Genomic DNA, 112980 nt, shown 5'->3' on the forward strand with positions numbered 1-112980 from the left:
TTTAAAATGTATTCTTCCACAGGATGTTGGCATTGGCTAGGCAGCATTTATTGCCCATCCTTACTTGCCCTTGAGAAGGTGGTGGTGAGCCGTCTTCCTGAACTGGTGTAAGTACATCCACAGTGCTGTTAGGAAGGAAGTTTCAGGATTTTGACTCAGCGACAGTGAAGGAACAGCGATATATTTCCAAATCAGGATGGTGTGTGGCTTGGAGGGGAACTTGATGGTGCTCCCATGCAATTGCTGCCCTTGTCTTTCTAGGTGGTAGTGATTGTGGGTTCAGAAGGTGCTGTCAAAGGAGTCTTGGTGAGTTGCTTCAATGCATTTTGTTGATGGCAAATGCTGCTGCCACTGGTGGGGGGGGGAGTGAATGTTTAAGGTGATGGATGGGGTGCCAATCAAGCAGGATACTTTGTCCTGGATTGTGTTGAGCTTCTTGAGTGTTGTCGGAGCGGCACTCATCCTATAAGATTATTCCATCACATTACTGACTTGTAGATGGTGGACAGGCTTTGTAGAGTCAGGAACTGCGTTACTCTCCTTAGAATGTCCAACCTCTGACCTGCTTTTTTAGGCATTGTATTTGTATGACTCGTCCAGTTCAGTTCCTGCTAAATGGTAAACCCCAGGATGATTTTTAAATTCATTTATGGGATGTGTGCGCCACTGGCTAGGCATTTCTTACCTAATTGCCCTTGAGAAATTAGTAGTGAGCTGCTTCTTGAATCACTGCAGTCCAGGTGGTGTAGGTACTCCCACAGTGCTGTTAGGGAGGGATGTTAATAGTGCGGGTTATAGTGATGATAATGCTATTGAATGTCAAGGGGAAATGGTTAGATTCTCTCTTGACGGAGATGGTCATTGCCTGGCATTTGTGTGGTGTGAATGCTACTTAGAATCTGGGGATCAGATGTATAATTTCACCATTTGCTGTAACTACACCATATTGAGAGGTGTATTTAATGCAAAGGAATAATGCAACAAAATACAGGAAGATATTAATAAATTTGCAGAATGGTAATATATTTCAGTTTCAATATAACATATAAATTGACTTAGCATATAAGACAACCCCATTTTTCTAGTGCCAAAATATATGTTTAGCCACATTAGTCAAACATCCATTTTTCAGCTTATAAATGCATGGTTTTACCTCATGTTTAGAGATATACACAACTTATAAGTTGGTGCACGGAATCAAGCAGGTGATTCAAGCCATGTTGCCAAGAAGATACAAGGGAGTTTAAGACACACCCACACAGAGCAGACCATGTGTGGTGACTGACAAACAGATGTGGGTCCTCCAGCTAAAAGAGTGAAGTACGGAGCTGATTTCAAGCTAAAAATCGTACAATTTGTTAACTCATCAAATAACTGAGCTGCCGTAAAGAAATTCAGCGTTAGTGAAAAACCAGTGTGAGAAGGAAAGAAGAAGGAATCTAACCTGAGGAAGATGCTGAAGACCGAACACGCCATTGAACAGGGACCAACCACTGGTCTGAACTTAAGAAACATGTATGGGCATGGGTCCTCAAAAATCGTCAGAATGGCGACACTATCACCAGTAATGCAACGTGTTTATACACAGTTAAGTAAGCCAAATCAAATCCTGAGCCCCATAAAGATTTCAGAGTAACAGCTGGTTGGTGTAACTGCTTTACAGAGCAGTAGAAGATCAAAATCACTGACAGACTACCAGAAGACCTCAGTTCCAGTTTCCAGCCATTCATTATCAAACAGTGGCAAAAATGTGAATACCAATTATGTCACACCAGTAACATGGATGAAACGCCCATGAACTTGATATGCCCAGCAACCAAACAGCGGAGTGGGAAGGTTAGAAAACAATTCTAATGGAAAGCACAGGACATGAGAAGATAAGATTCCCAGTGATACTAGTCTATATGGTTGATGGAATGAAATTAAAGCCCATGGTAATTTAGAAACTTCAAACCATGCTGAACATTGAGTTCCCTGCAGAGGATTTTAGGGCATTTTCATGACAATGGTTTGAAGCTGTGGATTGATAATGGATGGGGTAGATGTCCCAGTGGCAAAGAGCACAACTTAGTAGTTAAGTACAGAGGGCGGCAGCTCAGCGGTTAGCATTGCTGCCTCACAGCTTCACGGACCGGGGTTCGATTCCAGCCTCGGGTGACTGTGTGGAGTTTGCACATTCTCCCCATGTCTGCCAGGGGTTTAATACATAGCTTCAGCCATTTTAAGCTCTTTGTTTAGTTATTAACATTTTAGAAATTAGCTATGAGAAAATCTATATATATTTTAAAATAAGATGGTGTGAGTCCCCTGTCAATATGTATATCAGGAAAGGCTGAACATGCTAGGGCTCTGTACTCTAGAAAAGAAAGGGCTGAGGGTCACCCTAGAAATATAGAACCGTGGAATGTTATAGTACAGAGACAGGCCATTCAGCCTGTTGTGTCAGTTCTAGCTGCAAGAGGAGCTCAGCTAATCCCACTCCCTTTGTCCTTGCCCATGGCCCTGCAATATTTTTCTCTTAGGTGTTTAACCCTTTTGAAAGCCACGGTTGAATCTACCTTCCCCACAATCTCAGGTAGTACATTCCAGATTCCAAAACCAATCTCTGCTGGTTCTTTTGCCAATCACCTTAAATTAGCATCCTGTGGTACTTGACCCTCTGCAAATGGAAGCATTTTCTCTGAACTGTGATTTTGAACAGTTCTATCAGGTGTCCGCTTATTCTTCCTTGGGGTGACAAAAAATGTATAAAAGTTTCAGTTGAAGAGGGGCAGAAATGTTGCACAAGTGGAAATAGGTGGTGTTGCTGATGGTTCAGTAAGTAGTCTCACAACACCAGGTTAAAGTCCAACAGGTTTATTTGGTAGCACGAGCTTTCGGAGCACTGCCCCTTCATCAGGTGAGTGATGAGTTTGATTCACAAACAGGGCATATATAGACACAAACTCAATTACAAGATAATGGTTGGAATGTGAGTCTTTACAGGTAATCAAGTCTTTACAGGTGCAGACAATGTGAGTGGAGAGAGCGTTAAGCACAGGTTAAAGAGGTGTGAATTGTCTCCAGCCAGGACAGTTAGTGAGATTTTGCAAGCACAGGCAAGTTGTGGGGGTTACAGATAGTGTGACATGAACCTGGTTGAGGCCGTCCTCATGTGTGTGGAACTTGGCTATCAGTTTCTGCTCAGCGATTCTGTGTTGTCGTGTTTGTGAAGGCCGCCTTAGAGAACGCTTACCTGAAGATCAGAGGCTGAATGCTTGTGTTACCAAATAAACCTGTTGGACTTTAACCTGGTGTTGTGAGACTACTTACTGTGCCTACCCCAGTCCAATGCCGGCAACTCCACATCATTGCTGATGGTTATTATATATGAGGTTTAAAATTCAGCTCAGTATCAAAACAATTGCCACAAATTCAGAGTTTGGCAGGTATAGAGGTACAGTTTACCCAAATTCAGAGTGCACAAAAATATGTTGTCATACTTTCGTGTCCAATTTACTGAGCTACTTATGACTCAAGGTACCACCTATCACTCCAAATATTACATGCCTGTGTTCACACAGTCTCATGCATCACATTAATGATACGTGATACTATTGAGGCCTTACTGAAGTTGGTTATGTGTTCTAATGTGTATATTTTAAACAATATTTGAACATTAAAGGCGTTAAACATTAAACTGCTGGGAGAAGTTTGCAAACAGTTAGTGGATCTGGAAGCGGGTATGCAGTAAGTTAATGTTGGAAACCTTTGCAATAGGAAATTAAAGACAAATGTATTTCCCCAAAGCACAATAAAAATATAGAACATGGCACCATAACCATTGCTGACATGCATTTGCGGGGAAATTAAATAATATAAGTACATGAGGGAGAAAGGAACTAAAGGATATGTTGGTAGAGAGTTAGATAAAGTAGGGTGAATCATGTGAAACTAAACATCACAGATCAGTTGGGCCAAATGGCCTGTTTCTATACTGCAACAGCACACATTCACACATGTAAATATGTTGTAAAATAGGGGAGTATTTTAAATTATATGGTAATAAATATTAAACATGTTACCCCTCCCCCCATACACATTGTAAGAGGTTGTTCAGTGTACTTAGTGAGAATAATTAACGACAGACTTTAAACCTCTTAGGAACCACTTTATTTTGTGCCTGTAAGTGGTGTACACATGGTTTTCCCACAGTGGACCTCTCAACTGATTTTGAACATTGCAAAAATGCACTTTTGCAGACCTGAAGGACATGAATGTGTTTTTCTCCGAGTGAAGCCTTTAATCAACATTACTTAGATCAGATGGAATAGTTGCAAGTTAAATTTCAAAGATTTCATGATTCTATCATCATCCTTACAAATTTCCTAAACCCACCCAGGATTATGCCTTTTCAATGATTTGCAGGATATAGTGAAAACTCCTGCAAACTAGATTTCAAACCAATTTGCCTCACCAGCAGCATTATAATCAGTCATGTTGCAAAAACCCAAGGTATAAAGTTTTAAAGTTTATTTATTAGTGCGAAATGTAGGCTTACATTAACACTACAATGAAGTTACTGTGAAAATCCCCTAGTCACCACACTCCAGTGCCTGTTCGGGTACATGGAGGAAGAATTTAGCATGGCCAATGCAGTTAACCAGCACATCTTTGGGACTGTGGGAGGAAACTGGAGCACCCGGAGGAAACCCACGCAGACACGGGGAGAACGTGCAGATTCCGCACAATGACCCAAGCTGGGAATACGAACCCAGGTCCCTGGCGCTGTGAGGCAGCAGTGCTAACCACTGCGCCACCATAATATTTAGTAATGATTCTGATACAGCAATTCAGTTCAATAGACTGCAACAGGGTTACCGTGAAACTTGATGTATAACTTCTATGCTTTTCCATGGGATCTAAAATGAATTTTGAATATATGCAATTTATAACCTAGATTTTAAAATCCTGAAGCTAAAGTTAATAGGATAAACACGAGCATCAAGAGCTGATGTCTCTAATATTCATGTAGATTTTGACCAGGCACTTCAAACAGTAATGCTGACCTTTTACATGCACCAGTAATGATTTTTATCTTCATTGAATTTGGACCATTTGCCAAGAGCACAATTGAACTTCAGTCACTTGATTGCTGCTTATGAAATTCAAAATCTAATACTAAAAATTCACAGAAACAGCAAGCAAAACAGGATTATGAAATGTCTGCAGGGTTCACAATTTTAATAAAAACAGAACGCTGTATAAACTCAGCAGCATCTGTGTATGGACAGTAGGGAGTCTAACAACACCAGGTTAAAGTCCAACAGGTTTATTTGGTAGCAAATAAACCTGTGGATTTTAACCTGGTGTTGTTAGACTCCTTTACCCCAGTCCAACGCCGGCATTTCCACATCATGGACAGTGGAACAGAGTTAATGATTCGAGTCCAAATAATTTCTTCAGTATTGAAGAGGGGTAGAAGTGTAATGGATCAGATAGTTGGAGGGGGGGGCGTGAAGGTGGTTGGGCAGAATAGAAAGACAGGGATAGGTCGGAGCTGAGGAAAAGTTAAGATGTAATGGACACAAGACAAAGGGAGTGTTAATGGTACCATTAAGGACTAAAGAAATGCTTGTAGTGGCATAAAGATAAGATAGCAGAATGTGTAAATAGGAGAACAAAGGTCAGTGCTCAGTAAAAGAAAAACCAAAGATCAAGTAACAGATGGCCCTGTGGGGGAGAGGGGTGTTTTCATTGGGAAAAACCAATGAAACAAACATCAAAAAAGGGTCAAGATGGGGACGGGGGACAGGGGGAGGGGGTGGGGTGAGTCCAGTCTAAAGTTGTTGAACCCAATGTTGAGTTCAGAAGGCTGTAACATGCCTAACAGAAGATATGCTCTTCCAGTTTATGTTGTGCTTCACAAGAACGTTGCAACATGCCAAGAAAGGATATTTGGGCACGAGAACAAAATGCTCAGTTGAAATGGCAAGTGACAGACAGGTTGGGGTTATGCTTGTGGGCTGAGCAAAGGTGTTCTGCAAAGCAATCACCCAGATTGCGTTTAGTCTCCCCAGTGTTCAGGAGACTGCATTGGGAACAGTGAATAGTAGATCCAATTGAAAGAGGTGTAAGTGAAATGCTGCTTCACCTGAAACAAGTGTTTGAGCCCACGGGGCAGTGAGGAGGGTTGAGGTAAAGGGCAGGTGTTGTACTGTGATTGCATGGGAAGGTGCTATTGGAAGGGAATGAAGAGTTGGGAGCGATGGAATAATAAGGGTGTCACAGAGGGAATAGTCCATGCAAAATTTTAACATTCTTGTATCATCAATAAATTTAAAAGGTCTGCTCATTTCTGATCTTACATATAAAACTAAGCTGCTGCTTGCAATTCCCATATAAGTGAAATTTTAAAAAACTGGAAACATACAGGCATTGTGTCAGCCGCACTTTTATTATTTGCCCACAGGCTTGCTCAAATTTAACATGTGAAATTCACATTTCCAGTACAAAATTAAAATGAAAAATTTTATCTTCAAAGCAATCATGAGAGTATCCATCATCTTCCCCAATTTCCATTCTGGTCTCTCCACTTAACACATACTGCTAACAAGTAGGGTCCAAATGGGGCAACCTCCCCATCAAGACTAGTTGCGAATCAAGCAATGAAGTTTTAGGACCAGCTATGCAGCAACTTCCATTCAAAAACATACTAAGAGTGCATTTTTAATTGCTGATTTACAAAAAAAAACTGGGTACATAATTGAGCCTTTATAAAACTATGTGAATAACTAGAGTATTGCTTTCAGTTCTGGCCATCACACTTCAGGAAGGATGGGAGGGAGAATCCTTAAAATGGTACAGAATTTAAATGGTACAAATTTACCAGAATGGAGGGGGATTTTAGCTACAAGGTGAGGTTGGGAATGTTGGAGATGTTCTTGAAGCAAGGGAGATTTGACAGAGGTGTACAAAGTTATAACAAGTTTGGAAAAGGCAGACAAAGAAAACTTCTCTCTATTAGCTAATGGTACATGGACTGGGAGATGCAGAATTAAGGTTTTGGGAAAGTGGTATGGTGAGAATGTGAGGAAGATTTGTTTTTTTACATAGCGAGTGGTAAGGATCTGGGACTTAATGCCTGCCGGGGTGGTGGAAGCAGAGGAGATTGTTGATTTCTAGAGGAAATTGGATGGGCACCCGAAGGAAATAAACTTGCTGGGTTATGGGTTAGAATGGGGGAAACGGGACTGATTAAACTACCCTGCAGAGACCTACCATGGACTTTATTGGGCTGAATAGCCTCCTTCTGAGCTCAAATGACTATCTGCAATTGTGATATGGTTTACTATGCAGATTTCAAATGCACCCCTCATTTCGAAGATACAGAAGGAAGCTACCCTGGATGTGTAACCTACCCCCAGGTGGAAGCCAGTGTTGCTCTATTTAGCCACAAGCAAAGTTACTAGACATCCATCCATTTCCTTTGGTTTCATTCTGATGGAAAATAATTGGATCTTAATTCTGCACTTGTCAGTATGGAGCTGTTATTAGGACCTCAGAATAGATAGAATTAATTTGGATCTCTAAATGCATTTGCTTACACTTACTACAATATTTTGTAAAAGACTACTATTTTAATTTGCCATTTCAGAGATGTGAACCATGGTAGGAGCTTGCAATTTAGTACAAGTGAGCTCCATAATCTTTCTCCTGAAATAAATTGTGTGCCTTTGCTTTATAGAAACTGCAAAAAACATTTAACTAGTAATAGATGCAGCGAACACGATGGATGGGAATATTTGTCATGTCATTTCGAAGGTCTTTTGCATAATCCCACAGGTAGTAATCAATCAAAACAGAATTGATGTGTGTATTTGTGCATCCTTTCTGTGCTTCAAGTTCCAGAATGTGACGCAATATTAACTCAATGCACCAAATTGAGCAACCTCGAATCTCCACTTCTTCACAACTCCCCGATTGGAAGAGGACACCTAGGGTAGGAATTAAAAAGGCAACTTTAACTGCAGTAAAAATGGTTCCAGCAACAAAAACCTGAACCAAAATGGTAACAAATTCAAAATATCAGATTGTGAAACACACATTAATTTTTTTGGACAAGAGTGTTTAACAAACAGAACAGTTAATAGTAAAATGGAATGTTATAGTTATCAACTGAATGAACAATCGGAGTTCATGGATCAACCTTTTGAAAAACTGTCTTATATTTTAATCAACTCAATTGTTCATTTGCTATTTCGTAGTTATATGGGGCATGATTTTCTAGATATAGAATATTTTCAGCTGTTAAGACCACTTATAGATCAATAAACCAGCCATGATAGCCCCAATGTATTCTCTATAACTGTATCAAATAATATCTATATTTGTTTAGTATATGATATGTCCTGTCTACCCAAACACCTTCTGATCATTAAAAGGCAGAATGTTGGCAGTGGATTGCACAAAGGGTAGACACTGGTTTTTCACCTTTGGAATTTGCTTAACTCAGAATGATGGATGAAAATATCCTCTCTCTGCTGGTAATGAGTCTTTTGCAATAGGAGTTTTGGCAATCTCTTTATTAATATGCATGGACCTCCAGCACAGAACTGTCCATGCTCAATCTTACCTCATGAGCCTGAAGAAACAGCGTATAGGAAATGAATTCAATCCAAAAGTAGATGATGCCCCCTCCTAATGTTTGGGCTGAGATACATTCTTGGGACTGAACACCAAGAGCTTTATTCAAAAGGAGGGCACAGTGATATGGATGTGAGAAAAGACAGAGGAAGCTATTAGACAGCTAATTATGCAACCCTGAGGATGATCTGAGAGAAGGAGCTGCGCTTGTAGTGGCAAACCTCTGCCAAGGGGATGCCCTTGCCGTTTGTACCATCAGATGGCATTTTGTTCATGTCATTAAAACCATCTACCGCATAGCCACCTTCCCAAAGTAGCTGAAGTTCTGATACAACTTGGGACTCAAGCTATCAAAACTAGACTGCCAACTGCCCTTTGACAAGGTAAACTGACTTCCCACCACTGCCCAACATGTTGCTGTCACTGCACAGAACATTAAAAAGAGCTGAACCTACCAAAACTGGAATGTAGCCCTTGCATCTGTTTAGTTAAAATGATTATTCTTTCAGAGCAGCCAATGATTTGTGCCTTGATAATCTAATTTATTTATCTGCAGGATTACATCCTCAGTGAAGAGGAGAATCAATGTGAATGAAGAGGGAGCAGAAAAGTGATAATGCTTTGGAAACATTATGATTGAGATGTTGAACAGTATTTCTCTTTTTATTCTTTCATGGGATATGAATGTCACTGGCTAGGCCAGCATTTGTTGCCTGGCCTTAACTGCCAGAGAAGGTGGTGATAAGCTACCTTTTCGAATTGCTGCAGTCCATGTGGTGTAGGTACACCCACAGTCCAAGAAATGTGATCCATGATTTTGAAGGTGAAAGAAGTGAAGGAACAGTGAAGGAATGGGAATATAGTTTTAAGTCAAGCTGGTGTGTAGCTTGAAGGGAACTTACTGGTGGTGATGTTCCCATGCATTGAAAAAATCTGCTGCCAGATGGAGGTCACAGGTTTGGAAGGTAACATAGAAGGAGCCTTGGTAGTTGCTGCAGTGCATCTTGTATATAGTACACACTGCTACTGCTGTGCAACGGTGACGGAGGAAGTGAAGGTCTAGGTCGGTTGATAGAGTGTCAATTAAACAGCTGCTTTGTCCTGAATGGTGTCAGGCTTCTCAAATTTTGTTGGAGATGCACTCATTCAGACACTACATTTCTGACTAGTCCTTGAAATTGAGACTAGCATTGTGGAATCAGGTTGTGAGTTACTTACCTCAGAATTCCAGCCTATTGACTTGCTCTTGTACTTATTTGGCTGGTCCAGTTTGGTTTCTGGTCAATGGTAACCCCTAGGACACTGATAGTGGGGATTTCAGCAATGGTAATGCCACTGAATGTCAAGGAGAGATGGTCATTGCTTGGCACATGTTTTACAAATGTCACTTGCCACTTATCAGCCCAAGCCTGAATATTGTCCTGGTCTTGTTGCATTTGGACTGCTTTAGTATTTGATGAGTTGTAAATGGAACCGAACAACTGCAAATATCCTTATGATAAAGGGAAGGTCATTGAAACAGCTGGGCTGCGGCCATTATGCTGAGGAATTCCTGCCACTGTGTCCTGGGACTGAGATGATTGTGCTAAGTATCAATCCAACCAGTGGAGAGTTTTCTGCCAGATTCCCATCAACCTCACTTTAGCTGGGGCTCCTTAAAGCCACACATGGTCAAATATTCCCTTTATGTCAAGGGAAGCCACTCTCATCTCCCCTCTGAAATTCAGTTCCTCTGTCCATATTTGGACCAAGGCTGTAATGAGCTCAGGAGCTGAGCAACCCTGGCAGAACCTAACCTGAACAACAAGCAGATTGTTGCTGAGTAAATGGTGCTTAACAGCACTGTCATTACCTTCCATCACTTTGCTGATGTTGAGAGGAGATTGATCGAACAGTCATTAGCTAGATAGGATTTGTCCTGCTTTTTGTGCACAGGACATACTTCCATAAATATTTATTACCTGTGTGGAAATTAGAACTGACCAAGTTAATTAAGGAATTTAGTGCAGTTAAGTTGATGTAAGCTCTTTTTTTTAAAACCCTACCCCCATACATAGAGCTTCCATTTAACTTAAATCTCTCCTTTGTCATGATTGACAGGAGAATAATAAAGGAGCTCTGGTGCCAATCTCCTACAGCCCTGTGTATGTTATCTTCATAGCTATGCGGCCACAGCTGCTTTCCTGTTCCTTCGCAATAATGACCTAGTTCAATATTTACAAGTCGGTGGAAACAATATTTTTTATTGTAAACTAATACATGTGACGATAATAAATCAAATCAAATCAAGCTGCCTTCAACCCACCATCATATTAACACAACTTCTCCAGAGGAGAAATGAAGATATAAATACAACAGAGGGATGGAAAGTTCCAGTCATAAGATGCACTTACATAAACCACTGGTACTGAATCAAATTGATACTGTGGTCAAGATTTCCCCAAAATTTCATTTTTTCTTACATCTTAACTGACAAGTAATCGACAGTTTCTCTCTCTTGCTCAAATCTGCAGAACTGCATTCCTCTATCCATTCAGCAGCCTCTAGCCTCCAGTGAAATGCTTGTTCAATCACTTGTGCCAAATGCATCTTGACTGTAGCTAGAGACAGATATATGACAGTAACACTCTGCTGTGTTGGTACGAAACTGATTACAAACCTCGTTGAAGTTTTTCCATGAGTTTTTCTGAGTATTTCATGGCTCCAAGGTAGACAAGGGCCTGAGGGATTCTGTAGTCGGCAAACATAGTTAGACTGGTCATGTCATGAAAGACACCATCCCCTTTTCCTTCCAGTAGGCCCCAGATATCTGCTATAAGGATTTGTGCCCTTTTGTAAAAAGCAACTTTCTTGCCCTAAATAAAAAAAGAAATAATTGTGAAGATTTTAAATTTCCAATATTTATAGTGATATTTCAAGTCCATCATATATGAACTTTGGAGAAATTTGAAAATTCTGTTCTTTATAATTGGTGGCAGTGTATGCTATAATACTATTCTACTCTCTCTCCCATCACAAAGGAAAAAAATGCATCTACACAGAACTATAAAACTCTTAATTCTGTGCTGTGACTAGAGGCTAACATGACCACAGAATAGTTTACTAATGATGAGACAATCACAGCATCAAGTTGTGACAAAAAAATAAGAAAAATGAGATGTGATATTGATTTGGAGGAGAGGGAATGTGAGTGAGGTGTACCATCATGTATTTTAAGTTCAGAGCAAAGACACTGGAGTCTCTAATTAACAAGCCCTGAAATACAAAGGAATCAGACTGAAGAAAATTCAATACAAAAAATTGGTGTGGAATAGAACATAGAAACACTACAGTACAAACAGGCCCTTCGGCCCACAAGTTGTGCCAAACACGTCCCTACCTTCTAGACCTACCTATAACCCTCCATCCTATTAAGCTCCATGTACTCATCCAGGAGTCTCTTAAAATACCCTATTGAGTTCGCCTCCACCACCACTGACGGCAGCCGATTCCACTCGCCGCACCACCCTCTGTGTGAAAAACTTACCCCTAACATCTCCCCTGTACCTACCCCCCAGCACCTTAAACCTGTGTCCTCTCGTAGCAGACATTTCCACCCTGGGAAAAAGCCTCTGAGAGTCCACCCGATCTATGCCTCTCAACATCTTATACACCTCTATTAGGTCTCCTCTCATCCTTCGTCTCTCCAAGGAGAAAAGACCGAGCTCCCTCAGCCTATCCTCATAAGGCATGCCACTCAATCCAGGCAACATCCTTGTAAATCTCCTCTGCATCCTTTCAATCTTTTCCACATTCTTCCTATCGTGAGGCGACCAGAACTGAGCACAGTACTCCAAGTGGGGTCTGACGAGGGTCTTATATAGCTGCATCATTATCCCCGGACTCCTAAACTCAATCCCTCGATTGATAAAGGCCAGCACACCATACGCCTTCTTAACCACCTCCTCCACCTGCGGGGCCGATTTTAGAGTCCTATGGACCCGGACCCCAAGGTCCTTCTGATCCTCTACAGTACTAAGAGTCTTTCCCTTTATATTGTATTCCTTCATCCCATTTGACCTACCAAAATGGACCACGATGCATTTATCTGGGTTGAAGTCCATCTGCCACTCCTCCGCCCACTCTTGCATCCTATCTATGTCCCTCTGTAACTTCTGACATCCCTCCAGACTATCCACAACCCCACCAACCTTCGTGTCGTCGGCAAACTTACCAACCCATCCCTCCGCTTCCTCATCCAGGTCATTTATGAAAATGACAAACAGAAAGGGTCCCAGAACAGATCCCTGGGGCACACCACTGGTGACCGACCTCCATTTAGAAAAAGACCCATCTATACTCACTCTCTGCCTCCTTTGGGCAAGCCAGTTCTGGATCCACCGGGCAGCAGCCCCTTGGATCCCATGCCCTCCCACTTTTTCTAGAAGCCTTGCATGGGGGACCTTATCGAACGCCTTGCTAAAATCCAAATAAACCACATCTACCACCTTCCCTTCGTCAATGTGTTTAGTCACATTTTCGAAGAACTCCACCAGGCTTGTAAGGCACGATCTGCCCTTGACAAAGCCATGCTGAGTATTCTTGAGCATACTAAACCTCTCTAAATGCTCATATATCCTGTCTCTCAGGATCTTCTCCATCAGTTTACCAACCACTGAGGTTAGACTCACCGGTCGGTAATTACCTGGGCTATCCCTATTCCCCTTCTTGAAAATAGGAACCACATCCGCAATCCTCCAATCCTCCGGCACCTCTCCCGTCTCCATCGATGACGCAAAGATCATCGCCAGAGGCTCTGCAATCTCTTCCCATATAATGTTTTATATTCTACTACCTCAGCTGTTTCCTCAGTGGAAATTGAGGAAGATCTTCAATAAAAGAAAAGCAATTGTAAAAGTCAAAAGGGAAGCAATATTCTTATCCCTTAGATGGCCATAAGCGACTTCTACAAACGTCATCTTGATGAGCCATTGGGCTACACTTGCTGTGCTGAAACCAATCTGACGTTTAGTATGACAATGCTTTGCTTTTATCTTTAGGTATCGGTACCAATAATTAAACGCATCATTCTATGGGAATAAAAAGTCATCTCGTTTAGAAAAATCAGAGATTGCAGAGCCTTTGGCTTTGATCTTTGGGTCCTCACTGTCCACGGGGATGGTGCCAGAGGACTGGAGAGTGGCGAATGTTGTTCCTCTGTTTAAGAAAGGGAATAGAAATGACCCTGGTAATTATAGACCGGTTAGTCTTACTTCGGTGGTTGGTAAATTGATGGAAAAGGTCCTTAGGGATGGGATTTACGACCATTTAGAAAGATGCGGATTAATCCGGGATAGTCAGCACGGATTCGTGAAGGGCAAGTCGTGCCTCACAAATTTGATTGAATTTTTTGAGGAGGTAACTAAGTGTGTTGATGAAGGTAGGGCAGTTGATGTCATATACATGGATTTTAGTAAGGCGTTTGATAAGGTCCCCCATGGTCGGCTTATGATGAAAGTAAGGAGGTGTGGGATAGAGGGAAAGTTGGCCGATTGGATAGGTAACTGGCTATCTGATCGAAGACAGAGGGTGGTGGTGGATGGAAAATTTTCAGACTGGAGGCAGGTTGCTAGCGGAGTGCCACAGGGATCAGTGCTTGGTCCTCTGCTCTTTGTGATTTTTATTAATGACTTAAGAGGAGGGGGCTGAAGGGTGGATCAGTAAATTTGCTGATGACACTAAGATTGGTGGAGTAGTGGATGAGGTGGAGGGCTGTTGTAGGCTGCAAAGAGACATAGATAGGATGCAAAGCTGGGCTGAAAAATGGCAAATGGATTTTAACCCTGATAAATGTGAGGTGATTCATTTTGGTAGGACTAATTTAAATGTGGATTACAGGGTCAAAGGTAGGGTTCTGAAGACTGTGGAGGAACAGAGAGATCTTGGGGTCCATATCCACAGATCTCTAAAGGTTGCCACTCAAGTGGATAGAGCTGTGAAGAAGGCCTATAGTGTGTTGGCTCTTATTAACAGGGGGTTGGAGTTTAAGAGCCGTGGGGTTATGCTGCAACTGTACAGGACCTTGGTGAGACCACATTTGGAATATTGTGTGCAGTTCTGGTCACCTCACTATATAAGAAGGATGTGGAAGCGCTGGAAAGAGTGCAGAGGAAATTTACCAGGATGCTGCCTGGTTTGGAGGGTAGGTCTTATGAGGAAAGGTTGAGGGATCTAGGGCTGTTCTTTCTGGAGCGGAGGAGACTGAGGGGAGACTTAATAGAGGTTTATAAAATGATGAAGGGGATAGATAGAGTGAACGTTCAAAGACTATTTCCTCGGGTGGATGGAGCTATTACAAGGGGGCATAACTATAGGGTTCATGGTGGGAGATATAGGAAAGATATCAGAGGTAGGTTCTTTACGCAGAGAGTGGTTGGGGTGTGGAATGGACTGCCTGCAGTGATAGTGGAGTCAGACACTTTAGGAACATTTAAGCGGTTATTGGATAGGCACATGGAGCACACCAGGATGATAGGGAGTGGGGTAGCTTGATCTTGGTTTCAGATAAAGCTCGGCACAACATCGTGGGCCGAAGGGCCTGTTCTGTGCTGTACTGTTCTATGTTCTATGTTCTAAACCAATGTTCTTAGAAGTTAGGCAGGCCCACTTCCAGATTGGTTATGTGGAAATCTAAACACAGCAAGAAAAACTCCAAGCACTTGTTTTTTGGTGAATAGTAAGCAAAATAAATGATGCAGCAGTGAAGATATAATGCACTTAAAAAGCATTTTTAAAGGATTGATTTTTAGTACTAAACACCAAGTTATTTTGAAAATTGAGCATTTTTATTACTGTTAATTTCAGTATTGAGCCTAGGTCAATTAGAGGATTTTTTTCGCCCCCCACGCTGCAATTTGTTGTGATTTGGAATGCATGAATGGGTGATAGAAGCATTTTCAATACTAACTTTCAAAAGGAAATTGGACAAATAGCGGAAGGAAAAAAAATGCCAGGCTAAAGGGGAAGAGGGGGAAAATGGGACTAGTTAGCCTGACCAAAGAGCCAGCACCACATGATGAGCTGACTGGCCTCCTGTGCTGTAAAACTGTGATTCTGTGCCAAAGAACAAACAAAGCAAATTTCCAGGCGCCACCTGTTCCGAGATGAGGCTTTCAGTAAGCTACTTTCCGCTCTGTGTAACAATCTCCTCAGGACTAGAAGGCTAGAAAGTGATGGACTGCAGACACCAGGCAGACGTGTCACAAATATAAGTTGACAGCAGATGGCTCCTGGCATAGGAGATGCTACTGGCTGCATCCCAGGTGAGAGAGAGCCTGAGATTCCTTGGTCTCATTTGCCATGCCCAGCTGGCACTCTGCTGCTAGAACCAGCTGAAAGGGATTTGGGAGTTACGGAATTGGGATGTCTGGTCACTATGGAGTGGAAATGAACATGTAATAATTTAATTTACAAGAACTGATTGAGTATACATGTGATGCTACTATAGTAAAACTGGTCTCTCCAGACAAAACCTCAAATACTGCGAATAAATCTGCATACAGAACGGAGGGGGGGGGGGGGGGGGAGAGAGGATGTGCCCAGAGTGGATCCTTTGGTACAGAAAACATAAGCTTTGAAGGGAGGTAATTGCAAGGGAGCCTTAAAAATGCATAACACTCTGAGGAGCAAAGTTAAATTCACAGCACTTTTATATCAAAACACGGTTAAACAGACAAAACATTAGTTGACTACTTATGCCAGGAAGCATCACTTTGTCAATACCAATGGTCTTCCAGTAGGATAATGGAAGCAAAAAACTGAGATTATTCAACAGTGATTGCTTGCAGGGCATATCAATTCTTCTGTCAATGTCTGCTTTAATCACAGTAATATTTTGTGAATTCATAGAAGTTTCATAGTAACCCCAATAGTAATTGCAACTCCAAGTAATAACTTCAACCCATACACACACATCCTGTGCATTCAACAGCTTATTGACCCTAAATCCTTACTAGCTTCCTATTAAAGTAGCATCATCTGAGATCTGGAGGCTCTTGTGTATTTGCACTACTTGTTTTCCCATTTGCTATTATAACATTTCTGCTTTAAAGTTGCAACCTTGACTCTGATCCCTTTATTCTGAATTCAAGAAATGTTGCCACTTCCACAAGGGGAGAACAAAACCCCAAGGTGACTAACCACTAATTAGGATATCAAGTATTTCATTTTACCTGCTGAGGACAAATATAACTGCAGAACACCAGATGAGGCAATCTTCACCAAGTTAACTACAGTTCTACTTTATGCATGCTACAGTATCACCATTCTCAGGTGATTTGCACTTTTCTCAGCCATAGTGTACGATCAATGGAACACAAATCTAGCCCAGCTAACTGACAGTGTGGATCAAATCACTTATTGCGTGGAAATCGAGTTACTTCACAGCAGAGGGGATGAAATTACATATTTCAGAAAAAAATGTTGCTATGTCTTGTCCTCTGGCCCAATCCACTTGCGTTGCAAATAGACACTACCAACATGCACCAGGTATTTACATTTCTGCAAATGGAATTGGTTTTCCCGCAGACTGCTGGGAGATTTATTTTTAATTCCTCGTGTTCCGCAATAAAGAACAAAATTGCAGGAAATAATTCGTGGGAAGCACAGTGGGAAGTTTCCTACATTCAAAATTTGACAATTCCAAACATAGCGAACGTTCTCATATATTTATAATGCCAAAACTATATAGCAACCAGAAAAAATAAGTGCCCCCTCCAACCCATATTGATCAAAAAAGGGTCTTGACCACAGCAGAGTTACCTGAAATGTAGTTTCATCCCTATATGAAGGAAAATTTTCCACCACAAGCTGTAGCAGTTTCTGAGCACTATTTTCACTCTTCTTGATGCAATTAAGGAATGAACCATCAAACTTCTCGAGTAATATGTTTCCAGCCTCTTTAAGTACTCTGAGACGTTCTTCAATCAGAGGCATTGGAACATCTGTGTCAGAACGTAGCACATATTTCAGCTGATCCAAGGTTATATTAGCAAAATATGATGCAGTGGTAATGGGAATACCTTAACAGGAAGGAAGAATATTAGCAATATTAACATAATCACTCCTCCTAGTAGAAAAACTTGAGATCTGAACAAGGCAGATCAACAGGGAACTGCATTGTTTTGTACACTTATCAAAGTTACAAACGACATTCAACGTGTTAAAGATAAGCGATCTCTCCTCATCCTTCTTACTCTGTCTGTAGTCTCTGACATTGTGGACCACATCACCCTCCTCCAAAGCTTCTCCACTGTCATACAGCGGGGTTGTGCTGCTCCATTCTCACCAGTGTATCACCTGCAATGTTTTTTCTCCTGTTCTGATATCGCCACCTCTGATCTATTGCCGGTTTGCTATTCTGATCTACATGCTTGTCCTTGGTGGTGGAGACAGGTTCAGGCAAGGCTTTCAAAAAAGAAATTAGATAAGCGTCTGAAGGGGAAAAAAGTGCAGGGTTACAGGGAAAGAGGAGGGGAGTGGAACTAGCACAAGCTTGATGAACCAAATGGTCTCCTTCTATGACTGGAGGCAGTGAAAATCAGCCAGTGTGGAGGTGAAAAATATGTCTGTGTGGTCACAAGTGAAAACTTAGTCAGGTTTAACAAAGATGTTTTCTCTATTTTCTTCAGGTGTCCCACTCCCACCCCTGGATAAAACGGACCACGGACACTCAACAACTCTGCTCACACGTGAAGACAACATTTGGGTCAGGAATCAGAGATGCTGGTACCCGTGAAAACATATTTTAGCTAGGGTGCAATCAAGTGGCAATTACTTAGCAATAACGTGCTCAGTGACACTAAGTTTGGGTTCCACCAGGATCACTCAGCTCCTGACCTCATTATAGAAAGAACATAGAAAGCCACAGCACAAACAGGCCCTTCGGCCCACAAGTTGCGCCGATCACATCCCCACCTCTAGGCCTATCTATAGCCCTCAATCCCATTAAATCCCATGTACTCATCCAGAAGTCTCTTAAAAGACCCCAACGAGTTTGCCTCCACCACCACCGACGTCAGCCGATTCCACTCACCCACCACCCTCTGAGTGAAAAACTTACCCCTGACATCTCCTCTGTACCTACCCCCCAGCACCTTAAACCTGTGTCCTCTCGTAGCAACCATTTCAGCCCTTGGAAATAGCCTCTGAGAGTCTACCCTATCCAGACCTCTCAACATCTTGTAAACCTCTATCAGGTCACCTCTCATCCTTCGTCTCTCCAGGGAGAAGAGACCAAGCTCCCTCAACCTATCCTCATAAGGCATGCCCCCCAATCCAGGCAACATCCTTGTAAATCTCCTCTGCACCCTTTCAATGGCTTCAACATCTTTCCTGTAATGAGGTGACCAGAACTGCGCGCAGTACTCCAAGTGGGGTCTAACCAGGGTCCTATAAAGCTGCAGCATTATCTTCCAACTCCTAAACTCAATCCATTATAGAGAGTCTAACGATCTTCCCTTCACATTCAATGACAATACCATTGCTGAGTTCTCAACTATCAACATCCTGGGGATTACCATTGACCAGAAACTGAACTGGACCAGCCATATAAATACTGTGGCTACAAGAGCAGGTCAGAGGCTAGGAATCCTGTGGTAAGTAACTCATCTTTTGACTCCCCAAAGCCTGTCTATCATCTACAAGGCACAAATCAGGAGCGTGATAGAATTATTTCCAATTGTCTGGATGAATAGTCAAGAAGCTCAACACCATCTAGGACAAAGCAGACCTGCACTCCATCCACAAAAATTCACTCCCTCCACCACCAACACACAGTGCAAGCAGTGTATACCGTCTATAATAGAACATAGAACAGAACAGCACAGTACAGGCCCTTCGGCCCTCGATGTTGTGCCGAGCTTTGTCCGAAACCAAGATCAAGCTATCCCACTCCCTAACATTCTGGTGTGCTCCATGTGCCTATAACCGCTTGAAAGTTCCTAAAGTGTCCGACTCCACTGTCACAGCAGGTAGTCCATTCCACACCCCAACCACTCTCTGAGTAAAGAACCTACCTCGGACATCCCTCCTATATCTCCCACCATGAACCTTATAGTTATGCTCCCTAGCAACAGCTACATTCACCCAAGGAAACAGTCTCTGAACATCCACTCTATCTATCCCCCTCATCATCTTATCAACCTCTATCAAGTCGCCTCTCAACCTCCTCCGCTCTAAAGAGAAAAGCCCTAGCTCCCTCAACCTTTCCTCATAAGACCTACCCTCCAAACCAGGCAGCATCCGGATAAATCTCCTCTGCACGCTCTCCAATGCTTCCACATCCTTCTTATAGTGAGGTGACCAGAACTGCACACAATATTCCAAATGTGGTCTCACCAAGGTCCTGTACAGTTGCAGCATAACCCCACGGCTCTTAAACTCAAACCCCCTGTTAATAAACGCTAACACACTATAGGCCTTCTTCACGGCTCTATCCACTTGAGTGGCAACCTTCAGAGATCTGTGGATATGAACCCCAAGATCTCTCTGTTCCTCCACATTCCTCAGAACCCTGCCGTTGACCCTGTAATCCGCATTCAAATTTGTTCTACCAAAATGAATCATCTCGCACTTATCAGTGTTAAACTCCATCTGCCATTTTTCAGCCCAGCCCTGCATTCTATCAATGTCTCTTTGTAGCCTACAATAGCCCTCCACCTCATCCACTACTCCAATGTCATCAGCAAAAGGCACTAAAGGAACTCATCAAGGCTCTTTAGAAGCACCTTCCAACCCATGACCTCTATTTGCCATCTAGAAGGACAAGGGCAGCAGATGCATGGGAACACCACTACAAGTTTCCCTTCAAGCCACACACACGATTTGGAAATATATTGCCACATTGGGTCAAATCCCTGCAACTCTTTCTCTAACAGCTGTGGGTGTACCAACACCACATGGTCTGTAGCAGTTCAAGAAGGCAGCTCACCATCACCTTCTCAAGGACAATTAGGGATGAGCAATAAATAAATGTCCACATCCCTTGAATTAATACAAAAGTAATCATATTCGAGTGGAAAAAAAACAAAGAAAGTTCAATTTCTTAGTCATGTTAAAGATACTCTAGTCACTATCACATTGATGTTTATGGAATGTTGCTGTGTACAAATTAGCTGTACTGATTTCTCCAATGCAAAGTGTTTATCCTTCACTAGTATTTTAATGACGTGAGAGTTTTTGAGATGCACTCACATTGTGAAAAATCATAGAATCATACAGTGAAGGCGGCGGCCATTTGGCCCATCAAATCTACACTGACCACAATCCCACCCAGGCCTTTTCTCCTTTACCCCACGTATTTATCCTGCTATTCCCCCTGACACTATGGGGCAATTTACCATGGCCAATCATCCTAACCCACACACCTTGGACTGTGGGAGGAAACCGGAGCACCCGAAAGAAACCCACACAGACACAAGAAGAAAGTGCAAACTCCACACAGTCAGCTGAGGCCGGAATTGAACCCGGGTCCTGGCGCTGTGAGGCAGCAGTGCTAACCACTGTGCCTCCCAAAGATCTATGCAAATTCATGTTCTTTACAGGAAAATTAAGTCCTAATTGCTTGTACATATTTCATTTCTCCAACTGGACTCGGGTCAATTTCTTTAACGTCACACCTAAGAAATAATGGTCTCTGAACCTAGCACAAATGGAATTTTCAAGACCTGCCACACAGATAAGAGAATAAAATCCAACTGGGAACTAACCTTCATCCAGTGCTCTGTTAATAGCAGCACAAAGTGACCAAAAGCCACTGTACATTTTGCCTTTATACTTCACCAAACATTTGTGATCTTCATTTTCAGACCAAAAGGAAAAGTTGAGGGTATCTGTAACAAATACCCAGTTGACAGAGGCCTCATTCATCGTTTGTGGGTTCAAGTCATGGAGCAATTTCCATCCTGTTGCATCAAGTTCCTTTGAATTTCTTTTTTCAAACAACATTTCAGCAACCTTTTGAACTCCTTCTTTTAAAATAGAGACATCTTTGCTGTTCTCAGATATAAATTTGCCAGCTTCCTTCGGCAGCAATAGTGCATCCATATCTTTTTCCTTCTATTAAATCTTGAGGGGGTAAAAGAAGAATAAATTGAAAATATCTTTACCGTATCCCAAAATAAATACAGCAGCAGATTCTGAGGGTTCCTTACAGTTCATACCTACACACCTAAATAGATATGTGCAGCAATTTATTGCTAAATGATATTTTGACATTTAAATTGAGTTTTGTCATATTAAGTAAGCAGCTCATTACCGAATGCAGCTAATCACAGTGTGAATTTTGGAATTTGGTTCGTGAGGGAATTTGATTCAGTAAGCAAGGAGGGAAACAGGTAAATGATTGGTTGGTGAGTTTTACACTCAATCTTTCAAAACTCATAATTTATTCGCAATTGTAATGTTTCATTATTAGTAAGGTTTAGTGGAAATAGTAAAGTTCTTGGATTAGTACGATATATTAATTATAAAATCATAAAATATTGACATAATAAAGATGGCAGGGCAGATGATGTATTGCAACTGTAGAATGTGGGCATTCATGGAAACCAGTGTGATCTAGGGCTAACACATTTGTAACATGATTATTTTAAAATTTTGTCACAGGAATTGGGCTTCACTAGCTAAGCCAGCATTTTTATTGCCTATCCTTAATTGCCCTAGAGAAGGTGATGGTGAACTGCCTTTTTGAAACATCTGCAGTCCATGCGGAGTAGGTTTACCCAAGTATACTATAGGTACATTCACAGTGCGTTTAGGGAGATCCAGGGTCTTGACCCAGCAACATTGAAGGAACAGTAATTTAGTCCCATGTCATGATGCTGTGTGGTTTGAAGGGTAACTTGCAGGTGTGTTGTCCCCATGTGTCGATTGCCTTGTCCTTTATAGGTGACAGAGATTGCGGGTTTGGAAGGCACGGTTTAGAGAACCTTAGTGAGTTCCTGTAGGTCATTTTGTAGATAATACACACTGCTGCCATTGTACTCTGATGGTGGAGTGAGTGAATGTTTGTGGTTGGAGTGCCAATCCAGTGGGCTGCTTTAGCCTAGATGGTGTAAAGTTTTTTGAGTGTTGATGAATCTGCACTCATTCAGGCAACTGGAGAGCATGCCATCAACCGGTTGAGGCCATCCTCGTGTGCGGAACTTGGCTATCAGTTTCTGCTCAGCGACTCTGCGCCGTCGTGTGTCGTGAAGGCGGCCTTGGAGAACGCTTACCCGAATATCAGAGGCCGAATGCCTCTGCCTTCAGCGGTCACGGGCATTCGGCCTCTGATATTCGGGTAAGCGTTCTCCAAGGCGGCCTTCACGATACACGACGGCGCAGAGTCGCTGAGCAGAAACTGATAGCCAAGTTCCACACACGAGAACGGCCTCAACCGGGATATTGGGTTCATGTCAGAATATCTGTAACCCCCACAGCTTGCCTGGACTTGCAGAATCTCACTGGCTGTCCCGTCTGGAGACAATACACATCTCTTTAACCTGTCTTAATGCTCTCTCCACTCACATTGTTTGTACCTTTAAGACTTGATTAGCTGTAAGGATTCGCATTCCAACCATTATTCTGTAAATTGAGTCTGTGTCTTTATATGCCCTGTTTGTGAACAGAATTCCCACTCACCTGAAGGAGGAGCTTAAGGCTCCGAAAGCTTGTGGCTTTTGCTACCAAATAAACCTGTTGGACTTTAACCTGGCGTTGTTAAACTTCTTACCATGCCTACTAGGCCATTATTATTAGCAGGGGGCATCCCGGAGCTTACGCAAATTAATTACCACAATAATAATACAAACAGTAAAGGCTGGATGAACTCAGCAGGGTCTGGCTGCATCTGTGGACCGAGAAGCACAGTTAATGTTTCAAGTCCATTGACCCTTCTACAGAATTACCACAATGACACTCAAAAAAAGAGCCTTGGCATGATAGTTGAAGAGACACGTAGTCTATAAATTAAAGGGCACAAGATTCATAGAAATCATAGAAACCCTACAGTGCAGAAAGAGGCCATTTGGCCCATCGAGTCTGCACCGACCACAATCCCACCCAGGCCCTACCCCCATATCCCTACATATTTTACCCACTAATCCACGCATCTCAGGACACTAAGGGGCAATTTTAGCATGGCCAATCAGCCTAACCCACACATCTTTGGACTGTGTGAGGAAACCGGAGCACCCGGAGAAAACCCACGCAGGCATGAGGAGAATGTGCAAACTCCACACAGACAGTGACCCAAGCCGGGAATCGAACCCAGGTCCCCTGGGGCTGTGAAGCAGCAGTGCTAACCACTGTGCTACCGTGCCGCCCTAAGATTTGACTGAGAAGTCAATAAATTCATCATAAGTATTAAGGTTCAAATCAAGATTGTTTGAGAGCTGTCATCGATAGAAGTGTGACTTCAGTTTATTTAAAAATATGGTAAAACTATGAAATAACAAAAGGCACAATTTAAAATTAGTGAAACATAATTCTTAAAGCATGTTACTCTTTCAATAAGTATCAATTTACGTGGAAAATCAAAGTTCAAGAAGTGATAGAACCTCAAACTCCCCGACAGCAGCAGGATACCAAGAATGAAACGAGGATCTGGAAGCACACAGAGCCACAGAGTCTTACAGCACAAAAAGAGGCCCTTAGCCCTCTCTGCACCAGCCATCAAGCACCTATCTATCAATTCTAATCTCATTTGCCAGCACTAAGTTCATTGCCCGGTATGCTATGGTGTTTCAAGAATCCATTTAAATGTTTCTTAAATGTTGTGAGGGTTCCCACGGGTTTCTCACTCGCTAGTTATTTGCCTGATCGCTCCACACTAACTGCAACACTATATCCTCTCCTCCACTATGTACTCTATGAACGGTATGCTTTGTCTGTACAGCGCAAGAAACAATATTTTTCACTGCACCTCAATACATGTGACAACAATTGATCAAATCACATGGCATCTTTGTGCTCAGGTACAAATCCAATCCCAATACACACCACCTCTTTCTGTAAGGGGAGTCCAGCTTCGCCCAGAGGCTACACTAAAACTGCCAGCCGGCCAATTTACTGATGGATGGGACAGATCGAAAGTCACTGGATTTAACAAGCCTCTGTCTCCTCTACAACTGCCAAACACTTGCATCACCAGCCCGACACGACCAAAGTATTCACTACGTTGGCGCCAGCAGACGAGCAAAAGTACATTTGGCACCAGTCCAAACCTACGCACATGCGGAAAAACGGCAGTCCCACAATCCACCGCGGTACGCGTATGCGCAGCGGTCCCTCCCGGTCTCTCCTTGTCCCCACCGGTGCCGCCATCTTTGTGAGGTCCAGACCAGCCGGAAGTGATGTTGCTAGGACACAGTTATAAACATAGAGTAACTGCAAGTTGCCGACCTCGCAACCGAACGGACCTCGCCATCTGCATTACATATGTAGACATCGCCTTAGATAAAAGGAACCGAGAGGGAGGCAGGTAAAAGAAAGGTAGGAGGTACGGAGTATACTTGTATTGGAGGCAGTTACAGCACACGTTCACTAGATTGGTCTCTGGGATGAGAGGGTTGTCCCATGATGGGAAACTGAATACATTGGGTTTATATTCTCTGGAATGGCAAAGAACGAGATGTGACCTCACTGAAACATTCAAGATTTTGGAGGGGCTGGACAGGAGTGTTGCCCTTTCGTCTCCAGAGACGTGTCGGTTAGGTGGATTAGCCATGGTAAATGCGTGGCGTTACAGGGATAGTGCAGAGGCTGGGCCTGGGTAAAGATGCTCTTTCGGGGAATTGATGCAGACTCAATGGGCTGAATGGCCTCCTTCTGCACTGCAGGGATCCTATGGTTGGTATCCCTGGCTGGGGAAGATATTACAAGGAGGTTGGGGGCACACTTTCAGCAAAGGAAGTGGATCATTTAGGACGGAGATGAGAAATTACTCCAAAGGGTTCTGATCTTCAGAGTTCTGTACCCAGAGAGTTGTAGATGACCCATTGTTGAGTCTATTTGAAGCAGAAATAGACTGATTTTTGTTATCTCGGAATCAAGGGATATGGGGATCGGGTGGGAAAATGGAGTGAAGCCATTTTGATCATGGTGAATGGAGGAGTAGACTTGATAGGCCACATGGTATGCTCCTTCTCCTATTTTCTATGTTCCGCTGTTCTTAATGATGCAACAGTAGAGGGAAAGTAAGTGAAGGAAGAGGAGAAGCCACTAAAAGTGGCGCAAATACAGGCAAAAAGCTGCCAGGACTTAGCCAGTAAAGCAGTGTTTCAGTTTGGCAGTATGTGGTGAGCAGGGCAGCAGAAGCTGCAATCTGAGTGACTGCGGCCCTTAGGCTAGAACTCTGGGTCAGTGTTAAAAGAAAACACATCTCACTGTCTCTAGTTTACCAGTTGAATTTGCTGCTTGAAACTTCCTATTTCTCTGCTCTTGTACTTATTACATGTACTTGAACCAGCTCCCTACCCTTAGCTCTTGCAAGTTTATTTTTCAACACAGTTAAACCTTTTGGCTTGTAACTGTGGAAACCAAAGAGCAGCTGAATTATACAGTTTCTGTATAATTTACAGAGGCGATACTGCTCAGTCTCAGTTAAAAGGCAGCCTGCCCCTTTCCTTTACCCTATTCTGGGGGAACCTTCTTTATGTCTCCCGTCAACTGCTGCATCCGGCCAGCCAGTGAATCAGACTCTAAACTTTCCAGTTAAGAATGATTCAAATCATGATATTGACAGACAGAATTATTATCAGGAATTCTTTTGCACTCTTGAACCATTTCCTGTAGTGGGATTGGTGATAATCTCTCGTATTGATGGCATCGTTTTCCATTTTGGTTCCAGCTGCTGTAAGGGTTTGAGTTCAGATAGTTCAGCAGATTGCTAGGCACAGTCTCTTCTAGGCCGGTTAGTCTTACTTCGGTGGTCGGTAAGTTAATGGAAAAGGTCCTGAGGGATAGGATGTATGACCATTTGGAAAGATGCAGCTTAATCCGTGATAGTCAACACGGATTCATGAAGGGTAAGTCTTGCCTCACAAATTTGATTGAATTCTTTGAGGAGGTAACTAGGTGTGTAGATGAAGATGGAGCAGTTGATGTAGTATACATGGATTTTAGTAAGGCGTTTGATAAGGTTTCCCATGGTCAGCTCATGAAGAAAGTAAGGAGGTGTGAGATCGGATAAGTAACTGGCTATCTCATAGAAGACAGAGGGTGGTGGTGGATGGAAAATTTTCAGACTGGAGACCAGTTACCAGCGGTGTATCACAGGGATCAGTGTTGGGTCCTCTGCTATTTGTGATTTTTATCAATGACTTGGAGGAGGGGGCTGAAGGGTGGGTCAGTAAATTTGCTGATGACACCAAGATTGGTGGAGTAGTGGGTGAGGTGGAGGGCTGTTGTAGGCTGCAAAGAGAAATTGATAGGATGCAGAGCTGGGCCGAAAAATGGCAGATGGAGTTTAACCCTGATAAGTGCGAGGTGATTCATTTTGGGAGGACAAATTTGAATGCGGATTACAGGGTCAACGGCAGGGTTCTGAGGAATGTGAAGGAACAGAGAGATCTTGGGGTTCATATCCACAGATCTCTGGATAGAGCCGTGAAGAAGGCCTACAGTGTGTTAGTGTTTATTAACAGGGGGTTTGAGTTTAAGAGCCGGGGGGTTATGCTGCAACTGTACAGGACCTTGGTAAGACCACATTTGGAATATTATGTGCAGTTCTGGTCACCTCACTATAAGAAGGATGTGGAAGCATTGGAAAGAGTGCAAAGGAGATTTACCAGGATGCTGCCTGGTTTGGAGGTAGGTCTTATGAGGAAAGGTTGAGGGAGCTAGGGCTTTTCTCTTTAGAGCGGAGGAGGATGAGAGGCGACTTAATAGAGGTTTATAAAATGATGAGGGGGATAGACAGAGTGGACGTTCAGAGATTATTTCCTCGGGTGGATGTAGCTATTACTAGGGGGCATAACTATAAGGTTCATGGTGGGAGATACAGGAAGGATGTCCGAGGAAGGTTCTTTACTCAGAGAGTGGTTGGGGTGTGGAATAGACTGCCTGCTTTGATAGTGGAGTCGGACACTTTAGGAACTTTCAAGCAGTTATTGGATAGGCACATGGAGCACACCAGAATGATAGGGAGTGGGATAGCTTGATCTTGATCTCGGCACAATATTGAGGGCCGAAGGGCCTGTACTGTGCTGTACTGTTCTAAGTATTTCTCTTGTGACTGTGGTGTCTTGACTGTACATGGGCTTAGTAGCTCCAACCTCTACATGAAAACTCAGACATACAAAATGGGAGCAGAAATATGCCATTTGGCCACTCGAGAGCCTGCTCTGACATTCAATAAGATCATGGCTGATCTGTTTGTGTTTTGAGTTCTACATTCCCATCTACCCTGATAACCTTTGATTTCCTTGCTGAACAAGAGTCTATCTAACTCTGCCTTAAAAATATTCAGTGACCCCACTTCCATTGCCTTCTGAAGCAGAGTTCCAAGGTCTCGCAGCCCTCTGAGAAAAGAATTCTCCTCATCTCTGTCCTCTTAAGCACGACCCCTAATTTTAAAAGTGTCCCCTTGTTCTGGAGTCACCCACAAGAGGAAACATCCTTTCCACAACAACCTTATCAAGACCATTCAAAATCTTGTACACTTCAATCATGTCACCCCTTACTCTTCTAAACTATTTGAAACAAGCCCAGCCTGTCCAAACTATCTTTATAAGACAACCCACCCATTCCAGGTATCAATCTAGTGAACCGCCTCCAAGGCATTTACCTCCTTCCTTAAATAAGGAGACCAAAACTGCACATAGTATTCAAGATGTGGGCTTACCAATACCCTGTATAACTGAAGCATAACATCCTTCCTTTTATGCTAAATTCCTCTCATAATACGGATAACATTCCATTAGCCTTCTTGATTACATGCTGTACCTGCATACTAATCTTTTGTGACTAATACACTACAACACCTAGATCCCTCTGTAACTTGGACTTGTGCAATTGTTCTCTGTTTAAGTAATACTCTGCTTTTTTAATTCCTCCTGTCAAAGTAAACAACTTCACATTTTCTTGCATTATACTTCATCTGCCAGATTTTTGTCCACTCACTCAACCTATTTACATCTGTCTGCAAACTCCTTGTGTCTCTTCGCAGGATACTCTCTTATCTTTGTGTCATCTGCAAATTTAGCTACCATGCCTTCTCCTTATTAACCTTTTAGTCATTCTCTACTGTGCTTATTATTCTAATCAATCATCTGATCGGCCGCTGACATTTGTGCAGCTATATGCTTTTTCCTTAAGTTTGATGGTTTCCTTAACTTCTTTAGTTAACCACAGATGGTGGGTCATCCCTTTAGAATTTTTCTTTTCATAGAATATACCTATTCTGAGTATTCTGAAATATCCCCTAGCCCAGTGATGGGCAACCTAGTAAGTGGCCCTCCTTCATATCAGTAGGCCGTAAGATTGAAATCAGGCTTGTTCACTAACCGTGACTCTTAAATAAGATTGAATACAGTTAATACATGCCAAGTATTTCATTAAGTTATAGAAAATGCTTAATCCTTCATATATCAATAAAACGTAAGTAGTTAAAACCAAAATAAAAGCTTGATTGACGCAGAGGGAGTGCAAACCCCTCACAGTCAATGTTGTATGCAATCAGCATGCACCTTGCTTCATGTGCATATCACTTCAGTCATACTGGGAGGAAGAAAGCTACGTGGCTGGAAACCAGTGGAATGCGGCATCTCTGCAGATATGCAACAGTCAACAAAATGTCTTGTGGGTCACACTCAGAACCCTGATAGGCGCATGTTGCCCACCACTGCCCCAGTTAACTTCAGTTAGCTCAGCTTTCATGTCCAGATAGTTGCCCTTATTTGAGTTTAAAATACTAGTCTTAGACCCACTCCCTTTCATACCTGTTGTAAAATTCAATCATATTGTGGTTGCTGCTTTCCATGGGTACCTTTACCTTGAGATCATTAATAAATCCTGTCACATTACACAATATCATGTCTAATGTAACCTGTTCTCTCATTGGTTCCAGGAAGTGCTACTCTAAGAAACTATATTGAAAGCTTTCTATGAACTCCTCATCCAGGCTGTAAGTGCCAATCTGATCTTTCTAGTTTATATGTCAGATTAATGTCACCCATGATTATTGCTGTCCTTTTATCGCAAGCATCTAATTTTTATTTTGTATACTTTGTCCTATATTGTGGTTACTGATAGGGGGCCTGTGGACCATCCCCACTAATGACTTATTTCCCCTATTCCTCATCTCCACTTGAACCGATTTTACATCCTGACCTCCTAAACTTAGGTAATCTCTAACTATTGCACAAATGCCATCCTTTATTAACAGTGCTACCTCTCTACCTTTACCAAACTTCCTAGTCTACTTGAATATTATATACCCTTAAATATTTAGAATCCAAACCTTGTCATCCTGCAGTGATGTTTCTCAATGGCTATCACCTCATATTTATTTATTTCAATGTGTGCTATCAATTCATTTACTTTGTTATGAATAAGAACATAAAAACGAGGAGTAGGAGTAGGCGATTTAGCCCCTCAAACCTGCTCCGCCATTCAATACGACCATAGCTGATCTTGTCTCGGCCTTGACTCCACTTTCCTGCCCATTCTCCATAACCCTTCAACCCGTTACTAATTAAAAATCTGTCTATCTCCCAGATTTAGTCCATGTCCATATCACCACTACACTCTCGAGGTAGAGTCAACACAGGGCAGCACGGTAGCACAGTGGTTAGCACTGCTGCTTCACAGCGCCAGGGACCCAGGTTCGATTCCCGGCTTGGGTCACTGTCTGTGTGGAGTTTGCACGTTCTCCCCGTGTCTGTGTGGGTTTCCTCCGGGTGCTCCGGTTTCCTCCCACATTCTGAAAGATGTACTGGTTAGGTGCATTGACCCGAACAGGCGCTGGACTGTGGCGACTAGGGGAATTTTACAGTAACTTCATTGCAGTGTTAATGTAAGCCTTACTTGTGACTAATAAATAAACTTTAGTGAATTCCACAGATTCACCACCCTTTGAGAGAAGTAATTTCTCCTCACCTCTGTTTTAAATCTGCTACTCATCTAAAACGATGGCCTCTTTCCGTGCTGTAAAACTCTGTGACTGCATGACCTTATCAAATGCCTTCTGGAAGTCCAGATATATTACATCTGCAGGATTCCCATTATCCACTTTGCTTGTTACATCTTTGAAGAACTCGCGTAACAGGTTGACTCTGATGGATTGCATTTTGACTTTCCAAATTTCTGATGTTACTTCCTTTAATAATGGATTCTAACAACATCCCAACAACAGATGCTAAGCCAACTAGTCTATAGTTTCCTGCTTTCTGCCTCACTCTCTTTTTGAATAAGGATGTTAGATTAGCATTTTTCCAATCCACTAGAACCTTTTCCACATCCAGGAAATTTTGGAATGTTATAACCAGTGGACCCATTATCTCCGATGCCACTTCCCTTAACACCCAAGGATGAAGGCCATCAGACCCTGGAGACTTGCCTGCCTTTAGTCCCAAAAGTTTGCTCAGCACTTATTCCCTATTGATGATAATTGTCCTAAGTTCCTCTCTTTCTATTACTTCTGCATTACCTGTTACTACTGGGATGGTACTGGTGTCCTCTGTGGTGAAAACTAAGGCAAAATACCGATTTAGTGTCTCCACCATTTCTGTGTTCCCCACTATTAACTTCCCAGTCTTATCAAGATCCCAAAATTCACTTTAGCTACTCTCTTCCCTTTTATATACTTACAGAAAATTTTGCTTTTTTTTATACTTGTGCTAATTTTCTTTCATAATTTATCTTTGCTCTTTTAATACTTTTTTAATAATCCTTTGTGGATCTTTAAAAGTTTCCCAATCTTCCAGCCCACCTGAGTGTCGGAGTATCTGGGAGCAGGGAAAAGCTGGCTTGAAGTCGACACATACATGCACACACTCAAACATGCACGTGCATGCACACACACACAAATGCATACGCTGCACGCTCAAACTCGCGCGTGCACACAGACTTGCACACACACACACACATACAATCTCACGCAAGCACACACACAAACTCATACACTGATGGCGAGGCTGGGAGAATCCCAAAGTGGGTTCTTGCTGCTGCTAAACGTGCTAGTCCCCTCCCCCGCAATTCTCCAACCTCACATATCCCATCATGATCTGTGCCTGAGTGGGCGGAGTCAGAAAATTGCCCACATTATCTTTAATTTCAACTTCCAGTGTCCTCCTTCCCAACCATTTTATTCCCATTTGTTTCCCCTCTCCTAGTTCCGTACTGTTCATGTACATCAAGTTCACTGTATTTCCCATCTCATCCACCAAATATGATGACTCCTTGAAGAGTTGTAGGTTTTTAAAATGCAGTCTTCATTTTCCTTCATAGAGGAATTAACAGTTTATCACAAATTCATCAAGTTGAAATTCTAACTGTTTTTCTTTCAAGTGTGCGCACTATGGAATATGGGAAAAAGATGATCTCCAAAAATGGATGCACAACAGTTAAAGATTAATTTCATGCACTGAACATTTTAATCTTTTTAAATATGGAAGAGATTGCAGTCAAAGTCGCTGTACGGATTCGACCTCTGCTTCCAAAGGAAATCCTCCATAACCATCAAGTTTGTGTTCGAGTTGTTCCCAACACGCAGCAAGTTGTAATTGGGAAAGATCGTGCTTTTACATTTGATTTTGTATTTGGACAAAAATCATCCCAAGAAGATGTGTATTCTGCCTGCGTAAAGCCTTTAGTGATATCAGCAATTGAAGGTTATAATGCCACTGTCTTTGCTTATGGACAAACAGGATCGGGAAAAACATACACAATTGGTGGAGGACATATAGGTAAAGTTTTTTTTAAGGACCTTTTTTAAGGTTTTCTTAATCTCTGCTTTGAAACTGTTACTGTACATTGATTTTAAATCACAATGTGAAATATCTATAAATATTGAGACAATACATTAATAGGACACCACCTTGATGTTAATGCTCCCTTGAATGAGAATGATCATTGCAATAACGGTGTAATATGTCTGAATGCCAAATATGCCTAGTTTCCAATATTTTCTGTGCAGCCTTTGCCAGTCATCTATCATGAGGTGCCTTCGGGGTTGGGAAAGTCACCATGAACTGCCCTGTATACAAATGGAATGGGTTTACTCCATCTCCACTGATATATGGATCTAGAATTAGGAGGTAGAGTCTAAAATTATAGCCAGGGCTTTCAGGAGTTAATATAAAATAAGAACAAAATACTGCGGATGTTGGAATCTGAAGCAAATGCTGGAAAATCTCAGCAGCTCTGACAGTATCTATGGAGTAAGAAGTTTAACAACACCAGGTTAAAGTCCAACAGGTTTATTTGGTAGCAAAAGCCACACCATTGCAGGAAGAATGGAAAAGCAAGATACTACTTAAATGGAGAGAGGTTTCAGAACTTAGTGCTACAGAGGGATCTGGATATCCTGGTACATGAATCACAAATCAGTATCTATGGAGACAGAATTGAACCAACATTTCAAGTTTGGATTACCCTTCATCAGGAATGAAATTAGGAAATAGAATGAAAGGGAAATAGTTTTTTTCCTAATTATATTGGAGTTTGTTTGGGGAAAATAACAAACAAGTTGGAAAGAAGGGACACGGTTAATGTGTACTTGGATTCTCAAAAAAAAAGGTGCTACATCAAAGGATAATGCACAAAATAAGAACTTATGGTGTAGGGATGATATATTAGCATGGATAGAGGATTGGTTATCTAACTGGAAGCAGAGAGTAGAGATAAATGGGTAATATTGAGGTTGGCAAGTTGTAACTTGTGGAGTGCCACAGAGATAAGTGCTGGGGCTTCATCTATTTACATTCAATGTCAAGCATTGGATGAAGGGATCAAATGTATGTTAACTAAAATTGACGGTGACAGCAAGATAGCTAGGAAAAGCATTATCAAGACCTTACTAAAGGATATAGATAGGTCAAGTGGGTGAGCAAAAAATTGGCAGATGAAGTATAATGTGGGAAAATGTGAATTTTTCAATTTTTGGCAGGGAGAATGGAAAAGCAAGATACTACTTAAATGGAGAGAGGTTTCAGAACTTAGTGCTACAGAGGGATCTGGATGTCCTGGTACATGAATCACAAAATGTTAATATGCAGGTACAGAAAGTGATTAGGAAGGCAAATGGAATGTTGATGTTGATTGCAAAGGGAATGGAATATACAGGTAGGGAAATTTTATTGCAGCTATGCAGGACCTTGGTGAGACCTCAGGAGTGATTCTCCAGCCCCATGTGCTCATGCATGGGTTGTGCGGGGCCAGAGATTCATGGGGGAGGGGCCACATTATGTTCAATGCCAGGGAGAACCCCCTTTAGGAATCTTCCCACCCCCGTGCCCTCATTTAAATATGGGGCAGGATTCTCTGATCTTGTTTATATACCCGACCCACTCCCAGTGAGAATGGAGAATTTGGCACTCAGCCAAACTCCATTCACTGCAGCAACACTGGAGAATCCCAGCAAGGATGAGGTTGGAGGTTTTCGGTTCTTATTTGAAACCAGATTTTCCTTCCTCCTGGGATTCTTTAACCATTGGAGGCAGCGGGAACCCAGTGCCAATCACTACTGGTTTCTGAAAACGGAAACCAGTTGTGATGTCTCGGCATCAACTCTCTAGCTGCTTCTGTCAAGACACTAGGATAAAGTCTATCCGGATCTGGGAATTGATTATCCCACAACCCACCCACTTAACCTATCTACATCAATACCACTGCCCTAGTGATTTAATTATTCTGAGTTCCTCCCTCCCTACCATTTCCTGACTTACAGCTATTTCTGGGATGTTACTTGTATCCTCTATAGTGAAAACCTCAGTTGGTTTGGGTCTTGAACCCACAGTGTTGACATTATCCAGCACCATGTTCTAACTGGACCTACATAGCATCCACCATTCCAGCTAATCTGGAACCAAATTGGACAGAGATGTTCATAGCTTGAGTTCTGATTTTGATTCACTGTTGATAGAAAATTGTTGAAAACCTCAAGTCTTCAAAACTATTACCAGTTAATACAATACAAACTACAAAAGTAAATGTGGTAAAATTATTAAGAGTCAGATCATGGTGTCTGATTTTCATTGAATCCAATGATAGAACATAGAACATTACAGCGCAGTACAGGCCCTTCAGCCCACGATGTTGCGCCGACCTGTGAAACCAATCTAAAGCCCATCTAACCTACACTATTCCAATATCATCCATATGTTTATCCAATGACCCTTTTAAATGCCCTTAATGTTGACGAGTCCACTACTGTTGCAGGCAGGGCATTCCACGCCTTACTACTCTCTGAGTAAAGAACCTACCTCTGACGTCTGTCCTATATCTATCATCCCTCAATTTAAAGTTATGTCCCCTCATGCTAGCCATCACCATCTGAGGAAAAAGGCTCTCATTGTCCACCCTATCTAATCCTCTGATCATCTTGTATGCCTCTATTAAGTCACCTCTTAACCTTCTTCTCTCTAACGAAAACAGCCTCAAGTCACTCAGCCTTTCCTCATAAGACCTTCCCACCATACCAGGCAACATTCTGGTAAATCTCCTCTGCACCCTTTCCAATGCTTCCACATCCTTCCTATAATGCGGCGTCCAGAACTGTACGCAATACTCCAAGTGCGGCCGCACCAGAGTTTTGTACAGCTGCAAAAGACATCATGGCTCCGAAACTCAATCCCTCTACCAAAACAAGCTAACACACTGTACGCCTTCTTAACAACCCTATCAACCTCGGTGCCAACTTTCAGGGATCTATGCACATGGACACCGAGATCTCTCTGCTCATCCACACTACCAAGTATCTTACCATTAGCCCAGTACTCTGTATTCTTGTTACTCCTTCCAAAGTGAATCACCTCACAGTTTTCCGCATTAAACTCCATTTGCCACCTCTCAGCCCAGCTCTGCAGCTTATCTATGTCCCTCTGTAACCTGCAATATCCTTCCGCAGTGTCCACCGCTCCACCGACTTTAGTGTCATCAGCAAATTTACTAACCCAGCCTTCTACGCCCTCATCCAGGTCATTTATAAAAATGACAAACAGCAGTGGCCCCAAAACAGATCCTTGCGGTACACCACTAGTAACTGAACTCCAGGATGAACATTTCCCATCAACCACCATCCTCTGTCTTCTTACAGCTAACCAATTCCTGATCCAAACCGCAAAATCACCCTCGATCCCATGCCTCCGTATTTTCTGCAATAGCCTACCATGGGGAACCTTATCAAACGCTTTACTGAAATCCATATACACCATATTAACTGCTTTACCCTCATCCACCTCTTTGATCACCTTATTAATCAAGAACCTATCTATCTCTGTCTTAAAGAGGCTCAATGACCTAAGCTCATGTGAATATGCATGTGATTGAAATATTGTAAAGATACAATTCAATCAGGTTGGTGATTCCAACTATAGTATAACTTGCTACCATAATTTGCAGCTCAGTAAAAGGATTTTGATTTTGCTATCAACACTTACCACAACTCTACCAATATTTTGACTGCTGGTAAATCGGTAATTCATTACACTTTTTCGTTCCTGTGCGAGTTTCCCACTGTTCCAGATGAATGCCCATAACAAACTGTTACGTGTTGGCTAAGATTATGCCCATCAAGCTTGTCTTAAAACTGAAAGATCATTTGCCTTGTGACCTTACGGTCAGATATCCCTGCCTAAGTCTTTGAGCAGAGGAAGAAATCAGCATGAGACTGTAGCATGTAGCATGCAACACCCCTCTAAAGTGCAATAAAATAATTTAACAAATTCCAGGCAGCAGATTTACACAAAGTAACATATCAATTGGGGTTTGAATAAAGACTTGGGGGAATAGACCATTCAGCCCTTCGAGCCTGCTCTGCTATTAAATAAAATCATGGCTGATCTGACTGTGGTGGAAACTCCACTTTTCCATTTGCCCTTCCTAAGATTCGAGATCACTAGCTCATCAGAAGTTTTGTAATGGGGGATTCTGTGAATTGGCACTTGCAGGGATTATGGTTTAGGAAATTTTAGGCACACAAGTTATGATTTTCCAGTCTGGCAAATCACAAGCTGCATACACACAATTTCCCATGATGTCCAGCTGCAAACATCATGGAATCCTTTCTATAATGTATATTTTTGTAACAGTGACCACAAGGTAAATGTCCACTTGTTCCATGAATGTATTGCATCAACCTGTTAGCCCTCACCCACGTAGCCCTAGGTTTTCTAAGTTTATTATTAGTGTCACAACTAGACTTACATTAACACTGCAATGAAGTTATTGTGAAAATCCCCTAGTTGCCACACCTCGGCACCTGTTTCAGTGCATTGAGCGAGAATTTAGCACGGCCAATGCACCTAACGTGAATGTCTTTCAGACTGTGGGAGGAAACCGGAACACCCGGAGGAAATCCTTGCAGACACTGGAATAACATGCAAACTCCACACAGAGTGACCCAAGATGGAAATTGAACCCGGGTCCCTGGCGCTGTGAAGCAGCAGTGCCAGCCGCCGTGCCGTCCTCACCTACATAAACGCTAGTTGCTGTACTATAAAAGCTTTGTATAGTTCAGAGAAACATATTTGGTTAGGTCATGTGGTTTGCTGATTAATTAGATTTATTGTGCTAGAAATATAAAAGATTTATAAGAATATTTTTATGATCTAAAGCTTCATTTTCTGATGAGTTGAAAGGCATCATTCCACGTGCCATTCACGAGATCTTCCGAAACATCAGTGAACATCACAATATAGACTTTCATGTGAAAGTATCCTACATCGAAGTGTATAAAGAAGAGCTGAGGGACCTTTTGGAGTTACAGAGCACCAGCAAAGACATTCATATCAGAGAAGATGAAAAAGGAAACACAGGTAATCCTGCCACTTGGTTAAAATAAATCTAATAAATTGAGTCATTTTATCAATGTATTTCTTGTTATTTCTTTCTCATTTTATTTATATATTATTTTCCCTCACCTCACTGCTTGCACAATAGGTATTCTAAGTTGATTTCATAACATTTAAAATTCATTAGAGGTTTGCTTGTTTAATACGTTTGTATCAGTTACAGCCATCTTAGTTTCTTTAGCAGATATGTCACTTTTATAGTAATTTGTTTCCAGAATTTGTTATTTTTATCTTTTCAAGTTGGCACATCAATGTTCATTGTGATCTAATTGGGGCTAGTTGACCTCTATGGTTAACACAATACTGCAGATCTGTCTCTGTGTTTGCCCCTTCTACTTGCATATGATTTGAACTGCGACTTCTGTTCATTAGTGGCCAGCTGCCACTTTCTAAGCAAACAGGACATTTAGGCCCTGTATTGTACATAGATTTTGTGCACTAGACCCTAATTTTGATGAGAATTTGATTTATAGTTCCATTTCTTCTTCCAATGTAATATTTGTAATGTGGAGATTCGTTCAATTGATAAATCAGTGTGCCTGTTTCCTGTGATCTGCTGCACATAGTTGGAAAATCAAGAGCACAGCTAATCAGACAAACTTACTTCCATGCCTGTTAATGCACTTTGTGTTCTTGATGCTAAGGATAAAGTCTTGTAAGTTTCAGCTATGATGCTATGAGTAAAATTGGATTTTAAAAAATGATTTAAACAATCATAATTACAGAATTGTTGAATCAAAAACGCAACTTCTAAGTTTGCAAATGACATCAAATTTGGGGATGGGTGGGGCATAGACAAGATTGAGGGGGACTGCAACATATTACAGGAGGACCTGAATACTTTTGTCGAATGGGCCAATAATTGGCAAATAAAGTTCAACACAGATAAGTGTGAGGTAGTACATTTCAGTATTACATGGAAGGTGCACTTTTGTGTGGGTTAGAAGAATAAAGGGGTGTGCAAATACACCAATCACTAAAGGTTATGCCAGAGGTTAGCAAGGCCATAACAAAAGCAATTCAGGCCCTGGGTTTCCTAGAGAGATATAATTAAAATGTAGGGGCATTATGCTAAACTTGTTTTGAACCTTGGTTAAAATAAGCGTACTGGTCACCACCATATTATAAAAATGTTATAGAGACACTGGGGAGGGTGTAGAGAAAATTTACATAGGTGATGACAAAAATGCATGGGTATACTTATCAGGGAAGCATTAACAGGCTAGATCTCTTCCCTTTTGGGGAAAAAAGACTGGGAGGTGAACTAATAGGAGCTTCAAAATTATAAAAGGTTTTGATAGATTGGATACAGAGAGATTATCTCCCTCTTGTGGGAAGAACATAACTCGAGGCCATCAATATAAGATGCTCACCAAGAATTGCAACAGAGAATTCAAAATAAATTTATCTAAAGGGTGGTAAGAATGTGGAACTCTGTATCACAGAGAATAGTTGAAGTGAATCGTATAAAAGCATTTAAAGGATAACTAGATAGGCATATCATAGAATCCCTACAGTGCAGAAAGAGGCCATTCAGCCCATCAAGCCTGCACTGACAATAATCACACCCGGGCCCTATCCCCATAAACCCACATATTTACCCTGCTAGTCCCCTAACACAACGGGGCAATTTAGCATGACCAATAAACCTAACCTAACACCCATCTTTGGACCATATGAGGGAGAAGGAAATAAATAATTGTGATGGTAGATTTTGATGAAAAAAGGTGGGAGAGGCTCGAGTCAAGATAAACACTGGCATGGAATGATTGGGCCTGTTTTTGTGTTGTAAACATCCTATGATCTAATTTGATGCAGAGCAGAAATTAAACTCGTGAGCTCCTTGTTAAATGCTTTGCCATCAGGTGCATTAACTCAATGATCCACTAGGTGGATCAGTATAAACTGCAGCAGTTCAAGGAAGCAGCTCACCACCACTTTCTCAAGGACAACTGAAGATGGGCAATAAATGCTGCCCTAGCCACTAAATCCACATCCCATGAAAGAAAAAAGTATAAAGTAATATTCAGCTAATTGTACCATCCTTCTCATCACATTGTACTATTTATCAAAAGATTAGTTAACATAACAAAAATCTCTTTCTCTTGTTTGTTTTAGTGATTATTGGGGCCAAGGAGTGTGAAATTGAGACACCAGATGAAATGTTGAGTCTCTTGGAGGCTGGCAATGCAGCCCGTCACACAGGTACCACACAGATGAATGAGCATTCCAGCCGATCACATGCCATTTTCACAATGTACCTCAATCAAAAGCAACCTAAAAATGGACAGCCATCAAATGCTGATGAGGAGCACATTATAAAAGAATCAGAGAGGTCATTTCAACTGATTTCTTCCAAATTTTGCTTTGTTGATCTAGCTGGCTCAGAAAGGGTTACCAAAACGGGGAACACAGGTGAACGATTTAAGGAATCCATTCAAATAAACAGTGGTCTCCTGGCACTTGGGAATGTGATCAGTGCTCTTGGAGACCCAAAGAGAAAAAGTATACACATTCCCTACAGGGATACCAAGATAACTCGTTTGTTGAAGGATTCTCTTGGAGGGAATGCGAAAACGGCAATGATTGCATGCATTAGCCCCTCATCATCTAATTTTGATGAATCACTCAACACTCTGAAATATGCCAATAGAGCCAGGGACATAAGGAACAAACCAATTGTAAATTATGACCCAGACTGGGATCGGATAGATGAAATGGAATTACAAATCAAAACACTTCGGGAGGCACTGCAGAATCAACAGTCAAGCCTACTGACTCGTGCCAGTCAGGTTTCACAAGAATCGTTGTGTCAGGACAAAAAACGGATTCATTCTCTGGAAGAGCAGGTCGCCCATCTACAAATGGAAAGCTATCACTATAAACACTGCATAGATGAAGCCTTACACTTCTTCTTGGAATTTAGAGATGCAAACAGTTTGAAAGAAGGCCAGTGGCAAAAGATGAAGGAGTGGTTCAACATGGTAGAGGAACTACAAAATGAATTGCCTGACCTGTTTGGCGCTGAGAGTGGATTTGGAGGTGGAGGACAAGATTCTCATCACATTACAATATTTCAATTGAAAAGGGAGTTGAAGAAATGCCAGGTACAGTGCAACATATTTAATGGTTATGACAAGTATCCCACAATGAAGGCTGAAGTCTTATAACTGTTACAGCGCAATAACCAGGCCAAAACGGATGGTACTTGCTCCAAAGTGCTAAGATAAATTAGGGAGGATATTTTCAGGCATGGAAATTATTTTAAGCAAGTCACATGATACTAGATAGATGCTAGTAGATTGCCTAAGACCAATATAGTTCAAATATTCAAATAAGGTGACTAAATTGGCAACTTCACACACATTGATCAAACTTCAACCCTGTGTAAATAGTGGACTAATCAGACTAAAATTGAGGATTGGCTGTAACATAACCTAGTAAACAATAGTCAACATAAATTCAGAATGGGAGTGTTCTGCCTGAGTAACTTTTTTGGTCTCTTGAGGAGGCAACATTCCGAATGGATTTTGGCAAACCTTATAACATGTTATACTTCGGGCTCCAAAGACAAATTTGACAAAGTTCTGAATGAAAGGTCAAGCTTAAAGCATGCATTTTCAAGGAAATTATTGACATAGATACAACATTCGCTGAAGTTCATAAATCATTGAGATACATAAGAGACATTCACAAACTTAAGGTTGTGTAGAAAAGAACCATGAGGCTGAGGCCTGCTGTCAGAAATATAGTCATGAGGAAAGAATGTGGCTTTCGAGGGGAATTCAAGAGGTGATTTCATAGAAGTAAATGATAGTTAATGGCATGGAGAAAGTAAATTGAAGAGGGCAAGGAAATCACAAAATCAGATAGCAAAAGTCAAACTCAAAAAACTGATATCAGGAAGTTGGTCTTTACCATGTTATGATTCATGTAGAGTGATCACTTTAAACAAGAATATGAATTCCCACTGGTCGGAATTACATGACAAGATTTCAAGCGTTATTACTTTTACTGTAACAAACCAACTAAAAGCAACATTGACTAAATGTTACCTATAAAGGAACTAATACTCGAAACTATAGAAAAGTTAACCCATAATGCTTTAAAGCAACATATATTTCATACTGCGTGCATATACATTATAACACATTCCCCACTGGATTAAAATCTTTATACAAAATAGTCTACAGCCATTTCTAGCTTCCAGGAGGTTCAGGTCTCCCTGTTTCACTGAGTTGTGGTCTCACAACACCAGGTTAAAGTCCAACAGGTTTATTTGGCAGCACTAGCTTTCGGAGCCCCAAGCCCCTTCAGGTGAGTGAAGACTCGTGTTCACAAACAGGACATATAAAGACACATACTCAATTTACAAGATAATGGGTGGAATGCAAGCCTTTACAGGTAATCAAGTCTTAAAGGTATAGACAATGTGAGTGGAGAAAGGGTTAAGCACAGGTTAAAGGGATGTGTATTGTCTCCAGCAAGGATAGTTAGTGAGATTTTGCAAGTCATGGGGGTTACAGATAGTGTGACATGAACCCAAGAACCCGGTTGAGGCCGTCCTCATGTGTGTGGAACTTGGCTATCAGTTTCTGCTCAGTGATTCTGCGTTGTCGTGTGTCGTGAAGGCCGCCTTGGAGAATGCTTACCCGAAGATCAGAGGCTGAATGCCCATGACTGCTGAAGTGTTCCCCGATTTGGAAGGGAACACTCCTGCCTGGTGATTGTTGAACGGTGTTCATTCATTCGTTGTCGTAGCGTCTGCATGGTCTCACCAGTGTACCATGCCTCAGGACATCCTTTCCTGCAGCGTATCAGGTAGACAACGTTGATCGAGTTGCAAGAGTATGTACCGTGTACCTGGTGGATGGTGTTCTCGCGTGAGATGATGGCATCTGTGTCGATGATCCGGCACGTCTTGCAGAGGTTGCTGTGGCAAGGTTGTATGGTGTCGTGGTCACTGTTCTCCTGCAGGCTGGGTAGTTTGCTGTGGACAATGGTCTGTTTGAGGTTATGCGGTTGTTTGAAGGCAAGAAGTGGGGGTGTGGGGATGGACTTGGCAAGATGTTCGTCTTCATCGATGACATGTTGAAGGCTCCGGAGAAGATGTCGTAGTTTCTCCACTCCGGGGAAGTACTGGACGACGGAGGGTACTCTGTCCGCCGTGTCCCGTGTTTGTCTTCTGAGGAGGTCGGTGCGGTTTTTCGCTGTGGCACGTCGGAACGGTCGATCAATGAGTCGAGCACCATATCCTGTTCCTATGAGGGCATCTTTCAGCACGACGTGCCTGGGCTTGCAAAATCTCACTAACTGGCCTGGCTGGAGACAATACACATCTCTTTAACCTGTGCTTAACCCTCTCTCCACTCACATTGTCTGTACCTTTAAGACTTGATTACCTGTAAAGACTCGCATTCCATCCATTATCTTGTAAATTGAGTTTGTGTCTTTATATGCCCTGTTTGTGAACACGAGTCCTCACTCACCTGAAGAAGGGGCTTGGGGCTCCGAAAGCTAGTGCTGCCAAATAAACCTGTTGGACTTTAACCTGGTGTCGTGAGACTTCTTACTGTGCTTACCCCAGTCCAACGCCGGCACCCCCACATCATCACTGAGTTGTAACATTGAGTGACCATTGAAAGGCACTTCCTTAAGTCTTTGGAGAATTTCAAAACCAATTAGCAGCGGTAAGGCCCACTCCAGTGATTTTGCCTCCTGGGTTGCCAAGGCAAATCTTTCAGAGTCTTTAGATTGCCACAGGATGTATCCCTTCAATAGGGTTGTCAGCTGTGATTAAATGTATCAAAGTTTCATCACATGCTCCTGCCATTTGTCCGCCAACACATCCATCGTTCCTGTGACACACAGCCTTCTACGCCAAGTGGAAAGCAAAAAGACTTATTACCCAATTGGATGATGCTTGACTGTCAGCCAAACAGCCCCATGCCCCATATTTTTATTTCAGTAAAGGAAAATATTCAAAGAAAATTTAAAAATAACAATATTTCTCTATTCCTGGAGACTCCAGCCCAATCCTGGAGGGTTGGAAAACTTACTTTTCAACCAGAAGCTGTACTTCCTCTTGAACTCTCCCTAGCTAGTACTTGGCAAACAACTCACAGCCCCCTTCTCTCTGACCACATCTGCTGTAGCCTTTTGCCTCTCTTGTGAGACCTGCCTCACTCTCCTTTTCTGGCCAAAAAAGAACTCAAGAGACAGAATGTATGTCCACAGTTAGTCCAACTGCTCTTGCCTTTGTTCTCAGGTGTAAAATGCAACATGTACATTTCAGTTGTCTTGGGACCATCCCTGCCCCCATGATAATTATACCATGCTGGCTTCTTGTCAGAAATCACAGCAGATCATGTGACTCTTTTCATTCCTCCATTGTGCATTGAATTAAAGAGACAGTCCCAAAACATAATCATCTTATAAAACCCTGTATTTATAACAACAGTGATAAACATTTGTAATGCTTAATTACTGGAGCCTAAAACCTTGAAGTGGTATATAAGCAAATTGGTTGCTGTGCTAAAGGGTTGAGTCAACAATGCAATGTAGGGATATCTGAAGTACACACAGGTGTAGGTATTATAAATCAAAGTTATTTTTCAAGCTCTTTTCAATTGGTAGGGAAAAAATTAATTTTAATTCTCATCCTCAAGGGCTAGGTGATGCAAAATTTCAGATTGGTCTTTTCAAGCTCGAGTGTGCAGCTGAATGCATAACTTGCTACTCATGAATTTCAAAATGACTGATGGCCACAGGTTGATATCTAGCACATAAAAGATGCTGTTCCCAGCCTGTTTTACAGGAACACCCAGTGACAGATTCTGTCAGACAACAGCTGAACAGCTCTACAATGCCTCCAACCACCGTGCCCCCTTTTTATCCCCATGGCTGCATGCCACATTTCTCAGTTTGTTCTCACAAGCTACATTATTCACCATCATTCGCTCTTTTATTGTGCTGTAACTGCTGACCTGACTGCTTTCCCCTTTCACAGCAATTCCCTGCCCCAGGACACCTGATGTCTCCTGTAGCCAAATTCCCTAATAGCTTTTAATAATGGGTGAAAAATGAACTCTTGGGAGGAATACAAGATGGTGGCCAGTATCCTTTAACTGTACCCAGCAAGGAGACAAAATAGGGTAAAATACAAGTGATGAATAAATGTAAGGATATAGGGGAGAATTTAACTCCTGGCATAGAATGGCTAGAAAGCTTAAGTAATTTAATAGGCAGTGCCTTCCTTCCATGTCATTAACGAGCTCCATGTCCTAAAAGGCTATCCCTGTGCAGTACATTTGCTGGAGTAAGTCAGCCAGCTTTTGAATACCAAGTTAGCTGCAAATCAGAAGGTCAATGGGGAGGGTAAGAGATGAGGGTAAGAGAGTTTGTTTCTATACTTGATTTATTTATTTTTCAGTGATTTTTGTGTTTAAAATCGGAGGTTTTTTCTGAAACCGGAAGAAGGCCCAGGAGAGGCCTGGGAAGGTTTTTGGTGGGTTTAAAAGCAGGCCGCACTTTTGAGCAGGCAGCGTTGTAGCGGAGTGAGCAGGGAGCAGAGTGAGAGCTGTAAGGGCTTTGGCTCTAAGGGCTTAGGCGGAAAGGGTGAGGCGGGGTAAGTTTAATTCGTTTTGTTGTCTCTTCAATTGCAAATCTTAAGTTCAGTCCGTGTGGATTCTGAGGAAAAGGGGGGGGAAAATAGCTCATTGTTCCATTGGAGCAACTCTATCTGCTAGTGGTATTGGCAAGGTATCTAGAGGGGATGGGTGTGAAGGCAGTGCAATGTTCCTCTTGCAGTATGTTTGAGGTGAGGGATGCTGTCAATGTCCCTGCTGATTACACCTGTGGGAAGTACACCCATCTGCAGCTCCTCCAAAACCGTGTTAGGGAACTGGAGCTGGAGTTGGATGAACTTAGGATCATTAGGGAGGTAGAGGTGGCCATAGACAGAAGCTTCATGGATATAGTTACTCCAGGAAAGGAAAATAGATGGGTGACAGTGAGAAGGGCTGGGAGGAAACAGTCAGTGCAGGGATCCCCTGTGGTCATTCCCCTTAGCAACAAGTATTCCGCTTTGGATACAGTTGAGGGGGACGACATACCAGTGGTGAGCCGCAATGAGCGGATCTCCAGCACTGAGTCCATCCCTGTGGCTCGGAAGGGTAAGGGAGAGAGCGGGAGGGCAATAGTTATTGGGGACTCGTTAGTTAGAGGGATAGATAGAAGGTTCTGTGGCAGCAAAAGAGGCTCACGGATGGTATGTTGCCTACTGGATGCCAGGGTCCGTGACGTCTCGGACCGTGTTTTCCGGATTCTTAAGGGGGCGGGGGAACAATCACAAGTCGTGGTACACATCGGTACCAACGACATAGGTAAGAGAAGGGACGGGGATTTAAAACAGGAATTTAGGGAGCTGGGCTGGAAACAGAGCCAAGACAAAACATGTGGTCATCTCTGGTACGTTGTCGGTGCCACGTGATAGCGAGTTGAGGAACAGGGAGAGAGTGCAGCTAAACATGTGGTTGCAGGGATGGTGTAGGAGGGAGGGTTTCAGCTACGTGGATAATTGGAACACATTCTGGGGAAGGTGGGACTTGTACAAACAGGACGGGGTGCACCTGAATCAGAGGGGCACCAATGTCATAGAATCATAGAAACCCTGCAGTGCAGAAAGAGGCCATCTGGCCCATTGGGTCTGCACCGACCACAATCCCACCCCAGGCCCTACCCCCATATCCCTACACATTTACCCGCTAATCCCTCTAATCTACGCATCTCAGGACACTAAGGGACAATTTAGCATGGTCAATCAACCTAACCCGCACATCTTTGGACTGTGGGAGGAAACCGGAGCACCCGGAGGAAACCCACGCAGACACGAGGAGAATGTGCAAACTCCACACAGACAGTGATCCAAGCCGGGAATCAAACCCAGGTCCCTGGAGCTGTGAAGCAGCAGTGCTAACCACTGTGCTACCCTGGGAGAGAAGTTTGCTACGGCTCTTCAGGGGTGTTTAAACTAATTTGTCAGGGGGATGGGAAAAGGACTTGTAGTCCGGAAGTCAGTGTTGAGGGTAGTGAGGTATTGGGGAAGGTATCAAGGTCAAGGGTGGGTACCAGTCGACAGGAAGGTGGGTTGGAGTGTGTCTACTTCAATGCAAGGAGCATCCGGAACAAGGTAGATGAACTTGGGGTGTGGATTGGTACTTGGGGACTACGATGTTGTGGCCATTGCGGAGACATGGGTAGAACAAGGATAGGAATGGTTGTTGATCGTTCCGGGGTATAGATGTTTCAGTGAGTGTAGGGAAACTGGTAAAAGAGGTGGAGGAGTAGCATTGTTAATCAAGGATAGTTTAACGGCTGCGGAATGGGGGATCTGCATACTGAGGTAATATGGGCTGAAGTTAGAAATAGGAAAGGAGCGGTCACGTTGTTAGGAGTTTGCTATAGGCCCCCAAATAGTAAGAGATGTGGAGGAAGAAATTGCTAAGCAGATTATGGATAGTTGTGGGGGTCACAGGGTAGTTGTCATGGGGGACTTTAACTTTCCAAATATTGATTGGAACCTTTGTAGGTCGAATAGTTCGGATGGGGCAGTTTTTGTGCAGTGTGTGCAGGAGGGTTTCCTGACACAATATATGGATAGGCCGACAAGAGGTGGGGCCACATTGGATTTGGTACTGGGTAATGAACCGGGCCAAGTGTTAGATTTGGTTGTGGGAGAGCACTTTGGAGATAGTGACCACAATTCGGTGTCTTTTGTTATTGCAATGGAGAGGGATAGGGCCATACGGCAGGGCAAGGTTTATAATTGGGGGAGAGGTAATTATGATGTGATTAGGCAAGAATTAGGGGGCATAAGATGGGATCAGAAACTGTCAGGGAAAGGCACTAATGAAAAGTGGAACTTTTTCAAGGAACAAATACTGTGTGTCCTTGATAGGTATGTCCCTGTCAGGCAGGGAGGAAATGGCCGAGTGAGGGAACCATGGTTCACAAAAGAGGTGGAATGTCTTGCAAAAAGGAAGAGGGAAGCTTATGTAGGGATGAGGAAACAGGATTCAGATGGCTCGATTGAGGGTTACAAGTTAGCAAGGAATGAGCTGAAAAAGGGGCTTTGGAGAGCTAGGAGGGGGCATGAGAAGTCCTTGGCGGGTCGGATCAAGGAAAACCTCAAGGCTTTTTACTCTTATGTGAGGAATAAAAGAATGACCAGGGTGAGGTTAGGGCCGGTTAAGGACAGTAGTGGGAACTTGTGTATGGAGTCAGTAGAGATAGGAGAGGTGATGAATGAATACTTTTCTTCAGTGTTCACCAAGGAGAGGGGCCATGCTTTTGAGGAAGAGAAGGTGTTACAGGCTAATAGGCTGGAGGAAGTAGATGTTCGGAGGGAGGATGTACTAGCAGCTTTGAATAAACTGAAGGTCGATAAGTCCCCTGGGCCTAATGAAATATATCCTAGGATTCTTTGGGAGGCAAGGGATGAGTATGCAGAGCCTTTGGCTTTGATCTTTGGGTCCTCACTGTCCATGGGATGGTGCCAGAGGACTGGAGAGTGGCGAATGTTGTTCCACTGTTTAAGGAAGGGAATAGAAATGACCCTGGTAATTATAGGTCAGTTAGTCTTACTTCGGTGGTTGGTAAGTTGATGGAAAAAGTCCTTAGGGATGGGATATACGACCATTTAAAAAGATGCGGATTAATCCGGGATAGTCAGCACGGATTCGTGAAGGGCAAGTCGTGCCTCACAAATTTGATATAATTTTTTGAGGAGGTAACTAAGTGTGTTGATGAAGGTAGGGCAGTTGATGTCATATACATGGATTTTAGTAAGGCGTTTGATAAGGTCCCCCATGGTCGGCTTATGATGAAAGTAAGGAGGTGTGGGATAGAGGGAAAGTTGGCCGATTGGATAGGTAACTGGCTATCTGATCGAAGACAGAGGGTGGTGGTGGATGGAAAATTTTCGGACTGGAGGCAGGTTGCTAGCGGAGTGCCACAGGGATCAGTGCTTGGTCCTCTGCTCTTTGTGATTTTTATTAATGACTTAGAGGAGGGGGCTGAAGGGTGGATCAGTAAATTTGCTGATGACACCAAGATTGGTGGAGTAGTGGGTGAGGTGGAGGGCTGTTGTAGACTGCAAAGAGACATAGATAGGATGCAAAGCTGGGCTGAAAAATGGCAGATGGAGTTTAACCCCGATAAATGTGAGGTGATTCATTTTGGTAGGACAAATTTAAATGTGGATTACAGGGTCAAAGGTAGGGTTCTGAAGACTGTGGAGGAACAGAGAGATCTTGAGGTCCATATCCACAGATCTCTGAAGGTTGCCACTCAAGTGGATAGAGCCGTGAAGAAGGTGTGTTAGCTCTTATTAACAGGGGGTTGGAGTTTAAGAGCCGTGGGGTTATGCTGCAACTGTACAGGACCTTGGTGAGACCACATTTGGAATATTGTGTGCAGTTCTGGTCACCTCACTATAAGAAGGATGTGGAAGCGCTGGAAAGAGTGCAAAGGAGATTTACCAGGATGCTGCCTGGTTTGGAGGGTTGGTCTTATGAGGAAAGGTTGAGGGAGCGAGGGCTGTTCTCTCTGGAGCGGAGGAGGTTGAGGGGAGACTTAATAGAGGTTTATAAAATGATGAAGGGGATAGATAGAGTGAACGTTCAAAGACTATTTCCTCGGGTGGATGGAGCTATTACAAGGGGGCATAACTATAGGGTTCATGGTGGGAGATATAGGAAGGATGTCCGAGGTAGTTTCTTTACTCAGAGAGTGGTTGGGGTGTGGAATGGACTGCCTGCAGTGATAGTGGAGTCAGACACTTTAGGAACATTTAAGCGGTTATTGGATAGGCACATGGAGCACACCAGGATGATAGGGAGTGGGATAGCTTGATCTTGGTTTTAGATAAAGCTTGGCTCAACATCGTGGGCCGAAGGGCCTGTTCTGTGCTGTACTGTTCTATGTTCTATGTTCAATGGATTGGAAGAACCTAGGTAGCAGCAGCCCACATAAAATGTTGGTTGGACTCAGATGAACTGTTACAGAACAAAATGTAATGGCGGTAAAAAGAAACTAAGGTTCTGTCTCAATGATTATATAGCAGCTTCTAAACGCAATTTGACGAGAAAAAGAAAGAAACAAGCTAGCAAATAAAACCCCAAAAACACATAGAACAAGATGAAGATAGTGGTTATGGTCTGCAGTTGTTGAACTCAATATTGAATCCAGAAGGTTGAGTGCTGAGACGAAAGGTGAGGTGATGCTCCTTGAGTTTGTGTTGAGTTTCATTAGAATACTGTAGCAGGCCATGGACAGGAAGTTTTTTTCCCTCATAAAAGCAAAATACTGCACATGTTGGAAATCTGAAATAAAAGCCAAAGATGTTGGAAATGCTCAGTGGGTCATTCCAAGTTGATCTTTCATCAGAACAGAGCTTTTTAAATTTATTTTCCCAATGATCTTAAATCTGTGCCCCCGGATCTCGATCCTTCCACTAATGGGAACATTTTCTTTCTATCTATTTTGTCCAGTCCCCTCATGATTTTGAATACCTCCATCAAATGTGTTCCCAATCTTATCCTTTCCAAGGCCAACAGCCACAGCTGCTCAACATGGATATATGAAAGGGAAATCATGTTTGACAAAGTTATTGGAGTTTTTGAGCACATAACTAGCTGCATAGATAAGGATGAACTAGAAAGCCATTAATAAACTCCCACACAAGAGGTTAGAGTGCAAAGTGGGATTGGGAGTAATATATTCGCACAGATTGAGAATTGGTTAGCAGACAGAAGACAGAGTAGGAATAAACAGGTCTTTTTTGAACAGACAGGCAGTGACAACTGCTGGGATCAGTGCTTGGGGCTCCAGCTATTCAAAATATATATCAATGGTTTGGATGAAATATTTCCAAGTTTGATGATGACACAAAACTTGGTGAGGTGGAGGATGTTAGGCTTCAAGGCGATTTAGAAAGGTTAAGAGAGTGGGCAAATACATGGCAGATGCAGTATTAGGTGGATAATTGTGAAGTTATCCACTTCAGCTGAAAAAACAGAATGGGAATGTATTATTTAAACAGTGATAGATTGGGAAATGTTGATTTAAGTAGCGACCTCGGTGACCTTGTATACCAATCTCTGAAAGCAAGCATGCAGGTGCAATAAGCTGTTCGGAAGGCAAATGGTATTCTGGCCTTTATTGCAGGAGGATTTGAATACAGGAGCAAGGATATCTTGCTGTGCAGTGCCTTGGTGAGACCACACCTGGAATATTGTGTGCAGTTTTGGTCTCCTTATCTAAGAAAGGATATACTTGCCATTGAGGGAATGCAGTGAAGGTTCACCAGACTGATTCCTGGGATGGCAGGATTGTTGTATGAGGGGAAATTGGGTCGACTCGGCCTGTATTCACTGGAGTTTAAAAGAATGAGAAGAAATCTCACTGAAACGTACAGAAATCCGACAGGGTGGACAGACTGGATGTAGGGATGATGTTTATATGGCTTGGGGATCTAGAACAAGGGGTCACAGTCTTAGGGTACGGGGTTGGCCATTTAGAACTGAGATGAGGAGAAACTTCTTCACTCAAGAGGGTGGTGAACCTCTCCCACAGAAGTCTGTGGAGGCCAAGTCTCTAAATATTTTAAAGAAGGAAATAGATGGATTTCTAGACTTTAAATGTATCCAGGAGTATGGTGTTGAGGATCAGCCATGATCATATTGAATGTGGAGCTGGCTCAAAGGGCTGAATGATCTACTTTTGCTCCTATTTTCTATGTTCCAATCTATCCATTAACTGAAGTTCCTCATCCTTGGAGCCACTCTCATGAATCTTTTCTGCACTCTCTCTAATGACTTCATATTTTTCCTGAAGTGTGATACCAGAATTGGAAGGACTGTGCCAGTTGAGCTTTAATCACTGTTTTATAAAGGTTCATCATATCTTTCTTGCTGTTGTACTCTGTCCCTTTTTTTATGAAGCCCAAGATCCTGTATTCTTAATCTCCCACTATTAAGCTGCCTCTTGGGTACTGGATGCTGACACAGTAGGGGACCTGGATGGCACCAGTAAAATTGCTGTTTGATGTGAACGTTAATAATTAATCACTCAACAACCTTGGTTGACACCCTGCTGCTGATGTACGGGTTGCCAGTATCAGACACAGCATGTCCTTGGGAAATGCAACCAGATGCTGGAACTGCCAGGCTGGCAATGCCTCGACCACCCAGTGACTTCAATGGCCTCTGATTCTGCTCTGCATGGCCATGGCGCCTGGTCCTCATTGATGGGGAGCATGACTGATTCTTGTTGGTGAGACCTCTCACCAACGAGGGGGGAAGAATCCATGTGGAATGCGTTAATGTCATGGTAATCATGACATTAATATTTAAATCGGCTTCATGCCCAGAAACCGGGCCAGGAAGATAGCATTCAGCACGGGACATTTTGGCCACTTTCTGGCTCATTATGTTGATCAACTGGCAAAGGGGTGTGTGTGCGTGTGTGTGTGTGCGCGCACGCGCGTGTGTGTGTGCGCATGTGTGTGTGCGCGCGTGTGTGTGTGTGTGTGTGCGCGCGCGCGCGTGTGTGTGTGCGCGTGTGCGCGCGCGCGTGTGCGTGCCTTTTAAATATGGTGCCTGGGCATGATGGTGGGGCACTCGACTGCCCGCCCTGCCACGACACTCGACGGGAACCTCGTGGCTACATAATTAATGATCAGAGCAACACATGACTCCTGCTTCGCTCACTCCAACCTCCCATCCTCACTGCAGAACGTAGTCCCGAAGTGGAAAATTCCAGCCATTGTACCTTTTTAATGATTCATTTACTCCATCTGTCATTTCAGTGATACCTTCTTTTCCTCAGGATGCCCTGGCCACAGATGAGGAATTATTCAGTCAAAAAGCAGCTGAGCTGAAGGATGCACTAGAGCAAATACAAGCATTGGAACAAGGAAAGGAAGAATATTTGTCAGCTTTAACAGAATTTCAAGAAAGATGTCACATTCAAGTAAGTTTTATTTTGTTGTATGGAAGCAAAATTTTGCAAATACTGGAAACCAGGAATAAAAACTTAAACACAGAAACACTGGTCTAGCAGCATTTGTTGAAAGAGAAACCAAATTCAAATTTCAGGTTGAAAGATCTTTCTGTTCTGATGAAAGGTCTTTGACTTGAAATGTTAACTCCATTTCCCTTTCCACAATTACTACCAGACATACTGAGTATTTCCAGCATTTTCTGAGTTTAATGCTGTACTGCTTTATTAAACTATTACATTAATGAATCAATTATTTTCAGCATGCCTAAATAATTTATATTTTAGGCAAAATAAAGGTTGGTGCATTAAACAGTTTGATTGCTGGACCTTAAATCAGAAGGCCAATTGATTTTTACTTTGGCTTCACCTGGAAAACAAGTTAGCCAGCACCAGCAAACCAAGATTGGACTGGGGAAGGAATGTCCCCTGATTAAGTGTGTCAACCACATGTAGATTTGACAGCAATGGTGAATTTATTAAATAGATAAAGTTATTGATTAGTAAAGCATATAATTTCCCTTTGCCTTGTGTTCCTTCTCTTTTCAAATACTTTATAACTCTGGCAATAAAACTTGCCCTCAAAGTCTAAATACCAGTTGAAAGTGGGCTTTCAACTTTGACTTGCCAGTTTAGAGTTCAACATTTTAGTTTTGAAGTTACCAGCTACCATCTGACTCATTCTACCTCCCCATTTGTGATGGTGTCATTTAACTTCATGCAGGAATTTAATGATATAAACACACCCTGAACTGGGGAACATAAGAGTAGGATTTATGCCAATATGAAGTTCCATTTGTTACGATCCCAGATGATAACACTGGATAAGTCAGATCCCAAAGTGAAATCTGGCTTGATAAATCTAACTTTTTTTAAAGAAACTGTGGAGGTAGATTACTGAACAAATTCACAGGAGTCTGCTGATGAACTTTTAACACACAGAATAAAACACTTATTAAACAGGAAAAATGAATTATATTACACGAGAGCAATAGTTGAAAGATTGCAATACAAACATACAAAAATGATTCAAATGTTCACTATTCCTTCACCCCAGCTATATCTTTACAGAAACATACTTTACCATATACGTCTTATACTCTAATATTCACGGTTAGTGTCCAGTACATGCGAACTGTGGTCAGATACACCATATTCCAAAGTAAATGATAGGTGCAACCAAAGCAGATTCTTTGGATTTCTGAACAACCCACCCAGATACTTGTCACACTGTGAGCCACCCAGCCTCACTGAAACTCTGCCTTATTCACGATGGCTTCTCCATGTTTGAATAACTCACCTTGGAAATTTCTCCAAATATTGCTCCTACTCAGATAGTTTAACCAGGATCTGACTCCAGGATTTCAATCTCGCCTTCTGAGATTCCTTTCTCTTGGATCTCCAAGTACACTTGCACTTCGCCTTCCAAGCACATTTTCAGGTCTTTAGCCGTGCCAAGCAAAACACTGCTGCTCCAGATGGTACCTTTGCCTTTACAGCCTGCACCATGGAGTCACCAACCTTCAGTTGCCCTCCTGCATCTTCAAAGTTTGTCTCGAGCTACCTTTCCTTCAAATCCACTTCCCACAGTTCTCTCTCTTTACTTTGGAGTGAATATCTCTGCTTCTTTTTCTCAGCAGATAGATTTTTAGATTCTAAAGGTATCAAAAAACATAGGGAGAGGTCTGGAGTGTGGTGTTGAGATAGAGGATCAGCCATGATCCAGAGCAGGCTCGAAGAGCTGAATGGCCTATTCCCTTTCCTATTTTCTATGTTTCTACATAACTTTGTTTGACAGGATCTATTTCTAATCTCTGTCCTTGGCTTCTAGGATCTGTTTCTGTCCCAGTACCTCATTTGGCACCTTCTTCTTGACTTGGAACAACATCACCTGACCTTCAGTTTTGTGCTGTTTCACTTTTTCTTTTTTTCTCTGCAAATGTGCGCAAGACCAATTCCTGGCTGAAGAGCATAAAAATGAAAAACCACACATGTGCAGTCCTTTCCCAGTCAGTGCATGTATGAAATCAACAAATTGCATGTGTGGCTCTCTCCCAGAGACAGGAACTTGGAAAAAGACTCGGGGAGAGGGGAGGGCAGCAATCTTACCGGCTTGTCACGCTGGTCGATGAAGAGGTGAGCGGTAAGATCACACAAGGGGCAAAACATTGGGTTGGTGCCCAGTTTCTCGCCTCATGATATTATCGGCCCTGGATTTCCAGTATAATTAGCCTCATGCGCAGGAAGGGCGCAAGGCTGATTATAATATTTAAATCAATTTAAATACTGATTTAGATATTATTAGTGATCCCAGGATGCAATTGTCTGTACTTACTTGCCTGAAGGGCCTCACCAGCAAAGATCATGTACGGTTTCCATCAATGGAGACTTGACTTGGTGGCCTTGAGCCCCCGCACCCACCCCAGCCCCTGGGTGATTAGGGTCATGGGGGATAGTGACCCTTGGGCATTGGCAGCTTGGCACCCTGGCAGGGCCAGGATGGGGCAGTGCCTAAGGGGAGGGGCGGGGCCAAAATGGGACAGGGCCTAAGGGAGGTGGGCTGGGGGAGGGGGTGTGAGGGGGCTGCACACTCTGCAACTGGCAATTGGTTGGAGCGGGGAGGCAATCAACTGGGGCGGAAGGGGAGGTTCAGTCATGGAGGCCAGCAATCCGGGGTGGGGGGGTGGGGAACGGGCAGTATCCAGGGTGGGGGGGGGGGGTGCTGGGGGGGAGGTAGCTGATAGATCACAGATAACTAGACAGAACAGAGTGATGTGCACAATTACGCTTTCTGGTGTGAGCAACTGGTTTTCCGATGGGCTTAGGTCCCACTCCCTCTCTCAACTGGTGGGAATCAGATAGTGCAAATGCACCAAGTGCCTTTAGATTTCATTTGTGGCCTCACAGAAAAATCAGATCTGAAACTCTCCTGTTTACATGCTCGTTCGGCACTTAGTTAGAATTTTGTTGGTAAGATCGCCCCCTCGAGCTGCGCATGTGCAGCCAATTCCCACCCAGCACATGTGCAGAAGTCCCAAGACCCACTGGGAACTGGAGCTCCTAAACTCTGACTCTGGTTTAAACTTAAGGTAAGTTTTATTTTCTCATCATACTTTCATCAGATTGTCTATATTCCAATTAACTAGGATACGGTTAGAGACTGAGGATGTCTTACAGACATAGAATCTTGCGTACAAGAACTTTCTGTAACTCATGCCACTTTCCAAAATTGACATCAGGGTTCTGAGTGTCTCATGAGCATATATGGTAGATCATAGCATATAACTTGGCCTTGAAGCCTCCAAAAAATGTTTTTAAAAGGGGAGTCTAATTACAAGCCAAATATGAACAACCGGTTTGGGTGTTGGTGATTTGCCATTTTGAAATGTGAGAAAAAACATACTAAATTAATGTGGCACAGTTTATTGAGTGAATTAATTGTACAAAGATAAGATTAATCACAATCAAAGCATTCTGAAACCGTCAAATTCATTGTCTTCAGCATGCAATGCAAAGGATTAATCAAATTCATTGAGTCACAAGATTCCACTCTGGACCAGGTATGGCAATTTAGTTTTTCGCATCATCCCTCCACAACAAAGAAGGAGGCATATGACATGCATAGGCAGCTGGGATCAAGTAGATCCCTTGAAGATTATAGAGGGTATAGGAGCAGAGTTAAGAGAGAAATCAGGAGGGCAAAAAGGGGACACGAGATGGCTTTGGCAGATAAGGCAAAGGAGAATCCAGAGAGCTTATACAAATACATAAAGGGCAAAAGAATAACTAGGGAGAGAGTAGGACCTCTTAAGGTTCAACAAGGTCATCTATGTGCGGATCCACAAGAGATGGGTGAGATCCTAAATGAATATTTCTCATCAGTATTCACTGTTGAGAAAAGCACGGATGTTAGGGAACTTGGGGAAATAAATAGTGATGTCTTGAGGAGTGTACATATAACAGTAAAGGAGGTGCTGGAAGTCTTAAAGCGCATCAAGGTAGATAAATCCCAGGACCTGATGAAGTGTATCCCAGGATATTGTGGGAGGTTAGGGAGGAAATTGCGGGTCCTCTAGCAGAGATATTTGAATCATCGATAGTTACAGGTGAGGTGCCTGAAGATTGGAGGGTGGCAAATGTTGTGCCTTTGTTTAAGAAGGGCTGCAGGGAAAAGCCTAGGAACTACAGGCTGGTGAGCCTCACATCTGTAGTGGGTAAGTTGTTTGAAGGTATTTTGAGAGACAGGATTTACAGGCACTTAGAGATGCAAGGACTAATTAGGGACAGTCAGCATGGCTTTGTGAGTGGAAAATCATGTCTCTCAAATTTGATTGAGTTTTTTGAAGGGGTAACCAAGAAGATAGATGAGGACAATGCAGTTGATGTTGTCTATGTGGACTTTAGCATGGCTTTTGACAAGGTACCACATAGTAGATTGTTGCATAAGGTTAAATATCACAGGATCCAGGGTGAGGTTGCCAAATGGATACAAAATTGGCTTCTTGACAGAAGACAGCGGGTTGTTTTTCAAACTGGAGGTCTGTGACTAGCGGTGTGCCTCAGGGATTGGTGCTGGGTCCACTGTTATTTGTCATTTATATTAATGATTTGGATGCGAATTTAGTAGGCATGGTTCGTAAGTTTTGCAGACGACACCAAGATTGGTGGCATAGTGGATAGTGAAGAAGGTTATATAGGATTGCAATGGGATCTTGATCAATTGGGCCAGTGGGCTGACGAATGGCAGATGGAATTTAATTTAGATAAATGCGAGGCGACGCATTTTGGTGGATTGAACCAGGGCAGGACTTACTCAGTTATTGGTAGGGCGTTGGGGAGTGTTATAGAACAAAGAGATCTAGGGGTACAGGTTCATAGCTCCTTGAAAGTGGAGTCACAGGTGGACAGAGTGGTGAAGAAGGCATTCGGCATGCTTGGTTTCATTGGTCAGAACATTGAATACAGGAGTTGGGACATCTTGTTGAAGTTGTACAAGACATTGGTAAGGCTACACTTGGAATATTATGTACAGTTCTGGTCACCCTATTATAGAAAGGATATTATTAAACTAGAAAGAGTGCAGAAAAGATTTACTGGGATGTTACCACGGCTTGATGGTTTGAGTTATAAGGAGAGGCTGGATAGATTGGGACATTTTTCTCTGGAGCGTAGGAGGCTTAGGGGTGATCTTATATAGGTCTATAAAATAATGAGGGGCATAGATCAGCTAGATAGTCAATATCTTTTCCAACAGTAGGGGAGTCTAAAACTTGAGGGCATAGGTTTAAGGTGAGAGGGGAGAGATACAAAAGTGTCCACAGGGTGATGAGTGTCTGGAACAAGCTGCCAGAGGGCAGTAGTAAAGGCGGGTACAATTTTGTCTTTTAAAAAACATTTAGACAGTTACACGGGTAAGATGGGTATAGAGGGATATGGGCCAAACGCGGGCAATTGGGACTAGCTTAGGAGTGAAAAAAAGGGGTGGCATGGACAAGTTGGGCCGAAGGGCCTGTCTCCATGCTGTAAACCTCTATGACTGACAAATCTACTCCCTGCCCATCCATTGAAATGGATATTCCACATTTTTTAAATGATCTGATGACACTTGGTGCATTAGTAACATCCCATGATTTGATAACCACACAAAACATCAAATAGTGCAGCATGCATATTTCTATTCAAGATTAACGTGATCCCTGAATGACTTGTGATGCACACATCCAAAGGCTGAACTGAAGACATCAGACCCCTTGCTATAACTGCAATGTGGGTTTTATTTCTGTGCAGGGACATCTTGGTTTCACTGGTTATCTGAGGTTTGAACACATCCTACACTAATATACTGCATTCTTTATGAAGGGCACTGGGATGCCTATTCCAGACATTATCAGTCAATAATTTCACCCCATTTTCATCCATTCAATCATTGTCACGAACATGCACAACAATGCTTGACATGGTTTTATGTTTGAAAATTTACCAAAGGCTTTAATTTTGTTCTGTAGGTCATGCAGACTAGTACCATCATGGATCTTGGCCGGGATTCTCCCAAAAGAATTCTGAGTTCCCAATGTGTGGGAAAACAGGAATAATTCCCACCGGTTTTTTTAGTCTACTTACTAGAGTGATTCTCTGACACTCTGTGCATCACAGAGTGGCTTAGCATAATTCCCTCTGAAAGATAGTGGGCAGAGCCTGTTCTCACCTGAAAGGCCAGCAGCATAGCACTGAGCAGGCCAATGCGCATGCACCGAACTGTCAACACGGAGATCGGCGCATGCGCAGTGGCCCTCCCATTGCCAGCCTCCAGATCACTGGCCAGCCCCGCAATTGCCCATCGCTGGCCTTCCGACCTCCTCCACCCTATGATTACTGGCTTCCCGGACAGACCTCCCTTGGCCAGCCCCAATTGCCCTCACTCCCTCCATCTCCCAGTGATCCCAATAGCAGAGTGGGACTCCTGCCCCCTCTGGCTACGGCCCTTTGGCACTGTTTGGTGAGAAGTGCCAAGGTGACTGTGGGCAGTGCCAGTTTTCCCTTTTGTGGTGCCAGGCTGGCACTGCCCAAGGGGCACCCCCCCCCCTTTGCCCCCGACCTCCCGGGGAGGACTCAATGTTCTCTCTTCCCTAACAAAATTCAGGACATGTCAATGTGAAATATTGAGTACTTGTGTTCTTGCATCTGTCTGATGATGAATTGCTTGATCTAGTAATTTTGACATTGAGGTCTTTTGGTAGTCCTTGAGCGATCTTAGTATTCTGCCACAACACTAGAATGTTTCATTCCATATAACAGCTACACCAACTTGCCTGAAATATTTGGTGACAATGTACATATCCCAATGCTTTTTGAAACCCCAATCCAATGCATGCTTCTCCAGGTCAGGCCACTGGCTGACCCCTGTTCGAATGGTATATTTGACCTTGGGCATCTTCTTCAGATTCTTCCTTCTTCCATTTTCGCACCAGCTTTTTGCTGCAGTAACAGTTACTTGACAAATTCTAGCTTGAAAGCAGCTTCATACTTCATTCAAAAACAGAAAATGCTGGAAAATCTGATGTCGAGAAATGTTGGCTCTATTCTGTCTCCACAGATGCTGCCATACCTGCTGAGATTTTCCAGTATTTTCTATTTTTGTTTGAGATTCCAGCATCCGCAGTATTTTGTTTTTAGCATACTTCATTCATTTTGCTGGAGAACCCATTTCTGTTCGTCACTCAGCGTGACGTGTGGTCTGCTCTATCTGGTATGTTTTACACTCCTGCGCATCTTCTTCGCAGCACAGCCCTTTATTGCCTGCTTGATCCCCATGTACCAAATTACATACAAGGTAAATGTAGCTGAAAAAGAGGGTCGATTTATACAGCAAATATATTTGTCTTGTATATCAGGTAGATTATATGCCACAATCCATGGTACTTCTGACCTAATAACTATGTCAGTCATGCAAGCTTTCCAATTCACATTTGCCATTCATCGTAACCATAATTATTTCCTGAAATGATCATCTGCTCAGCATTGTACTTCCAAGTTAAGCATTGAGAAGTGTATTGGGACAGGCAAATCCTAAGAAAGCTAACAAATGCTAAGTAATTATACAATGCAACTCATTTCTAACGGACTTAGCTGGTGGAATAAAAAACAGAAAATGTTGGAAATAGTCAGTTTCTGTGGAAAGAGAAACAGAGTTTGGGACCCAGTTAGATCAGTTGGCAAGACAATGGATCAGATTGGTGTGAACAGCATGGGGTTCGATCCCCATTCCAGTTGGGGTGTATTTTGAACCTACATTCTTGCTTTGCCCATGGTGGAGGTGTGGCACAATGGGTTGGACTTGAGAAAAAATAATCATTTAGTGGGTTAAGTATTCCTTTTATCCTGTTCTTACCTGCACCTCACATTGACATACTTTGGCTGAAATTTTCCAGCTGTTCACACCCGCCACTGCTGCAAGCGAAGATGGAGAATTTGACGCTCAGACTAATCCCATTCTGTGAAGTGGGACCAGAGAATCCTGCTAGCATGAACGGCCGGAAAATTCTGGCCTTTAACTCTGAGTTTGGGAAAGTAGTTCCTGTGAGTTGGCCGCTGGTGATTTTGTGACTGAGTCTTGCACCCTTGTCTCTAATGGTTGACCTTTAAATAGTTTCTCACGAGAAAAGGAAAGGAAGAAATGCGTTGCATTTATATAGCAGTTTTCTCACCGACAGTACATCTGAAAACACTTGCAGTCAATTAATTGGCATTTAGAAATAGGGTCATTGATTCATACAATGAGGGAAATAAAACTTATAAATAAGGAAAAGTCAATGAAAATAATGAGAAAACTTGCAACTTGTTACGTCTCAATCTCCTGGTCAATGATCAGATTCAGTTCTGTTGACGATGGGTTTCACAATTTATGGTCTGTGCCCCACGTCATTTGATCTGGAAGCTAAGAGAAATAAGTAAGATGTGAGTTGCATTTGTAGTCCTTAACACAGAATATTCAACATCTTGGCCTTTAGTGATTTGAGGATGACAAAGTGAGTGGAGAATAGGTGAAGTCCCACAGGGGAAGAGGAAATTGGAGGACCTACCGTACTTTCGTGCATTTCTTGCTGATGTACTCAATCGTGATACAGGCAGGTGATCTGCCGACTCTTTTAGTTAAGAAATGTCACAAGATATGGGTTAGAGAAAATGAGAAAATGTTCTTTCTAAAATCTAGGAGAAAATAATTTAAAAATTTGGATTGATTTTGGTTTTTACTGTTTTAGTTTTAATTCTGCATTTTACAGAATGACAAAATGGTTGAACAGCAACTTATTATGGATCAACTCCAGGAAGAATTACAGCTCCTTAAAACTGACAAGGTTTCAATTCATAGCAGAGGTTCAGAAGGAATAGATTTGGATGTGACCACAGCAAGAAGGCCTCACAGTGTGCCATTATCCAATATCCATCTTAAGTCTTTCAATGTAATACAATCCGGCCAAACCACTCCCAGCGCCGACTCCAGAAAGGTATGTGTTTATAAACAGAAAATGATAAATCTTACATATGATCTGATTATATTTGGGCGGCACGGTAGCACAGTGGTTAGCACTGCTGCTTCACGGCTCCAGGGACCTGGGTTTGAATCCCAGCTCGGGTCACAGTCTGTCTGGAGTTTGCACATTCTCCCTATGTCTGCGTGGGTTTCCTCCGGGTGCTCCGGTTTCCTCCCACGGTCCAAAGATGTGCAGGCTAGGTTGATTGGCCATTCTAAATTGCCCCTTAGTGTCCCGGGATGCATAGGTTAGAGGGATTAGTGGGTAAATATGTAGGGATATGGGGATAGGGCCTGGGTGGGATTGTGGTTGGTGCAGACTCGATGGGCCGAATGGCCTCTTTCTGCACTGTAGGATTCTATGATTCTATGATTTAGGCAAAATAAAGATAGAAAGAGTCTGCATAATTTTCAACTCTTGCTGCGGAAAATTAATTCACGACCACCAGTCGCCCATTGTATGTCATGTCCAACTTTTCTTTCCATTCACTTCACTGGAGCAAAGAATTGGATAGTTTGCCTCGCTGTATCCCACTTGTGCCAGTTAGCACACTATTTGGATGGGGATGAGGAACAGGCGAACATGGGATGGCAGATACCCACATTTTTCTTGTGGAACCTGCAAGGGCACTCCAGCTCCTGATGGTTCCACAAAAATGAGTTTAAATTTGTCCTTTTCTGTTGTACTGTGTAGTAAAGTGAGGTGACCCATCGTGGCACACATTTCACCCAGCTCGCATCAAAATTTGCATTGGGAGTTATATGACAATCAGGACCCCAATTTGCATATTAATAGGGCCAATTTATCTTCCTGCAAGTGGACAGTCTCTAGGCCATCCACTATTCTCCTGGCCTTTTTGAGGAATACAGCTTCTGAACACTGATGTAAACAAAGCGATAGGCCATTTTCAGGCCTCTGTCACCCTGCTTCCTTCAGGTAACCCAAGTTAAAATATACCTTGATTTTAGCATTTATAAGTGTTTTTCAATCTTTTTTTCCAAATGTGCTGGGCATAATTTTCCCAGCTCGCTGCACTGCTCAGGCCAGGAAATGTCAGCGGGAGGGAAAAGACTGGATCTTCCGGGTCCATTTTTGTTTGGACGTAATTGGCCTCACATCGGGGAACAGTGCGAGGCTGATTACAATATTCAAGTTCCGATTTCAATCTATTTAATGAGCCTGGGACTGTATTGTCTGGGCTCACTTAAGTTTCTGATCCTGCCGGGGGTGACGTATGAACCCCATCAAGGTGTAATGGCCTCACTAGTGGGACCAGAGGCCAGGGAGCAGTGGGGGGCACCCTTTGGGCAATATGCTGGGAGATCGGCACATGCGCACTAGCCCCCTATGCAGTCTGATGCCTGCCTCCCACTACCGGCATAAATCCCCTGACGGCTTCTGTGGTGTAGAGTGCCAGAAATTCATTCAACTAAACTTGCCCAAAAACAGGTGAGAAAAACTCCCCGTATTCCCACCTGTTGGGCACTGAGTTTTATTTTGGGAAAATCGCACCTTGCTAAGTCTTCAATAGTTCTTTGCACTCTTTCTGTCTCTGTATCTTGTTTTTTTTTGTTTTAAAAGGAGAGGAGTCCTCACAGTGCATCTGGTTTAGACAAGTGATTAGTCTGACGATAGAAGGGATTGAAATAAGCATTGCTTTGTAAAATTTGTTGTACTCCAGTGCGTGCTTCAAAAGTCTCATGATTTCCACTTCTGGCCAATTCCGGTTCCTCCACACAGGTGCAGCTGTGCCTTTTCTAAATCAGTTCTTCTGATGTCCTCAGCACTTATTGCTTGAAAGTTATAACTTTGTAGGGGTTAATACTAATAATATCTACTACAGTGGATGCACTACTATTAAAAGTAGTGTAGTAAATATGAAAGGTAAGATATCAAGGAAAAGACCGAGTATCTCACTGAACCAGGCAAATAAAGTGTTAGAGTGCATAACGAATGGGATGCGTAATTCCAACACACACCTGAACAAGGATATTTGAGGCCAATAGAATATTAGCTGTCTCACTTGGTTGCAAGCAAGTCCTGAGTGGGTTGAAGAGGAAGGGAGGTGGTTTGATCACAATGATGTTAAGATTGCAGGCCAGTGATAGTAGTACTTTGAAATCAGGAGAAGAGCTTCTTCTTCCCTGGTTCTGCATAACAAAAGGTCAATTTTCTTCTAAATCTGCTGGGGTTTTTTCACAACCTGTAACTATCAGTCGTAGAACTGCTGATTAGGCTGCCCTTGAATACTAAAAATTATCATGAGCGTTTGCAGCACATGATGCAACCAGTCTTAACAAATTTCACAAACAGTTCTTGTAATGGGTTCTGGAACCTCATATGACTATGCCAGTTTAAAAGGACCCTGGTGAATTTTGCAGTTGTCTCATTGTTATGCCCAATCATGAACATTGCAATGTTGAATTTATCCCCCAGAATCCAAGTCTGCTGGACTGATACTGGTACTTTTACAAACTTTAGTGAGAAAATACTGTTGTTCAGTACAATCTGTATGCATCTTGCCAGCTTAAAATTTAGAGTTTCTGCGAATTTATTAGATAAAACTCCTAAAACTAACTTTCATTAAGGTATATGGCCTTTTTTAGTATTGTGTTGTCTGTTCATTAACATCAATCTATGCACCAATTGTGCAATAATAAGCCTTCTAAGGACCTGTCACATAGATAACTCTAAAGGCACCTTGGGCTGTAGGATCTGCTATATAATGAGACATCAGAGCCTGTGAAGATATGTAACTGAAGACACTTGCTATTGCTGGACAGGTGCACACAAGCCCCCCTTCATATGCTCTTGATAGGGTGGTGGCAAGTTTTCGGACACGCAGTCAGATGTTAGTAGGATATCTTGAAGAGCATGATGAGGTTCTTCGTCATAAGTTAACTGACGATAGTGATGATGATGAAGAAGAAAAGAAGAAAGAAAACACAAAAGCACAGGTTTCCAGGTAAGAAAAATATGGGTTAGTAACTACTCAGTTAAGAAATTCCAACATTCTTCTTTTTGTACATGGTTTTAGTTTGACTAAGAATCTGGTTTTAGCTCAAGAAAGATCTAGAGGAATGTTTCCCCTTAAAGCTATTTGTTAGAAAACATATCTTTTGGTGTCCGCAAATACCAAATTATATCCTACTTTGAGAGGTGGATTTATTTCAGTCTTGGAAACTATGATAGCTATCACCTTTTAACAAAATTTACTCTAAGTCGTACATTTAAATTTCTGGTGGAATAAGTAAATCTAGAGCACTGTGACAAGAAGCTGAATGGCATTCTTGAGTGTAACAGTTGATCTACTTTTAGTTTGGTAAGAGAAATTGTAATAATTACAAGGAGGTGAGAAAAAGATCAACAGGTTTAGTGAAAACCTCAGAATAAACAGGGGGAAATATTGAATCAGATGTAAATCAAAAAGAGGATTCCTTACTATCTCTCTTTGATTGACCTTGTCATCAAACAAATTAAATAAATATATATTTCAATATATCTGTGTGTGGAAATCTCTCATCCTGTCTGCGGTCGGTTTGTGTGAGAGCAGAGAATCTAGCAGGACCCAACAAGTCGGTAATCTGCTGGCCTGAATTCATGTTACAATTCTCCCAATGGCAGGTCAGTCTTCCTGCTGGCTGGTGGCATGAGTGCTATTTGCATCTCATGAATGCTTATTAAAACAGCTGCCCGCCAGCATCTCGTCAGGCCTTCCAATCTTGCATCACACAATGTGAAATTAAGTCAGTCTAAGACCTGATTGGCATGCACAAGGCAGTCCTCCGTTTGCAAGAGACTTTGAAGTAGGTGCAACAACTTTCTACCGTAGTGCTACGCTACTCCTGATGCACTGTATATCATTCTGCTGGGGCAGAATGGTCCCTGCCATCCATCTCCATACCAAGCTGGTCTTCATGGACAGCACCATGCTGGACCCATGAACCCTCTTATATCACTGTTTCAGTTCAGAATTGCGCTTGGGGGTATGGAGTACAAGGTCTCCTTCCCCCAGTTCCACACCCCAATGTCTATCTGCACAGCACTGTGCTGTGGCACTCATGCATCCACCGCAACAAAGGTCCGAAGTTCAACTGGGGGTGGAGTAAGCAGTGAAGTGAGGTGGATGTGGCCTGATGAAGACAAGAGAGGAGCAATGTGGAAGGAGGACTGTGCATGGTGGGGGGGGAAGGATGAGTGCTCATGATGACAGGCAGAGGGGCAAGGAGGTGGATGAAGAAGACAAACAATGGAAGGCAGAGGGAAGAACGGGGGTCAAAGGGAAACCACATCGTTTACTGGAAGGAGATGCACGAACACTCCAGAAGTGGTGGGTAGAGGTCCAGTTGGGAAATAGGCACCTTGGATTTGATGAGTTCGTGGGGAGGGTGGTTGAATCGAGGAATAGATTTCTTTATTGAGCCTCCTAGCCTTTTCCGTCTGTGTTGTTGACCTCCTGCACCTGGTCTGGGGGAGACAGGAGTGCTGGAGAGAGTGATACGAGTGTGCTGGTATTTAAATAAGATGCTGGGACCTTTAAACACACCAGCTGACAGCAAGCAGACAAATCAGCTGCTGGTCTGCCAGGTGACTCAGAGGGGAAGTCGCCCATGCATAATTAATAAGGTTCCAAGCGCTGAATCTGGTGCGGGATCCCACCATTCTGGCCAGTGGGAAAGGCGCCACCAGAATCACCCACCACCGCTCAGTTTCTAAATGGGAGAACTCCACCATATGTGTTCACAGTATAGATATTAAAATAATGCCAATTAAGTAATAAATCAGTTGTGATCAAGGCAATAAAATATTTTTCAAATTTGAAACAACTTATTGACAGCACCTAACAATTTACTGGATTAGGCATTCGAGGACCAGTAAAGAAAGGCACATGCTCTTTTTGTATCTTACAATAATCTAGTGTGCAATGTATCTCTTTATTTACGTATTGCTCATTATATCAAAATATTCATGTGATTAAATTTTGCTTGTGGATATTTGTAACTACTTTCTGTCATATTAGGCATTCAATAAATCAGACTTGGACTCAGAAACAAGCCCGTATGATTAACGACTCAAAGTCATTAAAAAAAAGTGTCTTCCATTTGGACAATCCAGGACAAGGTGACAACAAGATAGAATTGGAGTCAGAGAAAGGTACATTCGTAGTTTGAAAGTAATGAGTGCCATAAATAACTAGAACTTTTCTTCAATCCTGGTGAGGATTGGCATAGTTTCCCAACTGGAGAACATTAAACAGACTTTAATCAGGGGTACAATGGGTTAGGTGGTATAACAGTAGTTTAAAAAATGTATATTTTGTTTCTTTAGATTTTTTTTCTCTTCATTATCCTGACCACAAGAACGAGCAAACAGAAAGTGGGGATAATGGGATTGTACGCTGATTGACAGGATGTGATGAGTTAAATTACTTAAGGATCTGTAGTCAATTTTTCACTGTATCCGTCAATGACTTGCATGAAGGAACAGAGAGTTGTAAATTGAAGTAGTGGATGGCAGTACGTTCCAGCCTCTGTAAGTTATGTTGATGGGAGCAGGAAGTAACAAAGGACATTTACTGATGAAATGAATGGGCAAAACTGGCAGATCTTAAAAATTAGGCCTTTGAGGAATCAAGTCTGGAAGCACTTTTTCAAAAAAAGGTAGAGAAAATCTGGAATTTGCCCTCCTCACCATTCCAGCTGTGGATATTGGGGCAGTTGAAATTTTCAAGACTGAGATTCAGAGATTTTTATTAAATCAGGTTATCGAGGATTATGGCTATCAAAAATGGATAAATGGAGTTGAGGTACAGTTCATCCATGATTTAACTAAATGTTGGGATAGACTTAAGAGACTGAATTGCCAAATAATTTCTGTGTTTTGGAAACTAGATTAAAAACAACATTCCCCATATTTATGCCAATGTTATGCTTCAGTTGTCCACAATGAGATTTGCAAAGGCAGTGCATTTGGACTCTTTTTCAGGTTTTCTATTTGCAAAAGTTTCTTCCTCTGTTGAAGGAAGGGTGCTGTCACTACACCGTTGCATGTTCACACCATTAACCTACTCTGCTAGTTCTGTTTAAGAGTTTTGTATAATTTATTGTATAATTTATTTTCTTCCCTTTTATGTAGCTACACAACAGAATCCCTCCTCTGAGGCTGATCGCTTACGTCAGAGCCAAGTATTAAACATGAAAAAATTGAAGTCTGCAGACATGGATGTGGCTCATTCCAAGCAGAAAATAAGGGAGCTAGCCATCAACATTCGTATGAAGGAGGAACTCATCAAAGAGCTGGTTAAAACAGGTTAGAAGTGTTAAAATATACTGAATGTAGGTTGGCAAAACACCAATTTATTTGCCTTAATGTAAAAAAAAACTGGAAATAGCCAAAAGTATGTTAATGGCCCCATTTTGATGCTAAAATAACTAATAGTTAATTATCAATTTTTAAATCCTCTACTTTTATTCAAATCTGGCTTAGAATACTCCAAAGGATGAATTGAAGAGCACTTACAGATTTTCCCTCTGTAGCTTTGTGTGAGCCATGGGAGTTCCCTTGCTCCTCCATACAATATAAAAGGCTCACCCTATAACTTCAGAAACCTTCAGGTGCTCAGGTAACTTTAACCCCACAATGTTGGAGCTAATATGTTGAGAGGTATTGATAGAGTGGATTCTCAGAGGCTTTTACCCAGGGCTGAAATGGTTGCCACAAGAGGTCACAGGTTTAGGGTGCTGGGGAGTAGTTACAGAGATGTTAGGGGTAAGTTTTTCACTCAGAGGGTGGTGGGTGCGTGGAATCGGCTGCCGGCAGTGGTGGTGGAGGCGGATTCGATAGGGTCTTTTAAGAGACTTTTGAATAAGTTCATGGAAGTTAGTAAGATAGAGAGTTATAGGTAAACCTAGTAGGTAGGGACATGTTCGGCGCAACTTGTGGGCCGAAGGGCCTGTTTGTGCTGTAGCTTTTCTATGTTCTAATATTTTTAAGCCAATGGGCTTAGATGTCCGCATGATCTTCAAAGTGTCAAATTCCTTTTCAACTGCATTTCGAATGCAGAGTATGAATGTTCTGACGATATGGAACAAGATTGCGCCAGCCAATGGGATTGAAAACTAAAGTTTTAAATTTGATGTTTATTGTCCCATCGTCAAGAAGTATATGATACCAAGACCACACAGGACTTTTACCTGTGAAGTGTTTTGGAGAAATACTTTAATTTTAAAAAGTACAGAATTCCTTCAATATTAACAACTTATATCCAATATAATTATATTAGCTTAGACAATGCATTTAATAGCATGAGCAGTTAGTGGTTCAGCAGATGTTACGCAAATGTAAGGAAGTGGTCTTAGATGGTAGAGATTTGTAGTCAGAAGCTCATCTTGTGATTGGATATGATGTCAAGGGCATGAGATTGATTGTAATATGTAAATGTATTTTAAAACTTACTTTAATAGAATTAATGAGCCCGGAATGGAATCGTCCAAGCTCACTTGCCTCTGTGGCCTCACCGGTGGAGGTTCTCACCGGCGAGGATCACATATGGTCCCCATCAACAATGACCAGATGTGATGGCCTCGCCGGTAGAACCAGAGGCTATTGAGGCCCCCTGGAAGGTTGGAGCGGGGGGGTGCCCCTTGGGCAGTGACAGCTTGGCACTGCCAGCCTGGCATTCTGGACAATGCACTCTATAGCATGAGCAGTTAGGGTGGGGATCGGTCTGGGGAAGGGGGTGATTGGCTGCGAATGCTGCGGGGAGGGGGGGGTTCAGGCATGAAGGCTGGATATAACTAGGAGAGGCAGTGACAGGTTTATGTGCTCTCAGAGCATTTCTCTTAGAAATCCGCATATGCGCAATTGTGCGCTCTGCTGCTATCAGCTGGCTTTCTGGTGATTTAGGCCCCGCCCACTTCCCCTGCTGGCAAAAAACAAGTTTGGCAAGTTTTTTTTGACTAAGTCAGGTAAGATACGATTTTTAAGTCACCCAAAAAAATGGCGCGGATTTCTTCCCTTTTCATGCTCGTTCAGGACTTAGATTTGGTAAACTCGTCCCCAATGGCTTTGGTTTTCCCACTTTTTGTTGGAGGAAATTTCTCAGCCAGTAGTGGATATCAGAGCAGTAGTATGACACTTTAGAAATAGTGAAAGGGGTGAGAGAGATGACAGTGAGGTATAAGTGGTTGTTGTGAACATACATGCAGAAACTGACACTGTATGTCACTGAAGGAAAAGTGCCAAGGATAGATCATTGGGTGATGCCAGAGTGATGGTGCAGAAGTGATAAAATAACGAATTGAAGGTGGTTTTCCTGACCACCACTAAATAGATAAGAATGAAACAGTGAGTGCTAAACCTCGCTGAACTAATGGAAGTCATCTAATGTCATTATCTTGTCAGCCATTTAAAGAGTCAGATGTAAACTAATCTCACCATTATGTCAATCCTTGTTGCTAAGCTTAACATCAATTTATAATGAGCAAGTTGATGTTGAATTACTGTGACATAGCTGAACTGCCTTCATTACTTACTGTCAGTTAACTACACCTGTTACAATAAGTTACATTATTAATATTTGAGACTTAATTTTATCAGCCTGCAAATCTTTCCAATATATCTGCTGGCAGACCGTAAGAGTAGAAACTTTTCCTGGTCAACCATACTGCAGAAGTTAATGGCAAACCATTGCAATACTTAGCCATTCATTGTCATGGGCTGATTTAAGTCCATGGTCACCAATGTCCTTTTAGGACACAATATCCAAAGGAGGAGGAAGAAATGTAGATAATTTGATCAGAAGGTTTAAACGAATAAAGATTAATTCTTGCCTTTATGGTCTGAATGCTTCTTTGATGGTACAGAACAGAGGGTTGATTCAAACAGTGGTTTATGCATTTCCTAACATGGACTCAATATTGTAAATGTTAATATACTCCAAACTGGCTAATGCTATTGAGACTGTTTGATAAGCCAAATGTAAGCGTTATTTCTTCCATGGGCATAGACCAGGTGGTGATCTTTGACAGTTCCTTGACTAACAATCAAAGATATATAATTATGGATTAATGGGGTGCTTTTTTTCCTATAAATATTCCTTTCAAGGTTTATTAGAGTGGTCATTCCATTGTTTCTGCAAATACCTGAACTTAATTATTGTTGTTGTCAGTAGAAACATTCTTCTATCTGTGTAAGATGATAGACATGCAACCAATCGAATCCATTGGAGATGGGGGAAACTTCATATGGTACACTTCAGCGACAGGCTGAAGTGACCAGTCTGTGAGAGGCAGGTTCTGCCACACATGCCAGATATGAAGTAGTTACCAGGTGTCGTTGTGGTTTGTTTGCGTTGAAGCCACTATCATCGTTGTGACGCACGCTGGTTTACTGATGATGCCGCCCACTCCCTCTGTCATCAACTAGTGTCTCCTGGGTACACAAATTAATGTTTTGGGCTTTCATGGCATCCTCAAGGCAGAGCTTGGGCATCCTACTGGTCCCCCGGTGCCAGCAAACAGAAAATCCTTGGATGAACAAATGTCATCCATCCTGTGAATGTGCCTCAGTCAGTGAAGTCACCTCTGTTTGATGAATGCAAGCATACTTGGGAGATTTGTCTTTGAAAGGACTGCCGCAGATGTGATTTTCTGCTTCCATGCAATGTCCAGAAAGGGCCACAAATAGCAAAGGTGAAAGTCACTGAGCTTCCTTTCAGGATGCCTGTTTCACAGCTATACAACAAGGTACTGTGAACCAAGGTGTTGGTGTATGGTCTGCACTCTAAGGTTATCTGATGTTGTTCCATGCACATTTAATGAGTTGGTCAAAGGTGGGTAGCTATTTTCCCTGTACAAGTCTGCTTCAAGAAACAGATTGTCTCTCACCATGGACCCAAGGAAGCCAAACTTGCTAATCACTTCCAGAGGAGTATTATTAAGAATGATCAAGGATGGAGACAGTTTTCTTGACACTTAGAGCACGATTTTACCATTTTGATTCTAAGTGCTGAATCTGGGCGCAATTCAAATCCGACTTGGAAAACTGCTCTCAGGCAGTTAGCCTGAAAAAAAATCACGGGTCTGAATTGCGCTGTGGGCGGGGCTTATCGCACCTGAAACGCTGCAGCTCCGATTGGAGCTTTGAACTGTGCATGTGCAATGAAAGAAAAAAAATTGAAAAACGTGCCCCTGTCACATCGCTCCCGGGCCGCAAAAGCGGATAAAGCGGCCCAGCAGCGGAAAGCGGGAGCGATGCCCCCACAGATATCGCCCCACCCCCACAACATAACTGTCCCCCTGATCCATCTACCCAGACTGATCACGATCCTCTGTCCCCCCTTTCCCCCTGCCTGCAGAGTGGCAGCGGACTCCCCCCCCCCCCCTCCCCCTCCCCCCACCAGAGGACGATCTGGCTTACCTCCTCCCTCCCCATCAAATAATGATCGGGCGCCCCCCCCCGCCCCTCCCTATCCACCCACCAGAGAGCGATCTGGCCTCCCTCTTCCCCCCCCATCCCCCGCCCGCCAGAGAATGATCTGCCTCCCGCCTTCCCCCCGCCCTCCCCCACCCCGAACCACCAGAGATACATCTGATCCGCCTCCCTCCCCCTACCAGAGAACGATCTGGCCTCCCTCCCCCCCTGCCAGAGAATGATGGTAAAGGGGGAAATGCTGATAAAGTTGGGTGGGCAGCCCATTAATTTAATTTAAATGCATGCAAATGCATTTAAATTGCCGTTGCGCCCGTTTTGGGTGCAGTTCGGATCGCGGCCATTTTCGGGCCTTGGTAAAGTGAGCATCTGCGCGAACGCAGGTGCGGATCGCGCTAATTGCCTCATACCCAACTTTACCAAGTTTTCACGCCCGAAAATGGGTGCGACGCAATGGTAAAATCGGGCCCTTAGAGCGAGTAAAGAACAAGTTACAGAAATGGGAAAGACAATCCATGAGTCTTTGTAATTGAGTTTTCATGTGAGCAATCAGCGCAGTGGCGTCATCAGCATAAAAGAGTTTGCTGATCAAGACATGTTGTATTTTTACCTTTGCTTTCAGTCTGGACATATTATTGAGCTTGCCATCTGATCTAGTGTGCAGGTAAGCTCCTATATCTGCAGGGAAGGCAAAGGTGAGGAGCATGGAGAAGAAAATACCAAATTAAGTGGGGATTAAGATACAGTCATGTTGCACTCCATTCTTCACTCGAAACCGTCGGAAGTGGTGTTGTGAAACAGTAGAGTACAGCATATGTTATTGCATACCAACCAATTTTCTACAAAATCTTGTACAGTCCTGGACTGCTGAATATTTTAATGTGATCACAAAAGTAAGCTAAAGAGATATATCCTGTTCGTTCGGGCTTCTTAGACCGAGCCTGTGCTAGGCTTCAAATGTCCCCTCCTCCTGGAAACCAGCCAACCACTGAACCCAATCCCCCCATTGTGAAGAGGGCCTGCTGCAGTCCAGCGCCCCGCATACACACCTTACACCTTGAGATATGGGAAGCTTAATTATTCCAATTGTTAAAATTCTTGTTGATTGAATGCATGTAATCATTCACCTTTATTAAAAAAACGGAATCTTTATATTGGGTAGGAATGGGGAAAGCACTTGAAGCCATGGTGAGACAACCTCTAAAAAAGTCCATAATCTCTTGCATTATGGGTATCATCTTAATATACACCAGGACAAATGAGAATGACTACATAATGGTTAGCTTTTCAACACTTGGGTGCCTTAATTGGGAGGCATAAAAAGTATGATAAAATCTGAAGTGGAATTTTTCTCCCCCTCCGTGGCATGTCTCACAGCGGTGGGATTGTATGGTTCCACTTTGTTAACGGGGTTTTTTGTTGTACCCCTCACCGCCGGAAAACCCAGGTGCGACTGTAAGATCCTGCTGGAGTAACCGGCAGCAAGATTTCAGTGCTGGTTTATTTTCTGAGATGACTTGACGTAATGTTCATTGTTTTAAAGAGTTGTCCAAATTTGCCTTTATTGTTGTTATTGTCATATTTATTACTGATGACTTTATTTTACTCCTATCTGTTTCTTTCAGGTCAGGATGCCCAAGCTGTAAACCGACAGTATTACCAAAAGATCACTTTGTTAGAACAAGAAGCTGAGCAGGCCAAGACTGAATTGTCAGAAGCTCAGAAACAACTACAGGAACTGGAGAACAAGGAACTCCGCGATGCTACAGAGAAAGCAAAGCTACAAAGAGAATTTCGCAAGAAAATGGAAACAGCCAAAGATAAAATGCAGGTTAGATATTTATACAATAAGACTAAAGTAAGAAATGTTCAAAATGCAACCAGTATATAAAATTCAGTAAATAAATTAAATAATAGTTTCCAGAGTAAGTGTTTCCAAACAATGTTGGTTGTTATAATTTAGGCCCACTCCTGATACTTTTTCTCTTGTGTCCAGTATAAATATGACTTTATGAATGAAGCATCAGGTTGCAGGGTAAGCAATTAATCTTTTTGTCCCAGGTACATGCTGGTGTACAGAACTTCATCACACATGCCTGTTCTCTCAAACTGACCACTAAATTCAGGAGCCCTTGAAAATGAGTTTGGGGATTGCAATGTGTGATCAATCCGCATGTGTTATTTGCAACTCAGGCAGCATGTCAGCTTTATGCTGCCTTCATATTTGAATGGTCTCTGCATCCAGCCAGCATTTGCTGTGCTGTTCACATCAGCAGGGGACCAACGTTATGAATTTTCAGCCTTACTTGAAGCTAGCCAGCACTACTTAAAGCTAACTTTCAACTCTTAAAGAGGAGATGCATTGTGGTTGGAACAGGTACTGGAAGCCATGCTTGAAGAGAATCTGGAAAAGAGTCGGGACTCACAGCATGTGTGAGCAGGTTCCAAACTTTTTGGACGCTGCATTGGCAGTCTTCATGGAGGAGGTTGCAAGGAAGAGAGAGAGCCTGTATCCACGGGAGAGAAGAAGACCCTCCAGAAACATGGTTGAAAGGCTGTGAGAGCAGATAGCCATGGAGGTTAATGCCAGGGGCTAAGCCCCAAGGACCTGACTGCAGTGACCCAGGAAGTCCAGTGACCTCACAAGTAAACAAGAGTTGTGAACACATCTTCAAATGTCAAATCCTGCACCAGTAGCTTCAACCTCAGCACCGCCCAATTACTCAGTTACCAATAATATCTATCAATTGGGCCTCATACCTAATATCCACATGCTTCACCTCACCCTCACACTCTAGGCACTCCTTCACATCGCATCCACCTCTCATGGCTTGTGCACACTGTCAGCTATTTAACTGTGACAGTCACATCACTGAAACCTATTGCACAACACTGACTGACACACTTCTCTTTCTCTTGTAGGCAAAAGTGGTGTAATAACCTGAGGTAGCCAGGAGCTAACCAGAGGGGGACAGGTGCACTCCTGCACATGTTCTGTATCAGATGAGGGACATGTTGCTGGCCATATAGGGCAATGTCTGATTTTTGCAGTAGAAACTGAGACTGCTGCCATGCAGGCTCATGTGGCTGCCATCATGGTTATGGATAAGAATGTACAATGGGCTTTGGCACGATGTCACACCAGTCCAGGAATCTATCTTCCAACAGGTTACTAGGATTGCTGAGGTGTTGTCTCAGTGGAGCGTCAGTGGCTCCATGGAGAATGAACAGCTGTCCTTTCCCAGGAAGTAGAATTCTTTCTCTGATCCCTGGCACTCAGGCAACAGTAAGCTCATTGACAATCAGCCAACCTGCAGAGACTGCTGTGACCCACATTGCATGGATGCAGATTATAGCCAGGCATTCTCGGCCCAGAAATACATATAGTAGTCCTCCAACATCATCCGCAGTCTCCTCCACTGAAAGTTAGTATTTCATCTGCCATGCTACAGCCACTGAGGTAGTACTGTGGTGCTTTGGTTAAGGCTTTTATTTTTACATTGTGGCCAAGTGAACACTGTAATGATCAGTGTTAGAAGGAAGTTAAGATATGGGACTACTGGTAAATGGGCTCTGGAGTTGCAGCTAGTGTTATCACACACATGAGTTCTTCCCAGAAAGCCTGGGCAGGAAGTAGCAATTTAGATTCCTCCTCCTCATCCTTCTCAACTGCTCACCATATAGTCAGCAGCAAGGGGTGTCCCCCACAATGGCAAGTTGTAGCAGACTAACATGAATCATGATACCACTCTGCTGGTATCAAAAGACTTGAAACTTATTACTATTGGGACCGGTGGAGTTAATTTTGACCATTGTCAGGATTTGTTTTGGGCATTGGGTGAGATTTGGGGAAGGGATGGTTTACAGGAGCTTCTTTCACCTTAATCCACCACAGAGAAAGAGATGGGACAATGAGATGACATCATTAGCTGGAATTCCATTTTACCCCATTTCTGCTGTCCCAGAATGCATGGAGCAGGCATACATTAATGCGCAGACTTCATCCTGGAAGTAATGTTAACAATAATTTGAAAGGCTGAATCATGAAGTAATTAGCTTTTGTTAAGATACCAACTTGATTTTGGATTGATATGCTTTGCTAATTGAAAATAAAGTCTGGCAGTAATGAGTATACTTCTGCCTATGGTGGAAAAAAGTAATTGAAGTACATTGATCCTGTTCCCTTTAGACCCTACAGAAGAAACAGCAGGAAACAAAAAAGTTGTTTTCTTTATCAGCGCAGAGTGAGAAACGCTTGGTCCAGTTAAGTCAGAATGTGGAAAACATGAAACAGCAGCAGCAGCTGCTTCAGAAAAAACTGCATGAAGAAAGTGAGAAAAAACGAAAATTGGAAAATGAGATTCAAAGAGATCAACAACTAATCAAAGTAAGAACATTTCACAATAAAATTAACAATTAGAAAGATTTATTTAAGTGATATGCATAATTAAATTTCAGGTGCATGTAAAGATTTACTGTTTCTTAACATATCCCATAGTTTCCTTAACTTAGGTGTTTGAATTTGGCCTGTCCAAACTTTTAGTTGTAAAAACCTCTCTCATATGGGAGATTTTTAACCTGATAAGTTGGTTGAGTTTACAAAGGGGTGGCAGGTCACAATGCTGGAATTGTAGATGGGTCAAGAAGCAAGCAAGAAACCACCGAGTTCCAGCTTTAACCTGGGCACGAACTGCACTGCATGAGAAACCCCAGTAGACGGGGAGATGTGGTTCCCATTGCTGGAAGAGCCACGAACCAGAGAACACAAATTGTTGGTGGAAGAACCAGTGATATAAGGCAGAAAACCTTTTTGTTAAGTAGCAAGTGGTTTGGATCCGGAATCCACAGCAGATTCAATCATGGCTTTCAAAAGGGAATTTTATAATTACCTGAAGAGTAAAGATTTGTCGGGCTACAGGGAAAAGGACTAGTTGAGTTGCTTTTGCAGAGAATTGGCACAAGTACAATGGGCTGAATAGCCTCCTGCTGTACTATAACCATGAAAAATTTTAAAAAGTGAAGTCTGTGCCATAACAACAAAACTACCAATCGATGATTCTTTTTTATGATGGATTGACAAGCAATCACATTGGAATTCCAGCCAATATCTACTATCAAAAATTTATGTGATAGAATAAAATGTCAGAATTTTTTAGATCTTGCAGTTGTATTTCTATCCATTGCCATGAAATGAAAAGATAACTAGAAAAATTCTAACTGTATTATCTTCTGAAACAAAGTTAGAATTTTAGGATAAGCATGTTTCATTTCTCCAGGAGCTGGAATTAAAGCGAGAGCAACAGCAGAAAATTCTGAAAAGGAAAGCTGGAGAAATTACCCATCTGAAGAAAATGAAGTGCTCCCCTGTCATCTCACAGGAACAGCAGGTATGCTTTATAAAGCTCTAGAACTGCCTGTTTGCTATGTGTATTATTCTTCTCAACAATATTTTTATCATCCCATTCGAACAGAAGATTACATCAAATTGTAGGGTGCAATAGTGGCACAGTAGTTAGCACTGCTGCCTCACAGCGCCAGGGACCCGGGTTCAATTCCAACCTCAGGTCACTGTCTGTGTGGGGTCTGCATGTTCTCCCCCTGTCTGCGTGGGTTTCCTCCCGGGTGTTCCGGTTTCCTCCCACTGTCCAAAGATGTGTGGGTTAGGTTGATTAGACCATGCTAAATTGACCCTAGTGTCAGGGGGTTAGCAGGGTTAAATGAAGGTTACGGGAATAGGGGCTGGGTGGGATTGTGGTAGGTACAGACTTGTTGGGCCAAATGGCCTCCTTCTGTACTGTAGGGAATCTATGATACAGAATAGCCTGTTAATTTACCATAACCCAATTACCACCTGGTTAATACCTCAGTGGCTACTCACTGAGATACAGTTCTATCACCTCCAGTGGTTCAACCAAAGAGCTATTACTATATGAGGTTGAGTTTCACACACAAACATACAGTTAGCAGATTTGTATTGTTAAAGATAGTGAAATTGACTGCCATAATCCTTGTTTGAGCTAGTTTCCTATATGAGGTTGACATCTGTTTATTAAACACGCAGCCGCACTCCTTTTTCAATTATTTTTAAACAATTAATATCGGCATATTGAAGAATATGAGGTAGGTACAGTGCATAGAGTAAATGATCATTCATGGGCAACTATGGGACGGGATTTTTTCGCTGTGCTCATCCTGAAACCAGAAATTCCTGCCCGAGGTCAACCGATCTTCGTTGGTCAGCCCTCGCCCTCTATGATTCCCATGGCGGGCAGAATGGGAAAATTCACCCCATGGTGTTTATCTAGTTCAGGATGGACACACAACAGACTTGGGCCCAACTCCAAATCTGCAGTAAAAATAGAAAGGGCTGGAAATACTCCGCAGATCTGACAGCATCTGTGGAGAGAGAAACAGAGTTAATATTTTGAGTTAGATATGACTATTCTTCAGAACTGATACCTATCTAATACTACCTCCTTATCACTTTTAAACCCTTCAAATGTCTGGCTATTTCTTTTTTCACCATGTCCTGTGCAGCACCTTCTTTCTAAGTAAAGACCAATGCAAAGTATTGATTTAATTCTTCAGCTATGCATCCTGTCTCCAAGTCTAAATCCCCTTTTTTTGTTCCCATTCTTCCTTTACTATTTGTATGCTTATCGAAGACTTTAGCATTCCCTTTATGTTAGCTGACAGTCTCTTTTCATACCCTCTCTTTGCATCTCTTATTTGTTTTTTCACTTTCCCTCTGAACCTTCTATATTCAGTTTGGTTGTCGATTGTATTATCCACCTGATATCTGTCATAAGCACACCTTTACTTCTTCATCTTAATCTCTATCTCTTTCATGATCCAGGGATCTGGATTTCTTCATCCTATCTTTCCCATTTCCTGGGAATATACCTTGACTGTGACCGAACTATCTCCTCTTTAAAGGTAACCATTGTTCAGTGATCATTTTACACACTAATTTTTGATCCAAATTTATCTGACCTAGATCCATCCTTACTCCAGTGAAGTAGGTTTTTCCCAAGTTAATTGTTCTTATTCTGAATTTTTTGTTGTCCTTTTCCATAGCTAATCTAAACTTTATGATACAATGATCACTGTTGCCTAAATGTTCTCCTACTGGCACTTGATCTTCTTGGCCCACCTCATTCCCAAGGATCAGGTTACGTCGTGCCTCCTTTCTCGTTGAACTGGAAACAAACTGCTGTACAGAATTTTCCTGAACACTAGGAATTCCTGTCCCTTCTATCATTTACACTACCAGTATCCCTGGCTATCTTGGATAATTAAAGTTTCCTATTATAACTATTCTACAATTCTCGCACCTCAGTACACTGAGCCATGTACAGTAATTGCACCTTTTTTGTTCTAGACAATTCTGTCCTCGACCCTTATGGGACATCCTTTCTATCCAACACCGCAATATTTTCCTTTATCAAACTCCCACCCCTCCTTTTTTTTTTGTTTATCTTTCCTGAACACTTTATATTCAGGAATATTTAATACCCAATCCTGACCTTCTTTGAGCCATGTCACTGTTAGAGCCACAATATCGTATTTCCACATGGCAATCTACTGTGCATTTACATACATGCACAGTAACCTTGATTTAGTCTTCATTACTGTCTCTCTTACTCTGAAGCCAACTAATAATTTACTATTTGCTACTGTGATGCAATCTATCTCTCCCAGTATTCTGTGTTCCTTGGTATTCCTGTCAAATATTGGCTGGAATTCTCCAACCGTCCATGCTGGTAGGATTCTCTGGTCCTGCTGGCAGCACACCCCTTGCTACAGATTTCCTAGCAGTGTGGGGTGAACACAATGGGAATTCCCATTGACAACAGCGTGACCAGAGGACCTCGCTGGCACTGAATGGCATGCAAACCCTGCTGCTAAGAAAAACACTGAGGGGAGTACAGAGAATCTCCTGGTTTCCACACCCCTGCCAGTTATGGTAAACTCTCCCCAATAGCACAAATAAATTCTTTATCAATAGAATAAATAAATGAGGGCTGATACTAAATATTTTCAATACTTTATTAAGATTTACTTTATGTGCAAATTTCGTGTGCAACTTCCTAAACTCTTCAACCTTTCTACTCTCCTCTTCACTTTTTGTTTTGGAACATTAAGAACATAGGAATAGGAGTAGGCCATTCAGCCCCTTGAGCCTGCTCCCAAATTCAATTAGATCATGACTGATTTTATCTTAACTCTGTTTGGTTCCATATTCCTCGATACTCTTACCTAACAAAAATCTACCAGCCTTCACCTTGAACTTTTAAACTGATCTAACCTCAAAAGCTTTTTTGGATGGAGAGTTCCGGATTTCCACGACACTCTGTGTGAAGAATTGCCTCCTGACATCACCTCTGAACAACCCAGCTCTAATTTTATGGTGATGCTCCCATCATAATTCATATCTCCATAACTAATTCCGTATCTGATGGCTTCACATTTTTGCAGCCTCTATGCTTCTGTTTTTCAGATTTGAAACTGAATTACTATTGCTTTTAAATTACATTTATATGATATACATATGATAAACATAATGGGGCGAGTGGTCCGGGAGAAATCAGCGGAGGCCATTTTGCGGTCTTCCGGCATGACCCCCGTGCATCTCTCAGCCAACGATTTGCAGTGTCATCAGCCTGGAAATTGGTGTCCCCCCCCCAGGAGTAGTTCACTCCAACGGGGTTTACAACTGCTTCCTACAAATGGGGAGCAGGTGGCCGACCCCACTGGAGGGAACAGAGGCCACTGAGACCCCCCCAGGAGGTCAGAGGTAAGGAGGGGGGGGGGGGGTGTCCCCTGGGCAGTGTCAGCCTAGGACCCTGGCACAGCGCAAATGGCACCTTGGCTGTGCCCACCAGGCATCGGGCAGTGCCAAGGGAGCGGGGCCAGAGGCTGACAGGGCCTTTTGGGGAGTGATCGGTGGGGGTGGGGTAACCCAGTGCTACTCTGCACTTGGGATTGCAGGCAGGTAGAGGGAGGACGACGATCGGGCTGGCCATATGGGTGGGGGTGGGGTTGGGTCTGCCGGGGATCAGGAGATCGGGGCTGGCTGGTTGGGGGTCGGTGAGATCGGGGCTGTCCGAGGGGGTGGGGGCCATAGGACTGGACAGGAGAGGTCCGGGAGACCAGCGATCAGGGGGTCGGGAGGCCCTGCGGGGTCAGCGATGCGGGTTCATGGGGCTGGCCAGCGATCGGAAGGCTGGCAATGCAGGGCCACTGTGCATGCGCCAATCTCTGTGCTGACAGATCACCACATGCGCAGTGGCCCACTCAGCGCTATGCTGCCAGCCTCTCAGGCGGGAATAGGCCCCATCCCCAGATTTTCAGAGTGAAACTCGCTAGGGCACAGTGTTAGAGTTTCATTCTGAAAATCACGCTAAAAGAAAATCAATGGGAGTTACTCCCGTTTTCACGTTAATTGGGGACTCAGAATTCTTGTGGGAGAATCCTGGCCAAAATATCTAAGAAATACTTTGGCCTAATGCTTCCTAATTGCTTAAGACATTTATGAAGCAAGATTTTATGAGTTTCCACCATTAACCCTGCATCATACAGGCAATGTACACCATTTAGAATGGCTGAGATGTGACATGAATTATCATTTCTCTTCCATTAATTCAATTTTTTTTCATGTTTTCAAAAGCCAATTCCTAAGACAATAGTTGTACTACTTACAGACTGGAAAACCACATGAGCTTCATGCAGCATCAAATGCAAGCATGTGGTGAGCTTTAAATGATGAAGATAGAATATAAAATTGCAAATCCTTGAAATCTGAAATAAAACCAAAAAATTGGAAATATATGTCAGGTCAGTCAGCATTTGAAAGAGAAATCCAAGTTAATATTTCAGGTGTAGCCTTTCATCATAGTCTATTTAGAAACTGTTTTCCCTTTCAGATGTTAAATGACCTGCTGTGCATTCCACTATTCTCCTCTTCTTCTTAAAGTTTATTTATTAGTCTCAAGAAGGCAATATTTTATATCTCTCTCGCAGAGTCAACATATCTTCTGCTGTGCAAAAAGCATACCACCACAATATATGTATGCAAAGGTAAAGTCGGTAGAGGACCATAGGCACTCTTCCCTTTGAGGGGGAGAGCTGACTGGTGGTGATTTAACCTGAGGATCACCATACCTCAGGTGTGAGTAAGGTTGAGAAGGCGGGCCTTCATGAATAACCTCAGGTGTGTGTGCGTGTGCGAGTGTTAGGAATGACCAATAAATATTGGCCTTGCCAGCAATGGCCACATCCCATGCACAAATAAAAAAACGGAGATGATAACCTTTTAAATCATTACCTTGCACCTTTGTACTTGGATGTTTGTTGCTTCCTGTATAAATCTGAATCTATTTTTAGAGAATTGATGAACAACGCAAATGGTTGGACGAGGAGGTGGAGAAGGTTCTGCAGCAAAGACAAGCTCTAGCTGATTTGGAAGAGGATTTACAGAAAAGGGAAGTTATTGTAGACAAGAAAGAGGCACTATTACAGGAAAAAAGCCAATTGGAAATCAAACGGTTACGTTCCAGTCAGGTAAGAACATACCTTTCAATTTATCTCACTTTAATTAGGATATCACAACATTAAACTGCTCTGCTGAGAAAAACATGTAAGATTTCCAAGGTACTGGACTCAGCTGATATGAATGTTCTACAGAAAACCACACTCCCATCCCAAGTACAATATTACAGATAGATGGAGAATGGATAAAACTTCAAGAGAGCTGCTTGGAGGTGCTCAAGAGTGGTAAAGAAACCAATAAAGCTCTGATTTTCTTTCCCTACCCCTTTCCCCAGTTAGCTTACATTTGTCAACACCCATAACTTAACTGAGATCAGAAGCACAGTTATGTGGAGGATTGAGTAATGTTACACCAGTACTAAGAGACAGCAATTTTTTGTCTAAACCTGTGTCACCATGCTACTTTGCCTAATTATTTCTTCATCTTAGTCACACCAGCACAAGCACAGATCGGTGCATAAATTCTGAAGATGCAGTCTGTCATTCACTTCTGTGTCACAAGCTATGCTGCAGACTACCCCCAGAGCCAACATTCAACAAAATCAGTTGATTTCATAGAATCATAGAAACCCTCCAGCGCAGAAACAGGCCATTCGGCCCATCAAGTCTGCACCGACCACAATCCCACCCAGGCCCCACCCCCATATCCCTACACATATTACCCGCTAATCCCTCTAACCTACGCATCTCAGGACATTAAGGGGCAATTTTAGCATGGCCAATCAACCTAACCTGCATATCTTTGGACTGTGGGAGGAAACCGGAGCACCCGGAGGAAACCCACGCAGACACGGGGAGAATGTGCAAACTCCACACAGACAGTGACCCAAGCCGGGAATCGAACCCAGGTCCCTGGAGCTGTGAAGCAGCAGTGCTAACCACTGTGCTACCGTGCCGCCCGAGAGATTTGGAGAGAACCTATAATTTTCTGCTCACATATCACTTTTAAGTCTTGTTCAGTGTAGTATAACTGGATTTTTAAAGGAAAATTTGAGTAATAACCACAGCTGAACAACCAATCTGATCTTGGAAAGTAATTTTATATTTGAGAACTGTTGTTAAATGTGTCCATCATGATTAATTGCATGATTTTTTAAAAACATTTTTAATAATTAAAAAGTATAAATGTTTGTTCATGATTCTACCTTAACCTCATATGTATGTTCCAATATTTATTTCGTTCTGTCAATTTTTTAAAAAGTGATTTGATTATAAGTTCTTTTCATTTCCTGCTTGGCTGTCTAAGAATTCTTTAATGTGATTGGCTGCTTGGACAGTTTGATGACACCACAGCAGCTCAATGCTAGGAATCTACATTAAACAACATTAGCTTTCTTGATGTGCAATTGATCATAAAGTTCTTGCCACAAAGATCACTAGGTCTCTCAGCGTAGCTTTCTTTGAGGTCTGCGACAAGAACCTTGCATTGCCACTGACTGCAAAACCCAGGCCAAAATCATTGAAGATTAATTCATTCATCCATTAATGCTCCTTAATGGATAATGTTGATGGTTGTGATACACCTGCTGAACTTCTAATTAAATAACCAGTTTTGGATTAACTTTGAAATTATCATATTGAAAATCCACAGCTTTGAAATATAATTAAAAGGTAAAAATCACATAAAATTAATCTGCCATCTGCATTAATTGGAGTTTTATCATCTCCTGGTTATAACACTATAAAAAGTCAATACTGATTATTTCTTTTCAGGCCTTGAACAAAGACATTTTTAATTTATCCACTCGTTTAAACACAATAGAAAAGGAATTATCAGAGAAAAACACACAACTTCAGAACAGTACTACAGAAGAAAGAAAAACCATTTCAGAAGAGATGCAAGTACTTCAACAGGAACGAGCTCAGTTACTGAAAAGAAGGCATTGTCTGGATGAGAAATTAGAGCTTGGAAGTGTTCTGTCCCCTGAGGTATAATCATTATATTTGTATATATTTTTTGTGATAAAACTTGCTTATTACACAGATCTAAAATAATAAATGTTTGGATATAGATTAAAGTTAGTTATGTAGTACAGAGCTTCAACTGATGTAGAAGAACACAGCTTCGTGTTTTTTTAAAATTTCATATGAATTGATCTCCCATCACATTACACTCAGGAAAGCAACAATAAGCATAGTTTTCAGCTGAAGCAGTGTTAGAGAGCAGGGGATAAAAAACCCAGGATGCAACAGCATCATTTAACCCTCATCTTAAGGTCATCCGTCTGTCTTTATTGTCATATTGCCGTTATAACTTTCTATGTTGGCATGAATAATAGAAACTCTCGATGTAAACTTGTCACGCTATAATTACGCCCTCCTGCCACTGCAATTTTACAAATGCATCTTTTAATTGTGGATATAAGATTTTATAATGGAAAAAATTGACAGGATTTGTGTAGAGCTGTAAAACTTTTAATATAGATAGAGGGTGGGATTTTCCAGCCCTTCCCACCGGCAGGATCTTCTGGTCCCTGGTCCCGCTGAAGGTGATGTCCCATGGCGGGTTCCCCAGCAGCAGTATGGGTGAGCCATGCAAAATGGCATGGACGTCAGTGGGACCGGATGTCCCAATGGTGAACTGCCTCCGCCACTGGAAAACACCGCGAGGGGGCTGGAAAATCCCACTCATACAGTATGTGCAAAAATAGCTGGAACATGTTTCTGTCTGAAATTGTGAACCTGTAGTGAGAGAAATGGTCTTAATACTGAAAAGAAAAACAGTGGAGAGAGCAAAATAGCAAGTAACCTTAATCAGATCATACAAAGGCATTACTGGGCACAGTTATATTTTTAGCTTTGCAACTGAATTGATAACAATATGGTTCTTGCACTGGCATACATGCACCTTTTCACTTAAATATAGATTATTCTGATCACCTGTTGATTATTTTCAATAGCTCGCTGTTTAAAAAGAAGTCTCAATAATTTTAATCCTCTTTTTCAAACATAAATCAAAGGCACGGGGGACTTTTACTTTATTGGTAGCTACAGTACTGCCAAATGAAAGCAGAATGAAAGCCCCATATCAAAGAAGAATACACCCATAACAAATAACGCATACTGGAAGATTAACATCAAGGCTGTCACCTCAGAGTTTACTCATGAATCTTAAATATACAGCCCACTCATCATGTAGGGTTGCCAACCCTCCAGGATTGGCCTTGGGTCACCAGGAATTGAAGATCACACTGCTGTGTGTAACCCTGAAGAAAAATCATTGGGACATCAAAAAAGATTGGGGGCAATTCTCCCATCCTACTGCACTGCTTTTGTAGCACAGCAGGCCGGGAGACTTGAGCAGAGACCATTTTGCGTGGTCCTCACTGGGCGCTACGGCAGCTGGATTTCTGGCACTGTCAGCTCCGTGCCAGAAATAGGCGTGGAGCTGCATAATCTATTCAAATTCTAATTTAAATACAATTTAAATATCATTAGCAGGCCTGGGATTGAAGTCTCTGCCCCCCCCACCCCCCCCGCCCCCCCCCAAGCCAATTTCACCCCAGCAGTGTTTAGTATAGCTCCACTCTTGCTGGGAGATGGTGGCCTAACCCAGCTAGAGTGAAAGGGGGCAGTCGAGGCCCCCAAAGAGTTGGGCACGGGGGGGGGGTGTGCTGCCCGGGCATTGCCATGTAGGCAGTGCCAGTCTGGGCCGCCTGGCACTGCCCAAGGGGCAAAGTGCCAATGCCCAGGGGGCACCTTGGCACTACTAATTGGGGGAGCATCGAGGCAGGCTGGCGGCAGCGGTGGAAGCTGGCCTGGGCATGTTCAGAGGGCCAGCAATCGGGCCATGGGGGAGGGTCACATAGGCAGTGTTCCGGGGTCACGGGGCAGACCAGCGTTAGGTTGATTGGCCAGGTTACAAATTGTCCCTGAGATGCGTAGTTAGAGGGATTAGCGGGTAAATATGTGGGGGTAGGGCCTGGGTGGGATTGTGGTCGGTGCAGACTCGATGGGCCAAATGGCCTCCTTCTGCACTGTAGGGTTTCTATGATTTCTATGATTACGCACTGGGCATCGAGCAGTGCCAAGGGGATGAGGCCTAATGGGGGCGGGCCTCTGGGGGCGATTGGTGAAGGGTCCCGCTGCCACTCTGCATTTGGGCTGAGTGACAGAGGGAGGGAGGCCAGCAATCAGGGCTGGCCATCAGGTTAGGGAGGGAGGGGGGGGGGGGTGGGGGGGGGGACAGTGGTCAGCCTGCTCAAGGGGGGTTGGGACTGTGGAGGGGGTGGGAGGATTTGGGGGCATCCAGAGATCGGGGCTGCTGGGGGTTGGGGGAGCATCGAGGCAGGCTGGCGGCAGCGGTGGAAGCTGGCCTGGGCATGTTCAGAGGGCCAGCAATCGGGCCATGGGGGAGGGTCGCATAGGCAGTGTTCCGGGGTCACGGGGCAGACCAGCGATCGGGAGGCCAGCAGAGCAGGGTTACTGTGCATGCGCCGATCTCGGCACTGACAGATCGGTGCATGCGCAGTGGCACACTCAGCGCTATGCTGTCGGCTCTTCAGCGGGAATAGGTCCTGCCCCCTGATGTGAATCTCTCTCGTGCACTCTACAGTGCTCAGAATGTGGGAGATTCATTTTGAAACTCCCGCTGGAAAAACTAGCAGGATTTACTCCAGTTTTTACACAAATTCGACACTTAGAATTTTTGGGGGGAGAATTGTCCCTTTTTTTTGTAATTCTCTTTGACCATTTCTCTTTACCAGGTTAAGAAAAGGTGGTTTATTTGACAGTTGAGCATCATGGAATTGGATAATAAGTCTTTTTGCTTCCAGTTGGCATAGGAAGGTAGTATGTTATGAGGATAGATGTATGGGCCAACGAAGGTTGGCGCGTGGGGCAAATCATGTGATGGAACTTCCAGGATTATATTTAACTGCGCTTGGCAACCCTATCATCATGTCCTGTCAACTGGGCATGTTTCTGAAACTAACATGATCATTTAAAAACCATTTGTTGCACTTTTTCTATATAGTAATGTAACAATGTAAATAAAAAGTAGAGGAAATCTACAGTGACCAAATTACTGTAATTTGAATGCACCATTTTGAACATAGTGGGCATATTTACCTTACAAAAGTGAACTCTTCATCAAGCTACATTTTTGAAGCATCTACCTTTTTGAAGTATGAACCTTTTGAACTTTCTAAGCTTAATATGAAAGGCATTTGGTGTAATGAGAAGGATATTCTACAGTAACAAGAAAATGAAGCTCCCATGAATTAGAGCCCTGCACTTTACATGTGTACAAAGTTATTTTGTTGTTGTACTCCGTGCAAGACACAGTGAATGGTATAGGTCAGGTATGTCTGTCTGGCTTTGCATCACCTTCAGTGACATAAAATTGTAAAATTTGTAGATGAATTGAAATTAAATCATATTTTGGCACTTAAAAGATTAAATTGATTAATCAAAAATAAGTTAGCTAAATTATAGAACCCTACAACACAGTAAACCACTTTGCTCACTGTGCCTGCTCTTAGAAAGAGATATCCAATTATTTCCACTGCTATGCTCTTTCCTCAAAGCATTCCAATTTCTCTTCAAGTGTATAACCAATTCCCTTCTGAAAGTTACTATCCATTTTAATGACCAAAGTAACAGTAGGGATGAAGCACATTCAACATGTAATCCCATCTGTTTTATTTCTCAGGAGGAGCGAATACTTTTTCAATTGGAGGAAGGTATTGAAGCTCTGGATGCTGCCATAGAGTATAAAAATGAAACCATTCATTGTCGCCAACATTCATTGAGGGGCTCAGATGGTAGCCTTGCCCAAAATGACGCAAATGTAATGTTTAGGCTAGGAGCTTTATCAGCTGCTGAGACGAGAGTCCTTCTCTGCAGATATTTTAATAAGGTAAAGTCCTACTTTCCAAACATAAGTTCCAGAAACATATGTACATAATGCGATTTGTTAATTCATAAATAGCATTTAAATTGTGATAATTTGTATTCCGTTATGAAAATGTAGAATAAAATGGGTTATGAAAAGTAGTTCCAAGCCAATGCAATATTTTGTATTTTAATTCATCCTGACAAGAATCTTTAATTTAACAAGATAATATTTTTGTCAAAATAAAAATATATTTTCTGAATTTTGATAGCTTTTCAAATGAGTAGTTATAATACACATGTAGTACATCCCACACTTCTGTAATGCCAGTTATAATAACAAATCAGGGATGAGATTTACTGGTCAGCATCAACGCTGCACACATTGACACTGCCTGCAAAGGTTTCTGCAACCTGATCCTGATTTTTCCAGTCGTGACTTCCGAGGACAGGATATGCCCCCTTTTCATGATATTAGCTGTTGTATTCGGATATGTTTTATTTCTCTATACAACAATAATTACTGCTCCTTGATTTTTAGCCCCTGCTAGGGCCGAGATCCAAGGCAGACAGGGGCTAAAAATAACCCTGTCAGCCAGTGTGCTAGGTTCCATCCTACCTCAGGGCCTTTTTTATGGAGGCAGGCTGGGGAAGCAGTGGGGTACCCATCTGCTTGTGACCAGTAGCCAACATGATTCACTAAGGGTCACTTAAGGCCAATTAATGGAGGCTGACTGGCTTTCCACTCTCCCTCCAGCTTCCTGCAGAAAGCAGGGAGCAGTTTAGCTGCTGGAGGTGGCCTCCTGGCAGCAGACCAGCGAGCAAACACTCCAGCTAGACTTAGAGGCACATTAGGCCTGAGTGTTGTGGCAACCACAGACTGCTCAATAGAGGGGCCCACCACCACCTCTCACTTCTTCCTTTGGCCTGTCTGCAGAACCTTTTTTTTAAAGTTAAAAATATTCGAGAGAGTGAGCCTCTGTTTTTGAAATACCCTCTCCCTTACTGATCTGTCATCACAGCCTGTTGCTCTATTCAAGCTAGAAGGCCTACATGCCATCTTTACTGGGACATGAGCTAACCCATTAATTGACCCCACTGGGTCAAATCACAACGTGTGACTGCTTCCGACGCAGTGAACTTCTGACTGGCATTTCAGTTAGAACATAGAACATTACAGCGCAGTACAGGCCCTTCGGCCCTCGATGTTGCGCCAACCTGTAAAACCAATCTAAAGCCCATCTAACCTACACTATTCCAATATCATCCATATGTTTACCCAATGACCATTTAAATGCCCTTAATGTTGGCGAGTCCACTACTGTTGCAGGCAGGGCATTCCACGCCCTTACTACTCTGAGTAAAGAACCTACCTCTGACATCTGTCTTATATCTATCACCTCCTCAATTTAAAGCTATGTCCCTTCGTGCTAGCCATCACCATCCGAGGAAAAAGGCTCTCACTGTCCACCCTATCCAATCCTCTGATCATCTTATATGCCTCTGTTAAGTCACCTCTTAACCTTCTTCTCTCGAACGAAAACAGCCTCAAGTCCCTCAGCCTTTCCTCATAAGACCTTCCCACCATACCAGGCAACATCCTGGTAAATCTCCTCTGCACCCTTTCCAATGCTTCTACATCCTTCTTATAATGCGGCGACCAGAACTGTACGCAATACTCCAAGTGCGGCCGCACCAGAGTTTTGTACAGCTGCAACATGAACTCATGGCTCCGAAACTCAATCCCTCTACCAATAAAAGCTAACACACCGTACGCCTTCTTAACAACCCTATCAACCTGGGTGCCAACTTTCAGGGATCTATGCACATGGACACTGAGATCTCTCTGTTCATCCACACTACCAAGTATCTTACCATTAGCCGAGTACTCTGTATTCCTGTTACTCCTTCCAAAGTGAATCACCTCACAGTTTTCCGCATTAAACTCCATTTGCCACCTCTCAGCCCAGCCCTGCAGCTTATCTATGGCCCTCTGTAACCTGCAACATCCTTCCGCACTGTCCACAACTCCACCGACTTTAGTGTCATCCGCAAATTTACTAACCCATCCTTCTACATCCTCATCCAGGTCATTTATAAAAATGACAAACAGCAGTGGCCCCAAAACAGATCCTTGCAGTACACCACTAGTAACTGAACTCCAGGATGAACATTTCCCATCAACCACCGCCCTCTGTCTTCTTACAGCTAGCCAATTTCTGATCCAAACCGCTAAATCACCCTCAATCCCATGCCTCCATATCTTCTGCAATAGCTTACCGTGGGGGAACCTTATCAAACGCTTTACTGAAATCCATATATACCACATCAACTGCTTTACCCTCATCCACCTCTTTGGTCACCTTCTCAAAGAACTCAATAAGGTTTGTGAGGCACGACCTACCCTTCACAAAACCGTGTTGACTATCCCTAATCAAATTATTCCTTTCTAGATGATTATAAATCCTATCTCATAATCCTTTCCAAAACTTTGCCCACAACAGAAGTAAGTTTGCCAGAGAGTTTCAGAAACCCACTTGAAAAATCCTGCTCTGCATTTCATTTAATATGCAGAGCCTTAAGAGATTACTGAAACATGTGATATAACACTATAATGCAACTTTTTCCACTTTTTAGTTTAGTTTATTTATTAGTGTCACAAGTAGGCTTACATTAACACTGCAATTAAGTTACTGTGAAAATCCGCTAGTCACCTACACTCTGGCATCTGTTCAGGTACACTGAGGGAGAATTTAGCATGGCCAATGCACTTAACCAGCACGTCTTTTGAACTGTGGGAGGAAACCGGAGCACCCGGAGGAAACCCACGCAGACACAGGGAGAACGTCCAGACTCGACACAGACAGTGACCGAAGTGGGAATTGAACCCAGGTCCCTGGCGCTGTGAGGCAGCATTGCTAACCACTGTGCCACCTTTGCACCGTGTTACAGTGCAAGAAAAAAGACCAGCTAAATGCCTTGGCCACAAAAATAAGTTCTCAAAAGTACAAAACTTAATATTTTTCCTCTGGCAAATCAGAAAATGCCCGCTAAGAGAAATTGAAGTTCTGAGACCTTTGGTAGATTGTATTTGTTCTTTGGTGACATTGATCTCCAATACAAGATATGAACCACTGTCAGTATCCATTAAGCTTTTAACATGGATACGATCCTGCTCATGTTTGTTTATATTTTAATTTGGTAGGTGATCAGCCTTCGTGAGACTGAACGAAACTTGCAGGTTCAATGTGCAGAAATGTCTGTGAAGGTAACTGAGCAGGAGAGTGTGGTCCATGAATTAGAATCTGCAGTGGAGCGCTTATCAATGGAGATAGATAGACGACTGACAATGCAACAGAAGGAACATGAACAGAAAATGCAGCTGGTGTTACAGTACTTTAAAGGTATTTTGGTCTATGCTATTCAAATGTTGTCATGGTACTTGCACCATATGTACATACATGTAAGTAGGCAATTATGCTGGTAGTTCACACATTTCCAGGCATGGTGATATAAGTTTCATCATTATAGTGCTGCACACCATGGGCTGAATTTAAAGAAGTTTGGAGGAGTGGGCCGAGAGTGAGTGGGACATCAAAAGATTGGAAGGGAGGGAAGGCAGGTAAGGTGGTGTTCTCATCACCTTCCTACCACCATAGCATTTTGCCAATACCAGGGAAGATGGGAGAATGGCCTTCCTGCTCAGAGGCCAAATGTGATACTCAAGTGGCTAATTAAGGGCTTTTTCCCAACGTCAGAGTAGGGTAGGCACACTGTCATGTGGAGATATCGCCTGGTAAAAGCTGGGGGGTCACTCTCTGAGCTAACACCTATGGCCCATGACGAGACCGCCAAGAGCAATGTCCGCCCCTGCAGCCACATCACCTGCCCTCACCCACCACTGCTAATCCCCCTCCCCTTTGGTGGTGCCTGACCAATTTGCCCAGTGATCACGACCCTGCTTATCTTGTTCCGAGGTGGCAACAAAACTACATGCAGAACCACCATTGGCCAACACCCTCTTTGTTGCCCCTGTGATTGTTGGTCATCCTGCTGACTGACAGCTCTTGGAGGTGGGATCTCATTCCTTAAAGGGATGGAAGCCCAAGGGCAGTCCATTAGCTGCCTGATTGCCACAGAGTTCACCCAGGGCCTCCCAAATATGACCAGGGCAGGACTGCCACCAGCTTCCCAACCTGTTGTCAGGGCCACCACAGCCACCATAAAAGCCAGCCCAGTTATCTCAGAGAATATGGTCTCTCTCTTTTCTGTCTCTACCATGTTTATGTAGATGCTTCTTGAACTGTCTCTGTTTTTTTTCTTTTCACTGTTTTGTCCACTTAACACTGTTTTGTTGTCCTTTTCTGTGTCTGTCTTGGCCTTTTTTCTCCTTTGCTTTGTTTCAGGTGGGAAGTTGTTTGGCAGGTGATGGAGCCTCCAATGGCAGCAGGTTGAATTTAGGGTGGGGGCTATGCAGGTAAATGTGGTTCTCTTCCCATTCCTTCCACTCCTCTGATTATTTGTGTTTCCCCTACTCTTCCACTTTCTACAAACTTCTTCCCTCTCATCAAAATCCTCTCTTCCCCAATAAGCTACATGCTTGACCCTTGTAGCATACCTTCTGCATTTTGAGCTGACACCTTCCTAAAACTTCAGTCCCTCAATTCCACATGTTGTCCTCATCCAAGTGAAAGTAGGAAGATGTCAGAGACCCTGTCATCCTGTTTTTCTGCTCTCTTGTCCCCCCAGTTATCGTTTAACTTCACATGTTAGTTACAGAGAGGTTTTGCTTGCATTCCAAATTATTTTGCCAACGGATAATATGAGAATGCCTTTCTCTGCATCTTAGTATTTTTCTCTAGCTTCCACCTCTATCCTCTTCCCCCCTCTCTCTTGTATCCTCCCCAATCCCCATCTCATAGGTGTTAGAAATGAGAATTTCCACTTTGCAGCTGTAAGCCATTAGCATTATCCATTTATATCAATACTTCAAGATTCAGCTGTGAGAAACTAGCGTTACTGATGATTTTCTCCCTGCTTTCTTTTTAATCATTCGCTGGATGTTGCTGGCTATGTCAGCATTTATTGCCAATCACAGGTTGCTCTGAAAGGGTGGTGATGGCCTTTTTTATGAACTACTGCTGTCCATATGATAAAGTTGCTGCCACAATGCAGTTAAGTAGCAAGTTCCAGGAATTTCATTAAGTGACTGTGAAGGATCAGCATTATATGGTCAAGTAAGGACAGTGTGTGACTTTCAGCAGAAATGATGAAGTTGTCCATTTCTCCCAGTCTGCAGACTCGTATTCCATTTCAAAAAAACCAAGGAAGTTTTTGGCTTAGCTCCCTTGACACAGTGACAAAAGAAAATTCTTTTCAACTTAAGGTAGCTGAAAACAATTTTCAAATCCATGTAAGCCCATCTTCTCTCTCAAGTAACTGAAAGTGTGTAGTTCAGAAATAACCCAGTTTTTTTACAACCCCTATCTCAGAAGCCATAGCCCACAAGGGATTATAGGCATCTCTCTTTGTTAGAGAAAGACAAGGAAGGGCACCACTCCACTCCAAGCAAGGGGCAAAGTGCAGAGGCAGCCCTCCATGAACTACCACAGCTGGAACAGGGATTGAACCTGCACTATCAGCATCATTTTGCACCACGCTCTAGCCATTTAAATTTATACCATTAAAACGAGTGAAGTACTATAAACTCAAGCCCAGCTGAAACCTGGTTGAGACAATGGCCGGAATTTTACTGCCCCGTCTGCCATGGGAATCGGAGTGGGTGAGGGGCGGACAATGGGAAAGTCCTTTGACCTCGGGCGAGATTTTACCGTTTTGGGATGAGCGGGGCTGTAAAATCCTGCCCAATGTGTTAAAAATGCTAGAAAGGTCAAGCAATACACAACTAGGAGGCCTCAGACTCTTCCCTGCTGGAGTTAGCTGATCTAATCTAAGTAGTCAGTAGAAATTCTACAATTGATCTCAACAGATTGGGGAGGGAAAAGTTGGACTCAGTTCTTGATGCTTATTACTATCTAATAACTCCCACTGCAAATGTGGATGTTGTGGGGACAAGAAAGGCATCATTTGCTGCCTACTTCATTGTTCGACCAGAGCAAAGGAGAGAGGAGCGATTTGTGAGTTCAGCTAAAGGGGTAAGAAATTGATTATTTTTTACTTACTTTTTCGCGGGGTTTCTTGTAGTAGTTTAAATTTGAAAAGCGGAAGTAGGCCGCCCGTGGGGCGATCTGGGAAGGCATTTAGTTTTTTTTTAAGCGCGCGGGAGGTTTAAAAAGCAGGCCGCAGTATCCAGCGGGCAGCGTTGAGAGCGGGCAGCGTAGTGAGAAGGGAGCAGAGTGAGAGCTGAAGGGCTTTGGCTCAGCGGGCTTAGGCGGAAAGGGCGAGGCAGGGTAAGTTTAATTCTTAAGGACGTTTCTCTGTGTTCCTTGAAATGAGAAGGGAAATTATGTGTGTGAGACCAGTTTGTTGTTCCCAATGTAGGATGTGGGAGGTCCTGGAGGCTCCTGGCCTCCCGGACGTCCATATCTATGATGGGTGCATCGAGCTGCGGTTCCTAAGGGACCATGTTAGAGAACTGGAACTGCAGCTCGAGGATCTTCGTCTGGTTAGGGAAAATGAGGAGGTGATAGACAGGAGCTATCAGCAGGTGGTCACACCAGGGCCACGGGAGGCAGACAAGTGGGTAACGTCCAGGAAGGGGAAAGCTCGGGTGATAGAGTGCACCCCGGTGGATGTGCCCCTTCACAATAAATACTCCTGTCTGAGTATTGCTGAGGGGGACAGCCCACCTGGGGGAAGCAGGAGTGGCCATGTCTCTGGAGCAGAGTCCGGCCCTGTAACTCAGAGGGCTAAGGAAAGGAGGAGGAAGGCAGTATTAATCGGGGACTCAACAGTAAGAGGGTCGGGCAGGCGCTTTTGCGGAGGCAGACGGGAGTCTCAGATGGTGGTCTGCCTCACTGGTGCTGGGATCCGGGACGTCTCTGATCGCGTCCCAGATATCCTGAGGTGGGAGGGAGAGGAGCCAGAGGTCGTGGTACATATTGGTACCGCTGATATAGGTAGGAAGAGGGAAGGGGTCATGGAAAGAGAATATAGGGAGTTAGGTAGACAGTTGGGAAGGAGGAACGCAAAGGTAGTAATCTCAGGATTGCTGCCTGTGCCACGGGAAAGTGAGAGCAGGAATGGAGTGAAGTGGAGGATGAATGCATCGCTGAAGGACTGGAGCAGGGGGCAGGGATTCAGGTTCCTGGATCACTGGGACCTTTTTAGGGGCAGGTGTGACCTGTACAAAAAAGACGGGTGGCACTTGAATCCCAGGGGTACCAATATCCTGGCAGGAAGGTTGGCTAAGGCTACTGGGGAGACTTTAAACTAGAAAGGTTGGGGGGAGGGAATCGTGATGAGGTGACTGAGAGCGAGGAGGTTAGCCCACAAATAGAGAAGGACTGCAGACAGTGTAAGAGGGAGAATAGACGGGTGATGGAGAAGGAGAGAGCTCAGACCAAAGGTTTGAGATGTGTCTATTTTAATGCCAGGAGTGTAGTGAATAAAGTGGATGAGCTTAGAGTGTGGATCGATGCTTGGACGTGTGATGTGGTGGCCATTACGGAGACTTAGGGACAGGGACAGGACTGGATACTTCAGGTGCCGGGTTTCAGATGTTTCAGAAAGGACAAGAGAGGGAGGCAAAAGAGGGGGGCGGGGAGTGGCACTGCTGATCAGGGATAGTGTCACAGCTGTAGAGAAGGTGGAAGCCGTGGAGGGATTGTCTACGGAGTCTCTGTGGGTGGAGGTTCGGAGCGGGAAGGGGTCGATAACTTTGCTGGGTGTTTTCTACAGGCCGCCCAATAGTAACAGGGATGTTGAGGAGCAGATAGGGAAACAGATCCTGGAGAGATGTAGTAATAACAGGGTTGTCATGATGGGAGACTTTAATTTCCCAAACATCGATTGGAATATCCCTAGGGTAAGGGGTTTGGATGGGGAGGAGTTTGTGAGGTGTGTTCAGGAGGGTTTCCTGACACAGCATGTGGATAAGCCTACAAGAGGAGAGGCTGTACTCGATCTGGTACTGGCTAATGAGTCTGGACAGGTGTCGGATCTCTCAGTGGGGGAGCATCTTGGGGATAGTGATCATAACTCTATCTCCTTTACGCTAGCCTTGGAAAGAGATAGGATCAGGCAAGCTAGGAAAGTGTTTATCTGGAGTAAGGAGAAATATGAAGCCATCAGGCAGGAGATTAGAGACGTAAATTGGAAGGAGGTATTCTCGAGGAAAAGTACCGAAGTAAGGTGGCAGATTTTCAAGGAATGTTTGTCTGGCGTTCTGCATGACAACGTTCCGATGAGACAGGGAGGTTTTGGTAGGTTATGGGAACCGTGGTGCACAAAAGCTGCGCTGAACCTAGTCAAAAAGAAAAGGAAAGCGTACAAAAGGTTCAGAGAGCTAGGCGATGATAGGGATCTAGATGAGTATACGGCTTGTAGGAAGGGACTTAAGAAAGAAATTAGGAGAGCCAGAAGGGGTCATGAGAAGGCCTTGGTAGGTAAGATTAAGGATAACCCTAAGGCGTTCTATAAATATGTGAAGAGTAAAAGGATGAGATGTGAAGGAATAGAACCTATAAAATGTGAAGGTGAGAAAGTCTGTACAGAACCGGAAGAAATAGAGGTGCTTAATGAATATTTTACCTCGGTATTCACGGTGGAAAAAGACCTGGGTGGTTGTACTACAGGATTGAGGTGAACTGAAAAGATTGAGTATGTGGACATTAAGAAAGAGGATGTGTTGGAAATTTTGAATAGCAACAAGATAGGTAAGTCGCCTGGACTGGATGGGATGTACCCCAGGTTACTGTGGGAGGCGAGGGAAGAGATTGCAAAGCCTCTGGCGATGATCTTTGCATCGTCGATGGAGACGGGAGAGGTTCCGGAGGATTGGAGGATTGCAGATGTGGTTCCTATATTCAAGAAAGGGAATAGGGATAGCCCAGGAAATTACCGACTGGTGAGTCTAACCTCAGTCGTTGGTAAGTTGATGGAGAAGATCCTGAGGGACAGGATTTATGAACATTTAGAGAAGTTTGGTATGCTCAAAAGTAATCAGCACGGCTTTGTCAAAGGCAAATCTTGCCTTACGAGCCTGGTGGAGTTCTTTGAAAATGTGACTAAACACATTGACGAAGGGAAAGCGGAATGTGGTTTACATGGACTTCAGCAAGGCGTTCGATAAGGTCCTCCATGCAAGACCTCTCGAGAAAGTGAGAGGGCATGGGATCCAAGGGGCTATTGCCTTGTGGATCCAGAACTGGCTTGCCTGCAGAAGACAGAGAGTGGTTGTAGACGGGTCTTTTTCTGAATGGAGGTCGGTCACCAGTGGAGTGCCCCAGGGATCTGTTCTGGGACCCTTGCTGTTTGTCATTTTCATAAATGACCTGGATGAGGAAGTGGAGGGATGGGTTGGTAAGTTTGCCGACGACACGAAGGTTGGTGGTGTTGTGGATAGTTTGGAGGGATGTCAGAAACTGCAGCGTGACATAGATAGGATGCAAGACTGGGCGGAGAAGTGGCAGATGGAATTCAACCCGGATAAATGTGTAGTGGTCCATTTTGGCAGGTCAAATAGGATGAAGGAGTATAATATCAAGGGTAAGACTCTTAGCAGTGTAGAGGATCAGAAGGACCTTGGGGTCCTGGTCCATAGGACTCTTAAATCGGCCTCGCAGGTAGAGGAGGTGGTTAAGAAGGCATATGGTGTGCTGGCCTTCATCAATCGAGGGATTGAGTTTAGGAGTCGGGAGATAATGATGCAGCTTTATAAGACCCTCGTCAGACCCCACTTGGAGTACTGTGCTCAGTTCTGGTCGCCTCATTACAGGAGGGATGTGGAAATTATTGAAAGGGTGCAGAGAAGATTTACAAGGATGTTGCCTGGATTGGTTGGCATGCCTTATGAGGATAGGTTGAGGGAGCTCGGTCTTTTCTCCTTGGAGAGACGAAGGTGACCTGATAGAGGTGTACAAGATGTTGAGAGGTATAGATCGGATGGATTCTCGGAGGCTTTTTCCCAGGGTGGAAATGGCTGCTACGAGAGGACACAGGTTTAAGGTGCTGGGGAGTAGGTACAGAGGAGATGTCAGGGGTAGGTTTTTCACTCAGAGGGTGGTGGGTGAGTGGAATCGGCTGCCGTCAGTGGTGGTGGAGGCAAACTCGATAGGGTCTTTTAAGAGACTTCTGGATGAGTACATGGAACTTAATAGGATTGAGGGTTATAGGTAAGCCTATATATAAGCCTAGGTAGGTAGGGACATGACCGGCGCAACTTGTGGGCCGAAGGGCCTGTTTGTGCTGTATTTTTCTATGTTCTAAGTTCTATGTTCACCTCATCCCCTCCAACCAAATGTTAAAAAGCCTTAAGCTGGTCTTTCTGTTGAACTTGTGGTGGGTGATCAAAAGATGCATCAGAAGAGGAATCTGAGAATGGGCTTTATGTTAGGAGAATGGAAAGAAAATCAAAATCAGTAAATGGTGGAAGCTGGAACGGAATTTATTTTATTTATCAGGCCCTACCCAAGTGTCCTTCACTTTTGGAGTGATATGTGTCATTTCAACAGCCCAGTTAGCAGTTTATGGTGAGCCTTGCAGATGTTCTCTTTTGCTATCTTTCATAGGCCTCATATATTTTGAAATGATCCCAGCCCTATAATTTGGTATGGGGTGTCTGAGCCTTTCTGCTCACGTAGACCTGAGGCCCGCTTCACCACCCTTCTACAGATGGAGCAGCAAAATGGAATTTCCAGCCTTAAGATAGGAACAATCTTATATATTTTCCAGGTTTCACTTTGGTGCTCTGGTTGTGTTATGAAATGGATGTTATAATTTTGGGGTTTTGATCGCACTGTTTCTTTCTCTTTCGGTGTCAGAATAATATTACTGACAAGCCCCTTGCTCCCTATGAACTAGACTCTGCCTCTACATGCCAATGTCCAGGGACGTCTCCCACAAAGGGATCATTTAATAGCAATTAAGAGTGAGAACCCGGGCTGGTATTTCTCCACCCAGCATGTTTCTCATTAGTTGCACACATCAAAATTACTCGTCAAAATGTAATGAATTTGGCTAATACCTCACACATTCTGATATCACTTGTAACTCTGCACCATCCGAATCTCATAACTTTCTCTAGTTTCTCTCCTCATGCTCCATCTGAGCTCATCCTATTAATGAGATTGGCTTCCTGCTCCCTTGACCCTATTTTCACCAAACTGACCACTCCTTGGCTTTGATGTTAACTAATGTTAATTGTTCGCACTCAAGTTCTGTCATGCTCCCCTTCCATTCTGTCATCATTAACCCTCTTCTCAAGCAACACACTCTCAACCAATCTGTTCTGGCAAACTGTTGACTCACCACCAGCCTACCGCTCCTGTCCAAAGTCCTTGAACATATTGACACATCCCAAATCAGTGCTCCTCTTCACACAACTTGATGTTTGAATCACTCCAATCAAGTTTCCAGCCAAAGCACTGAAACAGCCCCTATCAAAATCACATGTGACTGTGACCATGGTAAACTATCCCTCATCCTTATCAACCTATCTGCAGCTTTGCAGACACCATCCTATTCTAATACCTCTGATCCATCTTCCAGCTGGGTTAGACTGCTCTTTTCTGGTTCCTTTCTTCCCTGTCAAGTTGTGGCTAGAGAATCACCTGCAATGGCATCTCTTCCAACTCCTACACCATTACCCCTGAGTCCCCCAAGGATCTATCCTCAGCTCCCTCATATTTCTTACTTACTTGCTGCTCCTCAGCAATATCATCTAAGAATGCAACATCAGGTTCCAAATATAAGCTGACAACACTTATTTCACCACCACCTTTCCAAACTTCTACAAGGATTTTTGATGTGTTTTACTATTTTTCTCTCACTCAGTGCTGGTTGGACAGAAATTTCCTTCCACTAAATACTGGAAAAAGCAATCGTCTTCAGGTCCTGTGCAAACGCTTTTCCTAGCCACCAACTTCACCCTTCTCCCTGACAATTGTTTGAGGCTAAAACAGACCAGATACATCTTTACATTAAATTTGACCCCAAGATGAGCTTCTGAGCACTCTATTGATAGGACCACTGACTCTTACCTTTGTAATGTTACCCACTCACTCCCTGTCTCACCTGAAACCCTCGTCTCTGCCTTCACATTGCCTGGACTTAACTATTCCATTGCTTTTCTGGCTGGTCATCCATCTTGCACCTGACACAAACTTCAGCTCATCCAAGAGTTTGCCCATATCCTAACTCGCATCCAAATCATATTATCCATCACCCTGTGGTCACTAACCACACTGGATCAAACTCTTGCAACAACTCAGTTTAGAAATTCTCATCCTTGTTTTTAAATCTTTACAAAAACTTTCACCTCCCTATCCTTGTCCAACCGTATAGTTCTACTCTAATGGTGCTGCTATAAGTGCAAATCCCCTATTTTAATTTATCACCTTTGGCTGCTGTACTTCAGTTGTCGAGCTCTTGAACTTCCTCGCTTAACCATTGCCTATCAATCATTTTCTCCTCATTTAAGACACTCCTTAAAACCTACCTTATTGGCCAAGCTTTTGGTGAATTTATGCTAATATCTACTTACATGACCAGTCAAATTTTGTTTGATAACACTCTTTTGAAGCACATTACTACATTAAGGATGTTATATAATTGCAAGTTGTTATGGTTTAAGATGGAATACCATTTGAAGTACATTTTGTGAATATAAAAACAGTTAAAAAATAAAACACTGATTCTCTGTTCTTTCAGACAAAAGTGGTGAGGGATTTTCAGATAGTATGAAGGCGTATGAGTCGAAAATTCAACAACTGGAGAAGGACCTGTACTTCTATAAAAAAACAAGCAGAGAACTGAAGAAAAAACTGCGGGAATTGGTCGAACCTCTAAACCAGAACCAGCAAGTGGCAACTTCAAGAAGTACTTAACTGCTTTTTGATTCATGCTTTCAATTCTTTTTCTTGGAAACTATTTATTTTTCTTGTTTTCTCCTAAATCTCCCTTTTCTGCACATTTACATGACATGGTCTCAATGGGTCGAAAGGCCTCCTCTGTTCCATAATAACCCCATGATTCTAGTTGCTGGAGATTAGTGCAAATTGCCTAAGTATGTCTGTCTCCCTGGTGTTTATCTATCAGTGACAGTAATTGGACTTTACTTAGTATCTCTCCACAATAAGATAGCAGAAATCAGAAGCTCACTATATAGACAAACTGGAATTCCAGTGTGCTACATCACTGCCATCTCTTGGCTTTTGATTTTAAAGAAAATTAAACTTTTATCTCAAAATATTGGCAATCTGATTTCAGCTGGCCTAACCACAGCAATGGGCCAAATGGCCTCCTGCTGTGCCATAAATCTTTCCTATATTTCTACGTAACCAGTCCATGTTGACATTTTTATCTACATGAGTAGTTCATAATCCCATATGTCTGCCCTTTTTTCCCCACATCCATTTGTTCCCTTTTCTACAACCATTGAAGTATTGTACTCTTAAATTTTGAAATAATTTGAACTTCAATAACAAAGTCTAGTAGTCCATTCCATTACCTCACAGTTTGGTGTAGTGAGAGTCTCTGCCTTAATTCTCCTACATTTATTCTTATATTTGTGTCCCGTCATTATAGACCCTTCAATCACTAAAAACTGTTTGTTTCTTTCTACTATATTCCATATCATCATAATTTTATTGGATAAACTATGCTTATATCGCCGAGAGTTTAGAAGAATGAAAGGGGATCTCACTGAAAGTATAAAATTCTTAAGGAGCTTGGCGCAGTAGATGTTGGAATAATGCTTTGCCCTGGCTGAGAATCTAAAACCAGGGATCATAGTTTCAGAATAAGGAGTTGTCCTTTAGGACTGAGATGAGAGAAATGTCTTTGCTGAAAGGGCTGTGAACTTTGGGAATCCCATTTTTCTTGTCAGTCTGTAGACCAAGAAGAACTGCAACTATGGCCCCCATGACTGAGAGTGAATGTTGTGCTCACAGGCCTTTAAAACAACACCATTTCTTCCAAAGGCCTGGCACCATTATCTTCTGAAAGAACTTAACTCTGCTCCCAGCATCACACAGTCCTTCCACTAACTGCAGCAGCAAAAAGATGATCAAAAGTTCCTCAACTGAAGGTTGAATTTGTTCCCTTTGTTCAAGAGATGCTCACAGGTCCCTTGCTATTACTGTGTGCATACAGAGGTGACCACACCAAGCTTTGGCAAAATATTAAAGCAGACTGAGACTCCAATGGGTTTTAGCAGTAAGCCTGATGCCATAGATACTTGCGATGGCCTGAGTAACTTTTATACTTATTCAGAACCCTCCCAACTGCAGGATGTTGTGCTTTATATGGTACTGCATAGAAGGTGGCATCTGAGTGTGGTTGCCAGCCAAAACAGTTTGTTTGACTATGTTTAAGCAATTAATATCTACTATTATTGCAATCTCTGTCACACACACCTGGCAATAGCTTTGAGAATTTTTTTTATTGGGTTTGGTGAGAAGAAACAACTGCAGAGCTGCAGCATCAACTATATGGATTTTTTTTAAAATGTTCATCGAAATGAAAGAATGAATATTTAAACTGGTGGATGGGGTGATTATTAAGCAGCTGCTTTGTCCTGGATGGTTTTGAGCTTCTTGAGTGTTGGATTTGTACTCATCCAGGCAAGTGAACGGTATTCTTTCACACACCTGACTTGTGCCTTATAGATGCGTACACTGGAGGCGAGTTACCCAGTCTTTGACCTACTATTTTAGCCACAGTATTTACATGGCTGGTCTAAATAAGTTTCACATAATGGTTACCATCAGGATGTTAATGTTGGGTGATTTAGCAATAATAATTTTGCTGAATGACAAGGTGGGGAATTGGGTGGGATTAGACCCTTGTTGGTGCTGGTTATTGCTTGGCACTTGTGTGGTTTGGAAGTTACTTGCAACTTAGCAACCCGAGTCTGAACGTTGTTTCATTTGCCTTCATCCTCTTTACTTCAGTCTTGATAAAAATGGTTGATGGATTGAGGCTCTAGGAATTTTTTGACATTTCCTATTATTTCACTTCACATTTTCACTTGCATTCAAAGTTCATCTACTACAGTACAGTGCTCCTATACTTGGCGTGGTCATGTGACCCCTTTAAGGGGGAGGTCTGTTGAGGACTACGTGATTGGGCCAGATCCTGTGGAGAGACCAAGCCAATTGGTAGCAAGAGCGCGTGCGCTGGGATGGGAGGAACCTCTGTTGGAGCCAGGGAGTAGAGAGTAGACACATATTGTAGTTCTGTCAGACCCTTATGTGTAAATATATATTGTTAATAAATCAATTATTGCTTGAAGCCATAACAAGTCGCTTTCAAAGTTACTACACTTGATCTGCCCTGCACCCAGATCTGTGAGGTAATAATGAAAATAACCTGACCAATTAATTTGGATGCTATTTACAAATATTCAGATAGATTTAACATCTGTTCTTTAGCCATGACTTGCACCAGAAGTGGAAAATTAGCCTCAATATTAATATTCTGCTGGTTAACAAAGGATTTTATAAGAGAATGTAATATTTAAAAATTAATTTGATTTCAGATAATGGTATTGGTGACCCAGTATTAAGCCAAACAGGAACAGACGTTTATATAAAGGAACAAAAATGGGCTTCAAGACCATCTAAGAGTATTGAAGAAGGAAATAACAATTCTCCAGCCACATCTGGAGCGCACACAAAACAGAAACTATGGGAAGAAATTTCTGAAATGCCACCAGACACTACAAGAATGACCCATGAGCAAGAGTTCAGTTCAGAAGTGGTAGATGAAGCACAGCCAGCAAATGCCTATGCTTCCTCAACCAAGCTTTCGCAGATAGTTGAAAAGCCATCACCACTTCATATTATTACTCCTGTAAGATTATCCCGCAAAGAATTGCGGCAGATTACTGCAACGCAGGTGTCCATGAGGCGCTCAAGTTTCAGTAGCAGTGTAAACTCTGTCCCCACAGATTCAATTGAAATACCCAGAAAATCTCTGGACTTAAATATGTAGCACAAAATTTGCTGATTGTGAACCTTGCACTGTTCTTGTACTGGGACTATACAAGCTCATTCTTAGTTTGGCTTGGGAAATCCACTTAAAAGTGTGAGTTTGCTCCATTAAGCAGGATTGTATCATGGGGAACATGTTACTTATTCCAAGTATCCATGTAATGGATTCTGAACAATTGTTCTACATTCCCCCAGTGCATTCTTCTAGCTGACTGGACTGAGTTGATCAGCTCTTTAATGTGTAACGGCACAAAAAAATAGTTATGTAGTTTTGCTTCTAACATTTTCCCATAGCATTATCAGAAGACTGCAGGATGTTAGCTACATTTGTATCTGAATGAAGACTAGAATGCACAGCTAACAGTCAAATTAATATTACATGGGAAAGAGGTACCACATAAAGCACATTAGGAGTAAAACTACAACCAATGAATGGTTAAAGCACTTACTGAACTAACTCATTCCATCACTAGGGCCATTTAGTTCCACCTCAGTAACATTGCCTGACTCCTCTCCTCAGTTCATCTGCTACTGAAACCATGCCTTCATTACTTCTAAACTTGATTATTCCAACGCTTGGCCAGTCTCCCATATTCTAGCATCTATAAAGTTCAGGTCATCCAGAACTCAGCAGCCTATGCCCTAACTTGCCACACACACACTCACCTATTATCCTTGTGCTTGTTGATCTATATTGGCTAAGAATACCTTGATTTAAAATTCTAATCCTGGTTTTCAAATCCCCCCCATGGTCTAACCCCTCCCTGTATATCCCTGTAATATCCTCAAGCACACAACACTCAAGATACCTGTGCTCCTGTAATTCTGGTCTGTTGAGCATACCCAATTTTAATTGTTTTATCATTGGTGACCATGCCATCAGCTGGCAAGGCCTTAAGCTTTGGAATTCCCCCTTAAGCCTCTTCTCCTGTCTGTCTCTTTCTTTCTTAAACTTACCTCTGTTTTAAGATTGCTTGAAACATGCTTAATTTGCATAATAAATAGCACTCCAATGCAGCTTTTCATAATGTTGTTTTGAAAGCAGAGCTTAATTAACTTCAAAAGTGCAGAATTTCTTTTGCACAACCATCCGAGATAATGCTTACATATCTGCAGTAACTAGTGAAAGAGTTAATGAATTTCACAAGTTCTGATTGACTGGTCACTCCACAATCTGTCTCATGTTCTAAAAATGCAAGTGCTAAAAGTAAATTTATTAATTGTGTCTACTTGGCACAATTGGTAGTATATTTGTATGCCTTGGGGATGGGGTCACATTTGTCTGCACCGCTTGGCTAGTAAAGCAATGGAATGGATTATCCACCCATTATAGAAAGTGACCAATTTTCATTTCCATTCAATTAAACAATCTCTACAATGAGTGTGCAAATAGCTCTGTTAATTTGCTACACAAACAGTAAAAACAAAATTTACTTCCAGAAGGCAGTGCATTCGAGTTAAGCCTATAATTAAGGCTGTTACTGTAGCACAGTATTGTTTGTTATTGGTGATGCAAACTTTTGGATGAGGAATTAAAATGAAACCCCATCTACATGATCATGGATGTTCTAAAGGTCTCATGGCACCATTAAAAATGGGCAAGGGAGTTTTGTCCTTCCTATACAGACACCACTTAAATGACTTGACTGGCCATTTATCTTCTTTGATTTTTGGAGAAATTGGTTCAGGTCAAAGTAATTCATATCCTGTGAATTGCATTGTATAATTGTGCCTTTTTTATTTGGTTTTAGCTTGTTATCTTTCCCAATTTCATTGTCTGACAAGCTGTATTGTATGCATAATAAGCTATATGGAGGGAACAGAGTGGTGTATTTTGATTAGACTCTGATCTTTTATATTTGGATTCAAATCCAATACAAACATGAGAGATGAATGTATCCTGTTTGCTGGACTGGGTGGATTGAGCTTGAATAAAATTATTTCAGTTCCACTAAGTATGGGTTTACAGCATATAAGCGCCCTGAATTTAATGCTAATTGGCAGTTTTACTCAGCTATGGATAATGGGGAAAAAGGGTACACAATTGCAACAGGAACGCTGTTCTGAGGTTAGTGCTGAGGCATCTCGTTGGAACAGAACAGAGGGAACTTTGATCTCTGTTGGTGGTGCTATACCTGACCCCGGGAGTACTTGATGATAGCGTAATGATCCACTTCCCGGTATCAACATTCTTCACCTTAAGCACAGAACATAAAAGAAAAGGATGTGCAGTAATCTCATTGGTGTATTTTAGCCTTACTGCAAAGTTATTTGTAATGAGGAAGTTAAGTGTGATCCTTACTGAGGAATTGCTACACATAAGTGAGAAATGCAAAATTAAAAAACAAAACTGCACTTCAAAGAAAATAATTATTGGGTGTTCAAGTGACCCCAATCCAATAAGGATGCTGTTATTTACCAGATGTGCAGTGAATATAATATCCATTTTATGTTGGTGTTTCAAATGTGCTACATTTCTGTCTCTATGGTGTCATGGTCTAATTGTTCTTCAGTGTTCTACATGCTTTCATCTTTGTACTTTAATGAGGATGTTCTAGTATTCCAGTTCAATGCTTTTTTTGTAGAAGCACATGATTGCGTGTATGAAGCAAATATGATTGCACAAGTTAATTTTATTTTAAGAGATTTTTGTATTTGTATAAAAATAAAAAATGTAAGATTGTCTCCTTGAATTGAATCAATATTTTAAGAAAATGGTTCAGTACCAGGACCCTTTTAAAATATTAACTATTAAGGTTGAAGACATTTTGTTAAATAAAAAGGAGTCAATAATGTGAATACTAATATTTCTTTGTAAAGGTTTGATTTTCAAAATGAGTACTGATAGTGAAATTCTTTTAACACACTTTCAGGGCTGCTTTGTGCTAAACTAACTTAGTGGCCAAATAAATTCCAAATTAAATCTAGATGTTATTTTTGTTCCCTTCATTTTACATTGAATCTAATGTTTACTTTTGGACAGTTATTAACTGAGCATTCTAATTGTCCCAAAGTATGAATAATGGTTCTGTAGCTTTTTTCCTCATCACTGACATCATTGTACTGTTTCTGTATGAAAAGATAAACAAATCACTGTCACAGTATAAAATTCATTTACAGTATTTCTATTCAAAGTTTTACAAAATTATGTGATAATCCATTTGGCACTGTCACTTTCTGACATTTTCTAAATAATTCAGTGCACTTTACATATATCTAAGTGTACCCACTGAACGATGGGAAGTTACACTTGGGCATTTCACCCTAAATTTAAACTCTACAAGTCCTCAATCTTTGCCTTCAGGTAAAGCAGACATTTATTCTGCTATTAATACCTACTCAGGATCACTTTTGTTTATTACTACTACTACTACCATTACTACTCCCTTTGCCTTTTGCTCCATGACCTCCTTGGTATTTAATCTCTCCCATTCTCTAACTTATCCCTGACCTTCCCTTTTGTTCTAATTGACCCTGCCCACTTTTTACCAGCATAAAACTTATCCATCACATTTCTACCTCTCTTCAATTCCAAAGAAGTCATACTGGACTCAAATCACTAATATTATGAACTTACGAAATAGGAGCAGAAATAGGCCATTTGACTCTGCAAGCCTGCTCTGCTATTCAATAAGTTTGTGCCTGATCTGTTTGTGTCTTGAATTCCATGTTCCCATCTACCCCTGATAATCTTTGATTCTCTTGCCTAACAAGAATCTATCTACCTCCACCCAAGAAATATTCAATGACCCTGCCTCCACCATTGGAGACAGGGCTCCAAAGTTGCACAATCTAAGAGAAAAAAAATCTCATCACTGTCCTAAAAGGGTAATCCTTCATTTTAAAACATTGCTCTTAACTCTGGATTCACCCACAAGAGGAAACATCCTTTCCATGTCCACCTCTTTGAGACCATTCAAACTCTTGTACGCTTCAAGTCACCCCTCATTCTTCTAAACTCCAGTGGAAACAAGCTCAGTATGTCCAACCTTTCCTCATATGACAACCCACCAATTCCACATTTCAATCTTGTAATCCTCCTTGGAATTGTCTCCACGCATTTACATCTTTAAATAATGAGACCAAAACTGCACAAAGTATTTGAGATGTGATCTCACCAATGCCCTGTATAACTGAATTAAGTCTCACAACACCAAGTTAAAGTCCAACAGGTTTATTTGGAATCACGAGCTTTCAGAACGCTGCTCCTTCATCAGGTGAGTGATAACTGTATAACTGAAGTATAAAATCCTTATTATGTTCAATTCCTTTAATAATAAAGGATAGCATTCTATTAGCATTCTTAATAATTTACCGAAACCGCATACTAACCTTTTGTGATTCATGCATGAGAATAGCTAGAACCCTCTGCACCTTGGAATTGTGCTGCCATTCTCTGTTTAAATAATACTTTTAAAAAATTTTTACCTGCCAAAGTGAACAGCTTCACATTTTCCCACATTATACTCCATCTGCTAGGTTTTTGCACAGTCACTCAACCTATCTATATCTGTCTACAGCCTCCTTCTGTCCTCCTCACAACATACGTTCCTACCAATCTTTGTATCATCTGCAAATTTAGTGACTAAGCCTTTGCTCCCCTCATCTAAGTCATTGATTAATTATAAAAAGCGGAGGCCCCAGCACAGACCACTGCAGGCCTCCACTCATCACATCCTGCCAGTCAGAAAAAAAAGACCCATTTATGCATACTCTCTGTTTTTGACCAGCCAATGAATCCATAGTCCCATATACCACAATAACCTTTGATATGGTACTTTATCAAATGCCTTCTGGAACTCCAAGTAAAATAAGTCTAGAGGCTCCCCTTTATCCATGGCATATGTTACTCCTTCAAAGAACGCCAATAAATTGGTTAAACATGATTTCCCTTTCACAAAATCTTGCAAAGTCTTCTCAATTACCTTGAGTTGTTCAAAATGTCCAACTTAATACAAATAACCACTTAAATGATTGATTCTAACACCTTCCCCATGACAGACGTCAAGGTAATAACTGGCTTATAGTTTCCTGTTATAAAAGCAATTTACTGCAGATACTGCAATCTGAAACAAAAACGGAAAATGCTAAAGAATCTCAGCAGGTCTGACAGCATTTGTGAAGAGTGAACAGTCAATGTTTAAAGTCTGGATGACTCTTTGTTAGAGCTCATCCAGACTTGAAATATTATATCTGTTCTTTCTTCAGAGATGCTGCCAGACTTGCTGAGATTTTTGTTCTGGTTTCCTGCGTTCTGTCTCCTTTCTTGAATAGGGGGTTACATTTGCTACGCTCCAGTCTGATGGAACCTTTCCAGATCTGGAAAATTAACACCAATGCTTCTACAACCTCATTTGTCATCTCTTTTACAACCCTAAGATGAAGTCCATCAGGTCTCAAAAGACTTGTCAGCCCACAGTTCCATTAATTTGTTCAGTCCCGCTTCCCAAAGTGATTTTAATTTCACCAAGTTCCTCGTGCCCTTTCACCTCCTGATTTACAGCTATTACTGGAATGTTTTTTGTATCTTCTATAATGAACACAGAAGCACAATATTTGTTCATTTCATCTGCCATTTCCTTATAATCTGCTATTAACTCCTCATTGTCACTCTCTGGAGTACCGACACCCACCTCACTCTTTTCCTTTTCAAATATCTGTACAAATGTTTACCATCCATTTCATATTTCTAGTTAACTTCCTCTCACACTCCAATTTCTTTCTCCTGATTAATCTTTCAGTCATTCTCTGCCATTCGATTAACTCAGTTAATTGTTAAATACAAACAGTAGGAAATATGTAGAAAGAGATTTAAGCTTCCTTCAGCTCACCAAACTCCCATCATTGCATTGGGGTCGCATTCCAGTGTTTCTCTCTCCACAGATACTGTCTGACCTGCTGAATTTTTCCTGCACTTTCTCTTTTTATTTCCTGCCTCAATTTGCTTGTCAACAAATTCATCAATTGCTTTGTCCCTAACATCAAAATAATCTGTGCTCCTGTGTTTATGGCTTTTTACCAGCTTTGGGTACCAATCTCACTTTATAATCCCACTATGTCAAGATCCATGACTTTTTGAAAACTCTCAGGCATTGTCTCCCCTTCAAATGATCATAACCACCCCCCCATCCCACGAAAAACCTATCCTCAACCCATCAACTCTCACCATTTTTATCTAAGGTCCTTATCTCAGTTCTGTGCCTTTTACTCCCAAAGCTCCATTTTCAAATCCCCTCTATGCTTCGCACAGTACAAAAGCCAAAGACATGAAGACACTCTGATGTATTAACATTGTACAGTTGGCACTACCATTCTCTTCCAACAGAGGCAGTCACTCCACCTTGAAGGCATTCTCTTTTCTCCCAGCATTGCCAATTCTGGGGTCCCGGTGTGTAATTGTATTGTTTAATTTAAACAGCAATTGATTTCCAATTATTGGAACTAATTATTTTACCATGGCTTTCTTTCTGATTAGTCAGAAAAAATGGAAACTTGGACCAGATTTTTGCTCCCAAGGTGGGTGCACTGAGCCAGGAAATTTCACAGCCCGCTCCACCTGCAACAGGAAAAGGTGTCCCGAATGGCAGGATCTTCATTCCAGGGTAGGATGAGAGATGGAGTTGAGCCCGCTGCCCTGGGGATGCAGATCAGAGATGGCCTAGGGGGCTGCCAACTGCCGAGGCAGGCTATTTAAAAAGCTCCCCTTGGTTCTCTTGAGACCTTGTCCCAGTTGTTAAACATTAGGCCCTCTTGCTCTCACACACACCACCCATCCACACCCAATGCCAACCCATGCCACTTACCCAGTCCCAAATGACACCTCAACCATTTTATGCCGATCCATGCCAAGACTCCTTACAACCGTTACGCCAACTCGTCCTCAACTCACCCCCAATAGACTTTCATATCCTCCATGTCAACCAATGCTCCCTCTCATTCCATGGTTCCTTATAGCTCTTATGCCAACTTAGTACCAACCCATGTCCCTACCCACACTTGGCCCCTATCCTACCAGTGCCAATCCATAATCCCCCATCCATCCACATGGTCCCTTATAGCTCCTACACCAGCTTAGTGTCAATTCATGTCAACCCATGACATCCAATCACCACCCTTTATTTACCCTTAATAACCCCCCATGCCAACTGACCCAATATGCTGTATAGACAGACCCCAGGAGTCATGTTGAGATTGAATAAAGTTCTAAATATCTATTGCAGACCTCATTACATAAAAAAACTATAATTCATGAAAGTCAATTCAATCCATTTAAATCCCCACATGTGCTTAATCCCTTATTAAAAACAAACGTGCATTTATAACCCAACATTAAAAGCTGCTAATCCTCCTCCAGGGAGGCATGAGCCATAGTATCATAGACTATCCCTTGTCACCTAGTAGTTATACATGCACATTGTGTTATGGCCCAAAGATCTATGAGATGAATGGCTATCTCATTAGTAAAGCATTGTGGTAGCTCCCTAGACAACAGGTCTGCATGATGTACTGCCAGTAGGCCCATAGCAGCAGCACTGTGAAGGAATGAAATCCCTTCAAACTATGGAAAATCTCTGAGTTTAAAGAGGTCATATATGTACATGGCACCCTGGATCATGAGGAATCCATCTTGGGTGGCACAGTGGTTAGCACTGCTGCCTCACAGCACCAGGGGCCCGGGTTCAATTCCGGCCTCAGGTCACTGTCCGTTTGGAATTTGCACATCCTCCCAGTGTCTGCGTGAGTTTCCTCCGGGTGCTCCAGTTTCCTCCCACAGTCCAAAGATGTGCGGGTTAGGTTGATTGTCTGTGCTAAATTGACCCTAGTGTCAGGGGATTAGCAGGGTAAATATGTGGGGTTATGGGGAATAGGGCCTGGGTGGGATTGTGGTCGGTGCAGACTTGATGGATCAAATGGCCTCTCCTACACTGTAGGGATTTTATGAATCCTGCAATCCTGTCGTACCCCAAAGTTTGTTAACCCTATCTTTCTCGGGCAATAGGGAATAGTACATAAGCATTCCTCAGAGTGCACTGATCTCAGTGGCCTTTCTAATACAGATGTGCACAGAAGATTGTGATATATGAGTGATATGACCTGTGACAATCTGGAAGTCTTCACTGGCATAAAAATTAAGTGATAAAGTTGTGCTTTGACATTTGGTCCTTCCATAAACAGACTGTGTGATGATCTTGGTAAAACACATTCGCTGCTCTTGGGTCATGTGAATATAGGACTAGTGCCCTCTGAAGATCCTGGATATAAAGGGCCTTCTGCTGAGAGGCTTCCTTGCATTTCTGT

General features: G+C 42.6%; 2 protein-coding genes across 4 annotated transcripts; one reads left to right on the top strand and one right to left on the bottom strand.

Annotated features, from left to right (window-relative positions):
• Window positions 1-6413: 6413 nt before the first annotated feature.
• Window positions 6414-24879, bottom strand: qng1 (Q-nucleotide N-glycosylase 1). Of its 3 annotated transcripts, none has more exons than XM_078214471.1 (5): window positions 24569-24879; window positions 21372-21729; window positions 17425-17684; window positions 11285-11480; window positions 6414-7976 (listed from the first exon to the last, which is right to left on the bottom strand). In XM_078214471.1, exons 2-5 carry the CDS (start codon window positions 21706-21708, stop codon window positions 7747-7749), a joined length of 1023 nt encoding a protein of 340 aa, XP_078070597.1. In that variant the 5' UTR covers window positions 21709-21729; window positions 24569-24879; the 3' UTR covers window positions 6414-7746. The 3 variants fall into 3 exon arrangements, with proteins under 3 accessions (XP_078070597.1, XP_078070596.1, XP_078070598.1); XM_078214470.1 differs by having other exon boundaries at window positions 24646-24875; XM_078214472.1 differs by having other exon boundaries at window positions 24204-24875.
• Window positions 24880-24981: 102 nt separating this feature from the next.
• On the top strand, window positions 24982-107361 carry LOC144494912 (kinesin-like protein KIF27). Its single transcript, XM_078214480.1, has 19 exons — window positions 24982-25137; window positions 29714-29770; window positions 32155-32552; window positions 37422-37622; window positions 39777-40765; window positions 52548-52691; window positions 61499-61723; window positions 64534-64715; window positions 66771-66904; window positions 67886-68059; window positions 73807-74012; window positions 76371-76568; window positions 77458-77568; window positions 82568-82744; window positions 84446-84661; window positions 88386-88592; window positions 91773-91971; window positions 101399-101566; window positions 104229-107361. The coding sequence occupies exons 3-19, from the start codon at window positions 32255-32257 to the stop codon at window positions 104681-104683; spliced, it is 4284 nt and encodes a 1427-aa protein (XP_078070606.1). The 5' UTR covers window positions 24982-25137; window positions 29714-29770; window positions 32155-32254; the 3' UTR covers window positions 104684-107361.
• Window positions 107362-112980: the final 5619 nt, after the last annotated feature.

This window comes from Mustelus asterias, chromosome 6 (genome assembly GCF_964213995.1).
Source record: "Mustelus asterias chromosome 6, sMusAst1.hap1.1, whole genome shotgun sequence".
Taxonomy (NCBI): domain Eukaryota; kingdom Metazoa; phylum Chordata; class Chondrichthyes; order Carcharhiniformes; family Triakidae; genus Mustelus; species Mustelus asterias.

Excerpts from the sequence above, each read along its gene's own strand:
- qng1 (XM_078214471.1), bottom strand. The coding sequence starts at position 21,708 with ATGGATGCACTATTGCTGCCGAAGGAAGCTGGCAAATTTATATCTGAG. Across the intron at positions 17,685-21,371 it reads TAACAGAGCACTGGATGAAG|GTATTCCCATTACCACTGCA; the intron begins GTTAGTTCCCAG and ends CTTCCTGTTAAG. Across the intron at positions 11,481-17,424 it reads GGGATGAAACTACATTTCAG|GGCAAGAAAGTTGCTTTTTA; the intron begins GTAACTCTGCTG and ends TTTTTTATTTAG.
- LOC144494912 (XM_078214480.1), top strand. The coding sequence starts at position 32,255 with ATGGAAGAGATTGCAGTCAAAGTCGCTGTACGGATTCGACCTCTGCTT. Across the intron at positions 37,623-39,776 it reads AGATGAAAAAGGAAACACAG|TGATTATTGGGGCCAAGGAG; the intron begins GTAATCCTGCCA and ends TGTTTGTTTTAG. Across the intron at positions 74,013-76,370 it reads CAGCCAAAGATAAAATGCAG|ACCCTACAGAAGAAACAGCA; the intron begins GTTAGATATTTA and ends TGTTCCCTTTAG.